Source organism: Terrapene carolina, unplaced genomic scaffold (genome assembly GCF_002925995.2).
Source record: "Terrapene carolina triunguis isolate 2854851 unplaced genomic scaffold, T_m_triunguis-2.0 Scaffold89, whole genome shotgun sequence".
Classification (NCBI taxonomy): Eukaryota; Metazoa; Chordata; order Testudines; family Emydidae; genus Terrapene; species Terrapene triunguis.
The window spans coordinates 3,781,172-3,925,350 of NW_020664440.1; the positions used below are offsets into that span (position 1 = coordinate 3,781,172).

The following is a 144,179-nucleotide window of genomic DNA, read 5'->3' on the forward strand; positions in this document are numbered from 1 at the left end:
CGAGGCTATGCCAACGTCTACCAGCTAAGGATCTGGCCTACTCCACTTGCCTATTTCTAACTGCCATCAAGCACAAGAAACCAGGTCTTCCTTCCCACTCCCAGGTCCAACCCCCAGTACAGACTCCCATAATGCCATTGATTGCCATTGATTTCTGCGGGTGATCCACTGGTCCTGCGCCTTGGTGTACCCGCTGCAGAACTGCCGCCGAAGCCGTGGGGCTGGCGGACCTCCCACAGACACGCCGCCAAAGGCTGCCTGACTGCCGCCCTCACGGTGACTGGCACGCCACCCCAGGCATGAGCTTGCTGCGCTGGGGCCTGGAGCCGCCCCTGTCTGCAGCAGAGCACACAAGAGCATTCCAAGTGCAGACGGCAAGGAGATGTGGTGAATGGCCTTCTGCCTTTTCCATTCAAAGAAGCGCATCAGCTCATGGCAATCAACGGCATTATGGGAGTCTGTACTGGGGGTTGGACCTGGGAGTGGGAAGGAAGACCTGGTTTCTTGTGCTTGATGGCAGTTAGAAATAGGCAAGTGGAGTAGGCCAGATCCTTAGCTGGTAGACGTTGGCATAGCCTCGTCGATGTCAATGGAGCCCTGCATCCGAGGATCTAGCCCAGCATGAGTAGATCCTACATGCAGAGCTGCCACATTCTAGCCGGAGGCTGGAAAGGGAGTTGGGTTTTGTTTCTCCCACTTTGCTCCTATGTGTCTCCCCAGTTTCTCATCTCTTCCTACCTCCCTTTCCACCAGCTGGATGATCCACATAAGCACAGTAATGCCTGTTCTCTGACGCCAGTTAAACATTGTGAGTCTTATCAGAGTAGTTGGGACCCTTTAAATACTACCAAATCATGCTACAGGCCTCTAACCTCCAACTGGGTTTATTAATGCAATCAAAACAGGCAGGACCCAACAGTTCCCTGGTGGGTGGATCCTTTGAGCTATTTTCCACTAGTACCAGAGATATACCTTGTAAGCTGAAAACAAATGAATGTTTGCTGGTCCATTTTACATACGGGTACCACCCAGGCACAGTCTATGTCCTTGTTCCTGTCTCCGTCTTCGCAGTTCAGTATGCACCAATGTCCCAAAGACCGAAATCCTCATCCCCTAAACAAAGCCTGTGTTCAAAAGGCCTTGCCCATAAGAGCTACACGTGGTTGGAAGAAAAAGACCTCGGACCCAGGCAGCTCACCAGCCCGCTGCTGCTACAGTCCAGGGGAGGGGTTGTGGACATGCTACTGACCATACAAGTGCTATGGGTATCGTATCTTCCATCTTGCTCTAAAAATGAGGCAGCCATTAGTGGAGTCCCTCTACCTCTAGGAGCCCATTGATTTAGGGGAGTTCTCAGTATAATGAAAACGAAGGCAGGGGCCGGACCTGGCTCAGTCTGTATCTTTTCTTAGGGTACGTTTACACTGCAGTTAAAAACCTGCAGCTGGCCTGTGCCAGCTGCCTCAGGCTCCCGGGCTCGGGCTGTGTAATTGCGGTGTAGACGTTCAGGCTCAGCCTGGAGCCCAGGCTCTAGGACCCTGCGAGATAGGAGAGTCCCAGAGCTCAGGCGAACATCTACACTGCAATTAAACAGCCCCTTAGCCTGAGTCCTGCGAGCCGGACTCAGCTGGCCCGGGCCAGCCGTGGGTGTCTAATTGCAGTGTAGCCGGACCCTTAGAGAGACGTGCGCGGGAGTTATTCCAGCATTGGGGCCAGAGGAACTGGGCAGTGCTAAATGAGCGTGTTTAGAATGTGAAGCGGTTATACATATTTACCTTCTGTTCTCCCTCCATGTGCAGCATTGCAACTCCCAGTACAGTGCTCCTCTTCTCCCCCACCCCCCCACCATCCTTCCCCCGCATTGTCTTCCAGCTAGACTGACCTTTCTCCTGGATGTATTCACCCCTGTACTCCGCACTCTCTGCAGCCCAGAAGGCCGTATTTTGCAGTCTGCTGAATCAAGCCCTGAATATTGAAGGCGGCAGTGGGCAATTCAGTGTAAGCACATCTGTTTACTTTTTCAGAGGCCTGGTCAAGGGAACTAATATAACAAGCAGCTGTATAATTAGTGGAAATTGCTATCAGTGCTCACAGTTGTTGTATAATCCGTTGCAGTCGGAAATCTTATAGCACGTACGGGGGAGGGGAGGGGGTTGACTCATTCTGGATCATTGTCTTTAACAATAACAGGCCTCAAAGTGGCAATTCTTCAACAAAACAGACTCCAGCGTGAAGCTGCAGAACTGGATACCATCAGATTAGGCCTGAATAAAGATGGGAGTGGTTTTTCCCCAATACTAATTTCTCCCTGCTGTTACTCACACCTTCTTGTCGACTGTCTCTAATGGGCCACTCTCTTACCACTTCAAAAGTTATTTTTCCTCCCTTGGTATCCTGCTGTTAATTGATTTATCTCGTTAGACTGACCTCACACTTGGTAAAGCAACCCCCATCCTTTCATGTATTTATACCTGCTCCTGTATTTTTCACTCCATGCATCTGGTGAAGTGGGTTCTAGCCCACGAAAGCTTATGCCCAAATAAATTTGTTAGTCTCTAAGGTGCCACAAGGACTCCTTGTTGTTTGTGCTGATACAGACTAACACGGCTACCACTCTGAAACCTATCATTGTCTTTGTCGCTTGCCAAGTTAAAACTTATGCTAAGTTGGACACAGGTGGGCTGCTAAGTGTGGCGAGAAATAATAGAGACTATTAGTTTTAGCCTGAAATAAATGGGTTGTCCAGCTGTAGTTGCTGTAGAGAGGAAGTTGAATGTTAATTAGATGCCAGCAGTAATTATAGTGATTATGTACTTTTTGAGTCGCTGTTGGGAATAGCTCGATTTACATCCAAAGAGTAATGTGAACGACATGCTAATCGCTTTAAGGGGAAAAGGAAGGTACTCTGTTTTAGTAAAGAAATTGTAGTGAAACAAAGCTACAGTGGGCTAAAAAGAGCTGCAAAAGTGGCTCAATGTAATTACTGAGTAGCTGCAAGAATAGCTGCATATTGGAGAAAGTAGGGGACAATGCTTTGGTGTTGGTGAAATATTTTCTGCTTTACTCCATTCCTTAGTTATCATCCGATGTCTCATGGAAAGGTGTCCATTTCTGCACAGTTTTTCGATAATATGGCATGGGTTCAGCTTTGATAAGCATTGGAGGATCCATTGGAGGATCCATGACCATTGTGTCTTCATGATTTCCAGATCTCACACGCACGGTTAACAAGTGAAAAGCACCCTTCCAATATCCAGCCCTGCGAACATTCAGCCTGGGAGCTGAAAGAGCCCAGCTTCAGTCTTTTTGGCTCATGCACAACATCATTAAAGATTCTGCACTTGGGACTTGATTAACTGTTCTGTGCATAGCACACAAAGCAGAAAAGGATCCAGGCTGGTCTCTGTTCTATAGTCCTGCTGGGAGTAAAACTTTAATTTTAGGGCCTAATTCTGAAATCTTGTACATGACTGATTTTACTCAGGTGACCAGTTGCACTGACTTCAACAGTACTACTTGCCCAAGTAAAGTCATTCACGTACCTAAGGGTATGTCTTCACTACCCACCGGATCAGCAGGCAGCGATCGATCCAGTGGGGATCGATTTATCGCGTCTAGTCTAGATGTGATAAATCGACCCTCGAGCACTCTCCCATCGACTCTTGTACTCTACTGCCACAAGAGGCACAGGCAGAGTCGACGGGGGAGCAGCAGCAGTTGACTCACCGCAGTGAAGACACTACAGTAAGTCGATCTAAGTACGTCGACTTCAGCTATGTTATTCACGCAACTTCAGTTACGTGAACTTAGATCGATTTCTCCCCCCCCCCCCCGCAGTGTAGACCAAAGCTGAGTGTTTGTAAGATTGTGAATTTTCTCAGGGTCCCTATCTTCATGAAATAATTGGAAACTCTTGAATATTCTACCTCCCAACATGTGCACAAGTCTAACACCAATGAAATGATTTCCACAGAAAATCTATGATGGTTGAACTTGGACAAACCCACGGCTTTGTAGGAAAAAGACCCTCCAGGAAATGTTCTCCCTTATGAACTTGTACCACCGCTAACTCACAAACATAAAAAATACATCATTCCCCTTCATTCACAGGGGACATACAGGTCTCCTGCATCTGATCCTACTGTTAATATTACTTGAGAGGCTTATGCTGTTGGTGACCAGGTATATCCTTTCTTTTCTTTTGACCAGGTCACATTGTTCTGTCTTCAGGAGATCGTTGGGTTTCTCATATGTCAGCACTGTACAAGATTCCTCCCTATGAGATTAACACATCCCCTTGCATTTCATGATAATAAAATATATAGGGCAGTGATGTCATGCATAGAATTGAAATAGATATCGAACTCATTTTTGTGTCCAGGTCCTGCATCCACCTCAGGTCTTTCATGGTTTTTCAGTGCCACACTCCCATCTGTCTGCTTCCTAGAAAGATCGAGCCTTTAGCTGAATGTCCTAGCCATTACCTCACTCCTACTTCCCTTCCTCCTTCAGGCAAGAACCCAGTTTCTCGAGGGTGCTCAATGGTAAAGGTTTCCTGCCCAGCTGCAAACACAACATTTCCTAATTCCTTCCATCCAGGAAAGATGACAGTCTCCTAGATCAGTGGTTCTCAAACTAGGGCCACTGCTTGTTCAGGGAAAGCCCCTGGCAGGCCGGGCCGGTTTGTTTACCTGCTGCGTCCACAGGTTCGGCTGATCGCGGCTTCCACTGGCCGCGGTTCACTGCTCCAGGCCACTGGGGGCTGCGGGAAGTGGTGGCCAGCACATCCCTCGGCCTGCACCGCTTCCCGCAGCCCCCATTGGCCCTGAGCAGCGAACTGCAGCCAGTGGGAGCTGCGATCGGCCGAACCTGTGGACTTGGCAGGTAAACAAACTGGCCCGCCAGGGGCTTTCCCTGAACAAGCGGCGGCCCGGCTTTGAGAACCACTGTCTTCGATGGCTTCTTTTATTGCTTCTGAAAGGTTGAATGAAAAGCATGTGGCAAGATAAGTGGTTTGCTTTCATGTTCATAATCCCTGCTCGAACGAGATTTAATCTTAACAGGAACTGTTTTTCATTTAACATGTCAACTGAAACAATATCTTACAGTGTTGCATGCAGTGGTGTTGTAGCCATGTCAGTCCCAGGACATTAGAGAGACGAGGTGGGGGAGGTTATATCTTTTATTGGACTAACTTCTGGTGGGGAGACAAGCTTTTTTGTCTCTCTCACTGACAGAAGCTGGTCCAATAAAAGATATTACCTCCCCCACATTGTCTCTCTAATTGAAACATTTTCACCATTTCATTTGCAAGACTTAATTCTTGGGATAGGTAAAGTCAGACCAACCCAAACTTTCATACAAGCTCAAGCCCTTAGAAAGAAGTCTGAAGGGTTAGGATCAGAGGCGCCGACTTTCTAATTTCCCCAGGGGTGCTCAAACACCACCCCCTCTGCCTCAGGCCCTGCCCCATTCCACCCCTTCCCCCAAGACGCCCCCCCGCAGCCTCTTCCCGCCCCACTCCTCCCTCCCTCCCCCCCCCCAGTGCCTCCTGCATGCCGCTGAACAGCTGATCACTAGCAGGCGGGAGGCGCTGGGGAGGAGGGGGAGGAGCTGATTGGAGGGGCCGCGGTTGGGTGCTGAGCACACACTATTTTTTTCTGTGGGTGCTTCAGCCCCGGAGCACCCATGGAGTTGATGCCTGTGGTTAGAGTGACTGATTTATTCTGGTGGTTACAGATATTGTGTTTTCCCTTTTCAGGCTCCTCTTTAAGGATCTGCTGCTGAATGCCAGGGAGTTCCTGAAACACATGATGCCACAACAGGAAGAGCACCAAGGGATAGCCGGGGACTTTTATTTCTTACCTAGATAGCAGACAAGCACCCTAGGTACTCCACAGAAGAACATGAAGATGAGTTTCCCATCTGCATGGACACAGTGCAAACCCCAAGGCCTGTGGGAGGTGGGAGGAATCAGGAACTCTCAAGAAGTGCTCACCACCTCCAGCCCCAAGGCGTATGCAGTTCATACCTTAAGGCCAGCGTTTTCCAACACTGGTTGTGTGTCCAGCTTGAGGGTTAGCCTGGGCAAAAACGGAGCATGCAGCATCAGTGACCCCTTTAGAAAAGGCTGGTCCAAATCATCGAGCATTACGTGGGTTTTGTTGGCTAGTTTTTACAGCCCAGCCACTCTTGTTGCCATCCAGGTGGCCTGGCTGCTCCAGTTTTCCCTTTCCTCCCCAACAATCCTCTCCTCCTCCTTTTCTCCCCACCCACACTCTGACCTGGGAGAGAATCAAAGGATCCCAACAAATGTCCAAAGAACGTCCCTATGGCTCACAGCCAGGGATTGCTGCTTGTCTCCGTGGCAACCCTCCTTCTTCCTTCCCCCTTGCAGGATAATGGTGGTGTCAGTGTGGGGAGGCCAGGTGGTCTGGCCGGGCCTGCCCCTGGCGGCTCAATGGCCGAGTTGTTTGGAAAGGTAAGTGTGAGGCTTTGAACTCCTGGTGAGGAAGATCCATGGGCCACATCCGTTAATGTTCATTTTGTTAGTGACGTGATGAAGCGCTGAAGTTTAAATACCCCCAAACTTACCTTTACAGAAACAGGCAGAGAAGCATGCGGTGCTCTTCCTGCAGACTTGCTGGGTGTTTCGGCTCCATCCTGACGCTCAGCAGCCAGTCCTTCCTGAGGAACCTGTAAGTAACGATCTCTGAGGTACAAGTGTCTGGAAATAGGGAGCGGGGAGGGGGCCAGGATCCTGATCCTAACGCAGCCTGCAAGCTGCCCTTTTAAACCATTTTGGGTTTTCTTGGGGCGGAGGTTGAGAACGCCTGTCCTGGTAGGGATCTTGGTCAGTTGTGTAAGGACATATTTAGGCCTTAACATGTGGGTTCGTTAACCCGCACTGCTAGGGTCTGTGATAAAATCCTGGCTGCTGAAAGCTTTGGGCCGGGCCCACGAGTGACATGCTGTTAGACCAGAGATCGCCGCTTCCTACCCTGCTGTCCTGAGCAGGGGGGAGGCAGGAGGTATCACACCCGTCCCCAGAGACAGATGGTGTGCGGGCTCACTGTCTCTAGGCGAGATATAGCCCCAGCTAAGACAAGACTGCAGGCCCCGTCGGCTCAATCAGAGGACTCCTCTTGTTTGGTTCAGCTGGTGGAGCATCTGTCCAGGGGCTGCCCTGTCACAGGTTAGGGCAACTGCATTGGTATTCCTCCTCTGTGGTCCCTCGAGGGTACCCACGCCAGGCTTCTCAGCTGTCCCCTCTGTTGGGCTGAGATCTGTCTCTCTCTCCCTCCTCACCGGGGTCTTTCCAGGCTGCACAATCCCCTGTCCACACTCTGTTATTCCCCAGCAGGCCGAACTGCCTGTACTTTGCTTTCTCGCTGAAGGCTGTGAACAGCTGTGAGTGCCAGCAGCCACAAGCTACCATGCAGCCCTTCCGAAGCAAGCACGTTTATTCTTAAGGTAAAAGCGTTACTGAGTAAACACATAAAATAACACACAAGAAACTACACGTGTGCTAATAACCTTACCAGAGATCACCCCCAGCTTCACCAGGGCTCTGCTAGGAGGCAGTCCTTCAAATCCCACAGAATGTTTTTGCTGTGGTGACCAGTTCACAACAGCCTTGGCTCAGAACTAGCAGACCATGAATATTCAGTCTTTCCTTTATACAACTTGGGCCTTTGATCGTCATCTCTGGGAACAGGTAATCAATGGCCAGTGACCCTCTCCTCAGGGTGTAGCTTCCAAAGCTGGGTTTTTGCGTAACCAGAGGTGGGTAATTTGCGTTCACCTCCCCCTAAAGATTCCCCAAGCAAACTATGTGACACTGTTTGTCCCAAAAGTCCATTCTTGTCTGGCCCATTGTTCAGTACAGTCCTTTGATGTTGTTAACGCGTCCCAGGGTTCACATCCCATCCTCCCCCGGAGAAGTGACCTGCAATCCAGGCCCCCCGTAATACAGAACCTTTGCGTTTAATACAATGGACTCCAAAGAGATTGAAATTTAATTCACTAAGAGTTTCAAGGATCTAGCAGGAAATTGCCATACCTGTCCCAGGCCTCATTTCAGCTACGTCCATGTGCACGGGGCGCTTGGCCGCTGGAGAGAAGGCTTTGCTGACTGTACGTGTCCATGGTACTGAGACTAATTTCACCTGTGCAGTCCCAGTTGTAGCCATTGTGAATTGCCTGGGTGTACCTGAGGGCAGCCCTTTGCCTGTCCCACTGACATCAGGCGGACATGGAGAGTGGAATTCTTTTCGCAAAGGATAAAATAAGAAGTTGTGGGGACTGGGAAGGGGAAGAAATAACTCAGTGAAAGAAAAAGAGCTGGAACCAGCGTGGGTGTAATATGAGAGTGAAGCTAAGAGCGAGTAAGGCGCCAAGCCTGCAAAGGCTTGTGTGTGTGCAAACAAGTGCGTGTTTAACTTTATACACCGAGAGTCATCCTGTTGGCTACACTGAGGCTACTCACAGTGCACACAGTTAAGTGTGTGGCGAACCCTTTGCATGATGGGAACCTAACCCAGTGTCCTTTAGAATAGCCCAGTCTCACTCATGAATCAGTTGCTCTTTTAATGCTGCCAAGGCATGTACCCCGTTGTGGTGTGGCCGTTCAAGGGCTGGTCACTCAGCACAAGGGGCTTTGGCTTAAACTTTTTAACAAGCTGGGTGAAGTTCTTCTGAACGTTGCCCCTGCAAAATGATGCAAGATGCCTCGTTTCTGTGTGGGGATGGGCTCTGTCACTCCTGCCCCACTCAGAGTAAGCCAAATCAAAGTGACTTAACCTCTGTCCCGGTTCCACGCATCATTCAGAGCTCTTTATTTGACAGCATAGCACTGCCATCTTCCAGATGAAGGATCTCTGCAGGGCAGTTGCTCCAGCGCACCGGCCACTAGGGGGCTCCAGGCCGGGTGACTACTGTTCATTCAACCATCCATCACCCACGCAAAGAACAAGGGCTCCTTTTAACGGGGATGGGCCGGGACGGGGAAGTTCCTGCCCATGCTCCCAGTTCCTCTTTTCTTGCCCTGCCAGTGGAAAAGTGCAGATCTCATTTCTTTGAACCTCCGCTGTGGGTCGGGGGATATGCCTCTCCTCTCCCCACGTTGGAGGTCAGGGATGCGTGGGGCTCTTTATTCGTACCAGGAAATTCCGAGAGGCGCTGGCTTGACACAGTGAACTGCTCTCTTCCAGCTCGTCCTGATCTCACGCAAGGGTTGATAAACTGGCCCCCTCACCTGGGACCCTGACTGGATAAATGCCCGGTGGCCCGGGCCAGGTCTGCCCTTTGCCTATTGTGGCCCCACAGATAAATCAGACAATGATCGTATCCTAGTTCTCCCTCTGTTGCTATGAGCCTTCCAGTTTCATGAAGCAATGTGTGCACTGGCTATGCCAGTGTCTCTCTCGAGCTCAGGCCTTTGACCTTCCGCCCTGCTCGGTGACTCGACGTGCTTTCGCGGCAGGTGACGCCGATCTGCCGGAGATTCTGCCTTCTCTTCCTCCTTCATGATTTGTTAGTAATTTCCTTCTGTGCCACCAGAGAGCAACACCAGTACAGGGTTGTTGTCTGAATCGAAGCAGTGTGCAGGCAATTGGAACGCTGACTCAGTCAGATTACCTAATGGCATAGCTGGGAGGCGGAGCAGATAAAAGCAGCATCGGATGGAAGATGTGGATTTGGTTATAGGACCAAGACTCTGACTCTCTGTGTTCTCCTATCACCCCAGCGAATGGAGAGAACTCTTATTTTCCAGTATCAGAGGGGTAGCCGTGTTAGTCTGGATCTGTAAAAAGCAACAGAGAGTCCTGTGGCACCTTTAAGACGCATGCGTCTGACGAAGTGGGTATTCACCCACGAAAGCTTATGCTCCAATACATCTGTTAGTCTTAAAGGTGCCACAGGACTCTCTGTTGCTCTTATTTTCCAATAAGTAATGACTCCAAAAACTGCCTTCTGCACACGGGGGGCACTCAGGTGGAATGCTGTTGTATCTCTCTGGAGAGCCACAACCCAGCCCAATCTGTGTCACCTGTTTTGCAGTGAGAGTTTTGGGCATGCAAGAAATGAAGGGTCAGGGTCGGGGTGAAGGATATATAATATTGTCCACAGGGAGGTAAGACTTCCTGGCTTTCAGCAGCAAAACCTCCTACTGCTGGAAGAGAGCTGTAGGCCTGAGATTTAGCAGCGGGAGAAAGGCTGGCTTAAAAGGTAAGACGCAGGCATGACACTAAACAAGGGCCACAACTTTCAAACTGGGACGTGTAAAGAGCTAATGCACCATGAAGGCACCTAATAAGTGGCCTGTTTTCCAGGAATGCCGAGCGCACACAGTTCCCGTTGATTTCAGGCCAGTTATTTGGATTCAGATGCCTAAGCATAGTTTTGTATGTGAGATACTATTCTAATCAGCGGGAATAACACCCTCCTTTTTTTTTTTTCCGTAAGCCCTGATTCAGCAAAGCCCGTGCTTAAAATGAAGTCCAGTTGGAGTCAGTAGGACTTCAGCACAGTCGTAAGTGCATTGCTGAGCTGGGGTGCTAGTGGTTGTATAAAAGGCGAGACTGAGCCCCAATAGCATGGGGGCAGAGGGGAGAAGAGACACAGCTTCTAGCTAATTATTTTTTTCTGGCATCATCTGGTGGAATCTGATTGACAGGCTCTGTTATGAAGCCAATACTGTGAGATTTTAGCTGTGAGTAAAATAATGCTGCTCATGTGGGAAGCAGAGTACAAGAGGCAATTATACAGTAGTTTTAATAACAGCTTTCTGCTGGCTACATCGCTGAAAACTTAAAGTACAGTTGACAGTAATTAGATTTTTTACTTTTAAATACCTTCAGGAAAATACAATAGAAATGGATCTGATTAATTCTTATTCCACATGGTTTTCATCCGCCCTCTGCATGTTTGGCCTCCAGGTTGTTTTTTAAAATGCCAAATGTTTAAGACTTAAAGGGACTTAATTATGGGAACGGGCTAGGCAAACTTTTGGAGCAAAACAATAATAATGAGGTGTCAGTGGCACTGTTTTGAACTTCAGAAATACAGTGGATGTTCAGATTGACATGGATAGGTTTTCAAATCTACTTACACTGATTACCTGCTAGATTTTGATGGGAATGTGCCACAAAAATAATTCCAAGTCCATTAAAAAAAGTGGAGAGATTAGCCATGCTCCTAAATGTTATTTTCTGGGACTCCTTAAAAATCCTCCTAAATACACTTTTTTTTTTTTTTTTTGGCCAGGAGTTAGCACACAAGTTCCCCCTACAGTCCTGTCATAGAATCATAGAATATCAGGGTTGGAAGGGACCTCAGGAGGTCATCTAGTCCAACCCCCTGCTCAAAGCAGGACCAATTCCCAACTAAATCATCCCAGCCAGGGCTTTGTCAAGCCGGGCCTTAAAAACCTTTAAGGAAGGAGATTCCACCACCTCCCTAGGTAACCCATTCCAGTGCTTCACCACCCTCCTAGTGAAAACGTTTTTCCTGATATCCAACCTCTCCCACTGTAACTTGAGACCATTACTCCTTGTTCTGTCATCTGCTACCACTGAGAACAGTCTAGATCCATCCTCTTTGGAACCCCCTTTCAGGTAGTTGAAAGCAGCTGTCAAATCCCCCCTCATTCTTCTCTTCTGCAGACTAAACAATCCCAGTTCCCTCAGCCTCTCCTCATAAGTCATGTGCTCCAGCCCCCTAATCATTTTTATTACCCTCTGCTGGACTCTTTCCAATTTTTCCACATCCTTCTTGTAGTGTGGGGCCCACAGTACTGGACACAGTACTCCAGATGAGGCCTCACCAATGTCGAATAGAGGGGAATGATCACGTCCCTTGATCTGCTGACAATGCCCCTCCTTATACAGACCAAAATGCCACTAGCCTTCTTGGCAACAAGGGCACACTGTTGACTCATATCCAGCTTCTCATCCACTGTAAACCCTAGGTCCTTTTCTGCAGAACTGCTGCCTAGCCACTCGGTCCCTAGTCTGTAGCAGTGCATGGGATTCTTCTGTCCTAAGTGCAGAACTCTGCACTTGTCCTTGTTGAACCTCATCAGATTTCTTTTGGCCCAATCCTCTAATTTGTCTAGGTGCCTCTGTATCCTATCCCTACCCTCCAGCGTATCTATCAATCCTCCCAGTTTAGTGTCATCTGCAAACTTGCTTAGAGTGCAGTCCATGCCATCCTCCAGATCATTAATGAAGATATTGAACAAAACCGGCCCCAGAACCGACCCTTGGGGCACTCTGCTTGATACCAGCTGCCAACTAGACATGGAGCCATTGACGATCTAGCCAGCTTTCTATCCACCTTATAATCCATTCATCCAGCCCATAATTCTTTAACTTGCCGGCAAGAATACGACTTTGCTAAAGTCAAGGAATAACACATCCACTGCTTTCCCCATATCTGCAGAGCCAGTTATCTCGTTATAGAAGGCAATTAGGTTAGTCAGGCATGACTGTCCTCTGTTCAAGAATTTGTAGGCTGTAAGTTAGCTCCCTTCCTTGCAAATATCCCATGTCAATTAAATTCAGTGCACTAATGGAACTGGATGATTTTTTCCTGTTTAGAGGGGCAGTGGATTTAGTGCTGTTGAAAGGAACCCGATTGACGGCTCAGGAGACTGCAGTCTGCACAGAACAGCATGAGCAGATGCAGGCGGCACAGGTGTCGTTGAACTTGCCCATAAATGAGCCTCTCTCTGATCCTGGCGGCGCTCCCTGTAAGCGGAGGTCCAGTCTCCATCGACTTTAACCACGGATGAAGATGTTCTCCGCACACCATCCAAGCAGGTGTGGGAGAAGTTGGGGAACGCACCTCCTTTCAGCAAGGGAGAGGAATAGGAGCTCTTCCTCTGCTTGTAGGAGACAAGAAAAGTGCCACGCTCCACACCATTGCCTCGTACCTTAAGCCCAGTCAAGCCTCAATGCCAGGTCATTCAACCTCTTCCCCGAGACTGTCCACAAAGATACCAGTGGTGAGGATGGTTTACACTGGTATAAACGTCAGCCCAAGAGAAGCTGGACTCATACCAGTCCAGCATTATCATCCCCAGGAATATCTGCAATAGTGCTAGGGCTGCTGCCTTACCTTTATAACCCTATGCAAACAACTGCTGCTTTCTTGCAGAGATGGAATTTTGTGGTGATTGCATTGAAGAATATGCAGTCTATGTAGGCGTCTCCTCTTCCTGTGATTTTTCTGTCCCAAGTGACGCCTGTACTTTGGCTGGTCTCTCTTAATATTTTGTGACTCGACATTAAATTCTCTCTTGTACCAGTAGCAGTATTAAAACTATGAATTATTTTAACAGTTGCGTAGTTTGGAACTTAGAGCAGAACTTGATGAGCCAGCAAATGTGTGCCATTTCAGCGGCTTATCACTTGAAAGCACTAAGCAGCATAAAGGAAAGGGACCGGAAGAAGGCTTGCTATCAAGATTTAAAGCTCATGATAAGTTGGCTGGCTTGAGGCTGAAAGTATTTTTCCCCTCTTTGCTGAATAACACAAAAGAACCAGGTGTGATGAATGATTTTTTGGTACTCGACATTGCAATAGGATGCTTACAGGATCAACTGCCAGGTCTCATTTTGAGTGGTTCCTGATGGGATCTTTGACACATGCAGCCAATATTCTGATCAAGATGCACTCTCCCAGTTTCAATGGTATCCATGAGTGTGACAATGTAGCACAAGTGATTTTTATATATATATAATATATATTCTTTTCCATTTCATAAGCTTCAGGTTTCAACTTTAAATCAGTGTTTTAATCCTAAATCTGCAAGTCACTCTGGAGTCGCTCTGAATCAGAGGTATGAGGAAGGGTACATGCAGGTATACATTTACACCTACTTTTTTATATTGGTTGGCAAGAATATACCATTTTTTGGCCACAGTAAATGGTTTGGATGGTGCAAATGAGAGATTTGATTTTAACCCCCTTTGCTTCCATTAAATCCAGTTCAACTCAAGTAGGTCCTTTTTGATGCACATTGATTTTAATTCACTTTCCTGCCCCTAGCTCTGGATCAAGGGACAAATCTCAAAATAAATGTTCCCACCCCGGGTCCTCTTTGTAACCCCAATGAACTGCTGCATTCACATCCCCTCAGAGCAATTTCTCATTCTACCACCAAGTCATTTTGGCGGGATTTTTGGTGGCAGACTCTAAGGGGACGTCTAGGCTGTTTGTTTGTTTAAAAAAAAAAAAATCCAACAAAACCAAACCTGTGGCAACGAGTCTCGGCGCTTGAGTCTACAGACTCGCGCTACTGGGGCTCGCGCTACCCTGCTAAAAATAGCCTTGCTGATGTTTCAGCTCGAGCTCTGAAACCCACCCCCCCTCACTGGGCTTCAGAGCCTGAGCTGGAACATCTACCTGGCTATCTTTAGCACCATAGCTCAAGCCCAGAGCTGTAGAGCCGGGCTCCGCGGCTCACTGCTGGGGTTTAGTTTGGATTTGGTTTTGTTTGCAGTATAGAAGTACCCTAAAGGGTTCTGTAAAATTGTATGTGATCCACTAGATCAGGGGTCAGCAACCCGCGGCACTGATTTTTAGTGGCACTCTGCTGCCAGCCGGGGTCCCGGCCGCCAGCCCCGCTCAGCCCGCTCCCTGCCTGGATTAATGGAACCCCAGGCCGGCAGCACTGCTGGTCTGGGGTTCCATCCGCCGGCCCCTGCCAGCTGGGGTCCCGGCTGCTGACCCCGCTCAGCCCGCTGCCAGTCTGGGGTTCCGTCTGCGGGCCCCTGGAAATGTAAAATGTATTACTGGCATGCGAAACCTTAAATTAATGAAGACTTGGCACACCGCTTCTCAAAGGTTGCTGACCCCTGCACTAGATTGTCACCAAAAACTTCTCCAAGCACCGTCTATAACGAAAGTATGGCCACTTCTCAGATTTCCCCTGCACTGCTGTTTTGAATCTAGGGCTTGACTCTTCTCTTTCACTTGTGTAAATCAGGAGTAACTCCACTCAAGTCAACTGAATCGGTGCCCCTAATGCTCATGCAACATGCTCCTTTACAAATGCTTTTCAAGTGACTGCGGGAGGGTGTCTGTGTTTACATCTGGCATGCCAAGAATCTCCATCGCAGACTCCAGCTTACATAATATGTCGAAATTGGTTTTCTCATTAGCATTGCAAACTTCTGAAACAAGCTAGAGATTGATCAGCTCTCTGTGATATTTGCATATAGAAACGAATGGGGGAATGTTCCTTAAGAAAGATCCCATTTCCAACAGAAAGGCAAATGATTTCCAGTTGTATCTCAGACATAATTAATTTTAACGTCTTTGCAAAATGTAAATAAAAATCGAAATGGAAATATGGAAATGCATCCTACCATGATGAGAATCTGCTTTAATATTCTGTAGGCTCACAAATTATTTGCACCAGTGATTCTCCGTGAACAAATACTTTCGTCCCATTATTTTAGTGGCTGAGGCTGAGACATCAGCCCATTCTCTTAGCAGGCTGCAACCTCCTTTAACCCTCTGAGGAAGATGGCTCAGTGTTTGTCTATATTTCAGGCATGGTATCTCAGACTTCCACACAGTGGATCCAGAAAGTCAAGGAGATCGTGTGATATTTTGAAGTAATAGCCGAGCATCTACAGTGTGCTAGGTGCTGCACAGGCCAGGAACGAGGCAAGGGGTGTTATCCCAGTTGCACTGAACTCGGTGACAAAGCTCCCAGTGACTTTAAGAGGAACATTTTTAGGTTTATGGTAACTGACCCAAGGAACCTACAATCAAAGGCTCCCCATCCTGAAGTGGGAGTTTCAGTGGGACTCTGCTTGGATGCTAGGGTCCATGCTAGCAGATTCCCTGGAAGGATTGTGGTCTAAATAAGGAGGTTACAGTCCAAATAAACTTTCTCCCCCAAGAATTTCCCTGTGCTAATACTGATCTGTATCTTGTGAAACAACCTAGAGCAGGGGAACCTCTCAGCCCAGGGAAAACTGACGCTGAGTTGGGATCATGTTACAAGAATGGGTCTGAGCTTTTTCAGGCTTGAAGTTTCAAATGTAATGGAGTTTCATGGGTCCCCCCACCCCAGTTTAACTTAAAATTGGGCAACAGGAAGCCATTGAAAAATGCCTCCTTAACAGTATGTGTGTGTGTGTTTCCTGGGGCATCTGTCCTGAACATAACGTTACCTGGAGACAGGGCCGTACCTAGGGGGGTGCGGGGCCTGGGGCAAACCAGCCTCTATAGGGCCCCCCTTAACATTTTTTATACAGGCAAAATCTGGTTACAGTTAACTTCAAGGGCAGCTCCTGGCCGCAGGTTAAATATTGATAGTGCCCAGCTGTCTCATTATAATGTTGTTATATTGTATTGTAGTTCTTTTTTATAATTATAATGGAGTTCATATAATTAAAAAAAACAACTCGCCAATCACGATTAGTGTCGCGTCGCTTAGATTCTGAAATCCACCTTCCTGGACTTCCTTGCAGCAAACTCACTTCCCAGATGGTCTCACTACCCTCAGTGGAATTTTTTTAAATATAATTACACATTTGCAACACTGAGAGCCCATGTCTCAGGAACTGGGTGGCTCTTGGAGGGCCTATATGTGCCCAGCATGGAGGAGGGGCTCTAAGATCTGTTTTCTCTGGGGGGCTGGGGGGGGAGGGGGAGAAGGTGGAAAAGCAGATGATGAAGGACCCCAGTCCTGGTGGGTGGTGGAGAGAGCAGAGTTGTGGGACCCCAGGTCCTGGTACTGCAGGAAGGGGGACCCCAAGGCTGGAGGGCTGAAAGGCAAGGAGGATCCTGAGGCAGGGGGGTGATAAGGGCTGGCTCTGGCCTGGAGGTGGCATTGGAGGACCCACCCAATGCTGGGAGAGGGGAGAAGGGGCAGTGGAAGGGGCAGGTGTGGGGCACTGAGGGGACACCAGTGTTGGGTGATGGGTGAGGGACAATGGAGACTACTGGCTGGCACTCACCTGTGCTAGGAGCAAGGGGGCCCCCTGTGCTGGTGGAGAGTCCCGCCGGAAAAGGGAAGGGTCCATCCGAGGCGGAAGGGCAGGGTCAGGGTCAGCCTGTCCTGGCACTAGTGATTGGCGGGGGAGGGCTAGGACCCTGCAGCGACAGGCAACACCGGGAGCCAGCAGAGCAGGAGCGGGCTAGGGCCGGGTCACTCGCTGCTGCTGCCACAGAGACTGAGCCCGAGCCCGGCGGGCTGCGGGCAAGAAAAGAAATAAACGCCCGGGTCGGTGAGGGCGGTTACCCCGGTCCCTCCCAGCTCTGTCTGGAGAAGTCATGTAAAGAGGAGCATTCTCACACTGTTTCCAGCTGAGTTTGTCTTCGATGGGCTATTGAGAAGGAATACAATGCCAACTACTAACTGGCAGGGGCTGGAAGGCCTTTCCCTAGAAACAGCTCATTCCATAACTGTCCATTATGAGGTTTCTTACGCCTTTCCATGAAGCAACGGAGTCGAGCTGTAATATGTACCAAAGCATTTTAAAATGCAACCAGTTTTCACACTAGCGAGAAAACGGAGTTGCTCATGATCATAGTGGAAAAGAACATGTACACAAGCAAGAGATCTCAGCTGGGAGCTCAGTTAACCCAAGAGACTGGGTATCCTCCAAAAGCCTTGAACAACTGTGTATGAGGCGGAGTGGTGGAGAGATCCTTATAAATAGCAATGGAAGGACATGGATTATTCCCCAGTCAGTTACAGTGGGGATTTTGGATGGTAAGTTTTGTGTGTTCCTGGGTCAGCTTTTCACATCCTATTGAATATCCCTGTGTTGCACTTTTGTTACAGTGCTGTTCATATTGCAGGGAAGCCGCTTCATTTTCAGTCCGTCTCGAATGCCATGTACGATGCCATTCATGTATTGTCCAGTGTGCATTTGTTCGTTGATACAGTGCATTGGCACTGCGCCGCCATGCGGTTACGTTACTACAAAATGGGTCATATAGAATTTCTCCTCCCCGCTCTCTTTTCCCCCTTGCCATCTCTGAAACAGAGAGACGTGATAAAGCCCCAAATTTCTATGGGTGGAGGGGAAAGGAAAGAACACCCACTACTCTCATGTCCTAAAATGATCGCTTGTCTAGTTAAGTAAGAACGCACTTTCTGTGTTTGCATTGTGTAGGTCCTTGTCAGAAACGGTATTCACTCAGTATGTAATGCGTTGCTCCAGATTAGAAAGCTGTTCAGTGAGCTGAGGGCAGATGCAGTGGAATTTGAGTGCTCCCAAGTGCTGCAGATCACAGGAGTTGAGATTGCTGTTTAATCTGGATGCCTGGGACGCCAATTGCCACCCTACATTGCATTGGTCACATACTTCACTTACCTTTTAAATACACCAAGCACTGGAGCTGCATTGTAAAGTCTCTCGCAAGAGAACTCTCTGCACACTCTATTTCCCATAAATAATAATGTAATTGGCCAACCTGAAAGCCAATTATGCTATACCCCCTGGAAGCGCTTCATGGGCCCTGCTCTCCGAAAAGGCAACATCACAGAGCACAGCATCACTCACATTTACATGGAAGTGTGTGGTAGGCAAAATACCTACCTTACAACAAACTTTTGGGTATCCACTGTGTCTGGAGTTGACTTAAGATCAGGCCTGTGAGAGAGTGCCTGGCTGGAGCAGCTTAAATCTAATCATCCAACTAGGGCAACCTCCTTCATTTTTGTCCTCTAAAATGTCCCAATAATGAGAAGGCCCGCTTCTCTTCTCATTCCTACCAGTGTAGATCCGAACCCACCCTGGGAAGTTAGTGGGGTTATACTGATGGAAAATCATTGGCCAAAGTATGGTAGCTCGAATTCTGCTCTCAGTGCCGTCAGGAGTCGAGTTGCACTGGTGGAACACAACAGAATCTGGCCCAGTACCTCCCCTGTGCTGGAACTTTCTCCTGTCCAGCTTTTGAAAGCAAATGGGTTTCAATCTAGCTTTGCAGACTTGTCGTCACACCGTTGACATTTCTGTGTGGAATATAACAATGCATCTCTTGTCCTCAAATAAAAGTGTCTGTTTTCTTGTATTAATTTGCCTTGTTTTTCTGTAAAGTCACAGGAGCGTGTGTCAGCATATGTTTATTGCAGCGTACAGTAAAGACTTCAGATACGAAGTGATAGGCCCATGTGCGAGATGGGGGAGAAGCATGCAGAAAGGGCCGTTCACTACTGGAGTCAGTGCAAAATGCCACTGTTGTGATCTGCGAGCGCTTTACACCCACTATGCACTGGTATAAATGATAACACCAGGTGAACGGTTGAAGAATCACCCCCACAGACTAAGCAATGAACCAAGACTTTTGCCCAAAAAGCCAAGATACACGGGCGCTTTATACTTAGCCTGTCAAAGGTTAACCAGCAAGGGACAAAATAAAATGCTCAGTGTAGGAAAGTTAAGCTGATATGGGCTGGTTTTCTTTTTTGCCCCTTGTTTAACTGCGGAGAGGGAACAAATGTGAGGAATTGATGTTTAGGTCAAAGAATGGGAAGCTGTGGAGGGACAGAGCCCTGTGCTGCAAGGCGTGGGGAACTATGGGTATGTCTACATTGCAATAAAAAACCTGTGGCACCAGGTCTCAGAGCCCAGGTCAATTGACTCAGGTTCACGGCTCAGGCTGCAGGGCTAAAAATAGCAGTGTAGACGTTCGGGCGTGGCTGGAGCCTGGGCTCTCAGACCCACCCTCATTGCAGGGTTTTGGAGCCTGGGCTTCTGCCCAAGCCCAAAGGTCTAGACTGCTGTTTTTAGCTCCACAGCCGGAGCTCGAGTCAGCTGACCCGGGCCAGCCGCAGTTCTGTCATAGGTATTTTATTGCAGTGTAGATGTACATCATTTTCCTCTTTCCGAGAGAATTCCACGGAAGTGCTATAAAAATCCCATGTATCCAACCTGTGAGCTGGTCTCTGTGTTTGTCAGATGTAATTATTATACGATCTTGCTATCTTCCCCCTTTATCTGGTTGGTGCAGGTACAGGATTGATATTTCAGGTTTTGGATAATGAATTGACTAGAACTTTTTCCTACTTTTCTTATACCAAGGAAAAGCCGCCAAGAAAAAATAAGTTCTATCAATCCTGTAACATACTGGACAACCTCAACGCCCATTAAAGCCCAGGGGGCTTGGAGGCGCTCAGCACTTTCACAACTGGGCTTCTCTATGAATTTAATGTACACGAGAATCCGTGCAGATCGACAGAATACAGATCTGTCTTCCTACAGTAAATAACCAAAGATGAGCATTGCCCCATTAACAGCAGCTTGACTCCTACCAAGTCCTCTTTTTAAAATGTCATTGATCTGAATCAATCTTAAGGCGTAACCCAAACCCAGTACAGAAGAGAGAAGGCTTCTTTCCTATAGCGTGCTAAAAAAAAAAAAAAAAAGCAATCCTGCATTTACTATGTTGAGTAATGAGCTACATTTTGTAGCACACCATAGTGGTAACTACACCACAACAAAGCATTCTTCTTCTCACCAAGGGGAAAGTATTCGATTTCTTTACTTAGCCTGTGTGTAGTCATTGTCTAATAATATGACCATTTTGCCATCCCTCTGCAAATAAGGTTGAGGCTGCTGTCTGATTGGTATATCCTCTCACTTTCTCTCAGCATTGATTTTCTTGCTCTCCTTATTTGCTTCATAAAAAGAGAGACGAGGAGCTGGTGCTCTCTCTGCTGAGAAGCTTTTTGGGAGCCTTTATTTTTAGTATGAGACAACCTTTGCTTTATTTCAGGAGAGGGAAGTTGGATTATAAATCCTTTTGTAAATGTGTATGGTGATATTTGCTCCGGTAAGTTATATACATGTGTGTGTGTAACTGTACTGTTTTGGGGGGTGGTTAGACGATTTTGAAATCTCCAGTTATCTCAGGTGTGGTTTCTTTTCATTCACATTCTGACCCCCACTGATCTGTGTTTCTCTTGAAATTCATGTACCTGAAGATATTTCCATTTATATTTTACTTCTCATAGTGGGGAAAACTATGTTGGAAAACTTATTCTGCACTTCATTATAATGTGGAGGGAGGGAGCTTGTAATAGGGAAGAGATTGGGATTGATCCTTTTACTTTTGGCATTTCAAATCAAAGAGTCTAAAAAATAGTGCAGTTGTGCTTGAGGGTTGGTTTGTTTTTTAAACCATTAGAAACTGCTTAATGCTGATTGAACTGAAGCCTGTGAAGACCAGACTGTACTTTTATGAAGATGTAAGAAAAATATTGTTGATTAGCAAGGAGGTGTTGCTGGTTTTACAAAGGTATTAATGAAAACGGACGTAATCTTTAAAGGAAATAGCCAGACAGCTGCCTTCTTGCAGGGGGTAAGGTCATTACACAAGTTGGTATACTGTTGCTTTCCCTGCTGCAGCTTGCTTATGTAGAGCAATGATCACCTCATTCCTTAGCTTTCTGTCTTATTCATGTACCTCTTTGGTCACCTGTAAATAAGAAGACATTGTCTATTTATTTGTCTGTAAAGTGCCATGCACTTGGATGGTGCAGTATAAACAGTGATGATACCCATGTACCTAAGCAAGGCAAAAAAATGTTCACCATTATTGGATTGATGAGGTTGCATGGTAAACTTCTGAATTTGTAGCATTAAATGAATTCATGCATTGGTCCCATGACTCTTTCATATTAGAATTAGTTAAATATGAGTCATTCTTCATTTGATGCTTAGTGTCTCAAAAGTCTTGAAAAAGTCCTGATAATTGTTATACAGCTACAGGCTGATTGCTGTCATAAGAACATGTATGAAGAAATACATGCTTGTAATATCAAAATATTAGTTCTAGTATAAGCTCATTACTATCACGATATCAGTCCTGGGGGGATTCTGGGAATGGAAATGAAAGCACAGTTCGATGGGATGTCAGAAAAACATAGGTGAGGTTATCTATTTCTAGTGAAAGTTTGATACTGTGTCTATTAGTCTCAGGTGAGCTCTGTCAGAAAGGAAATTCAATTAGGCAATACATGCTTTGCAATCTCAACATCTGTTTTTGAAGCTATTTAAATGTTTTTCAGGATGGATTAGTTACTCATTCCTTCCTCCCCTGTATACGCAGAAATCAATATTCATTTCTTAAGGTTGCCACTGTGCAACTTGTACTCAGAGCTGTAGGGTTTGCTTATTGATTGGTGTAACATTGATTTGGAATAAAGCAGCTGTAAGGACCCATTACTTTACATTTAACAAGAGAAATGATGTAGTGTATAGGACGTTGAAAAACACAAGCAAAAGCTGGGCAAATCCAATCAGATTTGATTCCTTTTGAAAATGGTCCAATATATACCATTCTTAGTAACTTTTGAATATTTAGCCTGTTAGCATTTTATAAATACTGCGTACGTTACTACCTGCTGCCCATTTTCCCATAACTGTACTCTTTCTGTACAAGAAGACTCATTTCTTAAGGTTGTAGAAGATGGTGTATATCAAAATAAATATCCAGTCACTTCTTTCAGAATGATTGTTTCTTCTGCTAGGGAAGGGTCAGTAGCACAAATTAAGTACAAGCTGCAGAAAGCCAGGTGAACCAAAAAGGCAATATTCAAAGAGGACATTTGGTGGCAATCGGGGGGAAAAGTCTTGGTGATGTGAAACATCAGACATGGTCGGCACTTTGAATACCCTCAGAAGCAAGGATATCTAGAGCTTAGGATCAAGTGTCTAATATCTAATCACAGCGGGGGTTCTCAGCTTATCCTTTACTTTGAATATAAGGCTCATGAAACACACCCGATTGAGAGCCCTGGACTCTGAGGATCTCTGTACATAGAACAGCAGTAGTGGGGGTAGTATCAGAGTAAGCTCCGCGAATTCAGTGCAGCCCTGTCCTCCAGTCTGTGAAGCCGTGCTAAGCTAGTGTTTCTATAAGATGTGTGGCATATCCTGAATAATGAAGGAGTCCTATAGAGATATTATTGGCCTGCTTTCGGGCGGCTTGCACAGCTCGCTCAGGGCTTGGTCAGTCACCACATTCTTTACCATCCCAAATTCATGCTTTAAAACCTCTACAGCACTCCACACCATCATGTCCTCGCTCACACATGCTTCTGGTGATCTGTAGAATTATAGAGAGAGAGAGATGGCGATCTAGACATTTATGTATAATGATGGGTGTGCATACATAACCATATGTGTGTGTATCCATTCTTCCAGCACAGTGGCTGATTTTAATGAGATTGTATAGTTTTGCTAACAGCTCAGCCGCTTTGCTCTTCCCTTCTTTCAGCACTCTTGGGTACATAATATCCAGTTCTACTGACCTGTTGCTCAGCCTTTAATTTATCTGTGTGGCCCGGCACATTTCATTCTTGCCACTGTAATCTCTGACAGTGCTTCATCTTTATCTATTGGCAAACAGTTGGGGGGCTGGGTCTGCTTCCCGCTAATCTATCCCCGCTGTGAATGCTTCTCATTTTTCAAGCTTCTGAGTGGTTTTTAGCAGCTGCCAGGAAAAATATTACTTTCTTTCCCCCAAAATTCCCCTGGGCTGAAGTGCAGATCAGGATTCAGTCCTAGATCAGGGCCATCTTAACAGCTCAATACTTCAGTCCATCCAGGATAGAAATGTGAATTTTATGCCATTGGGATTGTAGGAGTCACACTTTCTCTCGCTGATCGGTGAAGAGGTACCATTGCATGGGGGAGGAGGGGAACTATTTGGGCAATACACCTCTACCCCGATATAACACGACTTCAGATATAACGCGGTAAAGCAGCACTCGGGGGGGGGGGGGACGGGGGGGGGCTGCGCACTCCGGCAGATCAAAGCAAGTTCGCTATAATGCGGTTTCACCTATAACGCAGTAAGATTTTTTTGGCTCCCGAGGACAGCGTTATATCGGGGTAGAGGTGTATGTGGAGGTTTCTGAAGTTTAGTTAGGTTTTTCTGTTCCTCTGATCCCTGTCCAGCTGGCTGCGTGGTAACTAAAGGAGCCTGGAGAGATGCAAACAATACCAATAGCAAAACATTCAACTCTAAAATTCCTCAGATAATTATTGCCTACAGTATGAGGCATACACAGCAGACAGGGCCTTATCCTGGAAACATTTAGGTAGGTGAGTGATGTGACTCTTGTGCATTAGTCCCATTGAAATTGGTAGTACTACTGTATTGAGTAAGTTATTTACGTGCTTAAGTGTTTGGAGGATTGGGCCCTTAGGCCCTGATCCTGCATGGATTCCACGTGAACGGACCCTGCACCCACATGGAGTTCTCATTACAGGATCAAGGCCTTGGTTTGGGACCTCAGGTTGGGAACTGTCTCTCACTATGTGTTTGTTCGGCACCCAGCACAACAGAGCCCCCGATCTCTGGCTGGGCCCTCTAATTGCTTCCACAACACAAATAAGAAATGCAATTAAGGTTTCATGGGCCCCTATATGGGAGCAGGAGCATAATTCACTCCTGGCTCCATTACTCCTGAGTAATGCAGCTGTCACGGATGCATGCAGATAAAACATTTATCTGGCAACACCCCATCATGTGCAGTCTCACCCCGGCCATACACGACACACACGCTATAGACAGCCTGGGGAAGACGGTGGCAAATATCTCCTGCCCCATATGTTGGTGTGAGGGGGAGTAGCATTGGCCCTGCAGGATCTCCCCTGTGTTGTGTGTATGATATACACACATACGGTGTGTATACACATACCTACCTAGACTAGTAGAACTGTTCAGTACTTGCTTATTTTTATACATTGTTTTCATGTTTTGTTCCGATTTTCTTTCTAACACCCACTTGAGCTCCATTTGCAAAGGTGGACAGTGCGCGTCCCATGGGGTGTAATTCAGTCCTTAAGTCCCTCCTGAACTCCTCTTGACGTCAATAAGTGGGAGTGCAGGATCGGGCCCACAGAGACTGCAGGGTGCTACAAAAGTCCTCTCCCTTCCGCGTTCCTCTCTCATCATGTTCAACTTCCCAGTTTTGCAAAAAAGCCATGGGCCAAACTGCACTGTGCAAAAACAAGATCGGGGGGGGTTGCGGATTGCGCACGTGCCCTCCTCCACAGTTTGCTTTCTCTGTGGTGTGTTTTGCCAAGCTCTGTCCTTTCTCCCCAGCCTTTTGACAGTGTTTCATGATGCGCTGCAATAGACTCACAAGCCTTTAACATCTGGGCACCAACAACTCATTAACTGACTGATTTTGTCCGAGGGAGCTGGAAGATTAGGGTAAAATGTATTTTAATTAAAAAGGAGATCACACTTGCGTAGAGTCGGTGTGTAGGAAAGATCCTTGTTGGCATCAGCGGGAGTGTTGCCTGAGTGTTGAATGGTACTGTCAGTATATACATTTTGTGCCCAGATCCTGGGGTCTGGCTTTTATGCACCCAGTCCAGCTAGGTGGCTTTAACCCTATCTCTGTGCTTCCTGACCATGGGACCATCAGGCTAACTACTCCGCATTAGATAGATAACTCAGCCCTCTGTTGTGGCATTAACAAACCAGAAACTGATGGAGGAAAAACCACGTATTTGCACATTTCACTTAAAATGGGTCAATTTCATAGTAATAACTTTTAGTATGTACAGAGCCTAGAACAATGGGTCCCTGATCAGGGCCTCTAGATGGTACCATAAGGCAGATAATAAGTGCTAATAAGTGTCTCACTGGCTATCGTCATCTCTTCCTGAGAACCACTGTAATTAGCTCTTATCTGTTTCTGAATTTACAGCATGCTCAATTGCAGACAAGCCCATATTGATGCATTATTGGTTTTAAACAAGTTCTTGCTCTTTCCTGTATCTGGCAAGAGTTGAAGCCTATCGGGAAGCAGCAAAGAAAATGCACGACCGTTAGCAGTAAGAATAAATAAAAGGAAGTCTGATTATTTGAGATTGCAAATATTTCAAAACAGAAAGTAAAAATTATAATAGAATTAAGGAGAATTCAGGTAAGGGTGGGAGGTTTGCCGTATTTCCCACGTTCACAAGCTCCTGTAGCTGCAGAATTTTTCTTCCTCCCCCGACTTTAAATATTAAACCTGAATAAAAATCTGTGAAAAGAGAAAGAGACCAAGAAGATGTGTTAGGAGAAAAGTCATGAGGATGAAGCTGTAGAGGATATAGGGGTGACGTAAGCAGGCCGTATATAATGCCTCAAAAGCAGGGGATAAAAGGAACTTTTCCAATTTTTAAGAACCCCATTATTCTTAGTATCATTCTGCTTAAAAATTAGTCCAGTTTTGAGCTTTACAAGGCAATATTAAGAGTGAAAAGAATGAAAATCTCTTTGGGGAGTAGATGAAGGAGGGGCTGAGATATACAGGAGGGAAAACGTTTCTTTGCTTGAAACGTATTCTCTGTCGATTCCCAAAGCTTACAAAGAGCTGTTTTTATTTTGGAAGCCATCATTTTTTGAATGCTTTGAATAAGCCAAACTATTTCATTTTTTTTATCTATACCAGAAAATGTTGTTTGGAATTTGTGCGCCAAGATTCAGCATGAAGTAAATTCTTATAGCCGTGTTATAAATAGAGCTGACTGAATCCTTCCAAGTTCAGTTCTAAACAGGGTCTGGAATTGGCTCTGACAATGGGTTTTGGGCAGATTCACAGGCCCTTACATTGGAGCTTCCCATCTGAAGGACAGTCGTATGCGCAACGTGCCTCAGGTGGCTCATGACCAGGATTCATCACCGAATTTGGTCCTCAGGTTGGATCATTAGCTTCCCTGGGCCGGGCCGGGTACCGACAAAGAGTGCACTGTAAACGCTGATCCATGCCCCCGAAGGGGCTGTGATAAAAGTATACAGAATGATGAATGGTTTAAAGGAAGTAGCTCACGACTCTCTCTCTTCACCCAAGAACAAGGGGACAGTCAATGAAATTGAAAGGTGGCAAAATCAAAACGAAACAGACAAATGTAACTTTGAAATAAGGCACAAATTTTTTAACAGTGAGGGTTACTAACCATCATAACAAACTACCAAGGGAATTGGTGGATTCTTCAAGTCAAGACCAGATGCCTTCCTGGAAGATGTGCTTTAGCCAAAACTCAAGTTATTGGGCTCGATATTGGAGTAAATGGGTGAAATTCAATGGCCTGTGATATACAGGAGATCAGACAGATGATCTGGTGGTCCCTTCTGACCTTAAACTCTGTGAAAATTGCTAAAAGGGAAGGGTTTTTTTTTCACATATGCACAATTAACCTATGGAAGTCATTGCCAGAAATCAGTGCATTTGGGGCTTTAAAAATTAAAGACTGAGATAAGGCTAAAATAGGTTCCCCTAATTGAAGGTATTAATAATGATGCACTGAGTTGCTGTCTCAAGCCACAAGCTTCTCCTCCCTGTACAAAGCCAGGAGCCAGGGAAGCTTTGCCTGTAAAACCTAGGGAAAACTCCCCAAAATCTGGCACTCCTTTGCTAGCGTTGCTTGGTGCCAGCATGATGGGAGGGCTGGAGTCACATTCCATGAAAGTGCTTAACAGGTTCTACTGATGATTCTCAGTGTCAGGAGAGGGGAGGAATCATGCAACAGGCATGCGCGAGCCCAGGGGTCGGCAACCTTTCGGAAGTGGTGTGCCGAGTCTTCATTTATTCACTCTGATTTAAGGGTTCGTGTGCCAGTAATACATTTTAACATTTTTAGAAGGTCTCTTTCTATAAGTCTATAATATATAACTAAACTATTGTTGTATGTAAAGTAAATAAGGTTTTTAAAATGTTTAAGAAGCTTCATTTAAAATTAAATTAAAATGCAGAGCCCCCCCGGACTGGTGGCCAGGACCCAGGCAGCGTGAGTGCCACTGAAAGTCAGCTTGCGTGGCACCTTTGGCACATGTGTCATAGGTTGCCTACCCCTGCGCTAGACACTTCTGTGTCATGACTGATGTGCAGCAGATGGAATACAGGCAGAGCCGGCTTTAGGCCGATTCCCCCAATTCCCCGGAATCGGGCCCCGTGGGTAAGAGGGCCCTGCGCTTTAGGCTCACCTGGCGGCAGTCCGCTCCGGCGGCATTTCGGCGGCGGGGGGTCCTTCAGTGCTGCGGAAGACGCGGAGCGGACCCCCGCTGCCGAAGTGCCGCCGAAGACCCGGACCGTGGAATCAGGCCCCGCAGGTCCTAAAGCCGGCCATGAATACAGGGGTGTTCCAAGCATACTCATCCTGTGCCCTCTACCCAGCACTGAAGACTGCTGTCTTGGGGCTAGTCACTATCTCTGTGTTGGAGCAGCAGGACTCTCACCAGCACGATGCCACCTGCTCTTGGCTTTGGTCCTGTGTGCTGCAGAGGGTGGGGGGCATTTGATCCCCACTTTGGGCAAACTCTTGAGGCAGGTTATAAAAGACTTGGTCCCAGATTGTCACTTTGCATGGCTCAGGCCATTGCTGGCCAGCAGGGAGTTCCCGTGGTGTAGGAGGTTGTTCTGTGCTAAGCACAGTGTGGATACAAAGGAGAAACCAAGCCTTTATAGCGTGTTAATGTTGTTGTGAGTGGCTTCAGGCTCCTGTGATTGCAACTGCTTTGGAGGACAGGGTCATAATTCAAAATGATCTGGACAAATTGGAGAAATGGTCTGAGGTAAACAGGATGAAGTTTAATAAAGACAAATGCAAAGTGCTCCACTTAGGAAGGAAAAATCAGTTTCACACATACAGAATGGGAAGAGACTGTCTAGGAAGGAGTACGGCAGAAAGGGATCTAGGGGTTATAGTGGACCACAAGCTAAATATGAGTCAACAGTGTGATGCTGTTGCAAAAAAAGCAAACGTGATTCTGGGATGTATTAACAGGTGTGTTGTGAGCAAGACACGAGAAGTCATTCTTCCGCTCTACTCTGCTCTGGTTAGGCCTCAGCTGGAGTATTGTGTCCAGTTCTGGGCACCGCATTTCAAGAAAGATGTGGAGAAATTGGAAAGGGTCCAGAGAAGAGCAACAAGAATGATTAAAGGTCTTGAGAACATGACCTATGAAGGAAGGCTGAAAGAATTGGGTTTGTTTAGTTTGGAAAAGAGAAGACTGAGAGGGGACATGATAGCAGTTTTCAGGTATCTAAAAGGGTGTCATAAGGAGGAGGGAGAAAACTTGTTCACCTTAGCCTCTAAGGATAGAACAAGAAGCAATGGGCTTAAACTGCAGCAAGGGAGGTCTAGGTTGGACATTAGGAAAAAGTTCCTAACTGTCAGGGTGGTTAAACACTGGAATAAATTGCCTAGGGAGGTTGTGGAATCTCCATCTCTGGAGATATTTAAGAGTAGGTTAGATAAATGTCTATCAGGGATGGTCTAGACAGTATTTGGTCTTGCCATGCGGGCAGGGGACTGGACTCGATGACCTCTTGAGGTCCCTTCCAGTCCTAGAATCTATGAATCTATGAATTAACAGGTTTCAGTTCTGTCCTTCCCCGCACCCAACACAGGGCTGTTGTGAATATTGACCCTGCAGCTCATCTGCCCTGGAGGGGCAGGACAAGGGCCATGTTCTAGACTCAGAATGGAGAGGTGCTCCTTATGTCATGGGAACGCTGGTGCAGCATGGACACCGCCAGAGCGCTCTCTGTGGTATACGTGCGTTCACTAATGGAGTTAATAATACCAGGCCACGGGTAGACGCATATGCCAAGCTCTCTGCTGCTGATTTTCTATGCATGGCCTGTGCCCTGCAAAATTGTTTCCGTTTTGAGTGAGCTGGTTGCGGAGATTTTGCCAAAGGCAAAAAACAAAACAGCACTTCACTCTTTGCCCTTTCCCCCTCTCTCTCCGTCCTTCACCAGCACACACAGCCATTCTTGTCAGTGTGATCATTGACCCATTCTGTTTTAACCTGTTCACGTCCTTATTTTCAATTGGATCAGAGAGATGAGCTAAACCCAGCCTTTCTGTGACCGAGACTGTCACATGGCTTGCACTGAGCCCCCAGAGCACCTGGGGCCAGGCTCAGCTCTCCAGAGTTAAGGGAAATGGCCATATCTGGACTCTGCCACGTCACTGCCCACGAGCAGCCAACCTCAGAACATTTGCAGACAGAACAAAGACGTATGCAGCTTTGCTGAGACGCTCCCAGGCCGGGCACACTGCTGAGTTGAGGTCTCACTTGGAATCAAGCTGATCTTGAGTGAATGCAAGGTTCATGTTGGATGTTTTGCACCCCTCTAGATTTAACCTCTCTGGCTTAATAATGGGCATGGTGGCAGTAATCTTACAGTGAGCGCCATTCAAACCAACCACACGGGGAGATCCATTCATGAGGGTGGTCTGCGCGGTAGGCGTGGTTTTGAGTTGTATTTCGGATTAGAGAGGAACACTGTCCTGCGAGGTGTTCTTCTGTAGAGAGCTAAAGGAACGTCAGGGAGTGATGAGGCCCTTCTCACAAAGATCTAGGGTCCCGGAAAAGGAGTCAGTGAGTTAGACCCATTGTGTTCACTGTGTGGGGGAGCACTTGGGCCTGCCGTTTGAAATCCTTAACCCTTGTTTGAAAATAGAAGTCCTCAAAATAATGGCAGCATCTGCTTATTTGGCTTTGTACTTGGGGTTTGCTTCAGGGTGTTTATGCATTTACAATCCTATCCTTTTTCTGCACATATACCATCTGTTGACATCAATGGGATATCCATTGATGGCAGCACATTGTCCTTGAGGAGCAATGAACTTGGCTATCAGTTTGAGCAAGAAGAGTATTCTGTTACTCCCTCACTGCCCTTGGACACTTGAAATAACTTCATTGACTGTTCCCAGTCTGGTTTCAGACAGTCAGGGCAGTCTCCTGCATCTCATGTTGTTCAGCTATAGGGTGGAATTCAGCTGATCGTAATCGTCTGCTAGAGAACCGCTCTAATTATAGTGGTGGGGGAGTGCTACTATAGTTAAGGTTGCATCACGACATCTCTTTAAGGTCAACCTTTAGAAGTCCTCTAATAAAATCAACATTCTTAGTTGGAGTTCCTTGAAATTTGGTGTGCCTCGGGAGGGCTCAGGGTAGGGTTAGTGACCCAAACTTGGAGTCATTTGACTGAAGGGTTCTGGAGATATAACCATTTTCAAAAAAGTTTCTAGTTGTCTTCCCCTCCCCCATTGAGCGAGAGATCAAACTACTGATGAGCTGTGGGACAAACTGGTCGGAGTCGGAGTTTTACCCAAGGTAGTGCATGGCACTCACTAAATCTTTGGGGGACCAAAACTGAAAACTACATTTAATAAAATGTACCTTTTTACATGGTGTATTCGCCAATACAGAAAAATGGTGAGAGGGTTTCCATTCCTGCCATTTTATATGCTTTAAACTAAAGCTTGACTCTTAAGTGCTCTAAAATCTGAACGGTTAATCAGATTGCTTTGAAATTTGGAGTATGTCATGGAGGTGTGGGGTAGTGTTTGTGACCCAAAGGTGGGTCATTTCACCAAGGGTTTTCTGAGTTAGAGCCTCCCACCCCACCAAGTTTACTTTTGCTGCCTGAGACTGTCTACCCTAAAAGGCTGCAACCTGTGCCATTGTAGCACGTCAATGTAGACGCTCACTGCAAGCAATGAGAGGGGTTCTCCCGTCACTGTAGTTAATCCACCTCGCCAAGAGGGGGTAGCTAGGTTGACAGAAGAATTATTTTGGTAAGCTCATGCTGTCCCACTGGGAGGAGTTAGATCTGTATTGCTGTGTCTCTCGGGGGTGTGGATTTTTCACACCCCTGAGCAGCATAGCTGGGTTGATCTAATTTTCTAGTGTAGACCAGCCGTTATACTGTTAAAAGAGAGGTACTAATGACTGGATGAATCACAGACTTCTTGGTTGTTGTAAACTCACCCTCCCGTTAACATCTACAGACTGTTCTTTGCTGGAAACGTCCATCAGCATAGCTACACCCAAAATCCACACCCTTTAGTGACATCGTTGTGCCAGCCTAATCCCTGGTGTAGACAGCACTAGATGGATGGAAGAATTCTTCTGTTGATCTAGCCGCCGCCTTTTGGGGAGGGGGATTAACTTTGGCAATGGGAGAACCCCTCCTGTCCCTGTAGCGAGAGGCTACACTCAAGTGCTGTGCTGCGGTAACACCTTAAGTGTAGACGTAGCCTATGGGCAAATTAGTCATAAGTCCCCACCTGACAAGACAAAAGGTGTTTTGAACTGAGTAACTTGAGTTGCTACAATTCGTGAGTTATGGGCGGTAATTTTAGTTTCTTTTTTGGGGGGGATATAATCAAAATATTTTGGCGGGGAAAACTAGTCATGTGAATGCTTCCTGGGAAGAGAAGAGTAATATGGGGTGGGGGAACATAGGGAGAGGGATGTGGGCTGTATGAGGGGTGCACAAGACCCAGAGACCTGCTGCTGGAGGCTTCAGAGTCCTGCCAGACCCATCCCAGGAAAGGAGCAGTGAAGCTAAGTCCTTGAAGTGCCCTAGAGAGACTGCGCAGGAAGCAGCCAATCTGGGGGGTGGGGGAGGCTGCAAGGGGCTAACCAATCAGAGGGTTGCAGGTTAATATAAAAGGAATCATAGAAGATTAGGGTTGGAAGAGACCTCAGGAGGTCATCTAGTCCAACTCCCCTGCTCAAAGCAGGACCAACCCCAACTAAATCATCCCAGCCAAGGGTTTGTCAAGCCGGGCCTTAAAAAGGGAGCTGCAGTGCAGACCAGACTCAGTACCTTGCTGAAGCCAAAGGAGTGCAGTTGATGCTCCTGGCTGGCCAAAGGGAACTGCAGCACCATGGACAGCTCAGTGCTGGCAAGGACCAGGGGTGTGAGAAAGCGCTCCTGGCTAGCTTCTGGGCCTAAACACAGAAGAGCTCTGAGGTAAGGGTGAGGCACTGGTGAAGGCTGGGGCTGCAGGGACGTGGCCCAGGGAACTGAAAGCACTTTAGTTAAAGGGACACAGCAGCATGTACTGCTATTGTTAGAGTCCCTGGGCTGGGACCCAGAGTCGTGAGCAGGCCTGGGTACCCCCATAAGCCACTGGGGAAGTGACCTACAACTGGACAGCGATAAACCTACAGAAGGGAATCTGAAATGTTAAGATGCCCAGCTGGAGCCAGAAGAGACCAGAGCTGGCAAAGAGTTTCTAGGGAGGAAGCCCTGGGGGCACGGCCCCTTACCGCATGGCCACCTACCAGGGCAAAGAGCACCTAAAGACATTGTTGGACTAATACCCCGAAAGGGATCTGTTTTGAATTATGTTCTGTACAGACTGTGAGTGACTCGGCGGGAAGGCTGAGTCCCTAGAAACTGCCAGAATGGGTCACAATAAACTGAGAGAAGTGCAGACACACCTGACCAGAAGGGGCACTCACGAGAGGTGGGTGCCACACCATTACAGACTGCTCTGAGGTGAGGAAGGTAGTTGGGATGGGTGGTAAGGGAGAAATTGGGTGCTCAGATGAGGGAGGTGCAAAGTATCCCACAACTCTGCCAAGGCACCCCAATTCCTCTGCACCCCTCAGAGTCCTTTGGGGGGGGGGGTGAATTAGACATGTGAATGCTTCCTGGGAGGGGAGGGATAATTAGGGGGTGGCAAGATGGCAAAACACTCCATGAATGCAGGGTTAAGATTGCTTTGGTGGTATGTCATCCTCTTGTAGAATAAAACTTAAACTTCTGAAAACCAGGAAATGAAAGTGAAGATTGCACAGGCAGTCTTAACTCTGCCCTCTTTCAGCAGTGTCCCAGCACACCCTGTTAATACACATCCCTTTACTCAGCCGCCCTGCAGCTATCGTAAGACTCATGAAAACATTGCCAGAGTTGGTGACTGGGCTGTCACTAGAGGATGAGTGTCACTTGTCAAATTCAGACTGGAAACACAGTGTAAATTTCTAACCATGGCAGTCATTAACTGTAGGAACAATTGACCAAAGATTGGGGTGGATTTTCCATCACTGACCATCACTGGTTTTAAATTGCGGCTGGATGCTTTTCTACAAGTTCTAGGAACTTGGGGACGTTTTCTGACCTGTGTGATACAGGGAGTCACACTAGATGTCCAGTCTCACAACAGTCCAGTCTCACCTTGAAATCTATGAATCTTGGCAGGTATGTCAGGGCTGTTTGGAAGCCTAATTGTTTTAATGATTGTAGAGCACTTTGAGATCTTCAGATGAAAGGGGCTGTACCTACAGTACTATTTTATTAACACAAAGCTATTTACACCGAGGTCATCTTCTGCATTTTTATCTAGTTCTAGATTCCTTGACCCCATATATGTAATTTACATACATTGTCGTAAGCTTCCTTGATACATGGAAAAAATGTTAAACAATACATTTCTTGATAAATGGGGAAAAAATGGAAAAAAGCAAACAACACCAAGCCACTAAGCTCTCTGACTCAGTCATGCTAACAGCTAAAAGGAAGATATTAGTGGCTTCTAATATGCACTGCCATGGTGGTCTGACAGGACAATAATGAAGTTAATTTCCTCTCACTCATCCAGAAACATCTTTGCTGAAGTATAATTTAAGGTTGCCAATAAGCAATAATTAGATCATAAATAATACGCTGTGATTGAAGGACCGTGGCCTTTCCTGTCATCATCATTTTTTAGTCCATTGGGATTCTGGGAGTGTTTTTCTTTCTTTCACCCATGGGATGTCTTATAGTCATCAGAGATTAGTAGCGTTGCATTTTCTAGTTAATGTAACACTGCCCATCATTTCTGCCCTGTACATTTGCTGGTATAAAATTTTAACAAAACTACAAGGTAATGCTGGGCAAGATGAAAAGAAGCTAATGGAGAGAACAAAGGAAAACAGATAATGAAATGATTCCAGCACCCATTAGGTTCCATTCCCTGGGGACATTATCTGGCTGGAAATGCCTACCAGCCTTTCCAAAAGCACAGTTGTATAACACTAAAGAAACCCACACGGTTGCTGTATTCCCAAAGCTTGGTAGAGCAGCTGTGCCCTCAACCCCCCATTTCTGCCACCCAGATCAGATGCCCAAATTGGGAACTACCTGCATAACTCCCCGTCTTCAAGTGCAGATGCCAGTGTGTGCACAAAAATGTAGGGTTTGGTGGATGGAACTGGCATGCACTCATTCCTGCGGGTGCAACTGCTGCAACCTTGTTTTGGAAACATGGCTCTAGATATGGGGCAAAGCTGATAGGGCAAGTTATGAGTCTAACTTGACGCTGCACTATTTAGCACTCTCCTTCCTGGATATTAACAAGTGCTTTCGTTAGGCTATTTTGGTCCGTTCCCAGTAATGGAGCTTCCAGAACTGTTCTTGGTAGATGTAGTCACATTCTTAAGATAGTAACAAGAAAATATTTTATTCCATTCTACATTGCCAGATAAGGTTTGTGAGCAATTTGATACCATTACTCCTCATCCTTTCTTGTGGCATCCTGAACAGTGCTTGGTGCCTCTCCAGCGTTTACAACTTTCAGATATTTACAAACTGCTGTCACATCCAGCTGCCATGCAAGGGATTTGGATTTATGCAAGAAAGGGACATGGATATATTTGGTTTTCATTCAGCCCTTAGCATTGTGCTAGCCATCCACAATCATCATCCTTTACCCTTCTATCAGACTTTTCATTCCAAAGCACCCATGGAGTTTCACAAGCTGTGGATTCAATTCTCCAATAATGTGAGATCCCTACGAACACCCCAGAAGGAGAAAACGCTATGCACTAGAAGTAATTTGGATCGCATGCAGCACGGGTCTGTATCTCGTTTTACGTTGCGATCTATAGATAAAAAGCAATCCTTTAAAAAAAAAAAGAGAGAGAGAGAGAGATCTCCATTTGCAGTTCTGGCTCCAGGAGGTTTGTGACTGGCTGTGAGTGGCCTAGGAGACTTTGCATGTGGTGCATGGGAAGCTAATATCTGGCTAATGTATATGCAGAAGGATGGTGCTACCCATTCAGAGGCCTTTTACGTTTGGCTGCCTACTTGGACAGTTTAAAGTCGTGAATGTGCATGTAAAATACAACAACAGAAGGTCAGAAGTAACTGCAAATGGGCAAATCTTGCTACTTGGGGGTTGCACTAAAACACCACCCCCAAAATGGCCACGTTGCAGCAGGTTTGGTGGGGTAGAAGGTGCAATATTTCAGACTTAGCCCTAACACAGACTCCAGCAATGTACATTTATTTTTTTCTTTTGGGTGACTGGTCTAGTACTAGTGCTTGGAAAAGTTTTCAGCTTACAGAATAGTTTTACTGCTCCACCAGAGCATTCCTACTCTTGGTGTGCATCAAGACCTCAGGTATTCAGCAGCTAACTATGCAGATCGCCAACGTTTAACCCTTGCTTTCATCTTTTTTAAAAGAACAGTACACAAGGATGTGCTTGTAATGATTACATGGGAAGAGCTGTAACTTCCACCGTGCTTCATGTCTTGGGGGGGAAAAGAACTTCATTCTTTGAACACTTCAATTCCAACACATTGTGGAATACCCCAGCATAGTTACCAAGTGGAATCACTGTATATGTGGTAGTTATCTCATGTACTCATCAATGTATCTACAATGTGTGTCAGTAGATTTGGGTTTTTTGGAAGACTGTGTCTTGGTGTCTGGGTAGAAAGTCACTAATGCAGGAAAGGGAAGGAAATGGAGCACAGAAAATCTTGTAGCTTGTACAAGTCTTCGGGTAACCTGAGCATTTTATGTATGAAACAGCTTATCGCTTTATACATATTGTGTAATTTAACTCGGTTTGTTTTATGACAACCTTTAATTTCACTAAGACCAAGAAGCTGTTCTTAGGATATGTTCTAAGTGTGCCTTTATTGTCTGCATATTAACTCTTCTGTGTATACTGCCACTTTAGCATTAGCATTCAATTTTGTGGCAGGCCCATCAAATACAGAATGATGAAATATATCTCATTAGCTTACATTACATTTTGAACTTAATAGGAAAAGGAGTACAGAAAGTTCTGTCTGGCCATCTGAAGGAACAATATTCTTTACCTCAAAGGCTGCATATCTAATCTTCTAGTGAACAGCTGGGTTTTATTCTATTAAAATATAATGAGACAGGACTAGTATATCATTCTGTGGGGGAGTTAAATGGGTTTTTTAGAATAATCAATGAAAGATGATTAGGAAAGATGATTTTCTTCAAAGGAAAAGAGAAAATTCTCTCCTTGGGATTAAAGTATAGTAAAGCTAAATTATTGTAACATCTTTCCTCACTTAGACCATCCCCAACTTCAGTCCCATAATCCTTCCATTAAGAACTGAATTAAATATTTTTTTCATTTTAAAACGTACAGCACTAAGGGCTGCAGTAAGGGGCAGCCCGTCGTTAGCTCAGAGACAGTATTGTTGTTCCATGCACTGGGGGTGCATTAAGATTACAAAATGGTCCCTTGCCTCAATGGGGATGTAATCTGCACCAGTCCTAATACATCTGTGCTGATTTAGTAGTGCTGGCCTGTGTGTTGAGGGAGGGAGGGAGGGGTTAAGGCTTTACTATATGGGAGGGAGAGAAATAGCCCTGCAGAAATTGTGCTGTCCCCTACACTGCCGCCTGCAATACAGGTAGCCTGCATGGATGAATAAGTGGGCACTTTTCTCTCCTCTTTGGGCATGAAACATGACTCACAGTTTTGACATAAGGGGCCTTTGACAGTGACCATCAGCAGGGTTTGCAGCTGGCAAGTTCTCCCAGCCTTGTGGGGTATCTAGAAGGAAGGGCCTCTGCCCTGTTGCACAGCTCCACTGCCCCCTAGAGGTCATGGCTTCTATTAGCTAGGTCCCCCAGCTAGGGAGAGGACCAAGGACATGGGCTACATGTTCACTTGAAGCTAGGGTGTGAGTCCCAGCCCATGTAGACATACTTGTGCTAGCTCGTTAAAAATAGGATAGCCACAGTAGTACAGACAGCAACGAGCCATGGCCCGAGCTAGCCACTCTGAGTATGTATCCATGGGGTCCAGGCAGGCTTCTATCTGTGATGGCTGGTCTTGGCAAGCTACCGCGGCTGCACTCCTATATTTAGTGCACTCGTTCAATGAGAACTAGTGCGAGTATGGCCATGGGAGCAGGGAATCCCACCCCGAGCTCCAAGGGTAGAGGTAACCTAGTTAGTACAGCTCCAAGCTGTATTGAGTTCAGTAGGCTGGCAGGGTTTGCTGCCCTGCTCGGATCCTTGTTGCCCACAGAGCTGCTCCCTCACAAGTGGGGAACCTCAGTTGGACCCCAGGCAGAGGGGCAAGAACGTGCAATGGAGTCAGCTCTTGGAGCACAAAAGGAGTTGAGTTGGGGAGATGTTCCACTAGAGTAGCGCCCACACCAAGCTAAGAGGTATAGGAGACAATCCAGCCCAGTATGGACCTTTGTGTAAGTTCTTGAGCATCTCCTTTGAGATTCGGAGCGCACTCACTTCCCAATGACCTGGGACTGGGATCTAATGGGAGCTGAGGACACTCAGGATCTGGCCCCATATCATTATCTTGGAATTATGTACTCAAGGCCACTTTAACACGCCCTGGCAGTGTAGAGGGGCCTCAGCATGTGTGAATTGTAACTTGTTAGTGTGAGAATCAGAATCTGTTTAAATGTACCCTGATGAAACATGACCTTGCTTATCCCACCCTGGGTTAGTATGTGAGAACGACTTACTGAGAGTCCTGGGTCTACAGGAGACTGTGTTACTCTATAGAAAGCACTTCTGTTCTAAAGCCATTGTCCAAGATTCTCAAAAATGACTGATTTCTCGTGCCTCCATTTCTGGATGCTTGGTTTTTTCAGAGGTTGGGTGTCTCACTTTTGGAAAGTCTTAGCCTTTATTTTAAACCTAACCTAACACATGTTCTAGAGTGGTTTACTATAGTGGTTTTAATGCAGTTCACGCAATAGAATGATCGTAGAAATATAAGAATTGCCAGATGGGATCTGCTAACTGGACAATCTAATCCAGTATCCTCTCTCTAACAATGGGCAGCACCAGCATTTTCGGAGGAGGGTTCTTGAAACTCTGAAATGGGTCATTATGAAATAAAACAATTGTTTTAGATTTGTGAAGCCCCTGATATTGCAAATTCCCATTAGCATTGGTCTGAGTAACTCTCAACTATCACCAAAACAATTGTTGTCCATAATGTTGCTGTTTGTTTAAAGATGGCATGCTAAATCCAGGCATTTAGTCGACGGTCGCTGTAATTCTTTATTTCCCACTAGGATAAAAATTATCTCAGCAATCTATGTGGATAACAGGGGGAGGAAGAAAATTCTTACCAATCATCCCCTTCCCAGCACTGAACAAATGTGATCATGTTAGCTAGCTCTAATTTATCAACCAGTCAAGTTTACATAATTAGGAATCCCAAAGTCAATAATCTGATCATCTGCCCTGCTTGTGGGATAAGTGATTCCAGGAAGCACACATCTCAGATTGGCATGGGAAAAGTGCCAGCGTTTAAAAAAAGGAACAGGCAGAGATTTAGATCAGAAGGCGCTCCTTAATCTTTCAACAGTGACGTTTTGGGAGGTCAGTTCTGCTTTAAATGTTTCACCATATATTTGTTCAGTGCTTTTGAATCTTCACATTACTAACTTCAGTTGAATTGTCTTTATATTTACTTCAAACAAATCATAACTTAATCAAGATACACTGTGTGTTATACTGTGTCCTCTGAAAGCCGTGCGGTAGAGCTAAGTGTTTCCAATGCACAAAAGGCAACTTTTTGACCCATATACTCTTCTGACTTATTCTCATGTAGCCCTATTGGAAGGTGTTAGGCAGTACAAAATTTGCCAAACATTTTGCAATCTCTTTATTATAGAGAATTGGGAAAAGGAAATATTTATTTGATCATCATGCCAGAAAGTGTGTTTGTTGTAATACACTTTAAATAGATAAAAATCGCTAATTAAAAAGTGCAAATATTTAATATGTTGCTATTAAAAATGGCCTGTGGCCCCTCTTGCTTTCCAGTTTTAAGAAAAGGGGAATCGTGTTGGAAGGTGTTTCATTCAATTTTAGCTCCTTTAGCACAAAGTAAAAGTTTTAAAGGCCAGTCTTGTTATGGTGAAAGTGGTGCCAAAGCTGTACCAGTGTGATCAGAGTGTGTGTGTGGGGGGGAACAGCACTTGATGGGTCTCATGACTGTTATTGTAATCTCTGTTTTTCATTTAATTTCAAACTCTGAAGAAGTAAGTACCTCTCGGCATAGCTTGATGTGGACCTCATCCAGTTCAGATTAGAGTTCTCAGACAGTGGTCTATGAACCCCTGATCTTAGCAGAGCTCCTCAGAGTAGGAATCCACAGCTTGAAACATTTTGAGAGGCAAGCTATGATCGACTGAAGCGTTGGGAAAGAAGGGTGGTCTAGGAACATGCTGTCTAATGAAGAAGAAGGCACTGAATGAAGATGCCAGGGAGCCATTCCTCTCGTCTAGATGAAGCTAAACAACCTTAAGGTCGAATATGAGAGTCTTAGCTTTCCTGGGATAGCAGGAAGGCAAGATTAGCAGATAAAGCTGGAATCTTACCTTTCCACTTGGGAGGAATTTGGGTGTATACAGAGGCCTGCTTTCCTCTTCACATTTAATGTGGGCAGGGCTCCATCACTAGACAGTGTACCTCACAGAACTGATAAGACCAGTCAAAGTTAGAGCTATCACACGGACTTTTGCATAAAATAAACCTATGTGTGCAAAAAGCCAGTGGTTTATATAAATGTTTCATCAATTTTTAAATGGCAGTTAGCGTCCTAATAGGATGTTTTAGCTGCCACATGCTCTACATAAGCCTTTTAACTTGAGACACATCAGACATTTTTACATCTTCTAATGGTTCAATGAAAAAAAAAACCCATATAATTCAGCAGACCTTGAAGAAAATTATTTTGAAGCAGGGTAATATATTCCCTCCCCCTCTTTTTTTTAAAACATGGGATGGCAGGATGAGTGAAGGTTGTATGGGGGGGGGGTCACGTGATAGGGAAATGCTAACTTTCTTACATACTGCTAGGACGTCAGACCTAAATTTTCAATATCTGCCCTCTCTTGCTGTGAATCAAATATTTGAAATTCTGAACTTTCAGAAAGTTTAACTGATTTGCAACTACAAATGTTTGTGTCCCTGAATCAGACTGATCACCATCTGGTATCTGTCATTGCACTGGCAAATCATATTTCTGAGTATTATGTAAACCTGAGTGCAGTGGATTGCAGGAGCAAAATTAGAGGCTGGATTGTCCTCCTGTTGAAGATATGGTCTGATCTCAGAATAGAAGAAAACTCTAAGTGCTTGCAATTGATCCAAGTAAATCAGCTGTTGAACCCTGGCATCTCCTATGCTTGGCCTAATACAACTGTTAGAAGTCAATGGTCTGTTGTGTGGTTTTTCCCCCACAGCAATTAGTAACAAATGGATCTTTAAAAGATGGAGTAAAATGAGTTCTGGAAGTGTATTGTGCATTACAGACTATTCACTAGGCACCAGATATTTATTCGTTTTACATAGTGTCATAACACTTTCCAGGGATAACATAAGATAGTCACTACCTGGAGATTTTTACAATGGAGTTTACACAGGTGAAGGCCTCAGATTGTGGAGGGAGTGAGGGGGTGACAAAGGAAAGGGGAGGTTCATAAAAGAGCATGTTCTAACCACCACCTCGCTGAGTGTCAGAGATTGCTGCCTTTTGAAAGAGGCAAGCAGTATGGTCTTGTGGTTAAGACACTGAACTGGGATTTGGCGACTCCGGGTTCAGTTGTAGCTCTGCCACAAACTTCCTGCATGACCTTGGGCAAATCACTCAATCTTTCTGTGCCTCGGTTCTCCATCTGTGAAATGGGGATAATATGTGCAGTGCCTTGCACAGTAAGGCCCTGATCTGATTTAGGGTTCATGACTAATACAAATAATTTCTCCTTGGAAGAAGTGGGCTAGTGGTGCGTGGCATGGCATATTATACTTACAGACACTGAGGAGTGTGGGAAATACCACCCATCGAGGCCATGCTCTCTGTGGCACGCAATAACTGAGTTTCCTAAGGGCTTTAGTCTAATTCTGGTTGCTGAGCTTGGTGCGTGGGTGCTGAGTGGTGTTTGGTGGCCTGTGAGATAGTGGAGGTGATCTGGTGGCCACTTCTGGCCTTAAACTCTAGGACACAGCCGATGTACATGGTCTCCCATTCGGTCAACGGTGCTCTGGCACCCTCCCCAGCAGTGGCAGCATGGCTGAACGAGGCCAGGCTCCCTCTCAGTCTGATGCCCAGGCCCCCTCAAGGGCAGCTCCTGCTCACTTGTCCTGTCCCGAGAAGGGAACATTTTTGACACAGGGCAGCTGTTCACCTGACTCCTGCTGCTCATGGCTTCTTCAGCCACAAGGAGCTAAAGCGGTCACGTAAGAGAATGTGACTCTCCCTAATATGGCCAAGCGGGAAACTTAAGGCAATGACCTCCCCACCGGTGTGGCCATGGGCCAGGCCCTGTGTGGCGCAGCATTCTGGCTGCTCCTTCACACACAGCAACTGGGGAGGAGGCGGAGAGCTGCCAGAAATGGGTGGAGCCTCATCTCTGCCTCATCTCTCCCTTGCATCAACCACTGGACGGAGTGGGCACAAACTGAGCAGTAAGCCACCCCCTTTGTACTCAGTGATTAGATGGTGTGTGACCCTCCGAGTCACTATTCCTCCTGGAGCAGTGCTGCTCCCCCATCGCGTCTTACTCAGGGCTGGGCCTATGGACCCAGTCTAGTCCCTAGTGGCTCATGGCAGCTGTGTAGTCGGAAGAAGATTTATTTAATTTTAAGAGGAAATATGGTGTGCATTCATGGCACAGATGGGGACATCGGTACGTGTGGATTTATGGGTAGGAAGTAAACAGGAGCATAACGAAACATGACTTTTGCCAATAAACTTTTCAATTTCAGAGGGGCCAGGTTCAATAAAATTATTTTCCAGATGGAGTTTGTATTGAATCTGGCCCATCAAGTTCCCACTGCGGGGTTTCCAGCTGCAGTTTACACAAATCTACCTATAATAAAATACAGTATCCCTGCAAAATTACAGCACAGGCAAAACCAATTGACAGTATTAAGCAGTGAAAGCAAAAAGGGAGCCTGGACAAAGAAGCATTGCTTGAACAAAAAGAAAACCATGCTTACAAGTTTGCCATGAAACCCAGGGGGAAATATCCATTGTTGACAGCCTCTGTTCTTCCCGTCTGCCATGTGACATGTAGAGCTTCTCCCAAAAGGTGCTGTTTGTGTATTTCCTGCTGCTGCCACCAGACCAGCTGTGCTTTTGTTAGCGTCTATCAATTCAAAGTGTTCGCTATCGATGACCCTCCCACAGCGAGAGACAAAGCAATAGGCGGTGTCAGGACAAGCCCCAGCTTTTGTGGGGGGAGCCTTCTGTAAAGTCAGACATGCAGAGCCCTTTCCAGCCGTCTTTTCACCTGTAGCCAGGAGCCCACATCCATATCCTCCCCCAGGCTTCTGAGAAAGCCCAGAAGACTGCTGGGTGTGACAAACAGACATGGGAACTGGCCTGCAGTGTTGTTAGGCTGTGGCATTGGACCATGGCTGGAAAAGGAATTTAAAGAGGCTGCACAAATTCAGGGGTAGCCTAGACTGACTCGCCCACTGAAGAGAAGCTGTCAAAACAGGAGAGGAGAGAGCGTAGAGGAAAAGGAAAGTTACTGCTCCCTCCTGAGTAGTGATAACTGTGGTTGTGGCAAATTCTTTATGAAGAGATGGATAGTTTTGTAGCTCCCAAGGCCAGAAGGAACCATTGTGATCATCTAGTCAGACCTCCTGTAGAACACAGGCCAGAGAACTTCCCCAAAATGATTCCTTTAGACAAACATCCAATTGTGATTTAAAAATGGTCAGTGACCTTGGTGAAGTGTTCCAATGGTTCATTACGCTCCCTGTTAAAAATGTACACCTTATTTCCAGTCTGAATATGTCTAGCTTGATCTTCCAGCCATTGGATCGTGTTAGACCTTTTGTCTGTTGGACTGAAGAGCCCATTATTAAGTATTTGCTCCCCCTGTAGATACTTATAGGCTGTCATCAAGTCGCCCCTGCATTAAAAGGGGCTCCTTGAGTTTAAATGGCATAGGTGCATACTATCTTATAAAGCTTTAGCAAAACAGAAGTACCTTCAATGTGCACATTTCTTTGAACACCGTGCCCCAAATACAGAGCAGCCCAGCTGCCCGGGAAATGGAGGAGATGCCACTGTGTATTTATAGCAGGGCTGTCTCTTCCTGCACGCCTTTAGCTCCCCCTTTATTTATTATGGTCTATTAATCTTTGTGGCCCCCTGCATATCTGCAAAATAGTTGCATTTGCAACTCCATTAATTAGGCCAGAAAGCTGCTCAGCTCCGGTATTTCCCATTCTCCTTAAATAGCTTGTTTTCTGACTTTGCCTTTACAAATTAAAACAGAATGATTAATACCAATTTTCATTGCGATTCTGTATGGAATTCAATTAGTTCCAAGTGCAGAATAACTCCTATTTACAAAGGAAATGTTTGAGCTTCATTTACTATCAAGCCCTATTATTCGAGTTACGGTAGCAACATTTATAGTTTCGGGATAAATATTTAACAAGCTAAAACACAGCAAATCTCAGCTTTTACCTGCTTAGGTTTTTAGCCAGCCTGGCATTTAAAAAGTGATGGAATAAATGTTGTATTACTCCTTTCTATTACTGTTGTTCATTATTCAGAACATAGTGGCAGCTGGAGCCACGATCAGGGCTCCATTAGACTAGGTGCTTTACAGGCCTTTAACGAAAAAGACCGTTCCTGCCCCAAAACATTTATAATATTGCGTCAAGAGATAGGAGGGGGGTAAGAGAACTGCAGGGGGGATGGCCAGGTAATGGCGGCATATGCTAATGTTGTACAGTAAACAGTAGTTGTTCATCACTAGGCTATCTGCAGTCAGCTGGCGGGGTTCTGTAGGCATCGTAGCAGAGGTAAATTTCTAAAGACTCTGCCCAAAAGGACGTGAAGTGATAATATTGTTTTAAAATTATCTTCTTATCTACGGCATTTATATGGTCCCATTAGCTTAGTGTCTGAACGTCCCAGAATCTTTCTAATGTATTTATCTTCACAGCAACCCTGTAAGGCAGGGAAATGTCATTATCCCCCTTTTATAGATGGGGAGCCAAGACAGAGGAGCCAAGGGCCAGATTTTTAAATTCCAGCGCCTGAAGATGTAGGTAGATGTTTAGTGGGATTTTCAAAAGTGCCTAGGCATCTAACTCCCACTGATTTCAAGCTTTCTGAATAGGGCCTGTCTGTCCTTTGTGTCTTGTACCGGCAGTAACAAGTACTTAATAATGCTGTGGGGAAAGGGAAGAACATAGTGTATGCTAGCATTGGGATACCTGTGAATGAGTGTTACGGGTTTCCCTCTGTGCACAGTCCACCGAAGATAGGAGCCTGCTACAAGCCCAGCTAGGGAGCCCTGGCTCTTCAGCTCAAACTAGTGCAGCTCGTGGTTTTAGTACTGGAGGCCCCTTGTTCAGTCCCTGTTGTGGTGGCCAAGATGGTGGCCATCACACTGGCATGAAGAGAATGTCTCATCCCCCTTCACTATTGGGACTCCGTTCTAACAGTGGTCATTGCAAATTTACTGGAAGGCCACCTGCTATAGCTGGGGATTTTTATGTTTTGATTTGGCTTTAAACTCTTTCTCTGGATTTTAATTATCATTGCCCCTTATAGATTTTCCTTTCAGCTCCCACCCATCGCTGACTGAAATCCCACTAGGATTTAAGTAGAAGTGTGTTGTATAGATGCTGTCATGTGGGGAGTCATGCCTTATTTATTATTTCTATTGGGATAGCGCCTAAAGACTACAATCAGGGCTCCATTGTACTGTGCAAATGAACAATACAAAGTCTCCGCCCCAGAGAGCTCTCACTTTAAGAGTGGTAAGCCTTCACACTAGGTTTGTTGGGAGGCTAGACCCATTATGCTGGGCCCAGGGCAAATTCATAACATGGGCCCCCATCCCACACAGATAGAACATAAGAACAGCCATGCTGGATCAGACCAATGGTCCATCCAGCCCAGTATCCCGTCTTCCAACAGCAGCCAGTGCCAGGTGCCCCAGAGGGAATGAACAGAACAGGTAATCATCAAGTGATCCATCCCCTGTCACCCATTCCCAGCTTCTGGCAGTCCGAGGCTAGGGACACCCAGAGCATGGGGTTGTGTCCTTGACCATCTTGGCTAATAGCCATTGATGGACCTGTCCTCCATGAAAACATACTCCGATTATATAAATAACATTGAATCAAACTCAAATGGCCACAATTTGGCCAGAATTTTTTTTCTTATGGGATGGGCTTGTGGCCCTCTGGCTAACTGCCCCCTTTGGACCAGGCCCTGATAGTGTACCCATTCCTCCCCCGCTTCTACTTGGAGCCTGCGGCTAGACAGTCTTGTCCCTCTCCCTCCTGTAGGCCTGGTTCTACATGAGTTGGGCTGACTCCATGGATGGGGGGCCCACATGTCACACACATCACTTCAGGGGAACGTGACGGGTCAGGTTCCTGTCAATCATTTGGAGAGACTGAAGTGGCTGCGTCGTTCCTAACAGGGATCTCCAAAGTGGAACTGGAGTCTACTCCTGTCTCCATGGTGACGAGGGCGGGGAACGAGCAGAAGTTCACAGGCCCTCTGCAGTCCCCTCCCCCAGCCATGCCTAGGTGCCGTTGCTCATTTTGTTTTTATTAGATTGGGGCCCCAGTGCCCACCCTCCTCTTTCCTCCCGCAGCTGCCCTAGAACGGCGTAGCCTGGCTTCAATGGAGAAAGGAGAGGGGAGAGCAAGATCCGTAGAGGGCTGCTGGGGGAATGGGTCACGATCCCCATCTGCCATCGCACCCCTAAGTCTCCTACAGTGCAGTGTTAGTCAGTCCATCCATCCGTCCAGTGTAGGTCTGACGTATCTGACTGCAAGGAGTTACCTGGCTCTTACTGCCACGTCACAAAGACCTAGGATTGGGCCCTACATATCTTCCCGCCATTAAGCACAAAGTATTACTTATGTGGGAAAAGGCCAGAATATCCAACTGTCTAGCAGCCAGTCTTTCCCATTGTCACTGACCTCGTACTTCTGCGTTGTTCCTCTCCACTTGCTGTTCCTCTCGTGTTGAGTGCCTCCTTCCCATACAATCTCAAGTGCCCGTACAAACGCTGTGGCCTGGCTTTGTTCTGGGTCACCCCCAGCAAATCATCTTGCGCCAGCAAAAAGCTTTTTCCGTTCCAAATGCTCAGGAACAGGCCAGGTAACCTGGCAACAGCTGGCAAAAATATACATGTATATTAAGGAAACCTGAAGACAGAGGAGGATAATGCATCTCCCAGTTTGGCTGTGATTGTGCCATGAAGTGGAGTGGTTGGTGGGGTGAAGGTGTACAGCTGTTATTGACAGCACTTATTAGGGTCTTGTGCCATGGATGGGGTTACAGTATGCTCTAGTTTTCTGTTTCCTGTCTCTCCGTCTTTAATACAGCAGTTCTTTCATTGTGCCTCAAATTTACTGTTCCTGTTGCTGCTCACATCTGTCCCTTCAGTGCTTCAGGACAGGCTCTGCTTTACTTGACATGTGTGTGCTATGCTTGTATTCCTCCTTCGTCATTGGCCCATCGTTTATTTCATTGTTAATATGAACATGACATAATCTAGACAGCCAGATTCCACTCTCATTGACACTAGTGTAGATCTGGAGTAATTCCATTAAAATGACTGGAATTACTCCAGCTTTATACTGGTGCGAGTCAGAACAAAATTTGGCCCAGTGTATGATTTTTAAAAAAATTTTTTATAGAAGTTACAAAAATAGAATCAAGTGCCTGACCCATGTCCATGTCAAGTTTTGTTTTTGCAAAGCATCTTAAATGGACAACTGCAAAACCAATGCCAGCTTTGTCCTCCTGTTTTTAAAACAGAGATAGAGCAAAAAAGAAAAACAATAGCACTACCACCTCCGCCATACAATATGCACGCGTCTTTGGGAATTAAGATGAAGTTGAACCTGGATTTGAACCACCTTAATTTTTGCCCAGGCCTAGTTGGACGGTTGAATTTATTCTGTAACTTGCTTTGCTTTCCTTTGACTTTAGTATTGATTTATTGCATCTGCTCATCTGTCTAAGATTACAATCATGATTCCAAAAACTAATGAATAGTGTTTATTCAAAGTCATATGTGGCCTCATTAAAATCTAATGAAGGATAATGTGATAACATATTTTGCATGTTGTGTCAATATATCTACATGAACCATGTGTCTGCCTTTGTGTCACTCCTTCGAAATCCCTATACTGGCTCCTTATAACATTTTGCAGTGATTTTACTTGCATTTAAAGATTTCAAATGGTCCATTGTACTTGGTCAATCTTCACTCTTTCTCCATATGTTCCTAGTCTAAACTAAGGTCTAAATTGCCTGGTTGTAATTTTTGGCCCTGAGAGCAAGAGCAGTTTATAATTATGCCTCTTAATTATGGAATTCACTTCCTATTACTATTCAGAATAACCAGTCTGTTTGTATTAAAACCCAGCTCGAAGTAGTAACTGTTCTTGACCACTCTGCATTATTGAGAATGTGAGGGAGTTACTTGGGCAGCGACCTCTGACTCAGTCAAGAACACTGCTGTATAGATACATTTGTTCTTGTCACTGAGGTAAAATTAAAATGTCATTTGTTTTTGACAGCTTTTTGCAATCTTTGCATTTGCAACATGCGGTGGTTATTCTGGAGGCCTGCGGCTCAGCGTGGACTGTGCAAACAAGTCAGAGAGCGACCTCAGCATTGACATAGCCTTTGCCTATCCTTTCAGGTAATCCATTTTGGTTCTTGACCGTTCATATTCAGGGATGCAGCTCACCTGGGGCCTGATCTGAATCCCACCCTCGACAGTGGGAAGACTCTCATTGAGACTTTCAAGTTGCAGTGGGGGAGGTCGAGGTTGGATGTTAGGAAACACTATTTCACTAGGAGGGTGGTGAAGCACTGGAATGGGTTACCTAGGGAGGTGGTGGAATCCTTAGAGGTTTTTAAGGCCCGGCTTGACAAAGCTCTGACTGGGATGATTTAGCTGGGGATTGGTCCTGCTTTGAGCAGGGGATTGGACTAGGTGACCTCCTGAGGTCTCTTCCAACCCTAATATTCTATGATTCTATGATTACAATGGGCTTTGGATCGAGCACCTCTTTCAGAAAGTTTTGGAAAATAAGGGTAGCATTTTCAGAAGCACTTAAGTGATTGAACTTAAGAGCCTTAAGACTCACTGAAAAATCAGTGGGGCTTAAGCTCCAAAGGGCCACATTTTCAAAGGTATTTAGGTGCCTAAATGCAATTTTCAAAAGCACTTAAACAGGTTATTCTAATGGAAGTTAGGTGCTTGGGTACTTCTGACAACCCCATTAGGCATCTAATGCATCTTTAGGCATCTAAAATCTGCCCCTAAATCCCTTTTGAAAATGTGATTTAGGCTCCCTAATCACTTTTATATTTAGGGCAAGATTTTAAAAAATATCTGAGGAACAAGGTGGGTGAGAAAATCTTTTTATTGGACCAGAAGAGACAGAGACAAGCTTTTGAGCTACACTGAGCTGAAGAAGACCTTTGTGTAGCTTGAAAGCTTGTCTCTGCCTTTGCCACCAACAGAAATTGGTCCAATAAAATATCTCACCCACATTCTTCCTCTTATATCCTGGGACCAACACAGCTACAATAACACTGCAAACTCTAAGCAGAAGAAAGACATAGTGGGGCAAAAAAAAGTTTAAAATGGAAAAAATGTGCTTGCTGCTAAGGATTCTAGTTCTATACAACTTTGAGTGAAAATGACACCCCCAACATCACTTTTAAAATATGAATGAGGTCCACTCTAGGAACCTGTACTGCATTTCTGTACAACTATACTCTTCAAGAAATCTTGAGATGACAAAAGAACAATGAAGAATGTGTAGCCCAGTCTCAAATTAAGTACACCATGACCCTATCTGACATTGTTATATTGCTTCTAGAAATCATATGCTGTTTTGCTTATGATTTCATTATGCATAGACCCGAAAGAATGCGTTTGCCTTTACAGCACTAACTGAAATATAACATCTTCCAAACTATGCACACTGCTGGTGATTTCTTGAATTGCTGTTAATTTATGGCATATTTATATTACTCTAAAGAATCATATTTCCTTTATACAAATGGGTTTTTTTATTTTACTATTCTGCACAGCCTTTAACGTCTCTTTAGTATGCATGAGATGGACTTTGCAAATTGAGTTATGTGAATTTATAATGTGATTCGCTTTCAAATAGGTCATTTCACCAGCATTTATTATAGAAGTATCTGTAGTAAAGAGCTTTTAATTTAAATTATTATAAAACATTATTTTATTTTAAAAGTTGTTAACACTAAATGGTCATTAAGTATCGATTGGCACTATGCAAGGAATGCAGAGTATTGCTTTGGGAAGAAAACAACCAGGTATACGGTATTATTGTTCATTAGGAAATGGCAACTAATTTGCAAATAACTACTGAGTAATTTCTAACAAATATGAAGGACAACTTGTCTATAGGATGCCACTGAAGCAAGGAAATCTACAGAATTACTTAAATTATAGGACTTACAAGTGTATAGTTCCACATCAGAAGGGAGATATTATTTATCAAAGGAGAATCTTAGGACAGATACTGAAGATGCTCAAAGTGTTTTTGCAAATAAGACACTTGTGTGCAAAGCTCAAGTATTTGCATGCATAAATTAGGTACTCAGAAACGTACGCACACAGTTTCATCTACTAACTTTGAAAATCTGTCCCTGTGCTTCCACTGGAAGTCAGTTATGTTTCACTTAACTAGTTTTCCTGTTATGCCTGTTATTCACAAGTGTTTCCTTTCTCCTTTCTCTTTAATGCTCATGTCAAGCGATGAGATAAGGTGCCTTTGTACAGGCTGGCTAATGCAACTCTTGAAGCAATGGCAAGCAATCTGCTTTCTGAGCTCTCACTTATTTTCAAGGCTCTTTCTTCCATTCTCTGGCAAACCTGATTCTGCAGTTTGATCTACACAGGCAGAACTTTGACCACTAACTTCTGTGGGACTCAGTAGGGGTCCACCCATTCAGATCTTATTTCGGGATCCCTAACCTGCACCCCAAAGAACATGGGCTTTGTGCAAGCAGAGTGAATTTCCCACTGTTTGTTAGTCTATGTTCACACAGCAGTTTTTATCAAGCTGCCGTCTGATTTCTGATCATTGGCTGAAAACTGAAGGAGGTGTGGGTGAAAATCAGAAATCAGAGAAGCCGCACAGATTCTGGCTATGCTTGTAGTTGTCATGGCTGTCAACTGTAGCACTGGAGCATTTGAATAGGGGAGAGCTGTCTTTTTAAAAACTTAACTCGAAGCAATAGAAACATGCAGAGGGTTTAGCAGATGCTTTCCTTCCTATTACTATGGGCACTGCAGGATTTCTCACTCTTTTTCTCGGAAGTTACAGCAACCAGGCTTAGACTGTTGAGTTTTTAATGGGTAAATGTGAACCGCTTTAAACAAACTTTACAAATTGAGACTCCTTGCCCAAGAAAGGCAAACAGGATTTGGCTTTGCAAGCGTCTGCTGGCCAGCTTCTCATTGGAAAAGAGGAGATTTCAAAGTAAGCAGCATAACAAGTTTTGTAAATGTATTAAAGTGGTTTGGAAATTTTATCCTCTTATCAACTTCAAAATGCCCAATTGATTTAGGGACCTGTCTGATTTTCAGAAGTGATTTAGGCACAAAGGGTGCTGTGCTCAGCGTGATAACACCTAGCTGACTTAGGAGCCTAAATCTCATTTTGTCAGGGATTTAGGCCCCTAGGAGCCAAAATCCCATTGTCAGTTTATGGGATTTAGAATAAGTGCCTAAATCACTTTTGAAAATGAGACTCTCCTAAATCAGCTGGTGTTGCAATGTTTAGTGCAGCAAGGGCTAAATACCCTTAAAAATCTGTGCCTTTGCTGCCTAAATATGCAGATAGATGCCTAGTGGGATGTTCAAAACCACCTATGAGGTGCCTAGCTACATCCTGAGGCCAAAATGCCTTTTTAAAGTCTGGCCCTTAGACCCTTTGGATGAGATTTTGGCTCTTAAGCCACTTAGATGCTTTTGAAACTTTTTCCCAACATGCTCACACTAGAGCGGGTTCAGAAGATTTTCAGAGAAGCAAAAGAGAGTTGGGTACCCAAATGCACTGGAAGTTATGTATCTAACTCCCCTTTCTGCCTCTGAACCACTCCCCTCCAGTGAGTAGGAAGTTTAGGAGTAAGTATGGAACCCAGGCTTGTCGTCTGGGGATTAGCTCCATTCAGGTCTGATGCTCCCCTTCTGATGGTTGGTCACGCCACGTTCCTCCTGGCTCTCCAGGACTCGCAGTGCTTCCTCTTCATGACTCAACCCTCCAACCAGGTCACTGTAGTCCTCCCCTTCCATGGTTTCAAAGTCCTACTGGCTCAGCTGTCTACATGCCAATCCAGACAGTCTTCCGCTCCTGTGCCACTTTCCCAGCAGCTGGTAGGGGAATCCGGGCCAACCCGCTACTCCGGGTGCCAGCCCAGGAACCCGATGTCCAGCAACTACAGTCTGCTTGTTCCCAGACCCTGTCACTATTTCCCTAGACTCTTTCCGACTCCCTTCTCTATCTTCTGCCCCCAGTTCACAGGCCAAACTCCCTCCTCCCATGGAGTAACTGAAGACTACTTCCCCTCTTTGACTCCTTGCCAGACTCCGTAGCTGTGAAGAGCTATGCAATGAATTGGGGATCCTAGCAACAAACAGTTGATTTCTGTTCACCATGTTACGTATTACAATAAACTAATTTGTTGGAGTCTAATTTTCAAACCAGGAAATGAAATATAGAAACTACATTAACCGCATCTACTTCGCACCTGAATTACCCGCAGAGGTTCACATCTGTGCATTTCAAGAGATTTAAAAACTCATTTCTGAAAAAGAATTTGCATACAATGCCATGCTACACAAGGTACAATAGTACTGTATAGGTATAACTAACACTAGGTACACTTTTCAGTACAGATTCTTATCATTTTGACATCCCTACCAGGACCTCTTCCCTGGTATTTACAAACCACCTACTCAGAATTATTTCTACTAGTCTAAGCAGCTGATTATCATTCCAGTTTTGAGCAGCAGAGGGTCCTGTGGCACCTTTAAGACTCACAGAAGTATTGGGAGCATAAGCTTTCGTGGGTAAGAACCTCACTTCTTCAGATGCAAGTCATCCCTTGCATCTGAAGAAGTGAGGTTCTTACCCATGAAAGCTTATGCTCCCAATACTTCTGTTAGTCTTAAAGGTGCCACAGGACCCTCTGTTGCTTTTTACAGATTCAGACTAACACGGCTACCCCTCTGATACTTGATTCCAGTTTTGATTTGTCTAATTATCCTGGTGCCTGGAAACACTAGTTCTCTGCAGCTAAGAACCTGCCAAGGTTGCCATTTTGTAATGCATTTTGCTATTCATCAGGGTCACTTTGAAATCTGGTGTTTGAATAAAAAGCCCTGACAGGCAGATATTTACTACTGATGTTCTTGGTTTTAGAGTGCATTTGATCTATGTACAGATGAAGCCCCTTCAAAGTTGCTACACCCATTGTCACCCACATAAGATATTTCTGAATTACTGCCTTTGTGCTGAACACTGTTACTTCATAACTGTCCACATAAAATGTATTTAACATGTTTTTCTTGTAAGTGGCAAAGTCACATTGAAATGATCAGGCTTTCTCTGCTGTTGATTTCAATAAAACTTTTCTCATAGCATTTTTGCTATGCAATAATGTGTATTGCACTAAAATGGCATTATCTCAGCCAATCAGAGTACAGGGATGCTAGGGGTTAATAACCCATAACCGTATGATTATCTCTCACTTATGCAAATCCCAGCACTGTGGCTGATGGGGAACTGTTCTGAATAATAACTGGTTATATCTCAATAAACATATAATATGCAAATCTCAGTGCTCTGGCTGGCTAAAGGTCATTAGCCAATCAGCATGCAGAAATGTGCATAATAATTGCATAGCTGTTTCATGCAAAATGATTGGCTATTGAACCAAAACTCCACATTCCTGTGTGCATAACAAATATAGCTGCCTCTCCTTCCTACCTGCCCTGTTATGACACCCACCTCTGCTCCTCTCAGGAGCCCACCCTCACCCCATCTGCTGCTCTTCTGAGGGAGCTGCTGCTCCGTGGGCTAAGTCTTTTTTAATTTAAATCCTGTTTATTTGAAAAGCTCTCTCCAGCCCCCAGTATTAGCTGCTCTGACAGAGGAAGAGTCTTTTACCCTTCCCTAGTCAGTGTTTTTAAAATAAAACTTTGAAATAGGAAAAAACCACTCTTTATCAGAAGGCACAAAGGAAAAGCAGGAGAGGAGTATAATGTGTTATGTAATGAAACATATTGCAAATCATCCTTGTGGGAGTGGAGGGTGTTCCTCCCTAAGGAGGAGGGAGGATACGTTTCAATATGATACCTTAAAGGTACTGCCTGTTAGCCCTTGAGTCAGATCCTGGACCTATAAACCTCTTTGTTTTCCTCTATAGGATTGCAGTAGCCCAACCCTTGTAATCCAGCGACACCCTCAAGTTAAGTAGTGTATAGAAATTTATTTTAGCACCTGCTGGTTGCACTATGGATTCGATCCTGCAAGGTATTGAAAATATTGGTCCAGCAGAGCACATGCTTAAATTTCAACATGAGTCGTCGTCTTAGCATATGCGCAACATACCTTATGTGGCACGTGATCAGGATTCATCACCGGATTTAGTCCACTGATTGGATCGTTCGCGTCCCTGGGCTGAGCCGGGTCCTGACGGGGAGTGCGACGTGAACGCTGATCCACGTAGCCCCACTGAAGTCAAGGTTAAAGCTCAGCATGTGCATAAGTGCTTGCAGGGTCGGGCCATACTTACTAGAGAGATGCAGATGTTGATTGTCACCCGGCTGTTGTGGAAGGCCCAGGAAGCTGAATAAGGGGAATATGATGTTTTTCCCAGTACCGTTTCTGTGCATCACAGCAGTGAACAAAACAAGCATTAATGTTTGTCCTCACCACTTCAATATCTTTTCCGTGAAATATTCAGTGCCTCTCCAAATAATCGTGTGTCAGTTTATGAAGTCAAAGAAGAGAAAGCTCTGTCTGACTGGACTTTTTCATTCATTCTCTGAGTATCTCATTTGAATAAAAAATTCCCTGCTGAGCACCCTTTAAAGTTTGCTTGTTTGCTTGCTTAAAGTTAAAGCTTGTCGGCACATAAAGGCTGGACTAATATTTCTATTGAACCCAGGCCTGATTGCCAGATCAGAAGCCACAGATTATCATTAGGGAAACCATGGCTAAACCAATGCATTTTTAAACAATCTTCTTTTCAAAAATCCTGTTTCTGTCCCAGAATGAACCCTTTTTTTTTTTTTAGGTTTCTCTTCTTCCAAATCAAGTCCCTTTTATAAAAGTTTTTTTCTTACCTTTTCAGAATTTATTTTCAGTATTCACCAGAAAGCATTGTTTTGTCCCAACTCTGACATTTTTATTGATGCTTTTGAATTTGACAGATTATTAGGGGATCATTTGTTCTGCTAATCTGTGGGCATCTAGAAGACTGGCATAAAGGCCTTGATGATTTTGACCTACTAAATTATTATTTTTAAAATTAAGAGGTGTCTCTCTTTGCAGAGATTATTTCTGAGTGTATGATCATGGCCACCGAGAGAATAGTTGCAGAAATGTCACTTCAGAAGCATGTTTGCAGTGTTGTTGTACCTGTGTTGGTCCCAGGATATGAGAAGAACAAGGGGGATGAGGTAATATCTTTTATTGGACCAACTTCTGCTGGTCTCTTCGAAGAGCTCTGTGAAGCTCAAAAGCTTGTCTCTCTCACCAACAGAAGTTGGTCCAATAAAAGATATTACCTCACCCACCTTGTCTGTCTCAATTTAGAACCATGACAAATGAATGAAACAAGTGCAAAACCTTTATACAGATACTGCGGGGCTGTCAGGTGATGTGAGGTCACACCTGATAACTCCCAGCTCTGTGAGAAAAGTCTAGGAAGAACATGTAGAACCGTATTTATTATTTGTATTATTGGAGCCCCTAGGAGTCATAATCATGGACCATGGTGCTAGGCACAGTACAATCACAACAAAGAGACTGTCTGTGCCCCCAAAGAGCTTACAACCCATGTGGTAGCTTGCACATTCTGTTAATTAGGATGTTATGTCTTTAAGGGAGTGAAGTTATCCAGTGAACAGAAGTAGCCCAGGCGGGAGAATATGAAGGAATAAATTGTTCTCATTATTTCAGCTTCCTGCCTAGGACCTGCTCATTACACTCAGCATCTTCCAATCATAGTTCGCTTTTGAGGGCACGTGGAATGGGAGAGCAGCTCTCTTGAGTGGTATAGCAAATAGCATGGGCACATGGTACACTAACCATATCACAGATGTTCCCTCATTTTTCAGACTATCCCTAATTTCGACTGGGGATGGTTCTGGGCCAAATTTCAGTGCAACCAATGTCTGATTTAGCTTCAGTCTACTTTTTTCTTCTTCTTCACATTCCAGCCTCAATTATATAACCGGGATGAGAGTCAGACATTACAATGCCAGTCTAGGAAGCCAGTTGGAGATCTTGCATTTCTGTCAGTTTGCCAGTCAACCAGGTGTAATGCGAATGGGACGTTAGTGTAGAATAGAGATCCCATTGGTGTCACACTCTCTGGAACCTTTCCTTTGAATCACAGTGAGTTTACACTTTGAGCTCCCAGGTTTGTTTTCTGCCCCTTTAACAAGATCTTGCAAGGTATTTTATTGTGGGAAGCTGGCCAACCCTGTAACTACAGTATCAAACTAGCTGTTGACTAAACAATTCTCTCTTATTTTATATAGCATTTTTCACACAAAGGGTGCCCTAAAATGTCCTATAGAATTAAGTGCAAAGTGGTGAGGGCTGCATGGTATAAATGACAGAAGACAACGATATTAACGCACTGGGACCAGTCCTTGGGTCTGGCCCAGCTCTGCTCAGCATGTTCCCAGAGCAGTCGTCCAAATGTGGCTGTGTCTCACCTTTTCACTCCCCCACTTCTAGGACTGACTGGGATTTGCTTTGCTCAACACCGGCCATTCCACACTGGGGAATCCTAAGGTGTCTGCTTAAGGCAGTTTGGTGGCATTGCTGAAGTAGCAGAAAGGACCAGCCATACCATGGACCAGGACCTGGCCCATTGCCCAGTGAATAAATTAAAGCAGTGGAGGCAAGTGAGGGTGGAGTCAGTGAAGATTTAATAGTGTTTGAAGATGTTCCTCTTGCTGATGAGAAGCAGTTCTGCCTTTGAGGCATTTAGCTGAAGGTATTTGAGATGAAGCCACAGGTTTGGTTGGCCAGGATGAGCAGTTTGGGTGAATGTGGACGGTTATTGAAGAGGTTAAAGTATATCCTGACGTACAGCTGAGCCTCCTCAACGTTAAAGTGGTAGTTAGGGCTCAGGGCAGAAATAAGATGACTCCGATGAAAAGGCTGAGGAAACCAAACGCTGCACCCACCATGACTCCAAAGAGGGGAGTGGTTTGTAGTGGTAACTGGAGCGGTGAGAAATGGCTGTTTCTTAAACCACTTGGCTGAGCAGTGAAGATTTGGGGATTAGGATGGGGGGCAGGGAGAGGGGAAGGGATGGATAGTGGCAGAGTTTAGAGAACGGAGCAGTGTAAAGGAACTGTTAGCCGTAATGGTGATATCATGGGTAGAGATGAGGGAGTTGGGTGAAAATTTTTGGCAAATAGTCAATTCATCAAAAAACGCATTTTGGGGGGTACACTGAAACTATTTGTGCGTTTGGGCTGAATTTGGCAAATAATTTCAGCAGGAAAAAGAATTTGGAAATGTCTAGACATTTCATTCTGATATTTTGAAAACAAACTATTGCAGCGTTTCACTTTGAATTTTTTTTTTAACAAAATGTTGGGTTTTTTCCAGAAAATTCAATTATTTGCTTAGACCTATTAATAAGCAAAAGAGGAAGTTGATTCTTTTAAGTGACTAAATTCTACCAGCAAGAAGCATGCAGGATAATGGTGAAAGAAGAAGAGGGGTTAGGGTAATATTTTCCCCTACATTTCTATAAAATAGATCTTCCATTTATTAGTAAAATACTTTAGAATCAGGTAGTGTTGTGTTGCAAAGGAAGGAACATTTGGATTCTTAACTCAGCACTAAATTGTAGGCTCCTCTATTGTGGCACTCGCAGCAATTGCATTTTTGATTAATTGGGACACTGTTGTTCCACGGTGCCTTCTTTCTCTTAATAGACATGGTATTTTATGCTTCTTTACGCTGTTTTGGAGCCAGAGGAATCTTCACTAATGCTTTAGACGTAGTTGATTCTTAAAGTGTAAGTAATCCTTGGATTTATTAATGTATTCAGCTCTTTCCCCATTTCTATTTTAATATATATTCATGCAGGGTCTCTGTGGTATTCTGCATGCCGTGGTGTTTTATCTACGCCTGTCATGAGGACTTTTTTCTGAAAGCAAGACTTTTTTTCAAAGTTACTTCTCTTGCAGATTTTTTTCCACTTTGTAATGCTACTCTTTTCTAGAATATTTCTGAACATTTCAAGCCCTGACTTCAATGCCAGAACATAGGCAACCAATGCAAAAAACATTCCTACCTACTTTACGTTGGTTGCTATTTGACTGAATTCCCATTGAGGTTATGTAGTGTCAATGTAGTGAGTAATTGAACAAATTCTCCCCCTTTTCCATCTTCCTTCAAAATACGTGTTCACGGTGCTTCTCTAGAATACCAATTCCAAATCTAGATGAGTCTATGGACCCCTTTGTAAAGCTTTCACAAGATTTTTTTGGTCTGTTCTGCTGTTACCCATGGCTCAAGCTTGAACTGATTTGCCTATGGTTTAGTGAAATATATCACTATTGCTATCCACAGTTAACAGATTACTGGGAGTGTATGTATGATCTTTGCTAATATGGCCACATTCTTTTATGGAATCTAGCACTGCTCCTGGATTCCGAGGTAATGTTGTGGCACTTTGGGCCAGACCCTTAAAGGTATTTAAGTGCCTAAATACCTTTGAGGATCTAAGCCTTAATGCCTTCTTCCAGCAGTGCTTGACTTCAACTATTCTGACCGCAATTTATCAATGTGCTATCTGTAGACAAAACAAAAGACCAAAAAGTCCTGTCTTTGGCATCGACAGTGTCCTATGCTCACCCCGCTCATCTCTTACCTAAGAAGAAATATGAAAGTTTGCTTGGAACAAAATTAACTTTTATTGAGATTCCTTTAAACCCGTGCAAAGGCCTAAAACCAATTGCTTCAAGTTCTAAGGAACTTTTTTGTTTTTGTTTTTTAAATCACAATGTTTCAGGATAGAACGTTGCTGTGTTTTAATTAATTTCATGCTCATCTGAGCTGCTCTTGGTGCTAAGATTTCTGTTTTCAAAACCTAGGCCAAATTCCAAGTGAACTCCTCCTTTCTCCCATAGGTTCTGGCAAAGGATTTTGGGTGGAAACGTGGCTCTGGCTGAGCACAGTGGTTAGGGCTGAGTTTCACTTCCAGGTTTTTTTGGCTCATTCAGATCTGAAACGTAAGGCAAGACTCGGGTGGTGCAAAGCCTTGTGAGCGAAAGCAGCAGTGTCAAAAGTGTCGGCTGGACTCACTGCAAAAGTGTGATGTATTGCACAAGATGTTGACCCCACCCGCCCAAGAAACAGAATGTTCGACTCAGCTGCTTTTCTGATGACTTCATTTGTTATATTCATCATTATCTGCAGCGTCCTTTCCAAAGCCTGGTCATTTATTTTCCTTACAATTGTAGCATTTGCTGTTTGGCGAAGGTTTTTTGATTGATTGGTTGGTTTTGGTGGTACTGGAGCTCTGATTATTTCCTAGTTGGAACCAACTTCACCGGTGAAGACAGGAGGAGGAAAGCTGGGTTTGTGCCAAATCATGGGACTGGGATTTGGGAGACCTGAGATGAAACTCCTGGCTCTGCTACAGTCAGGGGCGGCTCTATGTATTTTGCCACCCCAAGTACGGCAGTCAGGCGGCTTTCGGCGGCATACCTGTGGGAGGTCCGCTGGTCATGCAGATTCGGCGGCATGCCTGTGGGAGGCCCGCCAGTCCCGCGCCTTCAGCGTACCTGCCGCCGAATTACCGCCAAAACCGCGGGGCCAGCGGACCTCCCGCAGGCATGCCACCGAAGGCAGCCTGACTGCCACCCTCACGGCGACCGGCACGCCGCCCCCCGCGGCGTGCCGCCCCAGGCATGCGCTTGCTGCACTGGTGCCTGGAGCCGTCCCTGGCTACAGTCATAGAATCACATAAGTCGCTTAGGCCCAGATTTTTAGAAGTATTTAGGTGTTGCTACACCCAGCACTGCAACAACTAACTGATTTAGGAGCCTCCATCTCCTTTTCAAAAGGGACTTTGGACGGTGGGATTAGGTACCTAAGTGCCTAAGTCCCTTTTGAAAAGGAGATGGAGGCATTTAAATCATTTAGGCATTGTAATGCGGAGCCCAGCAATGCCTAAATACGTTTGAAAGTTTGGGCCTTAGAGTCTCTGTTCCAAAGTTCTCCATTTTACAAATGGGAACAACACCACTTCCCTACCACACAGGGGTATTTATAGGATAAATTCATTAATGTGTGTTTGGCACTCAGATGACATGTAAGGTGAAATCAGTGATGCGAAGTCTGGATATTTTCTTAATGTAAATTATTGGGGTTACGCTATATGCAGAGGGGGTCTAACCGCATGTAGGCAAACTCCTCGTTCAGAAATCTCAGCCCAGACACCAAAACCTGGTTCTTGGGAAGCAGAGATGAATGCAGAGAGCAAACTCCTGTGCTCTTTGCAACAGTTCCCCTCCACAAAATGTGTGTAACAAAACTAACAGCGACACAGCAGGTCCTGTGTTCAAGGGCAGCATACGGCTCCCATGCTAGGAAAAAGAACTTGACAGTCTCCGTGCCACCTCATGACTGTCACCATAATAAAATCAGGATAATTTGGGGATTGGGTTTTGCTCTGCTCGGTCGACCACCACGAAACTCAATCTTGCCTAGGCCACGCGTAATGACTGATGGTGTTTTGCTATGGGCATCAGTGCTAGATTTTGAGATGATATAGACATTGAGATTGGGAGGGGGGACAGACACTAAAACATAGCCAGTGTTTTTCTTCCTCCTTGATGTCTGAGAGAGAGTGCGCTGTGAATTTACACTCAAAGTCCTGAACTGCTCTGTTCTCTGGAGGCTGATCTGACCACAGTGGGACCGCACTTGCATAAGGGGATCCACAGTGACCATACAACAGCCTGCACCAGTCCCTTCCCTGCAGTTGAGTGGCCAAGGTGGCCGAGACCTGCCAATTCCAGGAGCTGGACTGGCCCTTTGGGACTGTCGCTGGAGGCACAATTTAGAGCTGCCTTCAAGCTGCTGTAATTTGCACCAGAGGAAAGTCCTTGTACCAGTGGCTCAAGGATCAGGGAAGCATGAAAGAGAGTTAAAGGCATCTGTGCATTGCACTGAGGCCTGGTGAGCATTCATTGGCCATGGGTGAGGACCAGGCCCTCATTTAATAGAGAACAATCAAGTAATGTTACAAATTCCACTAGGTGCTTATATGGGTGATTTTAAGCATTGGGGATAGTGTGTCTGTTGCTCTTTAGGTAACAAACATAATATGAGGAAGCCAAATGGGCACAGTTGGATCCCAAATAAGCAAGTGTCATGTGGTGACTGGGCCCTTTACGGGGTGATGGGGCCAGCTACACCTGTGCTGTAATTAATTAGTTGCTTCCCAGCCTGAGGGGGCAGGTCTAAGGAGGACCAGGTGACAGCTTAATGGACATTTGGGCCTTATAAAATGGTTGAGAAAGATTGGTCTGAGGAATGGAACCGCAGATGGCTGGCTGGCTTCTGTGGAAAGCCCTGAGCCAGGGTCTGCAGAATAGTATTCCATGGGGATCGGCCTCAGGACCCAGTGCTCTATACCGGAGCAGCAAAGGATGCAAAGAACACAGCCCAGCAGGGGCTGAGAATGGTACTCCAGGGGAACCAGCCTGGGGGCCCAGTGCTCTCTCCCAGAGCCAGAAAGACTCTCTCAAGTAGCCCAGAAAGGGACTGGGAATAGGGCCCGGAGGGCAGACTGCAGAGAAGCCCCTGAAGGGCAGAAGAACCTTTTTGTTGGTCTGGATGTTTAATTGGACTTTTGCTACTCCAGAAGGGGTCAAGTTTTGTTTGTGAGTTGACTTGGGGGCTAATCCACATCTGCAGCACAAACTGGTGTGTACAGAGCTGTGGAGACCCACCTCAGGGAAGGACACTGAAGCAGGAAGTACCTGTAATTCCACACTCAGCCAGGGGGCTATAGGACAGCCATATGCCATGAAATGTATTTGCTAAATATATACTCACACAGAAACCCATCAAAGAGGATCTCAACCTCCCTCCATCAGTTGAGGAAGTTATGAAAGCCATCAAACAACTCAACTCTGGCAAAGCCTCCAGAAAGGATGGTATTCCAGCAGAATTGTCTTAAGTTGCAGGCCCAAAGGCTATTGAAGTGTTTCATGACATCTTGAGTCGCATTTGGAAGGAAAAAGAAATGCCACAGGACTTCCGAGACGCTATTATTGTATCACTGTTCAAAAACAAAGGCAGCAAAGCTGACTGCGGAAATTACAGAGGCATTGCTCTCCTCTGTGCTGCAGGGAAAATACTAGCTTGCATCCTACTGAACAGACTCATTGAAAACATATCTGAGGAGACTCTGCCAGAAGTGCAGTGTGGTTTCAGACCCGGTCATAGCACTATGGACATGATCTTTGTTGTAAGGCAGGTCCAGGGAAAATGTTTAGAGCAGAAAATGGACCTCTATGTAGTTTTCATTGATTTGATCAAAGCTTTTGATATGGTCAACCGAGAGGGTCTGTGGGCTATTTTACATAAACTGGGCTGCCTAAGAAGGTTCGTACAAATCATTTGTCTGTTCCATGACCACATGATAGTGCAAGTGTTCGCCAGTGGTGACATTTCTGATGCATTCAAAATCTCGAATGGAGTGAAGCAAGGCTGCTTATTTGCTCCAGTGCTGTTCAACTTGTTCTTTGCCTGTGTCCTCAGCCATGCCACAAGGGACTTGGATCAGGGGATATACATCCGCTACTGACTCGATGGCTACCTCTTTGACCTTCGAAGACTCAAAACTAAGACCATGGGGCTGGAGAGACTTCTTGTTGAGGCACTTTTTGCAGATGACTGCACCTTGATGGCCCATAGACCTGACGACCTTCATGTCATCATTGATAGATTTTTCTGAAGCATCCCAGCTCTTTGGTCTCACCATCAGTCTCGGGAAGACTGAGGTCTTGTTTCAACCAGCATCTCATTCCAATGCCCCAGTGCCAGCCATCATCATCCAAGGCACACAGTTGATAAGGAAATTTCCTCCAGAATTAGTAAAGCCAGCCAGGCCCTTGGCCGACTCCAAACAAAAGTCCTTAACCAACACAAACATTCTCTCCACCAAATGGAAGATCTATAGTGCAGTGGTTCTAACATCTCTCCTGTATGGAGCTGACACGTGGACTCTCCATACATGTCACATTAAATAGCCTGAGCAATTTCACACGTGCTCCCTCTACTCAATAATGAGCATTCGCTGGCAGAACAGAGTGACCGATATTAAGATCCTTGAGAGAGCAAACACAACCAGCATTGAGGAAATGCTTCTGAGAGCACAACTTAAGTGGACCGGACATGTCATCAGAATGGAAGACCACTGCCTCCCAAAACAGATCCTGTCTGAGGAATGGAGTCAGGGCAAAAGAAAGAAGGGTCGTCCGCATAAGCGCTTCAAAGATAATCTGAAGAGCAGTATCCAGTGGGCTGGCATCAATCGCAAAGACCTTGAGCAAACGGCTCAGAACAGGACTTAGTTGTGCTCTCTGACAAGATCAGCATGTAACAGGTTCGATCAGGACTGACAAAATCATCTCTGGGAGGCATGTGAAAGGCTCCACAGAGCTACATCATCAAACATCATAGATAAGGACTTTCCTTGGCCTCAGTGTGGCTGATTCTGTGCATCAGGGTTTGGACTTCGGAGTCATATGCGCAGCCATAGATGAGAACTGCGACAATATCGTCATCCGCAGTGGACTACCAACAGCACTCACGTGGAAGGAGTAGGTACATACACACTGCAGCTCTGGCCGGTTTCTGATGGCTTCTAAAACACAGATCACAGTGAGCACCACTTGAGGGCTCTCACACTTATCCTCTCCCCAGAGGGAGAAGCGTGTGGAGTGGAGTGTCTTGTTTTGGTAGGGTTTAGTGGAAATATGCCTTGCACTTGGAGTGGAAAGTGGTGAGGGTTTGTGATAGTCCTTGATTCCCTGTCCTTGTTCCTGTACACTACAGAAGGCCTGATTCTCCAGTGCCAGCCCCTTTCCCCCTGCCACTAGTCATACACACAGGGCCGGTGCAACCATTTAGGCAAACTAGGCGGCCACCTAGGGCGCCTAGTGGTTGGGGGCGCCTAAAAGCCCGTTCAGGCGAGGAGGTGGAGTGGAAGTGAGCTGGGGCGCGTGGAGGGCCGCCCGCAGTAACAGGGTGGGGGGCGCACAGGGGAACCAACCACTCCCCGCCCCAGATCACCTCCACTCTGCCTCCTCCGCTGAGCACGCAGCCCCCGCTCTAAGTCTCCTCCAATTGGCGCCGCAAGCCTGGGAGGGGAGGAGAATTAGAGCGGCGCCAGCGTGCTCAGCGGAGGAGGCGGAGCAGAGGTGAGCTGGGGCGGGATCCCCAGGCGGGGTTAGCTGCCGCGGGGGGGGGGGGGGAGCTGGGTGAGGGAGGGTGGGGTGCAAGGTGGAAGTTTTGCCTACGGCGTGAAACTTCCTTGCACTGGCCCTGCATACACACCTGTGCAAAGTGTGTGCAGCGTGTATATACAGTGCTGCCACCCCTGGAAGTGAGAGGAGAACTTTGACCGGCTAGAGTTTTATACCCCATTGTAAATGACTGCACAGGGAGCAGAACAGCATCTCCTTGTTGCCTTTTATGTTGTTTCAGGCTCCATTTCCGATGGAACTGAGATCCTGCAAAAATACCAACAGTGACTAAAGGCTTTATGCAGACTGGTAGAAATAAATCGTTTCCTTCCATGCAATTAGAATTGATTGTAATTGCTGTTATTTTGCATCACTGTGGCACCTACAGGTCCCAGTCAGTGACTGAGGCCCCACTGTCCTAGCACGGTTTTTGCTGCAAAGAGCTTAGCATACGATGAGAGACAAGAGGTGGAGAAAGCAGAGGGGACAAGATAGAGGACATGCCAGCAGTGAAACAGCGCTGTTTAGTGTCATAAGCAGCGGTCCCAGTCTGCCCACTGCTTAATCATTGATTTTATACAGAAATAAGCAGTTTATCCCACAGCGGCATATACAGCGCAGAACATGTGACTAACAGATTGTCTCATTCAAAACAGAACTTCAACAAAAATTGCCTTGATCAAATGTTTGCACAATTGCCATGTGCAAGTGCTGGGACACTAACGAGTCAGGAAACTGAAAACATGGGAGGGAGGAAAATATTTTCCCGTATTCTGACTGGAAATCACCCAACAGAGAATACACTTTTAGTAAAGCTTTTCCAGATAAATTGCCAGTGGCATATTACATTTTTTTATAGAATGTCTGTTGTGGAATTACACCCACAGGTGCGTTCTGACAGCATTCTAGGGAAGTGGAACCCTGTTAAATCCCTGAAGCCAGCTGTAATAAGAATGAGATTTTTAGGATCCTGGCCCTACAAACATTTCAGCAGGTGTGTGATGCATATGTGCAAGTATGTAGTGAAGCTGATGTCTGAAGCAGGGCTGCTTCTGATTTTGCGTATCCCTAGGAAGACCTTAGTGAAAGTTATGAAAGGATTTTAAAAGTGAACATCTCTTGGACAGCGAACAGTTTAAAAAAATACAAGGGGCCAAATCTGTAGCAACTGACACTTGATTTTTTGTGTGTATCTAGTTCTTAAGTGAGACTTGATTTTTTGTGTGTACCTAGTTCTTAAGTGACACTTGATTTTTTTTTTTGTCCTGTATTCACAAGAGGCATTGAGCCAGTTTTAGCAGTGATGTGTACATGGCATAAGTTAGATTAGGGTTGCCAACTTTCTACTCACACAAAGCCAAACACCCTTGCCCCGCCCTCTGCCCCACCCCTCCTCTGAGGCCCCATCCCTTCTACGAGGCCCTGCCCCGCTCACTTCATCCCCTCCCCCCCATCGCTCGCTCTCCCCACCCTCACTCACTTGCTCATTTTCACCGGGCTGGCGCAGGGGGTTGGGGTATGGGAGGGAGTGCAGGCTCTGGTGTGGGGCTGAAGATGAGGGATTTGGGATGCGGGAGGGGGATCAGGGCTGGGGCAAGGGGTTGGGGCACTGGAGGTTGGGGGGAGGGCTCTGGCTACAGGTGCAGGCTCTGGGGTGGGGCTGGGGATGAGTGGGTTTGGGGTGCAGGAGGGTGCTCCAGGCTGGGAGTGAGGGGTTCGGAGGGCAGGAGAGGGATGGGGGTTGGGACACAGGGGGGTGAGGGCTCTGGCTGCGGATGCAGGCTCTGGGGTGGGGCTGGGGATGAGAGGTTTGGGGTGCAGGAGGGTGCTCCAGGCTGGAATCTAGGGATTCAGAGGGAGGGAGGGGGATCAGGGCTGGGCTAGGGGGTTGGGGCACGGGGAGAGGCAAAGGCTCTGGCTGCTGCTTACCTCAAGAAGCTCCCGGAAGCAGCAGCATATTTCCCCTCCGGCTCCTACACGGAGGCACGGCCAGGCAGCTTCCCACACTGCAGGCGCCACCCCTGTAGCTCCCATTGGCCGTGCTTCCTAGCCAATGGGAGCTGCAGAGCCAGCGCTTGAGGTGGGAGCCACAGCAGGCACCCTGCCTTAGCTCCACTGCACCGTGGATTCGACGTTTGACCCTTTCGACCTTTTTGAAAACCAGACACCTGGCCACCTGAGTTAGAGTCCCTTACACTCAGTTAGACTCCCTTAGACTCATGTACAAGAGAGTCTCTGTTGGTTTGTACCTGCGGTGGAGATGGAAGAAGGGGTAAGTCAAAGAAAGGAGTTGAGTGCTGGGCATCTCTGAAAATCAGGCCTAATGTCTCAACATGAGTCCCCTACAACACAGGTCCCCAGAATTGCTTGGACACTTGTGAAAGTGTAAACCGTACTGAATAAATAAATAAACGCTCCATGCCTACAGGTGAAGAAATATATCTGCAAATAGTGCTGTGAAGGCCGGTCTTATCCATATCAAATTGGAGTAAGGTAGGCAAAGATGGGGGAGAGGAACATTCAAGCAAATGTTAGTAATTGTTTTATCTGGAAAAAAATAGCAGAAGATACACAGGAGAACAGGTTTCAGAGTAGCAGCCGTGTTAGTCTGTATCCGCAAAAAGAACAGGAGTACTTGTGGCACCTCAGAGACTAACAAATTTATTTGAGCATAAGCTTTCGTGGGCTACAGCCCACTTCTTCGGATGCACAGAATGGAACATATATTGAGGAGATATATATATACATACAGAGAGCATGAAAAGGTGGGCGTTGTCTTACCAACTCTGAGGGGCCAATTAAGTAAGAGAAAAAAACTTTTGAAGTGATAATCAAGATAGCCCAGTACAGACAGGTTGATAAGAAGTGTGAGAATACTTACACGGGGAGATAGATTCAACGTTTGTAATGGCTCAGCCATTCCCAGTTTCTATTCAAGCCTAAGTTGACTGTATCTAATTTGCATATCAATTCAAGCTCAGCAGTTTCTCGTTGGAGTCTGTTTTTGAAGCTTTTCTGTTGCACAGTTGCCACCCGCAGGTCTGTCATTGAGTGACCAGACAGGTTAAAGTGCTCTCCTACTGGTTTTTGAATGTTATGATTCCTGATGTCAGATTTGTGTCCATTAATTCTTTTGCGTAGAGACTGTCCGGTTTGGCCAATGTACATGGCAGAGGGGCATTGCTGGCACATTGCTGGAGAACAGGGTTAGAGGTGGCAGCGTAAAATTGTTTCATAGCTTAATTAGCACATTTGGAGAGACGTTTTCTTCCTTTCCAAGAACCTCCCAAAGGGGATATTTCTGAGAAGGGGATGAAATGAGTGTTGGAGAAGGAAATGCAAAATGGTGTATCCTTTGAAATCACCTGTATGTCACTTTTTATCTTTCATCTGTCTACTTAACCATACCACACCTTCACAGAATCCCCTGCTCCATCTTATAATTGTAGATGTTTGACCCTGAAAGGGCAAAGAGAACTTTAACTCTGAAAGACTTTGAAAAGATCACATGCAGTATTAAGATATCATCTTTCTTTGAAAATAGATCCTACCTGACAGCTTCTTGATCCTGAGAAGTAAGTGGTGTGAGTGGAAGTCACTGGATAAAGTTTAGAATTGGTGGGAAGTGGACATAGAATGGTAGGAACAATGGAATAGTCCATACTTCGTAGTAATGCTCCATTTGCAAGTGTCCACATTATTTAAGAGTACCTTCTGGAAGCTCTTATTACTGCTTCAGTTCTGCAATTAAAGATTCCCCCCATTGTAAGGAATCCCTCTTCAAAGGCTAAACTTTAGAGCAGGAGTGAGGTGTATGCTAGGGATTCCAGTCATAGCCAACAAAAGCTCTCAGCTTCGTTGCTGTTCAAATGTTACTCTTCCACAAAAGAGGAAACCTGAGCCTAATATGGCTAATTGCAGGAACCAACAGGGTTAATAAAAACTCCAGATAATAATTGCAATAAATACAGTGGAGACAAATAAGTCACAGTGCTGATGGACCTGACTTCTTATCAGTGGCTACTAGCCGGCTCCATCTACCCTCCTGATTCCTATAACAGAACCTGCTTCTTGGGTTGCTGTTATCGGATGGCCTTTCAGATGTTAAGGATTTAATCATTAAATAAGCAGAGACGCCAAGCACCGGAAGAACACACTTTCCTGCTTGGTTAAGAACAACTCTCCTTTGCTTTCCTTTTGGAGAACCATGCTATGGGAAATGTTGGTGTTTCAGAAGATGTTGGCTATGGAAAAGAATAAATTCTTGGGGATTTCAGAAGAGTGGAGACCATTCCTTCCCAGACAGATCTGCCCTTCTAGCTAAGGATCCTGGAACACATTTAAAGTATCAGAGGGGTAGCTGTGTTAGTCTGAATCTGTAAAAAGCAACAGAGGGTCCTGTGGCACCTTTAAGACTAACAGAAGTATTCTGTTAGTCTTAAAGGTGCCACAGGACCCTCTGTTACATTTAAAGTATTTTTCCTTCATCAAAGTAGTATATATCAGACACTGCTTCTGGGAACATGATTTAGTCCATTAGAGGAATGGATAACAGATGTAAAGTCAGCATATGCCCACATCTGTAAATGTTCTTCAAATGGAGTTGATGAAAGATTTAATATTCAGCACCTTTGTAAGATGCGCTGCTCCTCTATAGGCACAATTTCCCAGAGAAAGAATGGCTGAAGTCCATTGTCTGCAGAACAAATCAGCATGCTCAGGAGGAACTGCTGGGAACTTAATTATTTCCAAATGTATCTAAAAGAAGTTTCCTTACTTTGTTCCTTTGTTCACTAGAAAAACATAGACCATTAAAAATGTGTTGTGTTTTTTTTTGGTCTCTTATCTCACCAGGGCCTGGGAGCTGTATGGATTCTATTCATTTCAGGACATGACTTTTGTATTTCAGAACAGTACCTCCCCTTTTTAGAGATTACCAGCCTAAAGGAAACATTTCACCACATGTTCCTACAAGAATTGCTACTGCAATAACTAGTTTCCAGGACTCTCTCTCTTTTTCTGGTGGTGGTTCTGGTGGCATGGCTGTTAATACTTTCTTTTGTTTAAAATGGCAAAGAGAATTGACAATGGATGTAGCAGACAGAAACAAAAAATGGGGGGAAATAAAGCACAAAGGCAAGGAAGAAAATGTAATATTGTTTTTCCATGGGGATTTTTGGACCAGAGCAAGAACAATATGTGGGTGTGTGATGGGGTCGTCTGCCCCTTCAGAGCAGTACAGCCTACTGGTCAGTCTCACCCATGGCATGGCTCTTCAAGCGTTTGGGTGGTCTGATGCACACCGCCTGAGGAAATATGGGGAGAGGGGAACGGAGTCCGCAAAGCCCTGGCATTCAGAAGGAATCGCCAGGGCCTGGGCCCGGGGTGTGGTGCCGGGCTCTCTTCTCACTCAGCTAATGAGGAATGAGCTAGGAAGAGGATCCCATATAAATGCTGCCTCCTCCTTTATGGCAGGGCCGATGTCTGCAGACACTGACAGGAGTAAGAAGGCTCTTGCAGCACCTGTGTTACCAGCCGAAGGCGCCAACCTTTCCGAGTGGGGCTAGCAGAGGTTGATAAATTGCCGCCCAGCTCCGGGAGGAGAGCTTGTGCTTCTGCGTGAGGAGAGATTTAAAGGCAGAGAAAAGGGACGGGGAATAGAGCTTAGAGAGCTGGCCTGGGAGGATCCCTGAAAGCCAGAAGTACCTTTTGTTATTTGGGACTCTTCGTTATGGCCCTTTTTTCGTAGGAGGTTTTGTAATAAACAAGGAGGATATTCTTGAATCAAGCATCCAGAGTACCTCAGCTGGAATTATTGGCTTCCTGAGAAGGGACACCGAGGCAGGAAGTATGTGCAGCACCACACTGACTCAGCAGGAGGCGCTACAGAGCAGGCACTCCCTTCGGCAGGGTGTCACATCGACTGTGTGGATGTCACGTGTCATGTGTTCGCCGGTTTGTAAGCTGTTATTTTAAGAAAATAGGACAACTCACCAAAGTATACAGTGTTTGTATTGAAGTGTCTGCTTTTCTGCTCATTTCCAGTAATGAAATGGAGAAATACCCCCATTCAGAATTTCCCATGCAGTAAAAAGGTTCACATTTTTTCTTTTTACCAGGAACAGATCATTGCCCTGACTCGGGAAAGCACTTAAGATTTTTCTGTATTCCGCAAAAACCCCTAAACACATGCTTAACTTTAAGCACATGCTGCATCATGGTTAAGCCCATGGTTAGATGCTTAGCTGAACAGGGATGTTTCCTGAATCAGGTCCCATGTGTGTATCAGTGATAAGAGGAGATCAGTAACAGTGAATGTCAAAGAGCTGCTCATTCATGAGCAGGGGACAACTCACCTTAACACAGCCTCCAATTAGATAAGGAATGGGGTCCCTTTGATGCTGCCACTTTCCCCACTGAAGGTGTCTTGAAACCTCACCATGCAAAAGCAACTTGAAAGGGGGTATTCAAATGGAAAGAGCTCACAAGCTTCCCACAAACCGTGTGCAGCAGTGCTAACCCTTATTCTGTTCTCCTACCTCCAAGCTCTCGTTTCCTAGGGACATACAGTGAGTGTCTGAAAAGACAGCAGTGCTTTAGTATTGCAGCACAAGGCAGAAGCCAAAAAACCCACGGGGCCCTTTTATGATATTGTCAAGCTCGACAATATAGCTGTCTTGTCATCACATTTTTCATGACAACTTAGTTTGCAAAGCTGTAGGGAAAAGAGATAAAACGTAGGGTCTGAGTGTCTGATCTCACACAAGGTGTACCTGTATTGCTGTCAGTGGGCTTGTTAGAAATTTACACTCATATAAAAGAAATCAGAATGAGAAACCTTGGCTTGTAATAGCTACCATTGCTAGCTAGTGGTCAAGAGAGACCAGCTGTTTGATTTTCTTGAGGGTGTTGTGCTGTTACAACAATAAACCAGAAGGTTCATCTCGCTCTGCTGTGCGTTTTACAGGATATAAAGTCAGGTTCTCGTTCATCATTATTAATGTTTATTTATTAAGCAGCAACAATGTGTTTGGTGCTGTGAGAGACACAAAATACAGACAGTCCCTACCTTGAAGAGCATTCACTTTAATTTGGGGGGGGAAAGGAAGTTTCTGGCATCTTTAGTGAATCGCTTTTTTCCCAGTTAAGAGCTTTTATTTCTGACGTGGCCAATACTTTGTACTTGAGCTACCCAGCAATCAGTGAGAATCAGGCTTGCTAACACAGACCAGCGATGTGCTGACAAACTCACTAAGCAGTGCAGCGTACCCGATTTTATTCAGTGCTGAGTTCAATGAAAGAGCAAGACACTGCGAAGAATAGTTCCTGGGCCGTGAATACTTTCAAATTGCAGTCTCCTCCTGGTGCTGGAGAGTTCTCTGTCTGAAAGGGAGCCCACGTGCACACACAAGAGATGAACCTCAAATTATCATGAAATTTAAAATGAACTAAAAGCTGTGGCGCTGAACAGTGACAGAGTGATTAAACTGTGAAAGAGCCAGGTCGGTGTGGTGTCAGGATCGACAGTCTGAAATTTGTCATTGCTTCATCATAGGCAGGCTTTGAACCTGGGTTTTTTCTGGTTCTCTTACTCCACACGGCACACTTAAGGGCGTGATCCTCTGGGCAAGACAGCTGGAGATTTTCCTGCTTCGGAACTGCAGGGGAGGACACTTAGCATCCGCTGGAAAGAAAGATGGGTCCAAGCCTCAAAGTTTCAGGAGTGGTTGGAGCTGGGCTTTCAGGTCAGTGCATTTAGAAATGAAGCCTGGATGCTAAGTCCAGGTACGAATCGGAACTTCACCAACGTTTAGGGGTGTTTGGACCTGGGGTTTCAGTTCAGACCCATCTTCTGCCTAAAAACAATTGCTCACGTGAATTTGCAACATTGGGTGGAAGGAATTTATTGGGACGTTGCTGGGACTTTGCAAGACAGAACGGGGGATGTGTCTTTTATCGGCATCTCTACTTTTATTGAGTTTGATGTGTGTGGAGCGTTGGTGTTTCATTGGACTTTGCTAGCACTGCCGGAGCAGAAAGAAGAAATAAATTACAGAAATTAAGGACTCAGAGGATAGAAAGAGAAGAGGAGAAATGTTGCTGTGCCATTCTTTTTCCCTACAGCCTCCCTCAGCCATCTCCTTTTCCCATCCAGTGTTAGTCTATAGGTGTATGAGCAACAATTCACATGCAGTGAAGTTTTCCCTGTCGGACATATATTTACCAGCAGTCAACAAACACAAATATGTCATAGAAAAATAGAGGGCTCTTCACAGGTGCTTATACTAATGTCTGCGAGTAAAATTCATGCCAGCTTGAACTTGACTTTGTGGCCTTGGCACATTGACTTACTAGGACAGGTAGCGCTGAACGTTGCCGGTGCTGCTAGTGAGCTGTTTCTTGTACTTAGGAGATGGGACAAGAAAGTTACAAGAGAGGATAAGGTGCAAGAGATGGTTGTAAAAAGCAGAAAGGGGCAGTTGAGTGGAGGAAGAACTGAGGGAGACCAATGAAAAGAGGGAGAGGTGGGCTGGGTAGAGAGACCGGAGATCAGAAGCAATGGGGATGAATAGAAAACAGAAGGGCAGGCAGAGATGCAGCAAAAGCGAAAGGAAGAGATGGAGAAAATGTCTTTGTGAGTCACTGAGAAGCAATGTTATCCCCAGAAAAGCTGAATCAGGCATCCAGCAGTGGTAGGACATTAGAGAAGAGTTTGGAGCTCCCAGCCTAACACAAGAAAATGTCATTAAAGGGTGGGTAGAGGGTGATCCTAGTTGATAACCCCGACTCTTCATTTTTCACCTGGGACCTGTCCCAATTTAACAAACATAGAATTATAGACTCAGAGAACTGGAAGGGACCTCAAGAGGTCATCTAGTCCCGTGTCCTGCACTTGTGGGAGGACTAAGTATTATCTAGACCATTCCTGACAGGTGTTTGTCTAACCTGCTCTTAAAATTCTCCAATGATGGAGATTCCACAACCTCCCTAGGCAATTTATTCCAGTGCTTTATCACCCTGACAGTTAGGAAGTTTTTCCTAATGTCCAACCTAAATCTCCCTTGCTGCAATTTAAACCCATTGCTTCTTGTCCTATCCTCAGAGTTTAAGAAAAACATTTTTCTTCCTCCTCCTTGTAACAATCTTTTACATACCTGAAAACTGTTATCATGTCCCCTCTCAGTCTTCTCTTTTCCAGATTAAACAAACCCAATTTTTTCAATCTCCCCTCATAGGTTATGTTTTCTAGACCTTTAATCATCTTTGTTGCTCTTCTCTGTACTCTCAAATTTGTCCACATTCTTCCTGAAATGTGGTGCCCAGAACTGGACACAATACTCTAGTTGAGGCCTAATCAGACCGGAATAGAGTGGAAGAATTACTTCTCGTGCCTTGCTTACAACACTCCTGCTAATACATCCCAGAATGATGTTCGCTTTTTTTGCAACAGCGTTACACTGTTGACTCATATTTAGCTTGTGGTCCACTATGACCCCCAGATCCCTTTCTGCAGTACTCTTTCCTAAGCAGTCATTTCCCATTTTGTATGTGTGCAGCTGATTGTTCTGTCCTAAGTGGAGTACTTTGCATTTGTCCTCATTGAATTTCATCCTATTTACTTCAGACCATTTCTCCAGTTTGTCCAGATCATTTTGAATTTTAATCCTATCCTCCAAAGCACTTGCAACCCCTCCCAGCTTGGTATCGTCCGCAAATGTTATAAGTGTACTCTGTATGCCATTATCTAAATCATTTATGAAGATATTGAACAGAACCGGACTCAGAACTGATCCCTGCGAGATCCCACTCGTTATACCCTTCCAGCATGACTGTGAACCACTGATAACTACTCTCTGGGAACAGTTTTCCAGCCAGTTTTGCACCCACCTTATAGTAGCTCCATCCAGGTTGCATTTCCCTAGTTTGTTTATGAGAAGGCCATGCGAGACAATATCAAAAGCTTTACTAAAGTCAAGATATACCATGTCTACTACTTCCCCCCTATCCACAAGGCTTGTTACCCTGTCAAAGAAAGCTATCAGGTTGGTTTGACACAATTTGTTTTTGACAAATCCATGCTCACTGTTACTTATCACCTTATTATCTTCTAGATGTTTGCAAATTGATTGCTTAATTATTTGTTCTATTATCTTTCCGGGTATAGAAGTTGAGCTGACTGGTCTATAATTCCCTGGGTTGTCCTTATTTCTCTTTTTATAGATTGGCACTATGTTTGCCCTTTTCCAGTCATCTGGAATCTCTCCCATCTTCCATGACTTTTCAAAGATAATCGCTAATGGCTCAGATATCTCCTCAGTCAGCTCCTTGAGTATTCTAGGATGCATTTCATCAGGCCCTGGTGACTTGAAGACATCTAACTTGTCCAAGTAATTTTTAACTTGTTCTTTCACTATTTTAGCCTCTTCTGAGCCTACCTCATTTTCACTGGCATTCACTACGTTAGACGTCCAATCACCACCAACCTTCTTGGTGAAAACCAAAACGAAGAAGTCCTTAAGCACCTCTGCCATTTCTACATTTTCTGTTATTAGTTTTCCACCCTTATTGAGTAACAGGCCTGCCCTGTCCTTGGTCTTCCTCTTGCTTCTAATGTATTTGTAGAATGTTTCCTTGTTACCCTTTATGTCTTTAGCTAGTTTGATCTCGTTTTGTGCCTTGGCCTTTCTAATTTTGTCCCTACATGCTTGTGTTAATTGCTTATATTCATACTTTGTAATTTGATCTAGTTTCCATTTTTTGTAGGACTCTTTTTTGATTTTGAACATCCAGAACAAATCCTGCTATGGTAATAATCCTGCCTAACCACCTGTATGTGAGGATCATCTATCTTCCTCCTGCTAGGGCTGAGTCATGGTCTATTTTTGAGCCCTTCTGCACAGCTGATCTATAGATTGTTTGGGCTGAGGTGAGGTGGCCACAAGTGGCACCAACTACTGCAGGCTCTCTTAGGGGCTGGAAAAATCTAAACATAGAAGCTCATGAGTAAAAATAATGTAATGAAAGAAGGCTGGTGTGATCACAGTGTATCCAGTATCCCTGTAAGACACTTGGCCAGGAAGGTACTGCCAGAGAGATCCAGGGGTTAGAAATTTAAAACAAAAACTTCAGGCCTATCCTGGGTCAGAGCAAAGGTCACAGTAAGGGTGAATGGAGGGTAGAAAAGAGAAACGATATCAATTAGTTTTCAAATATCCCATCAAGCTTGCAAAAATCATTTTGAGAGACTCAGGGCCAGATCGTCAGACTTCAATGACATGAAGTCGATTTGCACCAGCTGAGGATCAGGCACCCAGCTTGAGATGCATTGGAGGAAACTTTGCAGGACTGACCCTTAAATGTGGTGAGAATCATGTCTTTTAGTTACTTTACCTTTGGTCAGCTGCTTGCTACTCAGGTTAATTGCCTCAAAATGTTATTTCAGGACTGCAAGAGGAAAAGAAAGGGCTAGAAACAGATTTTAAAATGATAAAATGTGGGCAAACTCCTAATATTACCTCTTTATTCTTTCTTTTTCTACCTCATTGCTTTTATGGTTTAACTAAGCACAGTTCCATGATGCTTAAAAAGCTAATGCTGGGCCTGAAGTGAAATTTACAAGTCATGGTCTTGTGTCTTTGCAAGTCTGTTTAACAGGTGTTAACATAAAAACTGCCCAGATGGCTCCGATCCTCAGAGCAAAGCCAGTCTCTTAATAATTTCATTCTTCCCCATTAGAGGACAAAGCCTTCGCTCTGCCCAGCTGGTAAATATATGCATCAAACTCCCACAGTGGTTGCCATTAAAACATCACCACAGTTGCCTCAGAGTCATATTTGAGCTATAACAATATTTCCTGCAGTATTTCAGACCCATAAATTCCTAGAGAAGCATTCAGTAAACTGAGCTTAGATAAATAACTGGCAACTTTGCTGTCAGGTTCAGAGGGGCTGAGGACCAAATGGGCATTGGAGACCGAACCATTCCTAGTGATGGTTCTCCCCGGATAGATCAGAATTAAGATACATTGGCAAAATACCATCAAGGAAGCTTGGAGAGCAGCTAACTGTGATGTCCCTGTTCTATGTAGTGATCAGTAATGTAATTAACCTGCTTGTGGAATCAGAGGATGGTCATGCTTAATAACTGATCCAGAGCCCACTGAGATCAATGCAAAGATTCCCGTTGATTCGAATGGGCTTTGAATCGAGTCCTTATTTCTGGATAGGTACAGTAAATAAGCAAAGGTGTGCAAGGGAAGTGTTTCTTGCTAGTTGTTGGCTGGAGATTATTTTTCTGTCCATGGCCAGGCCACCTTAAACACTCTAACCCTGATTGTTTTAAAAAAAACACCTTTTGTCTCCAGGACTTGCAAAATCCCAGAGACAGGCACTAGGAGATATTTTCTTTTTTCCATGGAAAGACAATAAGCCTTGATGAAAAATGTTTGCATAATAGAGACAGGAAGCTTTAAAACCAAGTCAGATAACTGTCTGAATATATGTTCAGTATCTCTCTCATATGTTCAATTTTAATCAGACTTTGTTGGCTGATGGGGGACAAGAGTGTCTGTTACTGTACATCTCCAGAACGCTGCAATCTAAGGCGACAAATGAATTATTTTAGCCATACCAAGGTTATAGCAGCAGGAGCTCAGTGAAGAATATGTCTGCAGCAAGTAAATATCTTTATGCATCAGCCAATGAGAGAGTTCCTTCTGTGCATTTAGTTAGGTTCTGTTTGGCTTAGAAGAAGAAAAAGCCATGCAATCCACCAAAGTCCATTAATCTGCCTTGTGAGATTTCTACTGTGGATATCTTGTTTTCCTCTAAGGGCCTAATTCTCTTTAGTTAGAAATATATTCATGACTGCTGTTACCTTTGGCACTCAGTTCCACACATTAATTACCCTCTGTGCTAAGGAATGTCTCCCCTAAGGCTCAGCCCTTTCTTAGCTTCAGATCATAACCGCTTTTGGAAATTGCTGCTACCTCTCCAATAGCTGTGTCACCTCCACCTTTCCTAGACCCTCAGCATTGTATCTGCACCTCTGTCATGCCCTCCTTAATCTGCTCCTCAATTGTGTCATTAGATTAGCTTTCCTAACCGCCCAATATCTATCACCCCAGAACCCCCTTTGTTCCTGGTATTTATAAATGTAACAGACTAGGGCTTACAGACATGGTTGTGCCCACTCTTCGTGCAGCACCACTTCTGCCTGGTGCTCTGTTCCTGCATTCTAATGCTGTTTGATTTCCGAGTTACTATCAGACACTGCGTTAACGGGATTAGGTTTCTGTCTAGACCAGGGGTCGGCAACCTTTGGCACGCAGCTCGCCAGGGTAAGCCCCCTGGCAGGCCGGGCCGGTTTGTTTACCTGCAGCATCTGCAGGTTCGGCCAATCGCAACTCCCACTGGCCGCGGTTCGCCGCTTTAGGCCAAAGGGGGCTGCAAGAAGTGGCGTGGGCCAAGGGATGTGCTGGCCACCGCTTGCCGCCACCCCCATTGGCCTGGAGCAGCGAACCGCAGCCAGTGGGAGCCGCGATCAGCCGAACCTGCGGACGCTGCAGGTAAACAAACCGGCCCGGCCCGCTAGGGTGCTTACCCCAGCGAGCCCCATGCCAAAGGTTGCCGACCCCTGGTCTAGACCCAGTTGTTGTTGTAGTGTGGGACCATTTAAGTCAAGGCCTCTCTTACCATTTCTCTTTACATTGGGCTACATTCCATTCTGTGGGCTACTCATACCATAGTGCCTCATTAGTCTGGTTCTGCCTTGCAATTGGCTAGCCCTACGTGTAGAGTTCTTTGGGGAAGAGTATTCTGGAGTATGTCATATCACAGGGTCACCTTCTCATGCTGCAAGAAAAGGGGCTCTTTGGCTTTCCTGAGGCAGGCTGGGAAAGCTAGAAGTCTGTCTGATGCTACCTGTCTCACTGTGCATTCAGTACCGCCCCGGTCAGCCAGTCGGAGCTGCCCCTGCACAGAGGCATCCATGCCTGGATTTTCTGCTTAATGGAATCTCTTCAGATACTTGGTACCCGAGTTCTTGCCAGGGGCAGTAATGGGAATAGTGCTTCAGCTACATAAGTGTCCGGAGTTGAGTGCCAGTAGACACTTTTCAGCGCTCCGGATCGGCTATGAGACACATGATATTGGAGCAGAATGGCAAGGGGAGATTGATTGGCTGCCCAAACCATGGGGCGATCTTTTAACTGGCATTTGTTGGGAAGTATTAATATTAAAAATAACCCCCCCACACACACAGTCCCAATCTTAACCTCTGTTCATGCCAGTGGTGGATAACAGAACCCAATGCATCAAGCCAGGGGGAGTGTTGGCTCACAATGTGCTTCTTCCCTGGCTTGCAAACATCTTTCCATGGCATGATTCGGGGAAGTTGGTGTTGGTTGAACAGAGGGGACAACCTCTGCATGGGAAATGCTGGTGCAATTTAGAGCTGAGTTAGCAGTGACTGGTTCATGCACTCTCTCACACACACACACACAGATTTTCTGCTGCAACCACATTTCGAAAGCCTTTTCTGTTAAAGTGCCACATACCACACAGTCATGAGTTAAAGATCCACTGGAAGCCAGGCACTATGCAATTTACAGAACTGAACTCAAGACCTGAGCTTGCTTTAATGATTTATTAAACCAGCAAATTGCATGGTCTTTGTCTTTCATTCTGGATTAGATTGCAAGCAATTTTGTGCTGAATTAATTGTTCTCAAGAAATCAAGAGTCACCCGGTTTTGTAATGTTTCCTCCCCTTATTGCAAAAGTGAAAAATCTGAGTTTTTTTGCTTAGATGAACAAGAGTAAATTTTACTTTTCCCTACAGGACTTCACCGTTATCTCAGATGTTTGTGCAAAAATGTTGAAATGGTCTTACTTAAAGCTAATATTTGTTTATGATGCAGTTGATTTAAAGGTTTTAATTTAGGTTATTACGTTCCCAATCCTGCAAACACTTGCACATATGAGTAACTTTAAGCATGTGACTAGCTCCATTGAACTCAGTCAACGGGACTGCTCACACACACAAGTGTTTATAGGATTGAGACCTACATATGTCAGCATTTAAAGCAATGAGAACACAGCTCGGATGTAACCATATCACTAGTAGGTAACAAATCCCTAGGCCTTTTCAACTCACCTCTCCTGTCTTGGATTTTTTAGGTTGCATCAGGTGAATTTTGATGCTCCCACCTGCGAAGGCAAACGACGAGAAACGCTCTCGCTAATAGGGGACTTCTCTTCTTCTGCGGAATTCTTCGTCACTATCGCGGTCTTTGCCTTCCTCTATTCCTTGGCAGCCACCGTTGTTTACATTTTCTTCCAGAACAAATATCGTGAAAACAACAGGGGGCCTTTAATTGTAAGTGGGAATTTTCAGTGTCCTCAAATCTGTGTCTTTTTCCTATTGGATTTTTGGTGCTTGTGTTTGTTGTCTTGTTGGAGAATTGATGAGTGTCCCACTTCCTTGCGCAGCTCTTGACTCTGATACTTCCATGCTTTAATGTTGATTTAATCATTTAGGACCATGAGAAGAGGGATGATGGAAACCACATGGCCCATATAAATATAATTTGGTCTCAATCCTGTGAGTACGTGTGGTACGTTATGCCCATTGACTTCAATGAGACTTTTCAATTGTGTTGTAAGTGTTTTCAGGATTGGGTCCTTACTGGTGAAGCTACTGGTGGAATGTGGGGAAGTGGTGAATGGATGGTGTGGGAAGGAGAGAGTGCTGAGGCCGGGAAGAAGTAGGCAGGTGGAAAAGCAGGGGGAGAAGAGAAATCTCTAGGAGCAATACAGATCTTAGAGTGACCCTAACAGGCCACTAAAATGATGCGTTGGTGCCCAAGCTTAACCCTGAAGACAGCTTGTTTGTTGATTTAGCAGCTACATCCACATCTAAATGTTAGACCATTATCTGCTGTAGATTTGTTGAGAATGCCACAGGGGCCTAAGCTACTGTGAAGTCAGCTAGAAATATTTTGCTCCCTGAGATGGGGTTTTGTCACATTATTTGTGGAATGTTTCTGGGGCTGGTTCTGCAGCATCCCACTGTCCTCCATGCTGAGTTCCCCGTGGGTGCCCAGTTCCACACTGGGTATTCATTTATCCCACTATTTAAGCTAACAGCATTGTGCAGCTCCCGCTTCAGTGCACGGTAGCTGTGGTTGTTTCTCTACAAAGATTGATTCTTGCGAGGTCAGAATAAAAATCAATGGCTATTAAATAGCCACTTTATTAGAAATCAGTCTTTTAGGGTCCTTTTCTTCCTGGGTTCCATTTGCACTTGAATGCATCATGAATCGTGAGATGCCCTGTGGTCTGTTTATTCAGATAATCTCTGAGTGTTTGAGTCTCACGCTACACTCGTATTTAATTGGTTCTCTGAATGTGCAAGTTTTTACAGGAACCCACTTGTGTCTTGTGTCCTTATTCAAATACTGAATTCTTCCCTCCAAAGATTGTAGAGGAGAAAAAGGATACACTAGGGTGAGTTGTGAAACATGAGGCTGCGGAGAACAATTCAATTAGAGGGAAAAAATTCAGCTCTGGATTTCAAATACCCCAAAGTTCATTGAGGCGGGGGGGGGAGGATGTGATCCAGTCTATTTGGTTTAGAACTGTCTCTACAATGACTCATAGTTTTACATGTATAATAAAAACACAAGGTAAATAAAAGCAAAATACTATAAATTGCCAATATAGAAGGGATGTACCTATTAAAGGAAATGTCTAGAGAAAAGTAATGAAAGAAGAAAAACAGGAAGGTTGCATAAATATCTTTTTAGTGCTGGCTGAAAAGTTTTTCTTTAAAAAATGTCTATTTTGAGCTATTCAACTTTTTTGCAACATTCAGAATTTCCAACATTTTGACAAATTGATTTAAAATAAAAAAATCAGTTTCAATTCCCATCTAATGAAATAAAAATGAAAATGTTTTGGGTTTGGGGTTTTTGTCTCCCTTTTCTCCCTTTTCACACTGGAGGGAAAAACATTTACTGGAAAAGGTGAGGGAGAAGGAGGGGAAATCCCTAAAAAAAGTGAAATACAAAAATGTTTTGCTTTGATTCCATTTGATTTAAATGAAGTAAATTTTTATTTCAAGTTGCTTAATCAGAAAATCTGAATATTCCACAGGAAAAAAGCTGAACAAAATGAAAAATTTTGGTTTCAATTGTTTTGTGGAAAATAATTCACATTTTTTGACCAACTGCAATCACTACAGAAAATAACTTACAACAAGGAGAGTGGAAAAATCATACTAAAATCTCAGAATACCATGTAGTTTGTTATTGCATGATATTGTACTGTTAAGAATATTACCGCGGTATTGCTTCCAAAATTCATTCAAAATCCATGACGCAGTCTGTCACAGGTAACAGTGTAGTATTAAGCTACAGAGGGTCCTGTGGCACCTTTAAGACTAACAGAAGTATTGGGAGCATAAGCTTTCGTGGGTAAGAACCTCACTTCTTCAGATGCAAGTGTAGTATTAATTCACTGTGTTCTATTTAACCAATTGTAATGGAGTCCAGGGGTTACATTTAATAGGCTTCTGTGGTTAATGTTCTTGTTCTCAGTTTTTCCGTCTGTAAAACAGGGATAATTTACATTACTCATAAGGGTGTTCTAAATATTAAGCTGTCCGTTTGCACAGTGTTTTAAAGCTGTAACCAGCTGTTGGTGCTGAATATTGTTATGAAGTCTCATTGTAGCATCACATCTTGCTCGGTATCTTAGTAATGAATACACATGAAAATTTCAGAGAAGTTCTAGTAACTTGCTGAGATTTTTTTCTGTTGGAAATATCATTAAATGCAACTTTTAACTGGCCTGTCCATTTACACAGCATGGTTGGGAGCATAGTAACCATTACATCTTCTGCTGACAATTATGGACCCTCTTGGTTATCTCATTGAGTACTTGTACTCCCGTGTCTGTCTATATCCATCTGTCCAGCTCCTTGGGGCACAGACTGTCTTTACATTCTGTGTTTGTGCCGTGCCTAGCACAGTGGGCTCTGGTCCAAGACTAGGGCTCCTAGGCTCTACCATAATATAAATAAATAATAAAATTAATCATTTGTACATGCAGTGGGAGCGTTTGGGTGCTGGCAATAGAGCGTTCTTGAAGCGGTTTCCTCAAAGAAAACAAACTTAATCTTCTCTTCAGGTTGGAGAGACCAATCTCTCTTACAGAGATAACATGGGTGGCACAAATCGACACCGAGTAGCCCTGCCCTTCCCATTTCAGCCAGAAACACGTCTCCTAGTCAATTGTGGAGAATCTGCCACCTCTCCAAGTGAGAGGAAGGAAATGGGAATAAGGCCTTAGTCACTAAGCCCAGTGGAAAAGAGAAGTGATTATGAGACACAGTCATTTAAAACGTCTCTACCTGAAAGAGTTAGTGTAGCGGTGAGGCACAAAGAAGCAAAAAACGTCAGCAATCAAGTGGCCCATCAGTCTCCGTACTTTTCACCGTCAGGCCTAGTTGCTCCCCCTAACCATCTATTGGTGCCAAAAGAAGGCAGACGTAGCAAGACAACAAGTGGAGGGAAGACCTAAAAATCCTTGCTCTGTGCAATGGCAAAATATCATCAAAAGAGAGAGACCAAGAGGCAGAACCTACAAAGGAAGAAAAAGCAGGTACAGCCAGACCTCATTCAAGGGCCTATATCATCTGAGTTTACTTCCCAATATGAACATTAAAAGTGCAAACCAGCATCATGTATGGCACTAGTCCATGTAGCCCGTGTAACGGTGAAATACTGGCAGTGAAAAGCCTGTAACACACCTTTCAGCTCCAGATTGATGTTGCAGTTGAATGTAGTATCCCGGAAGATATATCCAATGTATGGCTATCTTTGATCCCTGAGACGCTGAACCTCCCAAAGAAAGTTATTCTACAACTCTAGAATGTTCTGTGCAGCGCTGAAGCAATCTAAGAGGCCTCCTGTTCACATCACTAGAGATACATAGACCAATTGTCAGTTATTTCCTCTAATCACTGGGGACGGGCACTCCTAGTGCCATTTCTATAATGCATTTTTTCCTGCTCCTCAGTGAATCATCAGGTAGAAGAAGATCACGATTTCAGTCTTCACTTTGTTTTTGTCCCTGATCCCAGGCTGACCTTGAACAAAAAACCCCACCCCTTTTAAACTTCACTCTCACTCTTCAATTAACATTTGTTCATTCTGTGATCACTCCCGCCTTTAAATTTCACGTTTCAGGGAGCTGCTTTTTGCTTTTTTCAGGATTTTAAAAATAAATTCTATAGGGAAAATGGGGGAAAAGCTGTGTCACTTGAAATTTAAAAAAAGGACAGAAACCCTGAAATAGACAATAGGAGCACTGCCAATGAATCAAATCGCATTGAGCCTAATTGAATGTGAAGTATAGTATCAATAAAACAAATTCAACATTTTAATTCCTTGCAGGAACAAGAAAATCATATAACATATATTTTGGTAATTAAAGGTTTTAAATAGTATGAAAAAGCAATATTTATTACCGTGACAACCCAGAAATCATTAGATAGTATAACTTATTTGTACAAATATACACATTTGTGTGTTAAAGTTTTCAATAAACATCACTTTAATTGAAGCTTATATTTTCTTGAGAAGGAGAGAACAGTAAGAAATCAAACATTACTGTGATTAAATATTTCCAATAACGAAAGATTTTAGTTCCCTCTGCTGCCAGTCTGATGCTAATGCTAAAGACAGTGCAGGTAGTGATGCCTATCAGTAAAGTTTCCATTATAAGACCCTGTTTTTAGTTACTTATTACTCTACCAAATTTTAACCATTCAGGTTGAAATTTTCCATCTGCCTAAGGTTGAACTTTTTTGAAAAGTGTCAGCGCTAATGAATCATAGAATCATAGACTATCAGGGTTGGAAGGGACCTCAGGAGGTCATCTAGTCCAACCCCCTGCTCAAAGCAGGACCAATCCCCAACTAAATCATCCCAGCCAGGGCTTTGTCAAGCCTGACCTTAAAAACCTCTAAGAAAGGAGATTCCACCACCTCCCTAGGTCACCCATTCCAGTGCTTCACCACCATCCTAGTGAAAAAGTTTTTCCTAATGTCCAACCTAAACCTCCCACACTGAAACTTGAGACCATTACTCCTTGTTCTGTCATCCGTCATCCATTACTCAGGGCAGGTAGCTAATCTGAGACTGATGGCCCTGTTTCTGAGCACATTACAGCGGAGTGACTCCATTATCTCCCGGGGAGTCGCTCCTGATTTACACTGGTCTGAGATCAGAATCAGACTGGATAACCTTAATGCATTCCAGCCTCATCTAGTTCAATAATGTACTGAAAAGCTATATAGTCTCAGTCATTGGCAAGCAGATAGTAACCAATCCAATTAAGCCATACAAAGCTTTTGGGAATGTGGGGTAGGCAATGGGATATTTCCATCATGTCCTGAATGGGAAACTGTTTGGGAGAACATTCATAATCTGCGTCAGTCAGTACATATCACTCCATCGTCTTGTTTTTCTTCACAAGCTTCTCCATGTGTACACCACTTAGAATATGTAATGTGACAGCTACAATACATTGTGCCTTCATCTGCTTTTACTGTTTTCTGGGGGAGAGTTATAGGTCATCCTGAAAAATCACATACATTTAATTACATTGCAAACCTTTCAGTAGAGGTTGAAATTGTGCTTCCTTATTGAATCTAAGAACAATGAGAGAGAATGTGGAACGTCCATTCTAATTGTTTATAATTTAGAGCTGAGTGAAATCTTTTGTAAAGAGGAGCATCTCAAAGGGAAATGCTGGTAGGCATTATTATTTTTCATTCATTTGAATTACAGTGGTGCCCGGAAGGCCTCAACCATGATACCAAGATCAGGGCCCCTTTGTGCTAGGTGCTACACTTTTATTTCATAAGAAATTGCCCGTGCTTTGAAGAATTTAGTCTAAATACACAAGACATAGGCTGGGAGAAGGATAATACTATTATCCCCATTGTACCGAAGGAGAACTTTTACATGAACATGCTAATATAGAGATGACTTTGTCTTCAGATAAGGAGCACTTCGTATGGCTGAAGGAAAGTACGTATTCTGGAAATGATTGGCTGTTCTTTTGAAGGAGGCAGAACAAAAGTTCAATGTCTTTGTTCAATCAGTCACCTGGGAGATGTTACAAAGAAATGGGGAATTAATGGTTTGTGGCTCATTAACGTTAATTTGGTTCTTAAGTAAAAATGCACAATGATATATCCATGAAAACTGTGGTATTTCTAATCTAAAATGTTCTGATGGGCCCCTTCAAATATTGTGGGGATTGGATTGGAAAAGCAGCCACATATCTGGACCTGAATCTTCTCCAAATGTAGAGTTGTCCATACCCAGTCACACTGCTGGGTTACAAAAATTAGGAACTTGCCTCCAGCGATAGCAAACACCTTATAGAAAGACCAGAGGAATCCCTATAATGCTCGTTGCCATTTTTTAATGCAGCTGAAGGGGAAGAGCTGCTGTGCTCTGCTAAAGGATGTTGTGAAGGCCAAGACTATAACGTGGTTCAAAAAAGAACTAGATAAGTTCATGGAGGATAGATCCATCAATGGCCATTAGCCAGGATGGGCAGGGATGGTGTCCCTAGCCTCTGTTTGCCAAAAGCTGGGAATAGGCAATGGGGGATGGATCACTTGATGATTATCTGTTCTGTCCATTCCCTCTGGGGCACCTGGCATGGGCCACTGTCGGAAGACAGGATACTAGGCTAGATGGACCTTTGGTCTGACCCAGTATGGCCGTTCTTATGTTCTTGTACATATGCTCTAAAGTCTGCCATGTGATTGTGCCTATCTAAACATACATAGGTACAAATGTTGCTATTGTTCATCAAAGTATCCCTCGATGCCATCTGACTTAGTGACCTCCCGCAACACTGAAGTGTGGAAGGTGGCAACACTCATGGCAAAGTAGCGTTTGTGAATTTGACTGCCGCAGGTTTGAGAGATGCTCTTGTTCTTGTATTTTGAGGGCAGTGGGGTGAATGCCATAGTCACTCATCCGGCAGCACATTTTAAAGCTTTATCCTCTAGTATATGCTGGCAACAAACTTCCACACCATTAACCAATAAACAGAGGCTGAGTTTTCATTGAGGTGTCCTAGGAATCAGGCCATCTCCACAATGATCATTGCACTGTGGGACAGGACCAGGAGGGCTGTTTGCACCACGTGTGCTCACACGATAGTGAGATCCACCCACACGGAAAAGATTAAGGCTACAAAGGCCTGGTCTACACTGGGGGGGGAATTGATCTAAGATACGCAACTTCAGCTATGAGAATAGCGTAGCTGAAGTCAACATATCTTAGATCGACTTAGATTGACTTACTTCGCATCCTCGCGGCGCGGGATCGACAGCCGCCGCTCCCCCGTCGACTCCGCTTCTGCCTCTCGCCCTGACGGAGTTCCGGAGTCGACGGGGAGCGCGTTCGGGGATCGATGTATCGCGTCTAGATGAGACGCGATACATCAATCCCCGATAGATCGATCATTAGACATACCCAAAGATTGAGCATCAATTGCTGCTCGTCCCCGGTGAAGCCTAGTCTATTTGGCATGATTGTAAACAGATTGGAGCCCTTGGGAGAGATCTACAACTGGTATAAATTGGTGTCGCTTCAATAGAGCCATGCTGATTGGCACCCGCTCAAGATGTGCTCTTGTGTGTGTGTGTACAAGTCGCACGCCAGTAGATTAACAGGGAGCAAATGGAATTTAGCAACTTAAACTTAAACAGGTGCTCCCTGATGCATTGTAAATATTTACGTATATTTTGTCAAACCAAGTGGAGTGGGCATTAATGAAGGGACATGCTAGAAAACAAGAGAGAGTTGCTGTCTCTTTGCAGTTAAGAGTGATGGTTTTTTCTTTGTGAGATGGAGAAAGGAGAGTTAAATGCATGTAATGAGCAGGTACTGAATTGCACATAAAACTTAAAGACAAATTCGCTAGGGCTGGTACAACGGGTGGAGGATGTGCCACAGTTTTTTGTCGGTTCAATTTGTATGGGTTTTGCGTCTCTCTCTAGCTGAAATGGTTCTAGTAAGTTCCCGTTTCAAGCTGAAATTTTGCATTTTCCAAATTTCACGAGGAAGTGCTATGGTAGCTCTCTGGCTATTTTGGGCCGGGGGGCTGGGGGGGGGGAAAGACCAATGGGAGAGCTTTTCTTGATGTTGACTGTCTCAGAGCTCACCAAATGCAGACACTTCCTCTGAGAAAATCATTCACAGTAACGTCTCCTAACCCTCTTAGCCACCTGAGCTTGATTCAGACAGCAAGGGACCCAGAACCAAAACTGTGAGACTAACGTGATCCATCACAACAAGTGCAGCTTGAAATTTGAAAAACAGTAATGTGGCATGAGTCTGACACCAACAAAATGTTTCTCAGTCATAATAGAAAAGAAAAATAATGTAAAATTTTATTGGAAAAAAAAATAAAATGTCATAAAAGTGCTCCAATGAGGAATGTTTTTGCCAAACTCAAAAACAGACAACAAACTATTTTGCTATGAATATTAAATGCAATTCTTAACATTACCCTCTTGGATCTGCACAGTATATTTCAAATCTAGATTTCTACTTTCCCTGAAGAGCCCTGGCCTCTTTTCCAAAGGAAAAGAACAGAGTGTGTGAGGTGAGATTTGAGAGAGAAACTTTGCAGTGAGGAGTGAGCGGTAACCATGCAACAATACAGGTTGCAGTGATCCGTAGACATCGTTGAGGGATAGCTACTAAAAATGCTGATTTTGTTCGAAAGAAAAAAATTGCTCAGGGGATATTAAATATTCAAAATGTAAGATTTGTTTTAGAATGCAGAAACTCAGGCTTTCACTACCAAGGAGAAATCCTCATGCTAAGCATTAAACCCCAGAATAATTTAGCTTGAAATTCTCTTTTATTTTCAGCACGTTGTTATCTTGTAACTCTGCTCCTCCCAGAGCTGTGCAAACATTCAGCCAGAAGCCCAAACCCACTTGACATCAGAGCGGGTTCAGGTTCTAGCCAAAGCCACAAAGGTCAGCCCAGACTGACAAACCTTTGGTAGACATAAGCGTGTTCTACTCACACAGTTGTTCCCTTCTACCCAGCTAGTCATGCCTTCAAAGTCTTGGGACCTTGCATCCTGGTCTCCAGGGACTCTGGGACCTGCCTCTCTTCTGTGGCCTGCTAAAGGTGCCAATTAAAACACATATTGTATTACCCTCTTGGCCTGCAATTTAGACAATTGTTTGGCTTCTGGCATGATCCACCTTCTCTGGTATTTAGAATGGGGCAAGGGCTTTGACTCAGCACCCTGGTTCCCAGAGGCCCACCTTCTGACATTTCCCTTCTGGCTGGACACACATGTTGTGCCTGCCCTCCTGTACGTTTTCTCTCCATGCTCTGTGCCCCAGTTTGGAGCGGCATTTTTCTGTATCCCTCTCCCTAGATCGGGGTCTCATTTGACAACCTCGGACTGCCTTACCATTTGTACCACCTGCTCTAGCGTGACGTTTGACCAAACCACTCTTAGGGCTTGTCTACACTTACCGGAGGGTCCGGCGGCAGGCAATCGGTTTTCTGGGATCGACTTATCGCGTCTAGTGAAGACGCGATAAAATCGATCCCTGATCGCTCTGCCGTCGACTCCGGAAATCCACCGCGGCAAGAGGCGGCAGCGGAGTCGACGGCAGCGCAGCAGCGGTCGACTTTCCCCCGTCCTCACAGCCAGGTAAGTCGACCTAAAATACGCAACTTCAGCTACGGTATTCACGTAGCTGAAGTTGCGTATCTTAGGTCGGACCCCCGCTGTAGTGTAGACCTAGCCTTAGCCTGCACCAGCTTGAAACCTGTTGGTGTTAATACATTCCCATCCCAACTGTAAACAGGGCCAAAGCATCCGTGCAGCTGCAGAACAATCACACAGGATTCGACAAACTGCAGCCCAGGGATCCAGCACATTTCAGCTGACTGTGTTGTCCGCTCTTGTTCCAAATGACGCCAGAGACAGGAAAGGGATTAGCCAACACCCCTGATGGATAGTGAACATTACATTAGCTCTGAAAAGTCTCCGGCTGGAGGCACCTGCATGAAGTGCTTTGCCAGTTGTTAAGCTTTCCTTTCTTAGCAAGCTTAATCTTCATTATCAAGTTACTTTCACTCAATTTGCTTCTAGCCACCTCAAATTTCTACCCAATGTTATTAAAAAAAAGCCTTGACTTCCTCAGCTTGATTTAATTTCCAAGGTATTAAAATTCTGGCAGAATTAAGAAAAACAAATTATGCTTAATAAAAAAGGCTTGGATTGGAACCCATGTGACATTTTATGTGCAGCGTTGGTGTGCGATTAGATTACATGCCAGGCCCCGTAAGAGTGGCCCTCAGTAAATAAAATGCGAATTGTGCTAAATGTCAATTTAGCAATTATCTCACCAGTTTCAGCCCCAGTTATGATTTTTCAGGAAGATATTTGCCTTTAAACCATACCCGTAGGAGCTAGGGTTTGGGGTTTTTTTTACTGCTAAGGCTTCAAAGAATAACATCCTTTGATTGGAGGTGCCCTTGAGACTAAATGAATTGCACTCAGGCCTAGCGTTTTTACCCACCATGAAGCCCTTGGGTGTTGATATATTTGTCATCAATTCCGCAACACAAACTTCAAGAGAATTCCTCTAGGTAGCAAGAAGCGAGGTCAGTGCAAATCAAAGCATCGTAGCATGGCCATTTAGCTGCTGCAGCCCTGTGTGTCAGGGAGGTTTGCCATTAAGAAGAGTAGCTAGCTTTTGGCATTCTATTGAGGTGCAGTAAATTTAATCCTGTTTGTGAGGGTGAAGAAATCACTTCCTCAATATTTCTTGTAAGGGTGGCTTATGGATTTGAGTGGCTTCCAGCATCAAAAGGATGGGGGGGGGGAGGGGAACTGAGCACATGACCCTCCTCTAAATTTAAAACATCACTTATGCTTTGCATGTCAGCCCACCATACTGCACTTTGTACTGCATTCTTTCACTTCCAGTCATACCTCCCTTATATGTTAAGGGGTGGGGAAGGGAGGGCAAGAGAGGGAAAGCAGCCTGCATGGGAGATGGTGGGATACCAAGACACAATCATGTCATGAGTGGCGCGTTAGACTTGCAACACGTCAACCATCTGCTGCAGACTGACAGATGGGATGAAAAGTGACAGTAGAATGGCTCCTTAGTTTTAGCAGGACATAAAAAGCTTGAAAAATAACACTTTTTTCCCTCCCAAGACCCACACAGTAGCAATAGAGTTTGGTCACTTGTTCCTGTAAAAAGTGAGAGGTGTGTGTATGTGTGTAGGCATGTCTGTAACAGAAAACGGGCAACGCCGTTCAGAATAAATGCACTTTCGGTTGTTCGTTAGACTCATAAAGCCCTGAACTTCGTTCTCTCGTGGCTTCACATTGGTAGGAAGTAGGTAATGGTGCGTGGTACCTTGCAGAATCAAGCCCTTGAAATGTTTTTGTTTGGTTGGTTTGCTGCTCCTAGTAGTGAAGGACTAGTCAGTTTCAGATGGCACTCAGCTGAAATATTGATGCGCAGTGACAGCATTTTGCAAAGGAGCTCCTGAGCACACAGCATATGGTAACTGAGCTAAAATTAAGCATGTGTGGAACTGCTTGCATGGCGAGACTGTCAAGAGTTCAGCTCTTACCTAGACATCTAAGGGTACGTCTATACTTACCCGCTGGTTCGGCGGCAAGCAAACGATCTTCTGGGATCGATTTATCGTGTCTTGTCTAGACGCGATAAATCGATCCCAGAAGTGTTCGCCGTCGACGCCGGTACTCCTGCTCCGCAAGAGGAGTAGGCGGAGTCGACGGGGGAGCCTGCCTGCCGCGTGTGGACCCGCGGTAAGTACCTTTAAGTTCGAACTAAGATACTTTGACTTCAGCTACGTTATTCACGTAGCTGAAGTTGCGTATCTTAGTTCGAACTGGGGGCTTAGTGTGGACCAGCCCTAAACAAGGGCCAGATTTACAAATTCACTCACCACCCAGCAGCCTGCTTTGTGCCACTGAGGGACAGATTTTGCAAGGCAGTTCAGCATCCAGCAGGCTGGATGGACTCTTCTGAAAATCTGGCCACTTACTTAGAAACTTAAATCGAATCTGTGCTCATTTGAAAGTCTCTACCTAACGGGGGGCACTGAGCACTTTTGAAAATTCTGGCTGTGTCTTAAAACCATCAGATTATTGCCAGGCAATACAAAGCTCTCTTTCTGTCCTATAATCTGAAGTTTGATTTGTTGATACATTTCCTCTGATGCATCACTGCCCAGTAGACCCATCTATCTAATGCTTTTGTCTCATCTGGTTTTACAGGACTTCATCGTGACAGTGGTCTTCTCCTTCTTGTGGCTGGTGGGTTCGTCTGCTTGGGCAAAGGGACTGTCTGATGTAAAGATTGCTACTGATCCAGACGAAGTGCTATTACTGATGTCGGCTTGCAAACAGCAGTCTAACAAATGCATGCCTGTGCGCAGCCCCGTTATGTCAAGCTTAAACACTTCAGTTGTAAGTAGATCTGTTTATATTTTTTATTGTTAGGCAATGAAAGTGCGTGCACCTATTTTCAGCTCTCCGGACATACAGATTGGGCCACATCCTCAGCTGCTGTAAATCAATGTAGGTCCACTGACTTCTTTGGAAGTTCCTAAATCGTTGCCAATGATTTGACTGAAAATGCTGCCTCACTGAGATAGTTACCATGGAGAAAAATTATAGAAACGGGTAGTTTCATTCAACAGTCAGTTCACTTTCAAAGTGAACACACCTATAAAACAAGTGTGATTTTATGACTGTATCTCCCATAGGTATGATTCTCTAATGGGTGGAATATTTATGCCTTACCAATATTTATGCCTTTGGTCCCTGCACCAAAGATCTTACAGACCAAGGTTCCAATGCTTAGTTAAACTTTGAGCCGCCAACAAGCCATTTCCCTTCCTTTGACACTCCAGCTTTTGCTTATCTACCTGTAGAAGAGTGGACTCACCCCTGCGGCGCCTCCTGCTGGTGACTTCCGGGAATTAGCTCATTCCAGCTCCGGAGCGCCTTCTGCAGGCCGGTGGGCCGCCTGTCCTCTGGCCCCTGTGTCCTGCCCTGGACCCCGGTGCCCTTTTACCTGGGGTGCTGCCCCTGGCAGTAACCCCTCAGTCTTAGGGTCTCCCCTCCCCAGGGAACCCCCACCCACTATCCCCACCTCGCCTCAGTATACAGCTACTGCCAGTCATTGTCTAGCCCCCGCGCCCTGGGGCAGACTGCAGTATCAGCCGACTCATCACTGGCAAGGTTGGGTTTGGCCCTGCTGCCTTGGCCTACCCCTGGGCTGCCCTCTGCAACCCCCAGTACCTTTTAGCCCAATGCTAGGCCGCAGCTTGGGGCTTTCCAGGCTGGAGCTCCCCAGCTCCTCTGCCTTTCCCCAGCCCTGCTCCACTCAGGTACCCTGTCTCTAGATCCCTGCAGCCAGGCCCTTCTTCTCTCTGAACGCAGAGAGAGACTTCTTCTGGGCCTCTGGCTCACAGCCTTTTATAGGGACCAGCTGGGCCTGATTGGGGCATAGCCCAGCTGTGGCTACTTCCCCAATCAGTCTGGCTTTTCCCTGCCACAGCCCTCTCCCTGGCTGTTTTAAGCCCTTCAGGGCAGGAGCGGGGTAACCACCCCTCTACACTATCCCTCTGGATGCTCATCCTCATCCATGCAGGATCTAAGCCAGACCGTCCATAAGAGCACCCTCCCATACACCCCACCTATAATTCAGTATTCTGCTTGTATATTGCCTTCTCCTCCAAATGCATTTTCTTCAGCGGCAATGAGCTCTGCAGGTGGAACGCCACAGCCCAACAAAGGGGGTCGCAGCGGCAGCATCAGAATGAGACACACAAAAACCAGAATGAGTATTGTGCACACTCGCACTGCCTTTCCTGGGTGCAGCAACGGTTCTGTTTGCTTTCAGCTGGAATCTACCAGCACGTGTTGAAAAATAAACACTCTGTGTTTGTCTTAAGTAGAGCTGGGAGGAAAACAGTCTTCCTGACCCCGCAAAAAATGTTCAAGATTTCGACATTTTTTTCCTCACTCCACATCGAGCTGAAAAGTTGAAATCTCAAAAAGGTTTATGAACAGATAATCCAAACATATTCAGGTTGGGTCAACTGAAATTTTGTTTCAATTTTGACTTTAGTTTTTACTCTGAATTTCTAAGCCAAGTCATTTCAAAGCAAGAAGCAGAACTGTTCATTTAGAAAATGGCGGGGGGGGGGGGGGGACATTTTGACAAATTAAAAAAGAATTGAAAGTTGTCAAACTGGCCCGTTCCCATGAAAAAGTTTAAGTTTCAGCAAATTGTGAGTGCCTCTAACACTAATTAATGTTACAAAGACAACAGCAAAACCTTCCACTGCCAACACAACAAAACAGTCAAGGCTTTCTCTGCCAACTCCCATCCCCTATAAACAACCATCCCCTTCAAACCCCAACTGGTTTAGCTACTTGGGCAAAAAGCTGGTCTTTGCAGCCACTGTCCCTGACTATTTTGGGCTAGGCACAAACCCTTGTTTCACAGCTGAGCATGTAGCTTCCTGAGCCTTTTGGGAAGGGTTGGCTTTAAATAGCCTTGGCTCATTTCATTAAAGAAATGTATTGGATAAAGCTGAACATACATATATATTAGACCACAAAAATCAGGCCTTTGTACTGATGAATTGCTTTGGTTCTTGTTTAGGTCTTTGGATTCTTGAACTTTATTCTCTGGGCAGGAAATATTTGGTTTGTTTTTAAGGAGACTGGGTGGCATTCCTCAGGCCAGAGGCACCCTCCAGACACCATGGAGAAACAATCAAGCAGCTATAACCAAGGTGGTTATAATCAAGACAACTATGGCCCAACTGGAGGATATAACCAACCTGCAGGCTTTGACCAACAAGCTAACTATGGCCAGGTGGGTGAATATGGCCAGCAACAGAGCTATAGTCAGAGTGGGCCCACCTCCTTTGCCAATCAAATTTAGCATTCACAGAGTTTGCATTCTTACACCCCTTATATGTAGACAGTGTAACAACACTAGGTTTCAGTGGCACCAGATTTGTAAAGAAAGTTTAAATAAATTAATACTCCATGAGAGTATGTAATGTAAATCAAAGATCTAATGGTACCTATTGAAGCAGATGGTGGTGGCTAGCTTGTTATTTTTGTCACTAGACAACTGATGATGATGTATTCATCACAGGTGGTGAACTGGAGTAAGTATTGTTGTATGTATTGTATAGATAACTTTATGGTAGTTTGTATGTGTACTAAAATGGTAGAAGCATTTTGTAGCCTCAAGTCTGTAGTATGTAATATGCATAACATAATGAAGTAGAATGGAATTTTTCTTCTGCATTTTGGTGAAAAACAGAAGTGTTTGATTCTGATTTCTAAAGATTACTCAGTATATCATGATGCATGTAACATTGTTCCCAAATTTTCAAGACTGCCTGTTTGTGACGCTTTCGAGCATTTGTTTTTAGTATATTTTTTCCAGAGGATATTTTTAATGATTATTTTTATTTACCAATTTCCGTGTGACTTAGTGCATGGATAAGCAGTTTCACACCAACAGAATGTTTTGGACCCTGTATATGGAATTTTTCAATTTCTGCCACTACTTTTTTTGTTAAATGTATGTTTAAGAAAATGTATGTATATTTTATATATTTTGCAGAGTTGGGTATATGGCTTACCCAAGTTCTGAATGCTTTGTAACTAAAATGTTTTCCTTGAAAGAGCATTCAGTAGCATAAACGGTACCTGACCAATGTTTATTCCCGTTAACTAAGCTAAGTATTCATTCTATAAATCACTATTTCTATTGATGTTTTGTGAAACTTTTAATGTGAGCTGTGAAAACTAAGGACCAAGTAACTGTGTTATATGTTTACAAAGGTATTTATTTAATTAGAATAACAGAGGTGCAGATATCAGTAACCAAAACCACATGAAAAATATGCCACGTGTCACATGTGTAATTTAACAAAACATGGCAAGGACATAGACTGTTGTTAGTCAACATTATAAAGCGTAATTATTCCTATTTTCCGGATGGAAATATTTCCATCTATGCTATTTGAAAATCATTAAATGACAGTTCTGTTCCATCATTATGGTGAATGCTGGTTTTGAATAACGGTTTTGGTGCTATCAGTAAATGTTAGGAAGCTGGCAAAACCTAAAAAAACTCATTTTAAAATATATAAAGGCCAAATTCCTAGCGGGTGTAAATTGGCATCGCTTCACTGAGAATTTGGACTTTGCTTCTTACAGTACATGGGATTCTGTGTAGCCAAAAGGGTCACCTTAAACTCTCTTTTCTTACTCAGTTTGAAGCCTGAAACACAGCATCATAATCGAAACTGATCATCTGCATTTCTAAATAAAAGTGTATCCGTCTATAATATTGTATGAGCTGTAATGTTAAAAGCATCTTAGCATAAAACAGCATAGTCTTATATGATTGTTGTAACCAATTTATGGCTACTCAGTGGATGGATCTATATTGTGATATCTATTTGACCCTAATAAAGTTATTGCATACAATGTACATTTGAAGAGTATGGTGATATTATAACAGTGTAAAATAAGCCTGCGCTAAACCAAAAAGTTGATAATATTTTAACAACTATGTTTTGACCTTATAATTCTCATTTTGAGTATTTTCCAAGATCTTTACAAGGATTGTACAGACACACATTTGGAGACATGATTCATTTCTGGTAAGTCAGTGTCACAACATAAAAATACCCAATTTTAACGTATACAGTCCAATTTCTGTGTGTTGGTCTCTCTCTCGCCAAGTATTAATACATCAATCCTGTGTTGTTTAATTGTCCAGAACAAAACAAAGAACTGCAGCAGGAGGGGGATCCTTATCTTCCAGCTTTGCCCCTTTCGTTTGGTGCCTCCTGGTTTCTTGAACTGGGGGAGAGACTTTCTCTAGGCACTTGTGACTTTCTGTCCTGACCTGCCTTAAATTTAAAGCATTCTTCTTTTACCTGGCCTTTTTTTTTTCTCCACAGTACCAGGTCCCAACCCGGCACCCTTGCAGCCTGTGAGCCACAATGGGACTCCACCAGGACGCCAGCTCCAAGCATCCCAAAATCATGGGTCAGCATCCCAAAATCATGAGCTTGGCTTAAAATAGAGAGAGAGAGAGAGAGAGAGGTTATTTCTATTTGCCTTCTCTTTTCTGAGCCTTTCGGGGGCACTCAGATCATGTTTTCAAGCTTTTCTCCAAAACCATGAGGGTTAGAAACTTACTTTTGTAAATACAAGCTGAGTTTCTCCCATAAGCACGGCACGCCAGAAGCTGGGGCTTTCATGACTCATGATAAAATTGCAAGTTGACACCACTGTCAAGGTCTGCATTCGCGAATCCCAGTGTAGGATTTGGGTCTAAATGAATAACATAATCAACTTGTGTTTTGGACTAACTACTTAGATTTTCAGAAATCCTTTGACAAGGTCCCACACCAAAGGCTCTTAAGCAAAGTAAGCTGTCATGGGATAAGAGGGAAGGTCCTCTCCTGGATCAGTAACTGGTTAAACGATAGGATATAGGGTAGGTATAAATGGTCAGTTTTCAGAATGAAGAGAGGTAAGTAGTGGTGTCCCCCAGGGGTCTGTACTGGGCCCAGTCCTATTCAACATATTCATAAATGATCTGGAAAAAGGGGTAAACAGTGAGGTGGCAAAATTTACAGATGATACAAAATTGCTCAAGATAGTTAAGACCCAGGCAGACTGCAAAGAGCTACAAAAGGATCTCTCAAAACTGGATGACTGGGCAACAAAATGGCAGATGAAATTCAATGTTGATAAATGCAAAGTAATGCACATTGGAAAACATAATCCCAACTATACATGTAAAATGATGGGGTCTAAATTGGCTGTTACCACTCAAGAAAGATCTTGGAGTCATTATGGAGAGTTCTCTGAAAACATCCACTCAACGTGCAACCGCAGTCAAAAAAGTGAACAGAACGTTGGGAATCATTAAGAAAGGGATAGATAATAAGACAGAAAATACCATATTGCCACTCTATAAATCCATGGTATGCCCACATATTGAATACTGTGTGCAGATGTTGTTGCCCCATCTCAAAAAAGATATATTGGAATTGGAAAAGGTTCAGAAAAGGGCAACAAAAATGATATGGGGTATGGAACGGCTTCCGTATAAGGAGAGATTAATAAAACTGGGACTTTCAGCTTGGAAAAGAGACGACTAAGGGGGGGATATGCGCCTAGTCTGAGAGGTGGCCTTGAGAAAGGCACTTCCCCTCTCGGTGCCTCAGTTTGCCATCTGTAAAATAGGGATAATGCTGACCCCTGTAACATGCTTTGAGATCTGTAGATGAAAGTGCTATGTAAGAGCTAGGCATAATTATTACATTATTAAGTTTCAAGTTTAAGCAAACATTTTCATCTGAAAAACAGAACTGAGGGAATGACTTAGTAATAGAACCAAGCAACATACCCATGCTCAAAAAAGAACGTATACAGTAATATATTCAAGGAAGGAGTAGGATATACAGGCTCTTTAGTAGTGTTTAGCAGTAATGAGCTGATTGGTATCTGATACAGCCTCTGCCTGGGGACTATAGTTTCATGGACAGGTATGTGGGTTGGAAGGTCCAATAAGTTTTTTTCCCTCTCTAACTTCGCTGATGAAGATAACATAGCAACTGCAAAAATGAAAACACAAATCCATGCATGCGTTTGTATATGTAACAGCTAGAGAATATGCAGGAATGTTCCCTTTATGTTAAAGTCACGGTACAGGGCTGATTACATCACAGGGGCGCATCAGGAGAAAAAGTACTGAGTTTGGTGTTTCCTGACGTAAGGCAAATAAAGGGCTCTGTAAACTCCAGCTTCCTCTCCAAAGTCCTCTGTGCCTGCTGCTGGCAGACGGCTTTCTTTCCCACTGCGTTATTAGTGGGTGGATCTGCTAGTTAGTTAATGCCAATGCCAATGCCCCTCTGCCATGTACATTGGCCAAACCGGACAGTCTCTACGCAAAAGAATTAATGGACACAAATCTGACATCAGGAATCATAATACTCAAAAACCAGTGGGAGAACACTTTAACCTGTCTGGTCATTCAATGACAGACCTGCGAGTGGCTATTTTACAACAGAAAAGCTTCAAAAACAGACTCCAACGAGAGACTGCTGAGCTGGAATTGATATGCAAACTAGATACAGTCAACTTAGGCTTGAATAAGGACTGGGAATGGCTGAGCCTTTACAAACATTGAATCTATCTCCCCTCGTAAGTATTCTCACACTTCTTATCAAACTGTCTGTACTGGGCTATCTTGATTATCACTTCAAAAGGTTTTTTTCTCTTACTTAATTGGCCTCTCAGAGTTGGTAAGACAACTCCCACCTGTTCATGCTCTCTGTATGTGTGTATATATCTCCTCAATATATGTTCCATTCTATGCATCCGATGAAGTGGGCTGTAGCCCACGAAAGCTTATGCTCTAATAAATTTGTTAGTCTCTAAGGTGCCACAAGTACTCCTGTTCTTTTTGCGGATACAGACTAACACGGCTGCTACTCTGAAACCTTAAATAACTAGGTCAGCCTTGAAGCATATATGTCCCTTGATGTTCAGGGCAGTCCTTCCTGCTCATTTATAATCCTTCCCATGTGTTTCTCTTTGTAGCCCATTTCTCCGCTATCCTAGCGGTTAGACATGTTTGTATTACTAGGTATACAATCTGTGGAGGCTTTTATCCCCTTCCCCCCAGGTAGCAGGCAGTGATTGTGTCCTGAAGCCTCATGCACTCCTCAAAGCCCAAAGCCAAGTGTGTGTCTCAATACTTGCCCTGAGCCCCCTGCGGCCGTGCCCAGCTCCCTGCCTTTCAGAGCTGCTCCCTTCCCCCGACCACACATCCGCTTAAACGGCAGGTTATCCCAGCAAAATGAGAGCTGCAGAGAGTAACCCCAGGGTGCGTTAGCCCTCCATCTGGGTAGCGATGGGCATCTCCCCTGCTTCACCCTGGGCTGGCCCTATTTCCAGCCCTCATAGACAGCGGGAGCTGTGGGGCCTGGAGCATGGGGAGCAGAGACCCAGAGATTGCGGGTTCCTGGGGCTCTGTCTATGCCGGGATTTCAGCACAGACTTCGAGTGCAGGCCTGGTTTACACTGGAGCAGCAGGACGTGCAGCGCAAGCGTTGTAAAGAGCTAACATATAGACTGTGATCAAGTCACCCCTCGTAAGTATCTACATGGGGAACAAATATTTACTAATGAGCTCTTCAATCTAGCAGAGAGAGGTCTGACGCAGTCCAGCGGCTGGAAGGTAAAGCTAGACAATTCAGACTGGAAATGAGGCAGTGAGAGTAATTCACAACTGGAACAGCTTCTCAAGGGTCGTGGTGGATTCTCTTAAATCAAGATGGGATTTTTTTCTAAACGATCTGCTCTAGGAATGACTTTGGGGCCAGGGCCGGCTCTACTGTTTTTGCTGCCCCAAGCAGCGCGCCGAATTGCCGCCGCAGACGGCGGGGGCAGTCTGTGTGCCGTTAGGGCGGCACGCGCGTTTCCACGGCGGCGGCAATTCGGCTGCAACTTCTGTCTTCAGCTGGAAGACAGAAGCCGCCGAATTGCCGCTGCCGTGGCAACGCGCGTGCCGCCCTAATGGCACACGGACTGCCCCCGCTGTCCGTAGCGGCAATTCGGCGCCCTGTTTGGGGCGGCAAAAACACCCGGACTGCCGCCCCTTGCAGATTGCTGCCCCATGCACCTGCTTGGAATGCTGGTGCCTGGAGCCGGCCCTGCTTGGGGCAGTTCCCTGGTCTGCGTTATACAGGAGGTCAGTCTAGATGATCACAATGGTCCCTTCTGGCCTTGGGATCTATGTATAAGGCCTGATTTTTGCTCTTCATTGTGATGGGTATAAATCCGCAGTAACTCCTTTGAATCCGGGTGGCTTAAATCCCTGTCTGGACAAGGCCTGTCTTTCCCATGCAAATTCTCCAATATTCATATTGTCCACCAACTGTAAAGCTAAGCAAAGAGAGAACAAGGCTCCAATGGCCTTTTGCTGCCCTTTAGGGACACATTCTGTGGGTGGGTACATTGTACCACTGCTTCAGGGGCAGCAGGTTGTGCAAAGCTGCACCATTCCCCTCCCTAGCACTGTTAGTCTGGAGGGAGGAGGGAGCAGAGCCTTGGCTCCACCCCCTCCCATAGTATAGTGAGAACCGGCAGAGACATGGAATTTACTTCCCGGAGGAGTAAAAAAACCAGGAGGACGACTGTGCCTGTTGCATTCACAGGGCAGCCCATAAGCCTGGTTGGATATTTTCTTTCTTCCCATAAGTCTCCGCAGATCAGTGTTTATATCTTGTCTCCTGCTTGGCACGGAGTTGGCCTGTGATAAATCATAAAGGTTTGGTAACAAGCAATACGCAAGGAGATGCTGAGGTTCTGTGGCATGCATTCATCTTGTGAGCGTTTGACCCAAGTAGCCTAATTATTTCCAATTTGCATATCCTATGAATTAAAAAGAGTTGTTTAAAGCTGAGATCTGTTTATGCCTGGCAAAGTCTCTGATGTATTGATGAAAGCAGCTGTTACATGCAACATTCGTCGCATCTCTCTTCATTCTGCCACATGCAGTACATCCAGAGCAGCACAGTTAATATTAGAGATTTAGAAAAACACTCCAAATAATAATAGTCATCTTAGTCTGTTTCATGCCTATCACAAATATTTCCTTTTCATTGTACACCTATCTAGTGGTTCTACAGCCCACTGTGTCATAAGCCTTTAAGTCCTTCAGTCTACTTCTTTTAAACCAGATTGATTCAAAACTCTCTCTCTGGAACCGATGTGCTCCTTAACTTGTACGTTCCCCTAACATATATTTTATTCCTTCCTTCGAGGAAACACTGTAGCTTTTTCCTTCTGGAATCCATCCAACATCAGGAATAAACTACATTTCAATATTAATATCGACAGCAGCTTGACACATCATTCCTTATCTGAACTAGGCATCTAATGTAACGTTTTCAGTGCATCAACATTCACTTTTAGTGGTATGGGGAATTCTTGTCATTGCCGTTAGCTGCCATTTTCTTTATTTACATTTTCACCCTTGTGTGTCTTGAACAGGAATTCACTCTTCTGATGGCTACTGGCACATGCCTAAGAACCACTTCGGTGATGTATTTCCAGGAAAGAGGGTTTTTCCCCCCAAATTTCCTTTAATAAAATGCTTTGGGGTTGGGATTTTAACAGGTGAATTATGTAGCTGAATAATTGTACCCAAGAGTGGTGTGTGCATTTACACCTTACACCTGATATTTTCAAATGAGTCTAAGGGAGTTTGGTGCCTGAATTCATTAGGATTCTACACTGGCTCCATAGGTCAGAGCCCTCCACAACCATGGATTATGGAGCAGAATTTGGTCCAAAGTGATATGCCATATTTGGAAAGGTGTCTGGGCTTGAAATGAGAAATGACTTTTCCCCGCAGACAGAGACTGATTCTAATAGCTTTTCAAAATGACATTTCACCTGCTTTGTCTTCTGCAGTGAGATTCATTAATATTTGAATCATTAATGACCACAGAGCTAAATTCCACTCTCAGAACTGCACATACATATTTCTGAAGAGCGAATTCAGGGAGGATGGTGTGGGGCAAAGGTGCTCAACTGATACACTGTGTGATTCTCCCCTAGTCCCAAACAGGCCTGATTCCTAATGCACAGCCCCACCGATTGTCTCAGGTGGCGCAATCATTTTATTGCCCTTTGGCGAAGTGGTCCCCATGACAAAGGCCATCAGAATACTTTCAGAAAAGGTAAATATTAGAGCACTGTTATGCTTGGGAAGTGAGAATAAGCTTGAAAGTTCTGTTTCTGGAACGTGGAACGAATGTGGAAGACCTGGAGTTAACCAGATTATAGAAGAGAACCAAAGAGCATCAGAAGGGTATTTCCGCCCACAGCAGACTGTCACTTCTAAGACAGATGCATGCTCACCATGACTCCATCCTACCAGAATCTGACTGCCAAGTTTGAGTTGCTTGACTTCAGGAGGGGTGTGTTTCAATCAGAAGGGAAGATGGTTTATGCGGAAGAGTGATCATTGCAATGGAGATATATAATGTGTCTGTTCATGATGGATGGAAGAAAATGGCAAACCTTTCAACAATGCACTTGCTGTTCCCAAAATCAACTCAGAAACCACTTCCTTAGGCCACTACACACAACTACATTAATCCAGTCATGAGACTTCGATCATTATTATCCAGGCTGTGGTAGCTAAGGTGAACGAGTGCCCTGCAAAGAAAGGAGTCAGGCCCTGTTTCTGGGCTCTGGTCTACACTTGGGGGAGGATCGACCTAAGATACGCAACTTAGGCTACGAGACTAGCGTAGCTGAAGTTGACGTAAGTCGTATTTAGACTAGTCGCAATAAATCGACCCCTGATAGATCGGTCGTTACCAGCCGATCTGGCGGGTAGTGTAGACCTGCCCTGGGAGTTTTGCCAGTAGGAGCAGGATGAAGCCTTCAACGTTGAGCTAGAAAAGAGCAATTGCAGCCAAAAGGCAAATGTTCCTGAGCTGTCACTCTGGTTTGTTTGGGCTGAGGAACTCAGAACACAGGGGCGGAGAGGCCAAAAAAGGTATTGTGAGAAATAAACCACTTACTGGAAAATTATTGTCCTGCGATTATTTTTGTACCCTGCGTATACCAGGGTAACTTTGCCCTCCTTCTGTCAGGACGCTCATTTATTTGTTTTAAAAAGTGAAGTGACTTTCCTTTGCATAGCAGTCCAACCTGAAATCCTCTCCGAACATTCCATGTAAACAGCTTCCTAGATGGGAAAATAATACAATGCCAACAGCATTTCTATAATATGCTCCGTCATACAAGCACTTCAACAATGTAAGGGCAACGCCTCAGTCGAGTCCTTCCGAGCCGACCCTATCAGTAAATGTTGGTAAACATCAGTTTCACCCGACCCACACACAAACCAATGAAAAAATATTTCCATTGATCATCAAAATTTATGGATAGGCCAAGTATGAAAAAGGCAGCTAGAGAACTTCCCAGAGTCTGATTTAAGGATATTTACTATGTATGTTTTGACATGTGAGGTTGATGCTTTGGGTTTTAACCATTATAAAGATTTAACTTTTTGAATCTCAGTGTCTAGTGTCATTAAATAATTGTCTGACCCAATAAAAATGTAAATAAACCTCGATAGCATCCATCAATATTGTAAAAATAAAATGCAGTCCCCAGCCTACAAATAGATGTGATAGTCCCCTTGAATTCAGTAGGACCACTCGCGTGCAAAGTTATGTATGTATGTGTTTGCAGGATCTGGTTATTAAAAGGGTGTCCGTCCTCCTGCTGAATAGCTTTCATTGATGTCCGTGGGAATTTCACTGATGTCAGTAAAAATATCCCACATGCGTAGATTCCCTTTGAAATTAACTAGAACGTGCTGATCGAACGCATGTTAAAAATCCAGAGCAGATTCAGCTGCCAGCCAAGAACAGATCTCCATAGCCAGGGCTCAGACTATATCGGACCAAAGCTTAGACTCCAGTTGTTCTGTGCTTGATTCCAGGGGAAACCAGAAAGTCAGTGGATACAGACTTTACTGAATTGCTGTCACTGGGAGTGTAACAAGCTGTGACTATGTACATATAGTTCAATGGTCATCATCTAAATTACATGTATGCAGACTGGGGACAGGCCTCTGGATTGTTTGGTCTAGTAACATAGGGCTCAACCACATGGGCTAAAGGCAAATCACCATTAGTGCTCGCAGAATTGGGTCCTGTGTCCTCTTTTTAGGCCAGTAAGCAGAACATGAGAAAATTCACAAATAATGTAGCAGGTCTGATTCCATTCACCAAAGGGGAGAGGTAGATGTACACACTGGTGAAGGGATTAAAGACATATACTGGACCATTGGGATAAGTGGAGCAGTTTTTATATAATGGGTGCACTTAAAGATCTACTTCTAATGGTTTCCAATTTTAAGGATATGTAATGTATTTCTAAGTGTAGAGTAGTAGAAACATTAAGTGTACCTGCTGTGGTCAATATCACTTTCAGCTTCGCATGCTTTGGCTGCAATACTTGGGTTGCAAACCATGCAGGAGAATTTTGTTTGATCAAAACAGTTTCCACCAGAATTTTTTTTAAAATTCCATTTAAAAAAATCTGTTGATCAAATGTTTGGTAAATGTATAAAAAGAATGCTATAGAAATAGGGTTGCCAACTTTCTAATCACACAAAACCGAACACCCTTGCCTCACCCCTTCCCTGAGGCCCTGCCCCTGCTCCGCCCCTGCTCCGAGGCCCCGCCCCCACTCACTCCATCCCACCTCCCTCTGTCGCTTGCTCTCCCCCACCCTCACTCACTCGCTCATTTTCACCGGGCTGGGACAGGGAGTTGGGGTGCGGGAGGGAGTGAGGGCTCCGGCTAGGGGTGCAGACTCCGGGGTAGGGCCAGAAATGAGGGGTTCAGGGTGTGGGAGGGGGCTCCAGGCTGGAGCAGGGGGTTGGCATGTGGGGGGGAGTTCCCACCCAATGAGAGCTGCGGAACTGGCGCTCAGAGCGGGGGCAGCACGGGGGGCCCCCCTGGCAATGCCTCTGCCTAGGGGACACAGGGACATGTCACCATTTCCAGGGAGCTGCACAGAGTCAAGTAGGGAGCCTGCCAGCCCCACGCCAACCAGACTTTTAATGGCCCGGTCAGCAGTGATGACCGGAGCCTCCAGGGTCCCTTTTCAAACTGGTGTTTCGGTCGAAAACTGGCCACCTGGCCACCTGGCCACCCTATCTAGAAAACTACACAAACTTCACGAAGACTTGGACTTATATAAGAGACATCAACTTTGGCACCTGTAAATAAGTATTTACAAGCGTCAACCCAAGAGATGACCTAAGCAAAATAATGTTATATCCTTGTATTTACTTTAGTAGTGAAAGGAAGGAAGATTATTTTAAATAGCCACAACAATTCTTATTAAAATCAAACTACTCTTTACAATGATACATTTTTTAATAATTCATACTAATAGAATTCATTTGTTCATATGAAGATAAGATCCCAATGAGAATGAAATTCCCCTTACCAAAAAAACTAATATATTTATTACCTTCTTGGGTGCAATTTAGTGCATTTCTGCTCCCATAACACTACACAACAATGGTTTAATTGAAGAGATGTCAGGGCTAGAAAGGCTGAAGGCATTAGGGAAAGAGTAACTCTGCCAAATCCATTATTCTTGTTTGGGCTTTACATTTTAGTGGTAGCTGTAACGATATCTACTAAGCTGTTAGTCTTTACTCCTAATATACCCCCTCCCAAACCTGGGCATGCCCACGCATGTTTATGGGTACTGTTGAGTTCATCGCCATAGAACCCCGTAATCTCATGACACGGTACATATTGTATTAGAAATGTAAACCAACTTGAAGCTTTGGAATGCTTTAGTGTATAAAAAAGGAAACACCTTTGGGAGACTGCCAAGAAGAAACTTCATAGCCTGGTCTTTTGCAGCTGCAATTAATTTAAATGATTGCATGAATAATTTATGCAGTCATGTGTTTGTGCGTGCTTTATTGTGAAATCTGCTAAAACTTGTCCAGTTGATAATAATGAATGATTTGCACATTCTAGCTAGAAATCAAGATAGATATGTAAAACAGAATAATGTGTATATGGACACAAATATATTCTTACTTGTCCTATGGGTGTATGTATATATATCTGGGTTTAAAGCCTAAACAAATTCTACACCAACAGAAAGTTGCTTAATAGTGTGAAATCTGATCATTTAAAAAAGATTTGTGTTTTCTCTTCACTATTTAAGTTTTCATATATATGTCCTTAACACAGAATCACAGACATGATAGATGGAAAAAAACCTGTTAGTTCATGCCCAGGTCACAGAGTCGCCCTCTTTCGGTTGTTTATCTGTGTGTTTCATCTATGTGTTTACAAAATGTCACCTACTTCTGGTTGAATTTTAAATAGAGGCGGAAAGTGCCATGAGCCCTACCAACATTTGCAGCTACTCTCTGCAAGCGACGAGTAATTAAATCTCATGCTGCAGAATAGGAATTGATTGCTCGCGGCATGCAGGAATGGACTTTTCACCCAAATACAACATGGCACGGTTGCTGCATGATAGAGATTTTTCAACTGACCAGCATTGGCTACCTCTAGAGACAGCATGGTAGAAGAGATGGACCAAATAGGTGGGAAAGGTGAGCTCAGAGGATGGTGGCACACCCTTCATTGTCAGATTGATACAGGGCCAATTTGGTCACGTGCAAGCCAGCGCAGTGTTGACTGGCCTATGTCAGGTGGCGGAGAAACCCTCCATTAACTGCGAGGCCAGCCCTCCCAGGCCAAATGAGGCAGCAGCTGTGGGTGGGTGCACGCCCCTCCCCCCTACACTTTACCTGAATTTGAGAGGGGCTGTGATTATGGGGGAAAACAGAGTTCAGTGGGTGAATCAGTCTAGGGTTTGGGGTACAGTGGAAGTAGAAAGCAGCGTTGTGACACTGCACACTTGGGCCCTGCTTGCTCTGAGACAGAGGAAGGTGAGTTAGGAGGAGAAGTAGAGGGAGAATCACAGGAGTTACTACATGCTTTTCTTTTTTCTTCTTTTGTTTGTTTCGGTTTGGTTTGCATGTGGCATGGTTTGCACTGGGTACATTGGGAGCATATGTCAATGCATGATCAGCCTACGGGAACAGTCCATTAGCATGTGCAAATATAGTAGAGGTCATGAAAAAACCTGTCATGAAGCCATGCAGATCAGGGAATGAGTAGCAAGAAGTGGTGCATATCGGAGTTGTGTTCCGGGGGGTCTGCTGTTGCACATCTGGGGTGAAATTCACCTCCAGGCAGGGGCTAGCCCTTTTTATCCCACTTCAACTAGGATTGCCAGTTTTGGGTTGGACGTATTCCTAGAGGTTTTGTCACATGACCTAATCTTCAATTAAAGATTCATCTTTAATTCCTGGAGACTCCAGGACAATCCTGGAGGGTTGGCAACCCCAACTTCAACCCTGTTGCATAGGAGGCCTTGTGCACGGGGGAGAATTTCACCCTTTGTGCTACTCTGTCAGTTACACCCTAAGACTCCTGTTCAAAAGGTGCACATGCTTCGTGATACCTTCTACCTGGAGAACGTAGCCCATGTCTGTTTCAACTCATTTCTCACCCAACAAGGAAGTCTGTCACTGCTGGAGTTCAGAACATTCTGAGGACTGGGGAACCAAGGTAATACACATGAGGGTCCTTGAGGTATGTATAGTCAAATCTACACATTACAAAAAGCTAGCATGCAGAGGGCTGCCTTTGCTCTCCAGACCTCTCAATGCTTGTTGCAGCTGAAATCCGCACCTCAAGTTTCCTGTTTCCATCACATTTTTGCCCTGAACTCTAAGACCAAATGTTCTTAACTTCTTGCACATTAACCAAGCTGTAAAACATTTGATGCTTTGTTTTATGGTCCTAGAGAGGAAAAAGCAAATTATTGCTTCGCCATGAGAAAGGTTTTTTGGTTGTTGTTGTTTTTTGTAATTGATGCCAGATTACTAAACCCTAACTCTTGTTTAATTTTAGTGTGTTAATTGATGGGCTAATGAGCATTGATTATATGTGTTTTGGCTGCGTCACTGCAATTACGGCTCTGTTTTATTCATGAGCCAATCCTGAAGAATGCACTGGAGAACTAAGACAGCTTAAACCTTTCAAAAGAGACTTGGAGTTGTCTGAGTAATGACACTCTTAGATGGAAAATTAGGGGTTCTCTTTTCCCAGGCTTTTTAAGATAATTAAAATCCAAGAACAGTAAGGTTGTGAACATCCTTAGTCATTAGCCTTCAGTAATTTAGCTTCTACTAAATGAGGAAAACATTTTAATTCTCTAGGCCATCTGTTGCAGTCTCCTTTGAGTGTCCTGTTCCATAAAGTCTCATTCTGGGTAGTTTTGTCATTGGTATTGTACCCTTTAGCAGGAAAAGTGAGTTGGAAATTGTTGAAGCCATCCTATTCACTGTCCAGCCTTAGGGGGAAAGGGACCAATAGGACTTTCAGGTATAAGTCTATAGGGTCATAGGTAAAGCAGACAGAGCAATGCTAAAAGCAATTTTTAGAGAACTTTGACAAGAAATATGTAATGTGTGCCAGTGTATTTTCAAATATCAGCAGTCCTGCTGAGACACAACCGCGTTCCGAGGCGTTCTCAGAGTGGGGATTGAGCTGTCCTGTGGCTCTGGGATTTTTTGGAAGCGGAGACCGTCCGCCACAGTCAAAATGAAATACAGGATTACTCTTGGATGCTATTTTGCTGGAAGCCTAAGAAAAGACAGAATAATTTTCCCACACTAGGAAAATTATCCAGTGTCCACAAGAAGTGCAGCTGACCAGTGCCGTGGCCTGGTTTCCTTGTTTGGGAAATGGAGGTAATGAAAGAGGTTCTCTGACCTATTCTGACTCCTGTACACAAAGGGACAGAGTCCGGCCCTAGTTCCCCTGCTGGGGGTGCCCTCAGTGTGGGGGGAGACCCTAGTGGGCACAGATGGAGAATTAATAGCATCTATTCCACTTGTCTCACAGTCCCTACCACGGGGGGCGTGTCAGGAAATGGGGAGGAAGCGTGGCCATGTTCAGGGGCGCACGCTCCTTTAGATACTGTTGTCAGCTGGCACAAGTTGGAGCAGCCCCCAGGATGTTCTCACCTGCACTGGGCCAGAGAACCCAGATGTCAGAACTGGTTCCATGTTGGTCCTCTTGCCGTGTGCTGTGCTCAGGGTCTGCTGTGGGCAGCAGAGCATCACGCCCATGATTCCTGCTTACTTGCCTCGCAGGTGTTGTTAGCACTGACCAGTTAACGTTTGCCCAGCCCTTTGAGAACACAAAGCACTGCATTCACATGAATACTGTGACTTTAAAAGGCTAAACCAGTCTGGCGCCAATTTATTCTGGAGAACAAGAGGACTTCAGGAACAAGTTTCAGTGGCACATGTGTGAGAAGGGAACACTTTGTGGTAAATCGATGCCATCAAACCTGCACTCAGGATGTCAAGAGTAGCGTTGAGTAGATGGCAGGTGTGCTGACAACTGCCAAGTTGATTCCTTTTCATGCTAGCACAGTAACCATTGACGTGGTGTCTGTCATGCAGGATAGCTCCGGAGAGCTTGTTGGTCAGTTAGTTTCAGGTCACCTGGAAACTTTTTCCTGAAGAAGGAGGAGAGCTAAGAGCCTGATCATCCCTGGAGAGTGTGTGTGCACTGAATCGCGTGACGAGTCCTTGGCATGACAAGCGTCTACACACGAATTTGCTACAAGTGTTCTAAAGGCACCTGTAATAAGCAACAAAGAGTCCCGTGGCACCTTATAGACTAACAGAAATATTGGAGCATAAGCTTTCGTGGGTGAATACTCACTTCGTCAGACGCATTCACCCACGAAAGCTTATGCTCCAATACATTTGTTAGTCTATAAGGTGCCACAGGACTCTTTGTTGCTTTTTACAGATCCAGACTAACACAGCTACCCCTCTGATACTTGTTACAAGGTGTTAACTAATACCCGGTAAACCTCTAGTGTAGACAAAGCAGTATAGGTTAACTCATGCTAAGCTGGTCTAATTGAAGCCTGGCATTTAACACTTAAGGCTTGTCTACACAGTGCTGCAGACTAATCTACGGAGGTTGTGAATTGCAGAGCGCTCTAACTCCCCCAGATGGAGCCTGCTGGCACAAACTAAAAGGCATCTAGTTCATACTGATGTAGTCAGTACTAAAAGAGTGAATCAAAGGCCTTTAAAGTCCATGGGAAGATTCCCATGGTTCAGGCCCCAGTTGAATCCAGTTCAGTTCCTCTTAGTCTTACATAAAATAAACAGCAACTTCTACCTTCCGATACCTCTCCATCATCTCAACCAGCCTGCTCCAGACTGATTTATTTAGCTATCTCCATGTTCACCAAGTGGCATTTACATTATTGATAGGGCGTGCTGAAGCCAGGCTGTGCTCTCTTTCCCTTTCACAGCAGGGAGTTTGAATTCCTCTGTTTGCAATTACTTGAGTTGCTTAGAGATCATAAACAAGAAGGCTATTGTGAAGGATGTGTGGCTGCACTGCAAGCACTCAGAACTCAAAACTATATTCCGTAAATCAACCTGGTGCTGCTTCGACCCAAAACACAACTTCCGCTGCCGCAAACATGCCCAAACGGTAAGTGAAAATTTTGTTCTTTACTCTTTAATAATCTGACATTTGTCTTAAAATTCATTATGCAGACAGATTTGTCTATATCCATCACAAGAGATGGATTCCACAGCATGTTGGCTCATCTATAATTAGTTTCCAGCACTTTAGCAAAAGTAATCACGCTTTAAATTTTAATAGAATGTAGGAAGAGCCCTTCTCACCAAAATGACTTCTGGTAAAAATAAAAACCACATATGCTGCACTCCAGAAGTGGGAATGGTACAGAGTGGAAAATGCCTAGACCTGCTGTATTTCTCCAGGGTGCACTCAAAACCAAGTCTGAACATTTACAATTCCTGTAGTACTTTCATGCTTTGAAAATGTCATTAAACAAATGATATTAAATGAGCATCCATTGGTTCTCAAGCAGGGGTACGTGTTCCCGTGGGGGTACACAGACGTTTTCCAGGGGATACATCAACTCATCTATATATTTGCCTAGTTTTACAACAGGCTACCTAAAAAGCACTAGCGAAGTCAGTACAAACTAAAATTCCATACAGCTAATGACTTCTTTATACTCTTCTAAATACTATACACTGAAATATAAGTACAATATTTATATTCCAATTGATGTATTTTATAATTATATGGTAAATAGGAGAATAAGCCATTTTTCAGTAACTGTGTGCTGTGACACTTGTATTTTTATGTCTGATTTTGTAAGCGAGTCGTTTTTAAGTCAGGTGAAAGGGGTACAGTAGTCTGGAAAGGTTGAGAGCCACTGCGTTACAGTTTGTTCCACTTATTTCATATTTCATACAAACTATGGGCCGGAAGCTGAGACTGAGAATCCGAATAAGTCCATTGTTGTTGGGTTATTTTGTGATAGTAACTTGTAAAGAATATTGATCTTTCCACTGTGGAGAAAACTCATTCCTCTTCGAGGTGCCCTATGGAATAGTTCTGTGGAATGGAATAAAATGAATAGAAATGAGTCAATTCGTTTATGAAGGAACTAGACACACAAGGCTCACCAGTATAACTGCATTTCTTCCCTCTTCTTACTAGCACACCTATATCCAAGCAGCTGGCTTCTGTGAAAGGTAAGGAGACCTACTCCACATGGTTTCGTAATCCTTTTGGGTTCTGATTTTCAAGGCAAAAACATCAACAGCAGGAAATAATGGAAATTTAGTGGAGACCCCAAAATCCCACTGCTCAGGCCACAGCCAATGGCACATAGAATGGGAAGGGCTGTGAGTGAGTCCTCTGCCCTTCACAGCCTGGGCTTCTGCAGACAGCAGCTTTCCCCAGGGACGCCCCTTTTAGAGGGATTAACGTTTAACTCTGCTGCAGCTTTTGAGCTAACAGACCCAGTGACCTAGACCTTGGTTATACCTGGCTCACTTTTTGTTAGTGCTTTTGTTTTATATTTATTCATAGCATACAATCTTAGTGGTAGGGTGCATTGGGTTTTTGGCAGGGCGTAGCATATAGTGCATGTTGGTACCTCGCTTGTAATAAATTCTGGGCCAGATCCTCAGAGGTGTATTAACTGTAATGGAGCTACACTGATTTACACCAGCTGAGGGTCAGGAGACCAAGTCAGAGATGGAGTCAGGCCTGCTGGTCAGAACCAGGAACCAGGGCCAAGAGTCAGAACCATAGTCAGAGTCCAAACACCAGAGCCCAGGGTTGAGACAGAGTTGGAGCCAGGAATCAGGGTCAGAACCAGATTACCTGGAGTCGGGGAAGGCAGGAGTGGAACAAGGCTGGGTGCAGGGCAGGAGCAGAACTTGGACTAAGGCAAACACAGGAAGGCAAAGACTCTACAGAGGTGTGCACTGAGCAGCCACTGGGCTTAAGAGCAAGCCACCCGACTGCCTTAGCCAATCAGGTCCGTCAGCTGTTGCTCAGCGTCACCTGTGATTGGGCAGGCACAGTTGCAGGCTCTCATTCCTGACACTGGGGCTGTTTCTAGTACAATGTTTTCAATAATATTGCAAACCTTTGTATGCAACGTTTTCTTCCCATAGCTCTAGGGAAAGGCTCAGAGCTGGAGAAAGCATTTGCTACTGCGGCCTTGGTTTACAACAACTCTGCTGACCCCGAAGGCAAACTCAGCAAAGCTGAAACCAAAACCCTGCTGCAAACCCAGTTTATGAATTTCATACAGGTAAGAGCATGTAGAGCGGGTGTCGAGAGCCAAGCCTTGTGCTAGTTCACCTCTAGGGACGGGTCAACACCTTTTGTCATTGCAGCCCAAGACGTTTTCATTGTGCACTGTTCATGCAATCGCAGCAGTCTTTCTTGCATACTTGGAGGTCTGAAACACGCATTGCACAGGCTGAACTATCCAACTCCCAAACTCCTTTCAGTGCAAACCCTTTGCCCCGTGTCTGCCTTTCACCTAATGACCAACCAAATTATTCCTCAGCCTGGGAAGGCATTTTGGGGGCTGCAGATACAACATACATATTGTGGCCTTGCAAATCCCCAGTGAGATTTTAATGACTATGTAAATAAATTCTTGATGGATTCCTTGTCTGTATTCCTAGCCACCTCCGTATGCAAGACAGGGCAAGAAATTGAGAAACCACTGTTAATGTATCTGCCTGCATTTCCACAATTACAAGGGCTCATACAAACACTGGATACTGTGTATTTGTGGTGAAGAAATGCACACACGTTTAATGCTGAATCTGCCATTACATCATAAACACCTGACATGAGAATCAGATTTAGACCCCCAAGGCAGCTGAAGCCAGATAAATTGCAGAGGCATAAATGATATCTCTAGCAGACAGAGAGCTGAAAGCACCATGTTATCAGCACCTCTTTTTGAGAGTGTTAGTGACAGCTCTACAGGGGATCTTGTCATCCCAACCTTCCTAGCTCTATCTGGAATATAAACACAGTATGAGAGAAGGAAAGGAATTCATTGGAGGCTGAAATAAGAGAAGAATATATTCTTTCATATGGGTTCTAAATAGATAGGGCCAGATTCCATGATGAACACAGCTTCCATTGAGTGCAGAAGAGAGGGGAGGCTGTTGGAGAGCCAGAAACAGCTTCTTGATTCTCCATTTGGTGCCAGTATTGAGCACAGTTTAGAACAGCCTGTTGGCTGCTCTAACATGCACTACTTAGGAATTATCCATGCTTAGGAAATAAAGATTGGATTTTCCCCAGCACTCCTGGCCAGCAAAGTTAAGGACAAAAAAAAGGAATATTTTAAATATATTAGGAACAAAAGAATCCTAACAATGGTACTGGCACATCACTAGATAGAAATAGTAGAACTGTCAATAATAATGCAGAAGAGGCAGAAGTGTTCAATAAATATTTCTATCCTGTATTTAGGAATAGGCAGGTTGATGTATTCATAGCCAATTATGATGATGAAATATTTTCAATTCTAACAGTAACTCAGGAATATGTTAAACAGCAGCTACGAAAGTCAGAAATGTTTAAATGAGCAGATCCAGTTAATTTGCATCCCAGAGTTTTAAAAGAGCTGGCCACAGAGCTCTTTGGACTGTTAATGTGAATTTTTCAATGGACAATGGGAGCGTTCTAGAGGACCAGAAGAAAGCGAATGTGCCAATAGTTAAAAAGGGTAAAAAGGCGTGTCAGTCTGACATCAGTCCTGGCCAAAATGATGAAAAGGCTGATACAGGACTTGATTAATAAAGAATTAAAGGAGAATAATATAATGAGTGGCAATCAACACAGGTTTATGAAAAATAGATCATATCAAACTAACTTGATATATTTTTTGGATGAGATTACAAGTTTGGTTGATAAGAGTAATAGCTTTGATGTAATATACAGTAAAAGCTTTGGTATCTGGCATGTTGGGAGAATGGGGGGGTACCGGTAAGTAAAAAATTCCGGTTAACTAAGAGGGAGGGAGTTTGGGTGCAGGAGGGGGGCTCAGGGCTGGGGGTTGGTGTGTGGGAGGGAGTGTGGGGCATGAGCTCTGGGAGGGAGTTGGGAGGGGGGGGGGGGCTCTGGGGGGGGGGGGGGGGCACGGAAGGGAGTGTGGGGCTAGAAGCAGAGAGTTGGGGTGCAGGAGGGGTTTCAGGGTGCCAGATCCAGGTGGCGCTCACCTCGGGTGGCTCCCCACAAATGGCTACATGTCTCTGCTGATCTTAGGTGGAGACGCAGCAGGCAGCTGTGTACGCTGTCTCCTCCCAGAGGCACCACCCCTGCAGCTCCCATTGGCCGTGGTTCCCGGCCAATGGGAGCTGTGGAGCTGGCACTGGGGGGCGGGGGCAGCACGCAGAGCCACCTAGCCATGCCTCCACCCAGGAGCAGCAGGGACATGTCGCCGCTTGCGGGGAGCCACGTGAGGTGAATGCCCCCTGGATCCGGCACCCTGAAACCCCTCCTGCACCCCAAGCCTCTGCCCCGAGCCCCCTCCCGCACCCAAACTCCCTCCCAGAGCCTGCACCCTGCACCTCACCCCAAACCTCTCATGGCCGTTCCTCTGCCTAGGAGCAGCAGGGACATGTTGCCACTTCCGGGGAGCCACGCGGAGCCAGGCAGGGAGCCTGCCGGCCCTGCACCAACCAGACTATAAACCAAAATTTCAATGAAGATCAAAAATGCCAGTGTCTAGAGCTTTCCAGTCGGTAAAGTGCCAGATAACATCGCTTTTACTGTACTTAGTTTTCTGTAAGGCATTTGAGTTGGTACCACACAACATTTTGATTAATAAATTAGAATAATACAAAATCAACACAGGACACATTAAATGTGTTGAAAACTGGCTAACTGATATGCCTCAACATTTAATTGTAATGGGGGAATAACTGAGGGGGTCTATTTCAAGTAGGGTCCCACGGAGATCAGGAAAGACTGATTGAGCTCCATCTATTTAGCTTATCAAAGAAAAAGGTTACGGTGTGACTTGATTGCAGTTTATAAGTACCTTTACGGAGAACAGAAATTTGACAATACAAGTCTGTCCATCTGGCAGACAAAGGTATAAGAAGATCCAGTGGTTGGTTGTTGAAGCTAGACAAATTTAGACTAGAAATAAGGTGCAAATTATTAACAACGAGGGTAAATAACCCCTGGACAACTTCCCAAGTTTTGTAGTGAATTCTGCATCAGTGGAAATTTTAAAATCAGGATTGGATGTCTTTCTAAAAGACCTGCTGTAGTGTATATAAGAATTAATTAAGGAAAGTTTTGTGTCCTGTGTTACCCTGGAGGTCAGACTAGATGTTCACAATGGTCCCTTCTGGCCTTATAATGTATTAATTTCCTGTGAGACAATCAGAAATTTCAGTGACAGGCATAGTTCTAAGAACCCGGATGGATGGATGAACCCCAGATAGCCTGCCTCTCCATGACGTGCTCCGTCTCATCTCAATTATTATGTGCTCATGAATGATAACCAAGTTTAAATCAGTTGCTTTATGATCTGAAAATGACCATGCTAACAACTGCCCAAGAAGTGGATGGGGGAGGCCTTCTTTAAAAGGTTGTCTATTGAAACTGACACGAACCACGCAACTCTGTGCTTAATTAGGGCCAGATCCTCAATATAAGGATGTTTCTATGCTGAGTCATACCAGCAGGAAAATGTATCAACATTTACATCACAAGTATTTTGCTATTTTTGAGAAGATGCTGGAAAAAAGGAATTTCATGTTAAAACTTTTTTATTAAAATTCTCCACAGGGCCAAGAAAGCAAACCAAAATACCAGGAAATCATTTCTGCCCTTGACGAGGATAAAGATGATAAAATTGATTTTGAAGATTTCATGATCTTGCTCCTCAGCCTCGCTCTGATGTCAGACCTCCTGCAGGAGATCAGAAATGTCAGAACCACGAAATGAGCCGTTCTCCCCTCAGAGACTGAAAGGAAGAGCTGTGTACATAAGGGAAGGAGCAGCCAGGAATGGGAAAACAGGAATAAATGGCAAATATTTGGATGCAGTAATACCTAAAATGATTTTTTTTTCAGATTTGGGAAAACAATCCATTTTCAATTTTTTTGTTTAAAAAATGGAAAATTTCCTTGAGAATTTCCCCCAACATCTTTTAATTACTTGAAAAAAAATTCACAGAAAACATAATTTTCCAACTATCTCTACAACTTCCACTCCTAAAAGCCTAGAAGGAATTTCCATTTGATCATTTATGTAGTAATAATAATAATGACTAAATCTTAGCACTTATACATAGCACCTTCCATCAAAGGGCTTGGAATTAATGGACCTGCACTGTCCACTCAAGAAAGAGATCTTGGTGTCATTGTGGATAGTTCCCTGAAAACATCCACTCGCTGTGCAGCGGTAGTCAAAAAAGCAAACAATGTTAGGAACCATTAGGAAAGGAGTAGATAAAACAGAAAATCTCATAAAGTCACTGTGTAAGTCCATGGTACCGCTGGACCTTGAATACTGTGTACAGTTCTGGTTGCCCCATCTCAAATATATATATATATATTAGAACAGGAAAAGGTACAGAGGGCAACAGAAATGATTAGGGATATGGAACAGCTTCCACGTGAGGAAAGATTAAAAAGACAGGGACTATTCGGCTTAGAAAAGAAACTAATGGGGGGGATATGATAAAGATCTATAACATCACGAATGGTGTGGAGAAAGAGAATTAGGAAGTGTTATTTACCTCTTCACATAACACAACCACCAGGGGTCACCCAATGCCATTAACAGACAGTAGATTTAAAACAAACATCAGGAAGTACTTTTCTCACAACACACAGTCAACCCAGTGGAATTTGTTGCCAGAGGATGTTGTGAAGGCCAACAACCAGGTTCAGAAAAGAACTAGATAAGTTCATGGAGGACAGGTCCGTCAATGGCTATTAGCCAAGATAGTCAGGGATGCAACCCCATGCTCTGGGTGTCCCTCAACCATCCAGAACGACTGGGGATGGATCATTTGATAACTGCACTGCTCTGTTCATTCCCTCTGAAGCATCCAGCATTGGCCTGCTGGCAGACAGGACGCAGGGCTAGATGTAGCATTGGTGTGAGCCAGTATGGCCGTTCTTATGTTCTTATCTTCAGTGGGGAAAAAATAGCCCATGGAGAGGTCAGGTGACCTATTTCATTGTGCACCGTGAAACAGGGATAATGTCCTAAATGGACCCCAGATAGCCTGACTTTTCACTGTGGGCTCCATCTCATCTCAGTTATGTGCTCACGAATGATAACTGAGTTTAAATCAGTTGCTTTATGATCTGAAAATGACCATGCTAACAACTGCCCAAGAAGTGGGTGGGGGAGGGCTTCTTTAAAGGGTTGTCTATTGAAACTGACACCAACCACGCAACTCTGTGCTTAATTAGGGCCAGATCCTCAACATAAGGATGTTTCTTTGCTGAGTCATACCAGCTCAGGCTCTAGTTCACATTCAATATATAGTCGATTAAAACACCCACACACCATAGAAAATCCACAGCTTTTTAAACAGCCTGGTAGAGTACAGAAAACACATCCAAATTCCAGTTCCACCATCAATTTTTACATGGGGAAAGTTTCTAAAGGAGGAATTGGAAACAAAAGAGATTTCTCAACAAGATCTTGACATACCCTTAAAAGAGCACTCCGGTGACAAGAGCCAACAAAGACATTACAACCTCCTAATCCTCTCTCTTTCCAGGTCTGCAAGAGACAAGAGAGAACACTTTAGGCTTGCCCTAGTCTTACTTTCTTTAAGCAGAAAGAGAGCAAAAACTGGCACATTCATTGTTGACCTTTGGCTCTAACAGAGAGGGGAAAATATGTTGTTAGGAACTAGGTTTAGGTCACTGAGAGAACAGGATTTTTCACAGCTGATATTCCTGCAGATGAAAGATGCCTGGCGGCGGGGGAGGGAGGGGCAATGATCAGTCATTTCAGGAAGGGTGGGGCTGCGTCCTGATATGACCTGAGTATGGGTTCTTGCAACGTGGGACAGAGCTGAAAGAGCCAATGAGAGTGCTGAATTTTGAAACGAAGCTTAGCAGGTAAGACTAGAAATGTGAATAAACCCAGTTCAGTGGTTTATCCACTGGCCTGTCAGGATGGATTCAGGGCATGAAGGGAAAGCTTGTGGAGCTGATAATTTATAAAAGCCTTTCTATTGAAGAGAATGGGACTTGTCATGTGATTGGCTGGCTCCATGCCTGTGCATCCTGCACTGAAGTCCGGCCTGATGCCCTTTCCCACAATACAACCAGGGGTCACCTGGTGAAATTAATAGGCAGAGGGTTTAATATAAACTAGAGGAAGTACTTCTTCACACAACAGTCAATTAACCTGTGGAACTCATTGCCAGGGGATGTTGTGCAGGCCAAAAGTATAACTGGGTTCAAAAAAGAATTAGGTAAGTTCATGGCAGATAGGTCCATCACTGGCTATTAGCTAAGGTTGTCAGAGATGCAATCCTTTGCTCAGGGTGACCTTGAACTTCTGACTGCCAGAAAGTAGAAGGGAAAGATAGGGGTGGATCTCTCCAACTGCCCTGTTTGGTACATGTCCCTTGAAGTTCTGGTACCAGCTGCTGTTGGAAACAGGATACTGGGCTAGATGGACCATTGGTCTGATCCACTATGTCCATTTGTATGTGATGCCCACTGCCCATAAGAGCTAGCACTCTCAGTACAATTAGGGCTGTGGGCAGATATGCAGCTTTGCTACAGAGGATGTGCTTGTGTGAAATTGGACTTTCTGTGGTTGCCCAGAGCGCTCCAGTCTGACAGCTTAGATGCCTGACCTGACACACACAGTGCATGAAGCTGGATCCTCGGGAGACTGCTTAAAAGCTTGTCTTGCTTAAAAGGCTCCTGTCATGTTTCATTTAAGATCTGGTCTTGATCCTATTGAAGACAATAGGAGTCTTGCCATTGATTTCACATGGCAGAGGATTAGAGCCCATACATTTATTCTAAACTAAGTAAACCCAAGTAAGTGCTAGGGAATCTAGAGAAGGTCTAAGTGGATGTAATTTACAGCTTCTTCTGCTTTGTCAATATCACATCAATATAGAATCCCTCCAGACCTACTAGGGTAAAAAGAGGCTCATGCAGCATTCAGAGCAGATGTTTAAAACCTGATCTAGTTTTTTTTGCAACTGCACTTTGCTGATGTAAATAACTGCAACCACAATTTAGGACATCGGAAGGTTAAAGGGGTCGATCCAGTTCCCAAGGAAGCCAACGGGAGTCTTTGCACTGACCTCAGTGGGAGTTGGATCTGATTCTAAGTACTTCCCTGAGAAGTCTAAATAATACCTGCAATTATTTGCACTTTCAAAGTAAAGGTTAGGTTAGGACTAGGCTAAAAATATGGACCCCTCCACCCCAAATCTTCATCTTCCACTTACTAATATTTGATCAATGGAACAACATCCATTCTCACCCTCCTCATTACCTAGCTGGTTTCTGAGCTGTTGTAAATTGCTAAGTCTGTAACAGCCACAGAAGCTAATCCCTGTGACAGTACAGACTTCAGGTGTTCAGATGGCTGCCAGGAAAACAGAATTTCCATTTTCTCCACCGAACTCAGCCAGACAAATGCAGGCACTAGCGTGCAGCGAGCTGTGCATTATTCAGCAGGCACTCCTTGTCTGACATCTTTCTCCTACAAACGTCGCTTCTTAATAGTTTTCTGTTCACATTTCATAGGCCAAAGGACTCAGGGTCTCGGTCAGTAAGTGTAGCTAAAAAAATGCCCAGGTGTTTCAGTGGCCATAAGAGAAAACTCAACTTATTTTTAGCATATCTCAGGGTGGCTACCTGAGAAGCTTTTACCCGAGTTTAATTCTTCAGCTGGAGAAGCTTACTGTAACACAGTCAACTGCATTCCTTAGGCAGTACTTTTCATAGGGTTAATCTTTGGGGAGATTTGGTAAAGCCAACGTCTTATTTTACCCAAACAGCAGAAGTTCTTTCCCTGAGATTCAAGTAAGATTACATACAGTCCTGGCCCCATCAAAGTGAATGGGAATGTGATGTCGGTGGGGGGTCAGGATTTCACCCAATGGGGCAGATCCGTGGCTGGTGCAAATTGTCATTGCTCTGTTGAAGTCGATAGAGCTAAGACATCCGAGGAGCTACCCATGTCACTAGTTTCTTTATGTTCATTGATCCTAATAAAACACCAGAAGTCTGATTCTCCTTTACACCAGTCTGAGAGTGTCTAAGGATGTGGATGAAGGTGTAACTGTAATGTAGACCCAGTTTAAGTCCCCTTACACTGCTAAAGCCCTAGTGCAAATAAGAATTAGGCCAGAGTCCTTCACAAACTGAAATAAGGAAGGTGATATCTGCAATTTACCCTGGGAGGAAGCAGAGGCCGCATGGATGACTCTTGCCACTGCCTTGAGTTCTTCCTACCTGGCTGGTTCTATCACAGCGACACTGGCTTGGGAGCTGCCTGCCAGCATCTAGTCTGAGGTGGAAATGTGACTTGTCTGGTTACCGAGAGCCTTACTAGACAGATTTCAAATGGGGGTGTCCAGTCATTCTGCATGGGTAATAGGAGGCATCAAGGCCACACTGTAGTTGCAAGAGATGTAGGGCATCAGCACACCCCATCTCAGCTAAAGCATTAGGGTTGCCAACTTTCTAATCACACAAAACCTAGCACCCCTGCCCAGGCCTGGGGAAGGGGATTGGGGTGGGGGGCGGGGGGTTGCAGGATTCTCTAGGCTGGGCATTGCACCTTTAAATCTGCTTGCTAGGGAGGTTAGGGAATCTTCTGGACTGAGACAGACCTTCTGCTTGCTCCCTCATTTTAAATTAGTTCTTTGTTGTTTTCTTTAACCTAAAATAAGCCATCTGGGCTGCAAGTGCATGCTTTGCTCTTTGCAAAAGGGAAACAACACACACACCCCACAATAACAGCTTGCACTTGTGTCTTCTTGCGAGGTGCATTTCTTGCTGCACGAATCCAACAGGGATGACTCGTGCAATGAGCAGGATGACAATGCAGCTGCAGCTCACACTTTCAAGCAACGTGGGCAGCATTTAAACCCTGGCTTCATTTTAAGGACCCTGTTCAAGAGCATTTGAATAGATCAGGTGGCAGCACGGGTAGTGCATTGGCTTATGAGCTTACTATTTTGTGCTGAAATTACAGTATTTCCCAAGTCTTATACTTTAGAGCAGGGGCAGGCAAACTTTTTGGCCTGAGAGCCACATCTGGATATGGAAATTGTATGGCGGGCCATGAATGCTCGTGAAATTGGGGTTGGGGTGCGGGCGGGGGTGAGGGCTCCGTCTGGGGGTGAGGGCTCTGGGGTGGAGCCAGAAATGAGGAGTTCAGGATGCGGGAGGGGGCTCTGCACTGGGGCCGGGGGTTGGGGCGCAGGAGGAGGGCGGGGGGCAGGCTCTGGGCGGCACTTACCTCGAGCATCTCCCGGAATCAGCGGCATGTCCCTTCTCCGGCTCCTATGTGGAGGTGCAGACAGGTGGCTCTGCGCACTGCCTCGTCAACAGGCACCACCCCTGCAGCTCCCATTGGCCACAGTTCCAGGCCAATGGGAGCTGCGGGGGGCGGCGCTTGGCGCAGGGGCAGCGTGCGGAGCCCCTGGCTGCCCCTACGCTTAGAAGCCGGAGGGGGGACATGCTGCTCCTTCCAGGAGCTGCGCAGACCCAGCCCCAGACCCCGCTCCCCAGCTTGAGGGAGCCAGATTAAAACATCTGATGGGCTGGACGTAGCCCGCGGGCCATAGTTTGTCTACCCCTGCTTTAGAGGCCGTTGTGAGCCCCAAAGGTGCACTTGGCAATGACGGCTTGAAAAATCTCTAGCTGTTGATCTGCTTCAGGACCTGCCAGGAGAGCTGACTATATAAGAGAAGGGGTTGTTAGTGCTTTCTGAACTGCTGGCTTGCTGGTAATGCCTGTGTTGACTTTGATTACATCCATCAGCTCTCCCAGTTTGCAGTGCGGCCATAAAGTTGTCTCTTCTCCGTGGTTCTCCAGATGTCCCCAGAAGGGCTGATCGCCTTCGCTCTGGGTGCATTTCCAGAAAAGGCAAGCAACAGCCTGCTACTAGCCAGCCAGATTAGTCATTCTGTCTCTCTTACCTGCCAGGCAGACACATGAGCCATCAGCCTGAACCCTAGGGGTATGTCTGCATGGCAGCTAGGAGCGAGCCACCCAGGCCTGGATAGACAGACTGAAGCTAGTGCGCTAAAATATAGCAGTGGGGATGCTGCATCACAAGTCTATGGGGTTGGGTGGCTCGGGGTCTGACCGACACCATCCATACTGCTATTTTCAACACACTAGCCTGAATCTACCCAGGCCAGACAGCTCCCTCCCAGTGTAGATATACCCTCTTGGGGCCAAGGGAGTATTTTTTAATCCTCATTATGGTGTGTATTGCAGTCGTGTCTAGCGCTCCTACAGGAGACAGGGCCCCGTTGTGTTTGGTGTGTATATAGGGAGAAACAGTCTCTGCCCCCAAAGAGTTTGCAATCTAAATAGGTAAGGTAGGATTGGTATAGCCAAGGATTCTATAGATTTGTTTTTTTAATAAGCGGAAGAGTTAGGGCTGGGACTCTGGGGCTGACCCTGAACACACAGGCTGTCACATTAAATTCTGCATGGACAGATACATTTTCCAAACCCAGTAGATCATTTGCTTGACCCCAGAGTAAATAAGAATAAATAAATTAATGGAGATATCCTATCTCCTAGAACTGGAAGAGACCTTGAAAGGTCATCGTGTCCAGCCCCCTGCCTTCACTAGCAAGACCAAGTACTGATTTTGCCCCAGATCCCTAAGTGGCCCTCTCAAGGATTGAACTCACAACGCTGGGTTTAGCAGGCCAATGCTCAAACCACTGAATTGAATTAGTATGTATCTGCTACATTAAAGGCTGGATTCTGTAGTCTTGTCTCATGAAAGATGTAACATGATCCAATGGCTGGAAGCTGAAGTTAGACAAATTTAGAATGGAAATAAGGCACAAATTTTTAACAGTGAGAGTAATGAACAATTGGAGTGGCTTACCAAACGTTGTGATGGGTTCTCCATCGCTGGCAGTTTTAAAATCAAGATTGGCTGTTTTTCTAAAAGATCTGTTCTAGGGATTATTTTGGGGAAGTTCTCTGACCTCAGGAGGTCAGACTAGATTATCACAATGATCCTTTCTGGCCTGGGAATCTATGAATGAAAGAATGTGAGGACTCTCATCAGGACTACACACATTAATACAGATTGCAGAAGCAGTCCCTGCATAATGTGGTTTAACGCTGTGTGCAACTGGAAATGTTAGTTTGCATTCAAGGTATGTAACCTGGTCTGGGAGCAGATCTTTGGCAGGATCTGATTCCTTAGGTCAGTTGAAGATGAGACTATTTACCCTGGCTAAGGATCTGTCCTCTGCAGTAAGAATTTCATGGACTTTAGTCTAATTAAAGAAAGAAATAGTAAAATGGTTAGTTCTACAAGAAATTTCCTACATATTCAGCTAATCTCATGCTAGAAGAAACAGTCTGATTCTTTCACTGACAGTCTTTATTAGGCAGCAAGAACAAACCGTAATAAGGAACTCAAATTAAAAACAGATCATATAGTGTTCAACAAAGTAATTTCTAATATTAATACCTCATTCCGTATACAACTGAATTATATGGATGAGATCATCCATTTCCCTCAGGCAAAAAATAGCATATTCCTTAAGGAAGAACAGTTTCTATGTAAAACTTGACATTAATAAGCAGATCATGTAGTATTTAGCATTAGTCTAGTATCAACAAGGGCACTCTAAGTTTATCATCTGATGTGTTCTCCCATGCCTGGACTGTCCCAATGAATTTACCTTTACTTATTTCACTAAATGTTCCTTTTTGAAATGTGTGGCTCAATGCAGCACATGATCTAAAGTCACGCCTTGGAGGAAAAAGCTTTGAGTTGTACCTAGATTGGCCAATCTCCTGATTGCATTCTGTGGGGGGTTGTTTTTGTTTTTTCGACTCTTTAGCATTTGGAGTGGGCTAAGCTGAATACAGAATCCAAAGTGAGATGCAATTTGCATACATAATTGTGAGCAGCAAGGCCAAACAAACTAGACATTTTAACAAGCACCCTAAGCTAATGTTGAATGTACACTGACGAGAAATGTTTCAGCTTCGTGTGTGGGATACAATGGTTGAAATTTACCACCGTGTGGTTTTTTTCCTTAATTTTTCTAAAAATAACCCTTAAATGTTTGTAATACCTGAAGCAATGCCAACAGAATTAAAATATTTCTTACCCACCAACTTATACACCCCTTCAAGAGAGAGTCTTTGTCACATGCTCTGAAGTTCAGCAAATGTGGATTCTGTTGGACATGAAGGGGAGGGAAGAGTTCGAGACTCAAGGTCCCTTCAGTGAAAACCCTCTGCTCTCCAATGGACAAGCCTAACGCCTGTTGGTCCATTGACTTGTCCATTGGAGAGCCATAGTAGCCAGGTAATAGTGCAAATCCTGGCCTCAGAGAAAACAATCAGAGGGGTAGCCGTGTTAGTCTGGATCTGTAAAAAAGTGACAAAGAGTCCTGTGGCTTTAGTCTATAGACTTTAGTCTATAAGGTGCCACAGGACTCTTTGTCGCTTTTTAGTGAAAACAATGGGAGTTTTGAAGTCAACGGAACCAGGATTTCACTGCTTAGGAGTAGTGTGTGTATGTTTAAGAGTTATTGTATTGATAGTTCTGGACAGAATAAAAGGGTGAACCAATAAAATGGGTGGTCTGCCTAACAGTACCAAAGGTGGGCCTTGCTGACCTCAAACCAAAGGAGATAACATGGTTATCATGCTCAGAGTGTCATTCCTATTTTCCATGCCCAGGACAGGACCCAGACTGTGCCCAACTTTACCTGTTGAGCCAGAAACTACCCAATTCTTGGGCTAACTTGAAGAGTCATTGACTGCAGGAACGTTGAAATCTCCAAGGACTTTCAGCCTGGACACAAGGGGGACACTGCTCCCCAGGGACTACAAGATGGAGAGGAACTCCATCGGCACCACCAACGTGTTTGAGGCACATGAGGATAGTCTGTACATCAGTATTGCTGTGTCTTCCATAGGCAGCATGCAAAAGGATGCACTCAGAATAATTAGACTCTTGAAAAATTGGAGCCAAAAGAAATAGGAGTCAGTGCTTTTAAAAAAACATGCTGACGTCCTTTTGGTACACTTTGAGCATTTCTGAAGTAATTTGATGTGTCTGAAGCGGTGCAGCATTCTGGATTCAAGTCTAGTTTTCTTTCACTTAGAAATGGCAAACTGAAGTCACAGCAAAACCTTAAAATGATCTCTGCTGTATCGTGTGGGCTAATGTTACTGCTTTACAGCAATATGTGTGATGGCTTTCCCTTCGTACATTCCAGTGGAAAATGAAAGGCAGGCGTTCGGCTCCCAAGCATTCCAATCAGTGAAATCTGGATATGTAGAAGAGTTGATGGTAGTCTTACAACTGGGGTTTGAGAAGGACGTGGGAAGTTTGTCGAACACGTTTTCATCACAACAAAAGGAACCAAGTGCATCATTTAATGATCATACAAAGTAGGTGAAGGCGCAGCAATGCAGAACTATTGCGACATGATGGAACACAGGACTCGACTCACTGCTGCTCCGTTCCACACTTACAGTGGCATGAAACTAGTGTAATGCAATGGAGAATCTGACCCACGGTGCTTAAAAAAAAAAAGGGCCAGTTCCTCAGCTGGTGCAAATCAGCACAGCTTCACTGACATCAACTTACGCCAGCTGAGGAGCTGTGCCCATCTGAACTGTTTTGCAGAAGGAAAACACACATCCAAGCCAACGTCTTGTGTCCTCCTCACTTGCCCTCCACTACGCAATGAGAGTTTAAAATTAAAAGGTAGGACTCTGTGCTGAAAGGATGCTGGAGAGAGTAAAAATGCCCTTGCTCTGCTGAATGAATGGGGGAATATGTTTCTGCTGGATTGATATTTTGTGTGTGTGTGTGTGTGTGTGTGTGTGTGTGTGTGTGTGTGTGTGTGTGTGTGTGTGTGTGTGTGTGTGTGTGTGTGTGTGTGTGTGTGTGCGCTCCCTACATTGAAACATGAGATTCCTGCCAAGTTTCGAATGAGTACTTTCACGTGAATTAAAATATTTAATCTGTTGGTTTAAATAATAAAACCGGGTCCGTATCAGTGAGCTAAACATTTAAATAAGCTGAGCTGGTTTTATTTTTCAAATGTCTGCGGAATCCATCACCATAAGCCATAACATCTGGGTTCTTTATGTTAACTTAAAAGGAACACACGCACCTGCTCACCATATGGGTAGATCGATGAACTGTTGTAGCTAAGGGAGTGTTATTGTTTGTCTCCATGACTCATTGCATGGCCATGATGAAATTCGTCTAACAAAGTTTGACTGCACACAGTGCCCTGAAGGCCAACAGACAGCTACCTTTGGGTTCTGTGTGCAGCAGCTGGTGAGTAGACTAGGTCTCATGAGTCTTTTTGAACAGTGGAAGTAGCCCATTTACTCACAGGAATGGCTTAGCAGTCTAAGGTCACGCAAGTCCTCCTACAGTCCATAGGTTCTGTTTTGTTGCTTAATGTCATCTTCTCAGTGGTGGCAGATGATGGAACAAGGAGTAATGGTCTCAAGTTGCAGTGGGAAAGGTCTAGGTTGGATATTAGGAAACACTATTTCACTAGGAGGGTAGTGAAGCACTGAAATGGGTTACTTAGGGAGGTGGTGGAATCTCCATCCTTAGAGGTTTTTAAGGCCGGGCTTGACAAAGCCTTGACTGGGATGATTTAGTTGGTGTTGGTCCTGCTTTGAGCAGGGGGTTGGACTAGATGACCTCCTGAGGTCCCTTCCAACCCTGAGATTCTATGATCTTATCCAAACTTCTTTGTTCTCCAGCTCTAGCCTGAAAATCTTTGAAGAATTGCTTCTCTCATGAGACTTCTAGCACTAGATGTTGGTCCAGCTGGAAATGCCATAAGATCAGCTTTGCTCAGATCTTAATATTTCTGTATACCCTCAGCTGGTACCAGAAAGTTGAAAAACAAACTTCACTAAAAAATCGGAGTTTCCAACCCACGCAGGTGCCTTTTGAATGATTTCTCCATCCTATCCAGCATTCACAATATCTCCTACTTTAATATAATGAGTTTATTATAAGAGAAAGATGTTTCTTTTCTCTATAAAAACAGCAGTGTTCCTTTTTGGAAATTAGTTTTGCTGTTTTGCCATTTTGTCTGTAATAAGCAGCTGAATTTTAACTGCATCAAGAGCAGGATTATTACTGCAGAAAAATGATCCAGTTTTTCCCAAGAGACAACCTGTAACAGGTGTACACTGTGAGAGCCAAATATTTGCTAGCAACCCCATATGACATATGCTAAAGTGAGCTGAAAGCTGCATCTCCAAAATAAGATCTCGGTTAGCCATTAGCTAATGATTCTTCAGAGAGGGGTCTGGGATTTGTATAATTACCTGGAAAGATAAAAAGAGAACCCAAAATGAGTGCTTCAGATTCTTATGCTAGTAAGAGTATGGTAGACTGCCTGGCCTGGGGAGGCGTCATTGCTCCGGTCAAAGGAAGGGTTCAGATGGTAGCTTGACATCCCCATGCGAGAATGTTTTCACATCAGAGCCTTCTCATTGGGTCACAGCCTCAACACTCTTGTCCACCATCACAAGGTGATGGACTTGAGTGGAATGGTCAAGTGAACAGGTGGCTGAAAATTCATGCCAACAAATGGGGTTTCATTGATCAGGAAACTTTTAATGGGAAAAATGGCACTTCTCGATTTTTCAATGGGAATTTTTTCATTTACATTCAAACTTCAGTTTTTTATTTGGTTTTCAATCTTTGGGATTCCACCCCCCACTTCTCTCCTTTTCCATCCCTCTGAATGAACTGTGGGCAGGTTCCAGAGTTGCAGAACCACAACATTTTGTTTTCCTTTTGCTGCTCTGTAACTTTATCAGAGTTGGAGAAGTTCGAGAGGGTGGGAAAAGTGAAGAACCTGCCTTACCTTGGACTTAATTCATTTTATTGAACTTGGAGCCAAAAGTAGAGGGGAGGGGGAAATCCAGTAACTAAAACTCAAGCCCCAAAATAGGTTATTTTTCAAAAATCAAAATGAAAATTTTAAATGAAAAACATTGCAATAAAATTCTTCCTTCTATTTGTTTCCCAGTGGGAAATAATGGGTTTTGTAATAGCTCTAGACAAGTGAGTAGGGGAGGCTCAAGAGAGGTCCCAGGGCACTGAGCCAGGAAGGGAGAGTTAGTGAGTCACCAGTGAGGTGCACTCTGGGAGGGATCAGCTTTGACATCCAGGGTTGCCATGCAATGGGAAAGCACGAAGCTGCCCTTGGTTTACAGGACTGTTAGAGCTTGTTTTTAAAGGGGAACGTCGGGGGAAGTGGTTCAGGGAAGAATGTCAGCCTTAACTGCAACGCCTCTTGCTCTTCTTGTGCTTCGTATCTGTGCAACATGGCTGGGTAGCCTCCTTTAAGATACAGTGAATAGCGCATTAAGACTGGCCCTCTTCTTCTGAGTCCATTCTCTCACCATCTCACAGCTCTCGTGGTGAGAGCCGTCCCAACTGCAGATCCTGCTCCAATTTGTAGGGGGAACACTACCACTACAAAAGTGATTTTTTTCCCCCTCGCTTGGTATCCTACTGTTAATAGAATTGTCTCATCAGACTGACCTCCCACTTGATAAGGCAACTCCCATCTTTTCATGTGCTGTGTATTTATACCTGCTACTATATTTTCCACTCCATGCATCTGGTGAAGTGGGTTTTAGCCCACGAAAGCTTATGCCCAGATAAATTTGTTAGTCTCTAAGGTGCCACAAAGACTCCTCGTTGTTTTTCCTGATACAGACTAACACGGCTACCCCTCTGAAAACTGTATTAGCAGTTCTAGACTAGCTTAAAGCTGTACAACTATTTCTCGGCACCTGCTCTTTAGAGTAGCCTTTCTCTATAGCTCCTCTCTGTATCATCAACCCTCTATCCCTTCACAAAGCCCATCTTCAAGTGCAGCTTACCACTGAACTCCCCTCTCCCTCAATGGGCCAGGTTCTCAGCTGGTGTAACGCAGTACAGTTCCTTACTGTGATGCAGCCATGCTGATTTACTGGCCCAGTGTATTCGGAGTACAATGTCTTTGTGCCACTGTCCGCGCTGTCTTGTGTGACAATTGTGTAAACCTATTCAAAAGAAAGTCACGCTGTATAGCTAATGGTGTCTTGCAACTAGATGTGTTTGAGCCTTGCTGGGGACCACTTTCGTTTATGGACTGATGGAATAAATGGCGATTCGGTAGCAAATGGCAATTTGGTAGCTAAGGCACACGCAGGAACACTTTAGTTTGCTGATCACTGACAATGTAGAGGTTACAGGCTTCTTCCCATCACTGAATCGCTGCAGGCTAGCACTGACTAGTCAAGATGCTCATGAAACTGAAAATGATCAGCAGTTATTAGCCATGGACTGAATTGCAGCTCTGAGGAGGATGCCCCTCACCCATCTGTGCCAGGGCCATGTACAATCACTGTCTCTAAGCATAGGGACTGTTCACTCCCAGTACCCTATGGGTCCATGCCATGCTGAAGGGAGGAGGTTAGAAGAAGGGTGGGGCCCCCAAACCCCTCCACACTACATAGCCAAGCTGGCTGGCTGTAGGAGGAGACATGACAACACCATCCTACGTGCTAGTGCAGTGTGCAAGCAGCCTGGGGCAAGGGGTGGATCTGTGCCACTCCAGTGCAGGTTTGCACTTTCCTGGTGCATGATGAATATCTGGCATCTAAAAATGAGAATATCTTTTTTTGTCTGTGCTGGACACAATGCAACCATTACACTATCATAGTGTCCTGGGACTTCTGGGTTGTCACTACGTTGCACATCACTACAGAAGAGACAACGCTCTGGAAGTACAGGTCTGTTGCTTGAATGAAAGGAGATTGACTTGGTATTAACTTAAGGGCTGTGACCCCCAGTAGAGCAGTTCTGAGTCCATCCAGTAGAAGGCAGCAGTAGATGTGCACTAATCAGTACTTTACACTTGCAAAACCAATGTTAAAAATAAAGCCGGCTTCTCCCTGTGTGGCTGAATGCTCCGTTTCCGGAATGCTTCGGGACAGTCATCTGCTCTGTGGTTTGGTTGAATGGCAGTCACATTTCCATGTTAACAGGGGACTCCACTGTCTTTTGCCTATCAGTTGTGTTCCCAGAATTTGTCTGGAGTGAGGACACCAAGGAGTGCAGTGGAGAGGTGCCTGGCAGAACATCCCAGCGAAACATCAAAAGAAAAGACTTCAGTCACCTGCGGTCAAAAGAGGTATAACGTGAGCAACTGCTGAATGTAGGCCAGGGAATACCAAATACCCCTGTGTGACTGCTGTACCCTAACCAGACCTAATGAGCTGTTTATGCAACAGTCAATAGGTATGGGGCTTATTGGATAGCAAGCGTATCTTCTCTCTCTCAAAGGTCTCTAATGCTAATTATCTGCCAGTAGTACAATTCATGCAACCCCATGCTCTGGGTGTCCCTAGCCTCTGACTGCCGGAAGCTGGGAGTGGATGACAGGGGGTGGATCACTCAGTGATTGCCTGTTCTGTTCATTCCCCTGAAGCCCCTGGCATTGGCCACTGTCAGAAGACTGGATGTTGTTCTCTACCCTTCTCTTGAATGAAGTGTGACCCATTGTGGACAGTTAACCATGCTCATTGCTATGTTGGTTTGGCCAAACTGAGTGCTCGCAGGTGACCTGAATAGACTGTATGCTGCCTAAAGTAGTTTGGTGTAACTTTCTGATTGTATTTTCAGTCATGCAAATGCTGTGATAACAGAGGAGACACTATTATAACTCGTGTGACATGGATGGTGGCCTTGAAGGCTGTAGATTCAGGATGGGTGTGAGGGGCTGCAGTCAGCAACCTGAAGCTATGGGGAAATAAAACTAAAGCCCCACCTCAGCCTACAGGAAAAATGAGAAACCTAAGATGGGAACTTTTGGGGTGTGCTTATCAGAACTTACTGAACTGTTTCATTTTCTCCATGAAGAGTGAACTGTTGGGGGTTCTGTGGACAGTGCAGGGTGGGATGGAATAAATTCAAAAATTGTGAGAAACTGCCCTTGCTGTCTAATCAAGCAAGTATCTGGGGTCATAATTGTGGTTAATTAGGTTAATGTGAGCTGCTGTAATGGGGCTTTAATAACCTAACAGCTTCCAGGACCCGTGCCAGCTGATGATGGGCCCCTCAGGGAAATGATACCTTTGAGATGCTAGGGAGTCTGAGACAAATCCTGAATGGCTAGTTTTGAACTTCAACTCTTAAATGTAACATAGGACGTGAAGCACAGACCAATGTATTTGTTTTTAACTCCTGGCTTTATCTTTATCAGATTCAGCATGTCCATTTCCCTAGAAAGGACATCATTTAAAGGGGCCTATGTGCTATTGTCATTGTGCAATGGATTGTACAGCTGCATCACTCCAGTAGTACCATCCACCCCATTCTGTTCGTCTGTCTCTGGCCTCCATTACATGGCTCTTATGTCCATACATCATCTCACCCTCTAGTACCGCGTTTTGTCTGTCACCGTTTGTCTTCTGTGTGTTGTCAGTGGGATCCACAATGCAGAGCAAATGACTGAAGTTTGAAAAATGCTCAGTGTGATAAAAGCCCAGTCGTTTGAATAAAGGCTGGTGCCCTGCCTTTTAAATCATACTTTGCTAACATAGCATGAAGGTTAACGTTAAGGAGGACATGTGCTCTGACTTTGAACAGCCTGGCATTGGTCAGTTTGTGTCAGAACGTTAAGGTTACTTAGCCAGTTCTTTGTATTTAAAATAAAGAGAGAACTTTCACAGGAAATCAAATGCTAATTATTCTGAAACTGTCTCTCCATTCATGGCTCATAGCAAAGCACTTGGAAGCTGTTATAGCCCTTCGTGTATATTGATGGCTGAGAGAGCTGGGAAAACTCTGCAATACTTAGTTGGGCATAAGCTTTTGTGGGCTAAAACCCACTTCATCAGATGCATGGAGTGAAAAATACAGTAAAGAGTCCTGTGGCACCTTATAGACTAACAAATATATCGAAGCATAAGCTTTTGTGGGTGAATACCCACTTTGTCAGACGCATGTTCCCTCTGTTGATACTCACCCCTTCTTGACAACTGTTGGGAATAGGCTACCTCCACCCTGTTTGAATTGGCCTCGTTAGCACTGGCCCCCCACTTGGTAAGGCAACTCCCATCTTGTCATGTGCTGTAATATATATATATATATATTATATAGTATATATATATATATATACACACCTGTGGGAGAGGAAGATGGCTCTGCAGAGGAACTGTTTTCCCCCACCACCACTTTGCGTAGGTGGGTAAAAAGGGCTGAGCCTCAGTTCTGCCCTTCCCAACATGCTGGGCAGCCCAGCTGTGCCAGCACGTCAGTCATGTGCTGTGCCAGGCAGAAAACCCCTCCTCAGAGCAGCAGGAAGATTGGAACAGCAAGTCTGTCTCCTTCCCAGGCTGCTCCAGAGGCAGCATGAATAGTTAACTCGGGATCCAGCCTGACACTATTTGACTGCTGTTACATCAGAGAAGATTTCTTAGTGGATTGTGTGACCTGCAACATATCCTAAAATCAAGTCCTATGTTGTTATAAAAGTATTTTTGCTTGGATCAAGCCTGTAGTCCTTGGGCTAGAATCTGCTCTTGTGTGACTTGCTTGCCCTGAGAGCCCAGTATTCCCTTAAAGAAATCTCGGGTTGGCAAATTTAAAGTACCAGATCCAGGGCTGAGTAAAATGCTGAGTTCCTCTTATTTGGATGCTGAGTTAATTTGCAGACCATCTACCATCTCATTTCTTGCACTCAGTGTAAATGGAGTGTTGTCTTTGGACTAGTGGGCAGTGTTGAATGAATGTGAAATGTGTTTGTTTTTATTTACTGCGTATCTAGAAATGAAGTCTCTTTTGGTTACTACCCGGGACAGCTTCCTGAGGTACTCTGGGCATGTGTATCAGTGGTGATGATGATGATCTATTAAGAACGCAATGAAAATGTCAATTTGTCAATTTAAACTATTTATCAGAATGTTCTTAAATAGTGCAAACTGAGATTCAGTCATCCAAAGACAATTGCATTTCTAGAAAAATTTGCTTCGACAGTGCAGTATTGCTGTGTTCCTATTATCTGAAAATAATATATTGTCAGCAAATGACTGGCTGTCCACATAATGAATTTAGCATTTAAAGATAAATCTACTTGCATAGTGGGTAAAGGTGGATAACGTTTTTGTGGTGAATAAAAAGATGTTACAAATTGAGAATTCTGAACAGCCAGTTACTACTTGGAGGTGATGCTCAGTGACTAGACTCTTCAATGTCCAGTCAAAATCTCCCTGCTCAGTCTCAGCAGGTAAACAGTGTAGTGCAACACAGCCAACTATAGTAAATAATCGTACCTAGAGAAATCATCCATAGAATCATAGAATATCAGAGTTGGAAGGGACCTCAGGAGGTCATCTAGTCTAACCCCCTGCTCAAACAGGACCAATCCTGCACTAAATCCCCAAATGGCCCCCTCAAGGATTGAATTTACAACCCTGGGTTTAGTAGGCCAATGCTCAAACCACTGAGCTATCCCTCCATAGAAATCATTTTCATAGACATGACAGACTTCTCCCCACAACACCCAGATTTGATTTCAGATCTTTATTTTTGATCTGATCACGTTGGAAGGGTAGCCAGTTCATGAAGTGTGACTAATCCAGACTCTGAAGTAAATCTTTGCCATGATTTTACTTCAATGTGCCGGCAGCCATGTCACCTTGGGCTGTATGCCCCTCAGAACCCCCATCAGCTAACCTGATCGGTTCTTGCAATAGACACTCCAAGGAGAGACTGCAATACATGGCTTTGGTGCTTCAGCAGGTGCCACTTTTCCCTCCGAGTTATTACTGAACCAGTGCCCCAGTATGGTGTTAAATGTAATGTGTACAGGAGTGATCGATACATGAGAGAGGTGTGTGTATGTCTAGACAACCCCCTAGCATGACTTAATTTTTATGTAAAGAGTTAATAGAGGGCACTCAAGAACATGTTGCAGTCCTACCCCTTGCTGCTGTTTCCCTGGGCTTTTCCTACCTAATCCTCTCAGGCTTCCTTTCCCCACAACTCCTCTGGGGTTGACCCTTCTTCCAGGGCTAATTTCCTCTTGGGTTGACACCTCCCCTTCTCTCTGCTCCCACAGACTGACTGTAGACGCTCTCCCTGGAGCTCCTTTCTGCTGCAAACTTCCTGGTTTTATAATCCAGCCTACTCCTGCTCAGCTGGGCTTCTTGTTCTTCTCAGGCTCATATTAACCCCTTCAGGCCCTGTGTGTGGGTGTGATGAGGTTAATGGGGGCCAGATGGGCCAATTAACAGAGTAGATTCAAGGCTGAGAAGAAAGCCCCAGTTAGAGGAACAGGCTCACCTGTACAGAAACAGGTGGGGCCTGTATAAAGACAGATAACTGGCAACAGACGGGCTGCTGGGAAAGGCTGCAGGAAGGCAGGCAGCAATCAGTTAATGGGAAGAGGGAGGAAGGTTTGAGCTGGTACACCCCATGACAGGAGAGGAACCAGAAGAAGCAGTCCAGGGAAGGAGCAGTGAGGGCTGGGAGAAGAAACCCCAGAACTGCTGGGTTGCGGGTCCCTGGACTGGACCCTAGGGTAGAGGTTGGGCCCAGTCCCCCTACCAGCCACTGAGGGCATGGCATAGAACTGAGGCAGTGAATGGGAGGACTGCCTAGGACTGGTGATGGACCATACCCCAGGAGGGGGAACACTGAGTGACCTAGCTGGAGGGCTAAGTCACGAAGGAGACGCTGAGGGTCCTGGAGCAAGAGAAGCTGCAGACCAGAGTCGGAGTGACGGCGTGCAAACTGCAGATGGGGGTGTCGGCCTTGAGAGCTAATCCTCAGAGTGATCAGGAGGTGGCGCCAGCCCAGCCATGAGTGGAGCACCCTGTACATACCCCATCACAACCTCTCACTGTTTCACCTGGGGCATCAAACATCCAGAGCAGCAAATAAGTTTGGTGCATGAAATGCACCCCCTGTGCCAATTAATTTCAAGGTCTGTGCACCCCGAAAGACCCACGTAAGCCCCTCATATTTCTAGGCCTTGTGCTGATCCACTACACAGGGTTGGATTTCACTCTCTGTGATCCCTAGTATCTTCAACAAAGACTTTCTTTTACCTACACTGTAAGCTCCTCTAGGCAAGAAGTGTGTGTGTGTGTGTGTGTGTGTGTGTGTGTGTGTGTGTGTGTGTGTGTGTGGTTTGCTGAGCACAGTGGAGCCGAGGCCACTCTGCAATACCAGAATACAAATCATTACGTTTAACATATGCAGTCTTTTTAAATCTGTGACTCCATCTCTCTTCCCGTAGTCATCATTGAATGGCCCTTTGCTATGGAACTTGTTCTGCTCCCTGTCTGATAACTCAGGACTAAAGGGCTTGTCTACACAGACCAACGATGCACACTACAGGGGTGTGATTTGTAAGTGCTCTACCACGTTGGGCACTAATTGGTCTGTGTAGACTTTGTTGGTGTTTGCTAAAACTTTCCTAGCGCTCTTTAATGTAGCACTGTTTGAAACAGAGCTCTGTTAAAGTGCCCCAGCTCGGCCCACAGGGATCAATTAGTGTGCTTAAAAATCACACCTTTGCGATTGCAGGTCCGTGTAGACGTGCCCTAAGAATATTTAGCCCATCAAACAATTTGCCCCTTGGTAATGTCACTTTTCTTTCAAATCCTTCAGAAGCCCAGGGTTGCTATTGTACTACAATGAAGTGTCAGCAGCTCTTACGTCAAAACTTGTTCTTGGCAGAGGCAGTGTATTAGTTCTAATCACGTCTGTCCATAACGACAGTCCCTGTCATGGGCTGGACAGCTGTCGTGTTGTACAGGTTGTCATCAACAATGTTAACCACAAGGCGATAGCACTGCTAGAATTCAGCCTTGGCTCCACAGTGAAGTGTTTTTCCCAATTAGTTGAGGTGTGTTGGAACCCCGAGCTGGGACAAATGCAAAATGATTGTTCCTGTTGCCTAAAAGGGAAAAAATTAATCTCTTCAGAACTTTAATTTTCTTCAGCATATTGTGAAGTATTTTTTGTCTTCTGCAGCCTGAAGTCCATAATACGCTATGTCCTGTAAGCCTAAAACATTCAGTCTCTAAATCTGAAAACTCATTTGGTGAATGTCCAGTATAGAAACATGCTTTTAAAGATTAAGTAAAGCGAGAGAGTCTGATTCCCAATTGCCCTGCACCTTGCGCCGGCACTTAAGCCACTGTGCAGTGGATGGCCAGTGCTACCGTTCTACCGCCATAGCATTTTACATCCCCTTTGCATGGGTGTCAATGACAATCAAAGGTGTGAGTGAAGCCAACGTCCATCATACAGGATGGAGTCGATAAAATAATTGGTAGGTTTAACGTGCGTTTCCTTTGCCTGTTTTCTGTCTCTCCTTGAAGCTTGTGGATGAAGCAGAAGCATTTCTGTGTTGCATCCCGAACTCAGGAATTTGTCCAGAAAAGTGCATGGAAAGACTCCTTGACGTCACTTGAAATCCAGAAAGGAAAAGGGGAGCCAGCAGAGACTGTGCCTCCAGCTGTGAGAGGGAAGGTGGCTGGGAAGGGTTTTCCGACCTGTTACTGAGATGGGACCCTCCAGGAATGTGTTTGGATTGTGGGATGTGTGTTTAGTACTTTAGACTTGTGATACTTGCCAACACATGTTGCCATTAGACTGTAGCATGCCTTTTCTTTTGCATTGAACATTGGTTTGGGGAAGATATCATGAGTGCCACAAGGTGCTTTCCATAATATCTCCAAATGCTGCCTGCTGAAGGCATTCTATTGGGAACTGATTAATGTTCACTGTGTGTATAAACGATGCACAAGCCCTCAGATGCTTGGCAAAGGGCACATGATCAATAAATACAGATAATATAGAGCAAATGAATTAGCACTATTAATATGGACTAATCTTCAGTGCTTTAATTTTCTGAAAGGCCACATAAGATTACCATTTGAAATAGAAAAGGTATAAATGCTTCCTTTAGGAGCAATCGGTAGCTGAGTCACCGTTGCAGCAAATACAAAAGCCTTTACCAGATACTATCCCAAACCGTATTGCAGTGTCATGGCAACTAAGCCAAAAAGTTGTCCCAAAAGTAACATTTTGTCAACTACAGTTGCCTTATCCCTAGGTGACTTGCATGCTGGTGGTTCATCATTCTTTTCTTCAGTGTTCATTGTAATCTGTTCAAGGATTGAAGAAAAATGAATGAGCTCATAGATCATATAGTTATAGTTTATGATTTGCCTTCGTGCACCATGCATATTCTGTAGACAACATGAATCTTCAGAGTAGATTCACTGACTGCAAAAAGCTGTAATTCACAGGCCTTGCACGGCTAAAAGCTTAACTCCCTGGTGTGACTATCGACTACTTAGCTGGATCGCTGCGAATGATGCTTTTGATGCTACAAGCTGACACTTCTCTCTTCTCTTGACACTGCAGATGCCAGTTTCAATGCTGCACTGCCCACAGCCAGGCCATTCGGCCCTTGCACTTCTTCTTGTATAATATGAAATCGAGTGCATTAAACGTTTTTGCTTTAAAAAGTTGTTTGAATTTCTGAACTATTGGGGTGGGTTTTTCTTAGCTGCAGTGGCTTGAGGCCAGGCGACGTATGAGCTTTGTAAATCAAGTTATTGTCGGCATTACAGTTTTGCTATAGCCCCGCTGTACTCTGTGTCTCCCCTGCCCAGCGTGGAAAGGGAGGAATAAGCCACCATGTGCTACCATTCCTCCTCCCTACGTGGCCCTGTGTCTTAAGTACTTATCTAGCCCTCATTACCTGAGCACTTCACAATCCTCTCCCCTGTGAACTAGGGCAGTGTTGTTGTGCCCATTTTATAGATGGGGAACTGAGACAGAGAGAGGCTCAGTGACATGCCCAAGGTCACACAGATTGTGAAGGGGCAGGGACCAGACCATCCTTCCTCTCATCCTTCCCGGTCAGGCTCCACATGAGGCAGGGGCATATGCGAGCCTCGGTTAGTGGGGAACCCATCGCCTCAACACTAGTTCGTTCTGGGCCGTAGAGGTGATGCTGTGGAGTTGGGTATGAAGCTTCTGATTTGGAGACACTGAAATCACCAGATCCTGTTTAATGGGGTTTAGCCAACAAAATTGTCTCAGGCCCTGACAGCCACGTTGTCATGGGTGTTAATTCAGCATAAAGGTTGAAACATCTGCTGTCAAAAGTTAGAGTTTCTCCCGCCAGCTGAGTACAGACAACTGTGCTCAGCCACCCTACACTCTTTATGGCCAACCAACAATTGTACATTAAAGTTTGCATTTAGGGGGAAAACAGGCTATGAATATAGATATAAAAACTTCTGGGCATCTGTCTCTAGCCTGTTATATTGACATGAACTTTTATGGCTTTTGGGAGCTTATAAACTCCACAGATTATGCTTATATTTATTTATTTATATATAAATATATAAATTTCCCCCAACTGCGATCCCTCAGCAATACTTGCAAATTCCTACATCTGGGCTTATTCAGGCAGGTTTTCCCCCTGGATGATTGTTAATTCCTCCATTTTGTTTCCAATGATAAAGTCTCTCCAATCTGGTTCTTCTTTCCCTGGGGGAGTTTACCAGCTCCCTGCCCTATTAGCTGAAGTGGACGATGTTGTGATGTAGAGGTTTCAGCTAGGAAGCCTGTACAAATACCAACAACATTTGTCCTTAGTTACCCAAAGGCCAAAAAATCTGTTGTGCATAATGTCATCCTGGTACCAAAGACAGCAGGTAACATTTTTTTTTTTTTTTTTTTTTGAGAAATGGGAGTGACTATTTGCTTGATCGCTAGGGGTAAACCAGATGAGGGGGACTCCACTGAACCACATCAGAATCTGAAACAAGGCTGACGGCAAATGAATTTCTGATTGTTTTTGCTGCGAACTTTTTAGCTGTGCTTAATGACAGGAGGTCAGTGGAGTCTATACTGTATCTTTCTCTGGCTCAGGGCCCTTTCCCCAATGTGCAAGCTGCAACACTGCGTGCTGACAGGAGGAACAGGAGTGATTCGAAATGTGTGATGGCCATCATTAGTGGCTTGTCGCAGTTTTCCTAATTAGAATATCACCAAACGGGGAGAATAGTGTGCTAATGCACAGTGCAAAGTCGAAAGTATCAATGATTCTAAAATGTCAGTGACTGAATGCCAGACTGAAGTATAAAGGTTATCTGCCTCCGAGATGAGTAATGGCGCTTCACCTGTGACATTCACAGGGGTACCCTGTTGTGCTTGTCTCCTGTAAGAACACCCTGGAGAGATGATTTAACTTTCCTCAACTTTTTATTAACTCAGCCAAATTACAGGAGCCTTTATTCAGCACTCAGGCAGCTGTCCAAAAGCACAATTCTCGAGCTCAGTCTCTGTCTCCGCTAGGAGCCTTGTAGTGCTGATAGCTTTCAGAGAGGAAGCTCATTTTCACACAAGCAGTAAGTAGTTGCTCTTATAAAATACATTTGCCAGCTGTTTCCAGATGGGGAAGATCTAAGCTATGTCTACATTACAGCTTATGTCGCCTCGGGGTGTGAATAAACCATACGCGCTATGTCGGTGGGAGAGCTTCTCCCTCTGACAGAGCTACCGGCACTCGTGGAAGTGGTTTTGTTATGCCAATGGGAGAGCTCTCTCCCATCAGCATAGAGCGTCTTCCCCAGACGTGCTACAGTGGCACAGCGCTCCTAATGTAGGCAAGCCCTAAGATAGCACAGCTGTTTCCTATTCCAAGGTCTGCAAATCTTGGCAGCATCGCTGCGTCAGTCCGAAGTGTGGAAAACCCACACTCCCTAGCCGACAGAGCTATGTTGGCAAAACCCTCAGTGCTTCTGACAGCTTAGTTGTTGTCGTTCGGGGAGGTGGTGTTCTGACACCGTCAGAAAATCTCCTATCGGCATATACTGCCTCTACACTAGGGGGCTCTGCCGATATGGCTGCATCAGCAGAGCCTGTGTCGTGCAGACTAGCCGTAAGTGTGTGGAGCAACTGAGGCAACTCAGATATCAAAAACTACTTACAGTTTGGCAGTTTGCAGTCATTAACTTTACCATGGTATTGCCGGTATTCCCTGTACTCGGGATAGGCAGTAGTGTCCTGATCTTGCTCCCGTTGAAATCTGTGGTAAAGCTTCCATTGACTTTACTGGTGCAGAGTTGGGGCCCTATTGGGTAACGTTCATTACTTGAAGATGGCACATACAAAGACTGTGGTAGTGACCACTGCTATCGGCAGAACTCCATCCAAAGCACAGACGACCCCGAAAAGCCTCTCTTCACCCCCCTCCAAAAGACAGATGGAAACCAGTTAAGGGGAGAAGGTGGCATGGGTACCTGCATCTGGAATATCTGCCGGTCCCCGCACATTCTATCGCTGGTTTGGTGCAGCACCACTGCATGCTGGGATAGATAAGTACCCACTGTCAGGCTTGTCACTTCTAATCAGTAAACCTGTTCCTTTTATTACATTAATCCTGTGTCGGCAAGTATTAGTTAAAATGTTCCCCGTAACCTGGGACGCAACAAACCCCACTCATTCTGAAATACCAAGTGAGCTGTAGATCAGCTCACAGTGTGTCTGGCATGACAGACAGCCGCAAGGAGCGCCTCGAAGCATCAGCCATGGCTCCAAGTCCCTCGGTTCACTGTTGCCTATTGATCCACAAAACTGGAAAAGAAGAGTGGGGAGCAGGGGGGATGGGCTGCTCTTCTTTTTACAGTAGTAAGTTACATTCGCTCATGCAGTTCTATAGTCTTTATCCCACAGTGGATGAGGAAGAGGTTGAGGCTTATTCTGCTACCATCCAGTTTATTCTTTCTTGGGCCCGGAATACATGTTAATTGCAAGGACGCTGTTTCATCCTGAAGAAGTCTTATTTTATTTGCAGAGTCCCCCCTGTACTGACATCTGTAGGCCTGGCTTGATATTAGTAACTTGCCTCCTTTCTTAGTGGGCATAATTGGGAAGGTGAATGGAAGGTTAAGTTGTAAACAGCGGCTTGACAACCAGTACGCTGGAGTCGGGATGTCTGGGCTAGCTAAGATAAGCAGCCACACCTTGTTTGATGCTACGGCCTATGAACAAGATAACCTGGAATGTAAAGATCAGGTTCCAGGTGAACAGCACATGGATAGAGCATGCTGTACAAGGATTGGTTCCTGCAAAGCCAAAAATGTATGGTGTAAATGTCTATAAAGGAAGAGGTTGTCTGTAACTTTGGGTGTGTGGTACGGCCTATACCCACCCCCTACGCTCGAGTCTGATCAACTCAGCGTAGCTTTGCTGTATTCCAAATAAAGGAATCTGATTGACGAAATCCAAAGTCAAAGTGTTTTGGATCCCAGAGAACTGGATGAATTGTTCTCCCAAAACTGGATAACCTGAATGGAAAAGGTCTCAGAGGGAATCCCAACAGCATCATCGCTCTATAACTCTGGTTCACTGTGCATTACGATATGTACCTTGCAGTATATATGCTCCAAAACAACTAAATGTATATTTCAGGTCACAAATCACTTTCTGAGTTGTTAATGTATCAAAATATATTAAAATGTTTGTGATAAACCAGGTTGATAGGGAGTTGAAGACATTTGGAATAATGTAGGATTTCTTTTTATTATGGGGGAATTTTGTAGGGGGTGGGTTTTTTCCTAGTGGTTAAGACAGGACTAGGCATTGGTACTTGATGTACCAAAGTGGTGGTTTCACATCTCAAGAGTTCATGCAAACATTTCCTTTGCTTTCTAACCACAGGGGTTCACAACCTCCTGGCCACTGGTTTCAGGGGAAGCTGAACCCAAAATCTCTAAGCAAACTACCGCTGAGTTTTACATCAAAACTGTGACCGTAGTATAATTTCATTGCAAAACCATCACCTGGCCTTTCACAATGACAGTCCCAGAACTCACTAGGACAGCTTCCTATGGGCAATCCTGGGGAGCACATCACCCCCTACTATTCCCACAGAAGAATGGTGCAGGGGTGAGGACAACAGTGTGTAATCTGGGAGACCCAGGTGCAATTCCTTGCCCTATCACAGACTTCCTGCGTGACCTTGGAATACACAAAGATATTTAAGCTACATAAGAACAGCCATAGTGGATCAGACCAAAGGTCCATTTAGCCCAGTATCCTGTCTTCTAACAATGGCCAATGTCAGGTGCCCCAGAGGGAGTTAACAGAACAAGTGATCCATTCCCAGCTTCTGGCAAACAGAGACTAGGGACCCCATCCTGGCTAATAGTCATTGATGGATCTATCCTCCATGAATTTATCTAGTTCTTTTTTGAACCCTGTTATAGTCTTGGCCTTCACAACATCCTCTGGCAAGGAGTTCCACAGGTTGACTGTGCGTTGTGTGGAAAAAATACTTCCTTTTGTTTGTTTTAAACCTGCTGACTATTAATTTCATTTGGTGACCCCTAGTTCTTGTGTTATGAGAAGGAGTAAATAACACTTCCTTACTTACTTTCTCCACAGCAGTCATGATTTTATAGACCTCTATTATATCCCCCCTTAGTTGTCTCTTTTCCAAGCTGAAAGCTCTGAAGTTCCGTTTATTGGCAGGAAAGTTCGGACCTTTCTGGAGCTGGGCCTTGGTTTCTCTGGGCCTCTGTCATTAAAATGAGGATAACAGGGTAGTGCTATCTCACAGCGGCGTTCTGAAGACTATTAGGTACTCACAGACTATGATAATGGTGGCTATAGAAGTAGATGGCGAGGTGGCAGGCTGTGCCATTCCAAAGGACGAGCCATTTCTGCATTGTACCTCTGTGCACAAGAACACGAGGCACAGAGTTTCCTTGAATTTGCTTTGAGGTGATTCATCTCTCCCAATGCACGGTTTACCACGATGGGTTTTTACCGAGT

The 144,179-nt window shown here is 44.8% G+C and overlaps 2 protein-coding genes across 2 annotated transcripts; both read left to right on the top strand.

The window, feature by feature from the left end:
- The first annotated feature begins 20,712 nt into the window (after nucleotides 1-20,712).
- Nucleotides 20,713-96,461, top strand: SYNPR (synaptoporin). Its single transcript, XM_026650400.1, has 5 exons — nucleotides 20,713-20,807; nucleotides 48,622-48,746; nucleotides 80,023-80,221; nucleotides 92,239-92,430; nucleotides 94,640-96,461. Exons 1-5 carry the CDS (start codon nucleotides 20,784-20,786, stop codon nucleotides 94,922-94,924), a joined length of 825 nt encoding a protein of 274 aa, XP_026506185.1. The 5' UTR covers nucleotides 20,713-20,783; the 3' UTR covers nucleotides 94,925-96,461.
- Nucleotides 96,462-111,093: 14,632 nt separating this feature from the next.
- Nucleotides 111,094-117,035, top strand: SNTN (sentan, cilia apical structure protein). Its single transcript, XM_024192701.1, has 4 exons — nucleotides 111,094-111,203; nucleotides 112,251-112,285; nucleotides 113,219-113,358; nucleotides 116,877-117,035. Exons 1-4 carry the CDS (start codon nucleotides 111,094-111,096, stop codon nucleotides 117,033-117,035), a joined length of 444 nt encoding a protein of 147 aa, XP_024048469.1.
- Nucleotides 117,036-144,179: the final 27,144 nt, after the last annotated feature.

Coding starts and splice junctions, on each gene's coding strand:
- SNTN (XM_024192701.1), top strand. CDS start 111,094: ATGTGTGGCTGCACTGCAAGCACTCAGAACTCAAAACTATATTCCGTA. Junction 111,204..112,250: donor GCCGCAAACATGCCCAAACG/GTAAGTGAAAAT, acceptor TCTTCTTACTAG/CACACCTATATCCAAGCAGC. Junction 112,286..113,218: donor GCAGCTGGCTTCTGTGAAAG/GTAAGGAGACCT, acceptor TTCTTCCCATAG/CTCTAGGGAAAGGCTCAGAG.
- SYNPR (XM_026650400.1), top strand. CDS start 20,784: ATGTGTATGGTGATATTTGCTCCG. Junction 20,808..48,621: donor GTATGGTGATATTTGCTCCG/GTAAGTTATATA, acceptor TGTTTTTGACAG/CTTTTTGCAATCTTTGCATT. Junction 92,431..94,639: donor CAAGCTTAAACACTTCAGTT/GTAAGTAGATCT, acceptor GTTCTTGTTTAG/GTCTTTGGATTCTTGAACTT.